This window comes from Liolophura sinensis, chromosome 12 (assembly GCF_032854445.1).
Source record: "Liolophura sinensis isolate JHLJ2023 chromosome 12, CUHK_Ljap_v2, whole genome shotgun sequence".
In the NCBI taxonomy this organism is placed as follows: Eukaryota; Metazoa; Mollusca; class Polyplacophora; order Chitonida; family Chitonidae; genus Liolophura; species Liolophura sinensis.
This window is the reverse complement of record NC_088306.1, coordinates 16298336-16442514: the sequence shown is the minus strand read 5'-3', so window position 1 is coordinate 16442514 and position 144179 is coordinate 16298336. Positions and strand designations below refer to the sequence as shown.

The following is a 144179-nucleotide window of genomic DNA, read 5'->3' as shown; positions in this document are numbered from 1 at the left end:
ATAGAAGGCAGCAGGGTTTTCCTCAAAGTTCAGGTGCATCAGCAAAGGGACAAGGTCCTGTGAGAAGCAAAGAAAGAACGCTTCATTCACATCAAGGACTTCTCTGTCAAGTCACTACAGGTTCACGCATTCCTCATGCAGCCAATATCAAAACAAAGGCAATGATAAAATGTAAGACCATATGTATTTCACAACAATAACAAAGGTACACAATAGAAAAGACTCTTGAAAAGGGTTGAAAACCAGAGCTATGAAGACTTTGGTCAAAAGTGGTCACACAAGGGTACTGAAATCCGGACTGGTCAATTTATGTCAGATAATGTTTCATTCCAGCTGTTCATGTAAATGCTTAAATATTGAGAATAAAAATTTGGATCGGAACATCTCTAACATTGGCATCAAATGGAACTGACCTTCTGAATGACTTCCATAAGAGCGAGTTGTCGTCGGAATTGTCTTTTGATGGGGTCCTCCATCTGTAGTTGCTGTACCATCTCCTGTAATGTGTCTACAAGCAAAAGTCAAAACTACCAGAAGCCGCTCATCGCAAGAATCACTCAAATGAGTTGTGTGAACGAGTTCTAAATAACACGTCAAAGAAGAGAGGCATCTGTTCTTGCCAACATAGCAACATTGATAGACTTCATAAATTTTGTTTCTGATAATATCACATCATTTACAGTCCATGCCAACATGACAACACTTTCAATGTTACTTATAAAGTCTAATACACATAAATTCTGTTCTTGTTAACATGGAAACATACACAGATGTTATAAATTCTGTTCAGGGCAACATTTATACAGAGTTTACAAATTTTTTCTCTTTGACATGGCAGCATCCAGATTCTGTTCTTGTGGCAACAGGGTAATATTTACTGACATTCTTGTCAAAATGATAATCTGAAACTAGAACTGCATGTAGTTTTAAAGCTTCCAAGTGGTCTGCTCACATGGTTTTAGCATCTGCATCAGAACCAATCTGTTCAGAACATGACAATGTATTAACAGTTGTCAAGCAGAACAGCGGTGTTGGTACATGTATTTCGTCCAACTGCTGCCTGTTTGAAGGCATTTGGTTTAGCTAATCAAAGTAAATTTTTCCCACCCACTGATATCTAACAGGAGTTACAACAATATAATGGTGACCACTTCAATTTGGAACTGTTTTTTGTCAACGAATTAGAAGCGGTGCACGATTTTCAGCTAAAAGTTAAACCACATGCAAGTCTTTACTCTTGCTGTTTCAGGAACTGTTGGCCTTTTTGTTACAAATTTAACCAAAAAAAATTGGAAAATAACAATTAAATATTAAGTTCCTTACAGCAAAGATCTGGGGCAGGTTCCACACAGCCGTTTCTCACTTCAGTCAATTCTCTTTACGATGCTTAGTTCTTGGTACTGACAGTTGAAATATGGACACGTTTGTCTTAACATAAAATTGATGAGGTGGACAAACTTTAAGTTCTGAAGTCCAAAAATAAGCATTAAGATTGTATTTCAAATTTTGACCTATCAGAATTGGCTTTGTTGAATTGGCCCTATTTCATTCTTCCCACCTTTATAGATTTGAGAAATACACATCTGTATTTCCATTCACTAAGCTGAAACTCTTTTTGAGTGTACTGTATGGTCCTCAACAATTTCTATGCTACAAAAAATATGTTTCCCTTCAATCCTACATTAATTCTGACTTCACATCATCTAGATATTTATGAATGGTAAAGGCAATGTCATCACAGTCAACAGTTGTACCTGTTCCATCGAAAGCAAGCCAAATACTGCTTACTACCATTTTCAATACAAGATGGCACTCGCCGTTTATCTTCCAGAAAAAAAAAACTTGAGGAATGTCTACGTTTAAACCAAGATTACATCATTAAAAGAGTGACTGACAACTTTTTTGAAAGCCTTAACATTACTTTTTGTTCTAAATAATGAACAGAAGGGACTACAGTAGGAGCTTCTCTAATTTATGTTGCTTTGATTACTCACAGTATGATTTAGGCGCGACAGATACTTTTTCAGGAAATGAATAAGAAGCGGGTGCACAGGAAATTTCTGAGCAAGAATAATAGACTTGCTGCTTTAAACTTGGTATCCCTGTTACACACTTCATTCAGTCTTACTCACACCATGGATATTGGACCACAGATTTACAGAATGTGGACTTTCAAGAGGGCTGATCATTGTAAAGGCAGAAAAGCGCTAGCAGCAATTCTACACAGCTTGAAGTGAACACTTGTTTACCTGCCTCAGACAGGCACCATTTGCTGGGGGCAGCCACAGCTGTAGTAATGGCCAATCTGGGACAGGTGCTTTTGTCAAGCTCAGGCCAGCCTATACAAGTATTTCTAGCATTGGGACAATTGAGTGGTTTATACTGGCAGCCAGCATGAAAATTTAATTTTGAGCGTGCTAAATGTACATGTACAATATATTATATGTATCCAGAGATAAAAGAAGAGAACTGACAAAAATTCAGAAATGGTGACATTACAGACAAACTTTCTTAAACCGTATAACCTTCCGGAAAACTAGACTTTCATTAAGTAAAAACATCCTGACTCGCTGTGAAATCCTAAAATCTTTCACTACCAATACGCACCTTCACACTCTTCTGCCACAATGTATGAGTCAGCCAGGTAATACCCCAGGTTCTCCCCAAAGGTATTCGCCCCGTAGGCGTTCATCATAAGCCACTCCATTTTGCAGTGTACACAACCTGAAATCACAAGGATTGTAATATCACATGTAGCTGACTGCAAATCATCTTTTACATGAGCATAGTTTCATGAAAGCTCCTTTGCTTAGAATGCTTTAAGCAAACAATGTACATTTATACAGGTAATACAAGTTTAATGTTTCGCTAATAGAGCACACGTACATGTAATACAACGTGTAACATACATGTAGAGGTAATGCAATGTGTAACATACATGTACATGCAATGCAATGTGTAACATACATGTACATGCAATGCAATGTGTAACATACATGTACATGTAATGCAACATGTAGCATACATGTACATGTATTTATTTATTTGACTGGTGTTTTACGTCGTACTCAAGAATGTTTCACGTATACGACGGCGGCCAGCATTATGGTGGGTGGACCATCCGCAGGTTGCTGACAAACCTTCCTACGTACGACCTGAGAGGAAGCCAGCATGAGCTGGACTTGAACTCACAGCGACCAAATTGGTGAGAGACTGCTGGGTCATCACGCTGTGCTAGTGTGCTAACCAAATGAGTCACGCATGTACATGTAATGCAATGTGTAACATACATTTACATGTAATGCAAAGCAACATACATGTACACGTAATGCAAAGCAACATACATGTACATGTAATGCAAGTGAAAGTGTTTCACTAAAGATAAATTTCTTCTTTAGTGTCAGTCTTACTTTTCTTTGAGAAACACTCCCTGTTGAGCTTTAATGGGTCAAAACCTGCCGATTTTAATACTGATGAACTCAAATTTGGAAGGATTGATGCTCCAGGTCAATAATTGCAATATCTAAATGTCCAAAACAGCCTTTAACATAAATTACCAAAGCAAAAAAGAAAGTATATATTATAAAATAAGAAATTAGGATAGATCCATAAAGAAACACACAGACGCATAAATTTTATCCATATCCAAACCCTGGAGCATGCTAGTTTTTAAGTTGTTATTAATTAAAAATATGTGCAGTTGCACTGCCTTTCATTGTAACTATTCAACATGGAGACTGAGTTCAACATGAAGCATCTTATGGTCTAGCCACATGACATTTAAGCAGAATAAGACACAATTATGGCGCAGAGTGTGATATCCATATTCACTCAAAAATTATCATGCTCATTGTAAAATTTAAGAATTCTGAAGTGAAGGCATTTTAAAGAAATATCTGGTACACTAGCTTTTGCAGTACTGATTTGTTATGTTGACAGAACTGATGTTATAAAACACCCTAATCTAACAAACGTTACAGGTACGCTTGTGAGGTAAGATGTACAAGCCATATGCACATTATTAAACAAACTAAAACTATACATGCTGTACCCTAATTCTTCAACCTTTTCAACCGCATCTGCAACCAATATTTTGAAACATTCTGAGAGAGTTATGGGGTTTAGAGAACTATTTTGCACAGTTTTAACAAGTTTGCATCTTTAGTGACACAAACAAATCATTTTGATGATAATAATTAATTGCTTGCTTAAATTCCACTGAAAACAAGTGCTTAAGTAAATCAAAATGTTGAAGATTTACAGTGTTATACATGTAATTTGGGACATGGTTACCGGTAACAGGAGTACATGTACAATGTATATCTTTGTTGTGGAAAGTCGAAAAAGTCTACATTGTCTGTATAATATGTCTCCTATATGAAAAACACGCTGGCAAAATAATTTGCTCACATACATGTATTCATTTGCATGATTGGTGTGAATGTCATACTCAAGAATTTTTTTGCTCCTTTGATGGTAATCTGATTTAGGGTGGAGGAGACCTCAGAGTTTAAGAGTCAACCAGGTATATGTACAATGAAATCTATTGCTCCAAGTTTAATGAAATCCAGTTAAACTTAGCTGTTAATGGCAACCCTGGTTGCCTTGATGAATTTCATTTATTGTCCTACATATATGTGATAGAACCAAGGCCTGGAGAACAGCTGCCCTCAGTAAAATATCCCTAATTCAAGGCATCGAAATCTCCTGACTTCAAGCTATGTCAGAGTGAGCGGCATTCTAGCTACAGGGGGAACAACCCCAAACTCCACTGAACCATTGAGGGCACCTGTACAGTTGTATGTTTTACAGCCAGTAAAATCAGGCCACTTTATCAGCAAAGCCACGTGCCATCAATCTACACAGCACATTACACAGCTAGTACAAATGTCCTTTGCCTACAGCAGAACTTTGAATTTGAAGCAAGCTATCACACTCTTAGACCTAACACACCCCTAAAACGAAGTCTGGCTGCACTGGTAAAGCATACCTGATAAAAACTGTGGAGAATGATGTTGGTGTGCCTCCACAAAGATGTCATACGTGTACACTAATCACACCTACAGGACTATAATACGGTAATAGTGACTTACAAAAAATCGTACCACAAACATACAACACATACGACACACTGACTCAAAACCCAAGATGAAGGCCTCCTACAGTCAAGACGTGAGCAACTCATTTGTTCAGTCATGTATACGCACTTTTCACATAAGCAGACCTACCCAGTAATACTGATGGTATGCTCTTGATGGAGAGGTATGAAGGGAAAGCCAATGAACCTGAGCGGGTAACTTAGCTGTTCAGCCATGAATCCTTGGCATTACAGGAAGTAATTAACGGCCTACCATCCGGTCAAAACACCTTTTCGCAATATACATGTAGTTATTCTCAAAACTTTCCACACAGTGCTAACTTGGCTAATATATACAATATGCATAGTATCCTCTCTCAAAATGAAACATGCCACACAGCCTTGGATTGGGCTTAAATTCTGTAGCTCTCCTTCTGTCAGAATATATAAAACAGGGGACAAACATGTACAATGCTGTATCTGATCCTTACCATGCCGCAAAGCATCATTTTGCATTGGGACATCTTTCTGCTGTCTTATTGACTCTAATATTTTTTCACAATATTTCAGCCAACAATTATTGCTCAGATACATTTTTCAGTTACATTTGCTCTTTACATTTTCGCCTAAATTTATCACCATAACCACTTCCAAGACTGTGGGGTGTGGTCTCGGGTTCTGGTATTGCTCAAAGTGAGTAATTGACCCATAAGCAAAAGCCCGATACAGTTTTCAACCTCTTACAAGTACATGTAGTTATCACTGAATCAGGTATGGACACTGTATTTATATCATTCGAAGATGTATTGCAACAACTCTCAAAGACACTTGTCCGAGGGGAGTGGGGAGTGCTAAAAGACTTAATCACAGCAATAGTTCTCAGGAGCTAATATTTCTTTATTTATTTCATTGGTGTTTTACGCCATACTCAAGAATATTTCACTTATACGACGGCGGCCAGCATTATGGTGGGAGGAAACCGGGCAGAGCCCGTGCAAAACCCACGACCATCCGCAGGTTGCTGACAGACCTTCCCACGTACCTCAAGAGCTAATATCTTATGTCCTAGGTTTATAGTGAATTTGAATAGAACACAGATTGCCAATGAACACATTCTCTTGTGATGTCTGGCAACAGTCTCACCAATCATTTAATAATGGTTTTATTTTAGCAAGGCAAGGATCATATTTATGCTTAACGTTGTCGTTCACTGATAAAGCAAATTCAGTAGCCAAGAAATCTTGGCTGTGACATTCACCATTTTGATATTTGGACCTGTCGTCACAGGTAGGAATGTTTCCATAGTTAAACAGAGATATAACTTTCATCTTGCTAAAATGAAAAGCTATTCCACTTATTTTTCATACCCAGAATTCTTAAACAGGGAGGAACATTTTGGTCCAGATCAGCATGACACGTATTATTATATTATGCCTTCTCCATCTCCAAAAACTCTTCCCAATGATATTTATCTTTGGAATGATTGACAGCTCAGGATCTATCTGGACTCTAAGCACTGTTATGGCATAACTGGAGAGGCCAGAGAGATTAGTTATCCACCATTTTTCCAAAAGCTTTCCATAAGGTCAAAGAGGAAGCAAGCTTAGCTCAAATGCTAACCCCCTCAACCAGTCAGATCTAACCCTCTCCCTTTTGGAAGTGAGATTGATCATCTAGATGGACTCAGTGAGTGATTTTAAAATTCTGACATTCATTGTAACACTTGAGTCCATCGCCGACTCTCAAAAAATGGATTTGAAACTCATATTTTCCTCCCACTTTTAGCTATCTAATTCAATGATTCTACTCATTTATATGTAATTTTATGGTGGAATCCCAAATACTATCTTCTTAATTTACTATCCTCACCTATAAAACTAATTAACTTGCTGCGTGGTGGTCACATTGCCTGCTAGAACTTCATCGGTACCAAGTGCCTCACCGTCGACAACCATTTTGAAGTGTCCTACTTCAGGAATTGAAATGCAACTGAGTTTTGGTATTGAAATCCTATCCTTTGATATTGGTATAAAGATTTATATTTTATATTATATTTCAAATGTTGTCTGTAAGTACAACTTCAACATTTTTAATTCAATCTAGAAAGGCATAAAAAAAAGAGCTTGTATTTTTAGTACAGGTAAGTTTGGTTACAGTGAGCGCTGACCTCACTGAGTTCGGCTCAGTCCAGTTGGAGTGTGCAGATATGTGGCGATTTGTGTGAGACTCAGCGATGGACTCTGTTACGGGGAATGTCAGATTTTTAAAATAGCACAATGAGTCCATCTTGATGGACTATATGAACATATGGGAAAGGGCTCACTGGCTAATAACAAGTCAAACATAGCTAAGGTATAGTCTTTATAACTGACTTTAAATTAAATTACCATACAATAAGTGCTGGAAAAAACATGTACAACACATGATACAACGATTTATTTCTTTATTTATTTATTTATTTGATTGATCGGTGTTAATTACGCCGTACTCAAGAATATTTCACTTATACCACGGCGACAACAGTTACAACGAGTAGACAGAGGTATATATGTTAAGGTAGGTAGGCTGATGTTCAACTATCTATACTAGGGCGAGCACGTGTAGGATAAAAACGTGACTAAGTTGTATATCGTATATATACATAGGCATAAGTTCCGACAGGTAGGCCTAGTCGCTTTCACACAGAACTTGCGGTGCAACATCCTGGGGAGAAAAACCTCTAACATCTCACATGGCCATTAAAAATTCAAACTTACGTCAAGTTGTAGATAAAACACTAAAATACTTACGTTTATCTTCTTGAAATTCAACGTAGATAAGAGTAAATGTTAAATTTCCACCACACTTGGTCTTGTCTCACGTCTGAACTGACGTTTCAAGCTTCAGCCATGTTTTCTAGGTCACAGAATGCAATGCCCCGATTTCGAAGTGCGCATGCGCGACAAATGATTTTTACAAGGCTGTCTTATTTTACTTATGTGACCATGCGCTGCAATTTTTTGATTTGACACACCTTTTGCGCCATAGACAACATGAGTCTGATTTACCACACGTATTATACTCATGCATAGTTAGGCGTAAAAAGTTGTTGTTGTTGTCATTGAGCATTTTTTTAAAACAAGAAATGAAGTCTGCAGTTGGACCACTGGCGATGTCACCGTACCCTACCTGAAATGGACTCTACCAATCAGTCCCTGTTTACAAGGAAATGCTAATACATTATCTGGCCTTTGTTTTTCATATTAAAACAGACGAGCGCAGCTTCGCTTTACAACAACGTTGATGTCCAGCCTTCAGTGTACGTGAGGTATATATACAAAGTAGGATCGAATTCCGAACGATGGTGACATTCGACCTCCACCGACACCATTTCAAAACTGGGGGCTAGTATAGGTTTTAACGAGACCTGTCAATCAAATTCGTGGATGTAGGAGACAACAACCCCTGCTTGATATGGGAGATTGGTCTTTCCCAAAGGCTCACGCGCATTTGTTGACAGCGAAAGAAATGAAAAGTATATTCAAAAGTTTAAACCGTAAAACTCCAAGACGCCACTACGTGAGACCATTTACTAAATCGCATGTCATCGAACCCATCGCTTTTTGCATGCATGCGCTGATGAATTGATCGATTTCACCTCAAAAGAGGTCACAGTTTCAAATCCAGCTCTCGCGGATTTTTTTGCGGTTTTAATCAACTCCGGGATTTCGTCAGTAGGTCCCTGTCACTTGGACTGAACCATACAGTCATCTCTTCAAATTAAGCTTCCCATTTAGCTCTGCGCGGCGCGATAGAATTTAACCGTACGTACATGTATAGACCCTACATCAGTTTTGCTGTGTCTGTCACTAGCAAAGTTTAGCGCAGTGCATAACACTGTATTTATTTATTAAATGACATGTGTTTGGTAGTTATTTAACTCATCATTCAATAATTCAATAATATTTCGTAAATAAATAACAGACATGTGCCAAGTAAGGGACACATCTTTCACAAAGCGATAATTAGGGCCTAAGCTGTTGTTGAACTCCTTCACTTCATAGGATTTTCAAATACAAGGCAGAGTAATATAGATCGTAATAAATGGAACAAATCAGCTCGGTGACAAACACAAGTACGAGCATTAACTGACTCGTGTAATTTTCTTTAGAAACGGCTTTTTGTCATACACAAATATTTTTTCTGTCCTTGCGAATGTTCATAGTTTCGGGTGATTTCCAACATATAATGGCCACCGTTTGAAGTAGGGATTATTTTGTGATTATTTTATTTTATTTTATTTTATTTTATTTTTTTATGGTTGCAGAGCCATTACGTATATCGTTTATGCCTCAAGGGCTCTTGCCAGCGAGAGACAGTGTATTGGCTCACTTGACCCACACGTGTCTGACCTGACAGCCTATCACGCGATGTGGATCATGTATATAGGTCATGCTTTTGCTCACGTATGCAGTGAAACATCTGAGAGCTGTTGTAATATTAGAGTTACATTTATAAAACTCGGTATAGGCCTACATATATAAGGCGAAATGCCGAATGTAATCCCTAGTCGGAAACGCCGTGATTAATCGGCCCCACTAGGGTAAACCGACGTAAGAAGCTTACGAATCTTTTTGAACAGCTTGTAGTAAAGGAAGAGGTAAAACACTTATATATGCTGACATGATTGAATGCTTGTGTGCTCGAAGTGGATTATTGTCCTGTGTCTCATGCAGTCGGTTGCTTTAACCATGGAGGTAGAAACTATATATACGCATATAATGATATATTCAGACTAGGCCGTCAGTGCACATATATATGCTAGGAGGATAGCGTGGGCGTATAGGAAGACTTACCCTTGCGTGCTTTAGGGGCTTATTCTATGTGTGAAATCCGACACACAATTGACATAAAGATCCTATATAATGATTCCTGTATATTGTTGCTACTTAGGCAGCATGGACTCGCCCTGCCACAAGAAAAATGAATGAATGATTATGGCTTAACGCCACATTGGCATTATTTCAGCCATACCGTGGCGAGCCAAAAGACGACACAGTAGGTGCACATGTATACACTCCTAATGACCCTTCGTCGTCATTATATGTCTGCAAAATTGATAAGTACGACATGAAAACTCAAGCATACCCACATATAAATATTCAAAACCACGTTTATACTTGTGTATTTATTTATTTATTTATGTGATTGGTGTTTTACGCCGTGCTCAAGAATATTTCACTTATACGACGGCGGCCAGCATTATGGTGGAATGAAACTGGGCACAGCCCGGGGGAAACCTACGACCATCCGCAGGTTGCTGGAGGACCTTCCCACGTACGGACGGAGAGGAAGCCAACATGAGCTGGACTTGAACTCACATCGACCGCATTGGTGAGAGACTCCTGGGTCATTACGCTGTGCTAGCGCGCTAACCAACTGAGTCACGGAGGCCCCCATTTATGCTTGGGAAGGTCTGCCAGTAATTAACCTGGGGATGGCCGAGGGCCATCGAGGGCATTGGTAAAGAAATCAAAATCACATAATGGGGAGCGATAGAATTAATCACATTAATAAGGTGTTCGTTAATACATTCACCATTCAGCTTCTGACAAATAGCATAAGGCACATTCCGATAGTTCAATCCGATATTCATATACGCATACAAACTCTCTCAATCAATTCATCCGAAGTGGTATACTGTTCAGTATATATCCACGTGGCACATACTAGTTTATTACTGATCAGTTAGTGAGCTGTGTACCAAGATGAAACCAGTTGGGTATACTGCAAGGAAACACAAAATCGTAAGTGTGTGAAGTTCCTCAAGTTAGTATTTGATTTGATTGAAGTTTTACGCTGTGCTCAAGAATATTTCACTATATTTACGTAGATATACGATGGTGGCCAGCATTAAGCTAGGAGGAAAGCAGGCGGAGTCCAGCTCATGCTGGCTCCCTCGTCGACCCTACATGAATGGGAAGGTCTGTCAATACCTTGCAGCCGGTCGTGGGTTCCTCCTGGCTCCACCGGGTTTCCTTCCACTATAACGCGGGCCCCCGTTGCATAAATCAAATATTGTTGGGTACAACGTAAAATACCAGTCATATAAATAAATAATTAGGTGTAAATTTAATCCTGATGTATAAATGTACACAGCGATCTGTATGTCCATTTACACAGCATGTGTACAAATGTGTGCTCATGAACTTGGCGAAGTGTATAGTTTGTCAGGGCCTACATAAATTCTTAATGTCTCTGACATCTGATCCGGCAGATGTAAGTGACACTGCAGATGCACCATCAGATCTGATCACATGCACACTGCGCATGGATTTGTGCTGGAGTTATTCAATAAGATCCACCGTAAAAATAGCGCAAAGTAACCCTGCTAAGACAGGCATTGCATGAAATGTATCGATCTACAAAAAAAACTGCGAAAATTAAAAAATGAACACCTTAAAGTTAGATTCCTCTCCGGTCGTACGTGGGAAGGTCTGACGGCAACCTGCGGATGTTTCCCCTGGGTTCTGACCGGTTTCCTCCCACCATAATACTGGCCGCCGTCAAATAAGTGAAATATTCGTGAGTACGTCGTAAAACACCAATCAAATAAATAAATCAAAGTTAGATTTTTTTTAGCCAGCAGAGACAATATAAAGGTAAGACCAGGCTGCGCAGATGGGCATATATGTCAGTTACTTCACCAATTTAATTATGCTTCTTGAACGTGGCACTATTTGGAAAACATGAAAAAAAGTTAGAATCAGAAAATGAGAACATTGATTTGAACACTTTAAAACTCTAAATGCTAAGTCAGATCATTTTATTCCTGAAACTAGACATAAGATTAATTTTTAGAAGTGGATTATCTTGTGAAGTAAAATGCCCTTATTTAGAGAGAGCGACCTAATCTTGGCTCTGAAAGTTGCCTTTAAGTCATAAAAAAGCTGCAGGCTCCAACAGCATTACAATTAGATAAATCCGGCTTCCCTATATCTAATATCCAATCACTGCTGCTGTATATGTCCAATCGCCTTCTTATTAAAGACATATTCCTTAAGGCTTAGAATGATGGTTTGATTATTCCCATCCATAAAAATGGTTCTCCCACCTTGCCAAATAATTGCTGAGGAATAACTCTCAACCGCTATCTTAGGAAATTATTTTGTACCGTTTTGAATAAGACCACAAGTGGTCGAATACGTCATCGGTAGAACATTGTCAAAGTTTGCTGTTATTGCTTTCACTGAAATCAGTGGAATCTTATTTAAGCCTTAAACTGTTTTCAGAAATGGGCATCAAACCTTCGACTATAAATTCCCATTGAAAACAATTGTTGACAAATTCGAAGAATGCTAAAAAGAAACTATTTTCTTGTTTTATGTATTTTAACAATGTATTTGACTGCGTAGCATAATGGGTTATTCGTCAACTTACATCGCGCTGGCGTAAGTGCTGTTTATTCTCAGTTTCCAGGGGAGTTCTCCAGAGTAAGGTGAAAAGTTCACTTCTTAATATCTTATTAATGATCTCCTGAATGAGCTATATAGTACCCATTCCCATATAGTATGGGATAAATATGTTGACTGCATGTCGTGCAAACACTGATTCCAGTCTGCATATACAGTGACAAGTGATCTTTCTTCGGGAGAAGGAAGATCTCCGCATATTCATCTTGTTGAATTAGATTGCCATGTTGGATTTATGAACCGTTTAGTCACACCGCATCTACCGGATACCGGTACATATTTACTTAACATCATCTTATGAACTAGCATAGTACACGATGTGAATAATGATTTCATTCATTCGCCTAGAGCATTCCTTGCGTCTTTCCAACTTCATTGAAACTTCTTGACTGCTTCTCTTTGCTTGATTCTGTCGTATTTTCGTACTTTATATACTTTCTTTTGTTCTTTGGTGGTTTGTGTTTGACGTTATTTTTGGAATTGGCCTTGCTATTAGTAACCCTGACGTTCGTCTTCTTGAGGGACGGTATACGAATTTCTGTTTCGACGTATAAATTCAGATGAAAGATTTCATGTCAGCCTGCAAGGACCGGAATGTGTGAACAAGTGCAAATACCTTGGGCTAGTCTTTCACATTGAAAGGAAACTTAACCAGGCACTTTCAAATCTGGCAACCGGAGTCAAAAAGGGCAATCTTTGGTATCCAGTCCTTAAACTGTGGCCAATTTAGCAACAATTTAGCATTCCAACAGTTTGATTCTGCTATTAATATAACAGCAGCGACGACAGTGTGATAGAAATACAGCATAGAGAGTAAAACCAGAGTACCGAAGACAGCGTGATAGAGGTACAACATAGAGAGTAAAACCAGAGCAGCGACGACAATGTGACAGACGTACAGCATAGAGAGTAAAACCAGAGCAGCGACGACAATGTGATAGGCGTACAGCATAGTGAGTAAAACCAGAGCAGCGACGACAATGTGATATACGTAGACCATAGAGAGTAAAACCAGAGCAGCGACGACAATGTAATAGTTGCCTAAATTAATGATCACACATAAGGCCTCTGGTCATTTTACCTCAATCAGGGTTGTATTCTAACTGTTCATGTAATGGCATAAATATTAGCAATTTGTGTTAGGGGGGCGCCCTAACACAATGGCTTAAGTAGAATTAGGTAAAAAAGAATTACAGCGATGCTGATTGCAACAGATTAAGACGTCACTGGTCCAGAATTAAATCATCCTGTTATACGACCCAAAAGAGTAGAAAGGATGTTCTATTCACTTCGATTTTTTCAAACTCTTTGCTACTTCAGGAAAATGAGTTCGATAACACGTACTTAATTTTTGTCAAGCAGATACCTGGAGTCCATTCCAAATCAGCTCATTAGAATGGATGTACTGGGAGAAGTTAATCGTGTACCACTAAAAATATTTCCATTTTTAAACTGTATTATAAATATCTATTTCATATATCCAGAGCTCTGGTAATTCTTAATTACTGCATAAATCCCCTCTGAATCAAGTACACGAATGTAATAAATCACCATCTGAATCAAGTACAAGAATGTAATAAATTCCCTCTGAATCAAGTACAAGAATGTAATAAATTCCCTCTGAATCAAGTACGAGAATATAATAAATCTATACGTAAAAGTATCTGACAAAATTGGGATTCTCAAGTAAGTTATCTTAGACATATACAGAGCATGTCCGGCATAATCAGCACTGTAAAAGCCGAGACTCAACTTTGACTAAAGTCTGTGAAATAACTTGTTCTCTTTATTATTCTTTGTTCTTGAAATCTGGTATGTCTAACATGCCCAAGATAAACTGTTATTGCACATTCAAACCAATATTCTTTATGTTATCGCAGTTACTACTCGTTAACGAGAAGAAGCATAGATCTGCCTTAACCAGATTCCGTGCGTATATTAATTGCTCATAGTATAAGCTCGCTGTAGAAGATGAGAACACAAATCTATACGTCGAAACACATATTCGTATACCAGCATTCAACACAAATGGACGTCCCAGGTCAATAATCGCGAGGTTAGTTCTGTAAACGACGTTTAACTCAGATCATCAAAGAACTTAGAAAGTATGTAAAGTACGAAATTAAGACGGAATCGTGCGAAGAGAAGCAGTCAACAGTTTTCAATGATGTTGGACGATCCACCCCGTATAAATGAACATTTGTGTCTGTTGTGTTACAATAGTAAAATTGAAGAGGAATTATATGTACTTCTGGAATGTTATAATAACTGTACAGAAGGTTAAGCTATGATACAGGTAACGAAACACTAAAAACAGTAAGCATATGTCTAATGAAATATCATTAAACACTGGCCAAAAAATAATTCGATTTATTTTTTTAGAATTTTTTTACCCAAGTAAAATAGTTTTAAAATATCATATTCTACAATGGTTTTTATTGGCCCAGATGGTATCTGTATGAATGCACGTGACGCTAAGAGTGCTTAGTGCAAGTGGGCCAATATATATGGATTTCTTACTGACATATGTCCACAACATATGCTACAGGCATATACCATGAGAAACGACTGAGTTTTCCAGGAGAATTGCAAACTTTGACCGGGAACATGTATTTCTTATCGTTAAAGAATTAACAGCAAATTACAAACAATCTAATTATACATGAATTAATTGCAACGTCACAATGGACTCGTGTCACCCGAAACAAAGGCAACATTAGCATGTAACATTAACCAATAACGCAGAACATGTATCCTATCATACCAAAATTATGAACATTGAATGTAGAATATGTATAAAATACGTACAGACAACCACGTGCATTTACATGTGTAAAATACCTTTGTTTATGATGTCCTAGGTAACAAATCAACCTACAGTGGATATGCGATTAGGGAGAGTAGGCCTAAATGCAATGCGTTTATTCATGCCTGTGTGTGTATGTATTAAACAACTGGGCACATATGGAGATATATAAGTATTGTCAATACATATAACAATAGAACATACGAAGACAACAAATGTCTTGAATGTAAAATGTAAAAAATGTAAAGTTTACATTCAACTACCAAAGTAACAGTATGAATGATTTAATCATTATCGAAGGCAGCTTGACCACGTGGGATAAAGTTGTTAACAACTTAGAACCGAGCTCAATTTCATGAAAACAAGGCTAAAAGCCTATATGTTTTAAAGGGCAAGCACCTGCTTCCAGAGCTAGTCAAGGGGCGACAACTTTACCTTCACGTGTGACAACCATGTGATTACAAAATGGCGGACTGACAGTTGCACATAGCGGGATGTTTTGTTGAAGAGGAGAAATTGCTTATATTCTTTCGCTTCCAGTGGTTTGTGAAGGGTAGTAGGGATTGTGCACAGTTGACGAGGTAGCTCAAGCACTCCAGCACTCCAGCAACATGAAGAAAAAGGTTTGTGTGGGGAATCTTTAGTAACATTGTCGGATGGGGAAGATGGTTTTGGTAAAATGGATTGAGCAGCGGTATGCGAATTATGTGAACTCTGATGGACCCAAACTATAGCGCTTTCACTTTAAGACAGGGTCACATAGATCAGGCTACCTTCTGAGTTTCTCTGTGAAGGCCTTTAAATAGTCATGGTACTCATCTATCCGTGTAAGCTCCCAGATTATGTTTGAAGATGGCAAAACGTGTAGGAAGTAATTAATTTATTTGATTGGGCTCAGCCTAAAAGCCGGTCTGAGCTCCGGTCTGCAGATCTGATATCCGGTCTGGGCATTGTGGCCAAACGGCAGCGGGTATCGAATCAATACTGATATAGGTCGAATGATATTGTCTTTCTCTATTCATGTTCATAATATGCAAGTGTAAACTTTGCGATATTTTCTCTTTTCAGCGCAACAGTAATCATATCCTTTCCAGCTTATGATGGCATATTGGTCTGGCAAAAAGAAAACCATAAACACAGGCTTCGGTCTTGACATATTATACACTGCTGAAAAGAAAAAGACAATATCATTCGATCTGTATCAGTTTTGAGTCATTACAGTTTTGGTCACAATGCCCAGATCGGATTTCAGACCGGCCTGTAGGCCAACCCATTTGATTGTGGTTTTTCGCTTTGCTCAAGAATTTTTCAGCTGTACCGTGTAATTCTGTTAAATTAAACATTTGAGTCTATTTTCAACAATTTTTGATATTTTCATCCCTCAACGTTTAATCATTAAATTAAAAAATCCATTCGGCCTGTTTCACATAGAACTTTGAGGGAAATGAAGTTGGTTGTTAAATCCATGAGCATCACTTTTTTTTTTCATTATGTACATGTGCTTGTTTTTGTTTTTTGCCTGATTTCCACCCACCATAATCCTGCCCATCGTCATGTAAGTGAAATATTCGAGCCTGGAGGAAAACACCAATCAATCAATCAATCAATCATTTTCATTCATATACAGGTTCTTCTCATGGGCAAAAGTGGCTCTGGCAAAACCAGTATGCGCTCGATTATATTTGCCAATTACATTGCCAGGGATACACGGAGACTGGGAGCAACAAGTAAGTGGGCGAGTGGTTTGTGACGGGTCTGGATGTGAAATGACACAGCATCTGTTTTCATAAGGATTTTATCTATGTACACATGCAGAAGAGAAAGGTTAACTTATCCTAACTAGCGGGGTTAATATAAACTACAAGGTTCATACCGGTACTGTAAATCTTTAACAGTTTCAATCGCTGAAGCACTTTTTTCACTGGAATTTATGCATACAATTATTATGAAAATGACACTAAAAAAGATTTGTATCATGCAAGTTTCATAAAACTATGTGTGTTTCTCCACAGCTCATAGTTCTCTCAGAATGTTTCTTTCAAAGTTTTGTTTGCAGAGGTGGTTGAAAAGATTGAAGAGTTAGGGTATACTTCTATTTGAGCAAGTTTAGCTTAACTACCAGTGGAGAATGTTCTTTGTGGCTGGGGGGCCTCCGTAACTCAGTTGGTTAGCCCACTAATGCAGCGTAATGACCCAGGAGCCTCCCACCAATATGGGTTTCCCCATTTCCCCATATTCACCGTCGAATAGGTGAAATATTTTTGAGTACGGCATAAAACACCAATCAAATAAATAAATAAATAAATGTTTGTAGCTGCCATACATGTATCTTTCCTAATGGTTATAATTTGTCAAAGTGAAATTGAACATGTAGCAAAGGATATACAGTCTCATGTGGATTTGAAGTTTGTACATCTATGTCTTTGCCTTTTCTGTCCAGGTAAGGTCATTTTGTGTCAAAATTGTGTTTTTCAGTTGACGTAGAGCACTCTCATGTCCGTTTCCTTGGCAACTTAGTGTTAAATTTATGGGATTGTGGTGGGTAAGTATTTACTTGTATTGAAGATGTATATCAAGCTATTAATAACTCCTGAAAAAAAGTTGATGTTTAAACTTTTGTTGGAGCATTGGAGTACATGGATTTACACTTTGGACTAGTATGCCATGATTATATCCAGTTGTCATTAGTCAGTGTGGTCATTTGTTAAAAGGTGGATTTTTGTGTGTTTTGAGGATTATTATGCCTGCTGTGAGTGGTATCACTTGAAGGTGGATGCAATTGCTGTGGATAAAAATTGTCATAATTGTGTTTCTGAACACGGCAGTAACTGGTTGCATATTAAGGATAAATGATTTTGACTGAAAAAAAAAAAAACAAAAAAAAAACATGTAGACACTCAGCATTTGTCTATTTTTGTATATTAGTTAGAGAAATACCAGAATGTATGAGGACCTCCTCAATTTGCACACTGTGTACTATTGGTGTTCGACACAGAACTTTACTACTCAATTATATTACTGCTTGCAACATATTTACCACCACAGGGGAGGTAATTTAAATAGAGAGAGTTCTCAGAATTGGGAAATATCTGTTTGTGATTTTTTCAGGCAGGAGGCGTTTATGGAGAATTATTTTGCTAGTCAGCGAGACAACATTTTCCGCAATGTTGAGGTGCTCATTTATGTTTTTGATGTGGAGAGTAGAGAACTGGAGAAGGACATGCACTACTATCAGTCGTGCTTGGAGGCCATTTTACAGAACTCCCCAGATGCCAAGATCTTTTGTCTGGTGCACAAGATGGATTTGGTCCAGGATGACCAGAGGCAACTGGTATGTTGTCATGGCAACCTCAGTCCTGCTGACTGAACGGCCCTGTAGCACAGCCATTTTCTGACATGTACTAATCTCTGGTGTGCTGTATTAAGTGTGAAAGATGTACTGTTAGCTCTTCTTTTTTTGAAGTCAAGAATGTGTGCTAACAAGGACAAGTGATTCTGTAATAAACAAAACTATCAGAACAAACTTTATACTAGGTTTGTGAATGGGTTATTAGTATCATAGTCAACATAATGATAAGTTGAATAAAGTATTAGGATCAAGACATACAACTGCAGGAATGTCAAGTCTTTCCCAAACTTTATTATGTAATATTTTTAATCAGTTAGAAAAAATGTTACTTGTAAACTAACAGTTCTTTACGGTTGACATTTCATCATTTAACCAGCTCATCTTTGGCTGTGCATGGTACACTGAGTGAATTTATTTATTTATTTGATTGGTGTTTTATGCCGTACTCAAGAATATTTCACTTATACAACGGCGGCCAGCGATATGGTGGGAGGAAACCGGGCAGACCCCGGGGGAACCCCACGACCATCCGCAGGTTGCTGAAAGACCCTAAGTGAATTAACTCAGACAGGGCCAAGTAGTGTCCGGTTTACTAAATATGACTAAAGATCAGCCCATTCCCTCTACTAAATTACCCTTTGGGATTATGGAAAAAGGTACCTGCTCTTCGACAACTAAAGTAGAGGGTGCAAAGTGTGTACAAATGATGTAATCTTGAAAGTGTTGTAAAACTTATTATCCCACTGATCCCATCACAAGATTCCTATACCAGTTCTATATAAAGGAGGATGTCATACGTTTCAGATATTTCGTCAAAGGGAAGAAGACCTGAAGAGACTGTCCAAACCTTTAGACTGCACATGTTTCGCCACTTCAATCTGGGATGAGACACTGTACAAGGTAAGTTTTGTGTGGGTCAAAAAACAGATATTATGCAGACTAGTGAGATCATCTGTAATTTCAGGGGTTTTTTTTGTTTTGTTTCTACTTTCACCAAGTTTCACATTTAATCGTTTTGTAGTACAAACTGTTGTGCTGAATGGTGATTTGATTGGTAATCGTTTTGTAGTACAAACTGTTGTGCTGAATGGTGATTTGATTGGTAATCCTTTTGTACAAACTGTTGTGCTGTATAGTGATTTAGTCACTGATTGATTTGATTGGTGTTTAATGCCATACTAAGGAATTTTTCGCTTCGACGACAGCTGCTAGTGTTACAGTGGGAGGAAACTGAGCAGAGCCCGAGGCAAACTGGCAGACCTTCCCACATATTTCAGTTGATGAAAAAATCATGAGAAGTTATATCATGTGATATAGTGTAAAGCATGGTTTCAAGGAAAATGAAGAAAGATATGCCAAAAAAGGGAGAGTTTTGTTTAAATTTTTAGGCATACTTTATGTTTCTTTCTGTTTTATTAATATTTTCCATCAATGGTTGGGAATGTTGGGAAAAGATTATGGGACAAATTTGGTGTTCCTAATTTGGACTTTCGCTTAACAAAGTTGTTTTGACAGCTAGCACTATTGATAAAGGCTGCTTAATTTCTGGACTGACTGATCTTGGAAATATACTTGGACAATAATGTGGAATTATTGTCGACAAAAATTGTGTGTTAGAGAATACCTGATAAACAATCTCTTGTTTCCAGGCATGGTCATCCATTGTGTACCAGTTAATACCTAATGTACAACAACTTGAGAGTAACTTGGCCAATTTCTCCGAGGTTATTGATGCTGATGAAGTCCTACTGTTTGAGCGGGCAACATTTCTGGTGAGATCCTCTTTCTGTGTTTACTTTCATTATTTCTACGGGTTGAGGATCCATATTAAAAAGTACCACCCAAGTAATGAAGCCTTTTAAAAGTTGTGTTTTCATCTCACCAAGTTATAAATCACAACTAAAGTACACCAGCGCCTTGAATTTGTGTGCGAATTGATTTATCATGAAATCTGAAAGTAATACATGGATGTGGTGGCCCCCATTTTTTTTTTTTAATGGTATCAAAATATTTATTGTTATAAAAAGTGAAATTGTTTTCACAGGTAAGCCCTTACAAATTGCTGTTAACCAAAATATTGTGTTTATGTCAACAGTTTTTATCAGTGTACCTGTAGGTTCCATGATTTCAGCATAGCCTTACACTTGATATGGGCTATTAAAACCCTCTCTACACCATGCTTCTGTCGTCCCCTGTATTTTTGTTGTTTATTACTTCTGTTTTGTTTTGTCTTTTTGGTTTTTTATTTAATTTTCTGAAGCATTATGTCCCATTGACGAAATTCAGCAGTTTCATATGACATTGCGATTAAGCTATGGCGAGCCACCACATTTTGTGCATTTAGTTTATAGTTTATACACTAAACACTGAATGATGGACAGTTACCACAGAGCAAACCTGTCGTCTCGTCACAGGTGATAAGTCTTTGAAAGACCTGCCCACATGATTATGGGAATTTTTTTGAAAAACTTTTTCAAATTTTTTAGTCTCCCTTGCTCTCACAAATAATACTGGTCACCGTCGTATCAGTGAAAAATTATTGAGTACAGACATAAAACTCCAGGCAAATAATAAATAAATTAACTCAGATGTGTTATAAGTACATAAAAATGGAAATATACATGTATGTATATTGCTCTCACGTTTGCTGCATCCCTATTACTTAGGAGAAAATCCCTGTTTATTTTGAGCGACAGACATTTCTTAGCCAATTACTTGGTTTTTTTTTTTTATTGATCATCAAAGTGTTATGGGGGAAACGCCTTTGTGTGATAAAAATAACTCCGGCCTTATTTGTTAAAACTCATAACATCAAAGGGCTTTCAATTTTGCTTAGCTTAAACTGCAATATCTCAGCTGAGCAACATCACAATTTCAGAAAAACAAAAACAAAAAAAAAAAGACACCAGACATGATACCCCACCAAGTCACATTATACGACAGTGGGCCATTAACTGCTGAGTGCCAAGTGAGGCAGCAGCTAGTACCATTTGATACTTTGGTATGACCTGACCTGAATTTGATCCTGGGTCTACCGACATTTAGAGGCTAGATCAGAAGTATGAGCGTATTAAGATAGAAGGACTTCAGTGTTGGCAGAAAATACTCTGTATCTTCCTTCCCCCAATACTGCCATATCAACCACCGCCTCCCATTACCCATGCATGTGGACCAAAGAGAACCTAAATAAATGTCAGGTGAGATACAGCCTCATTGTGTTTCTTCTCTTTGTTAGGTAATCTCACATTGCCAGAGGAAGCCACACAGAGACGTGCACAGATTTGAGAAGATAAGTAACATCATCAAACAGTTCAAATTGAGTTGCAGCAAACTGGCTGCCTCCTTTCAGAGCATGGAGGTCCGCAACACATCCTTCGCTTCGTTCATCGATATCTTCACTTCCAACACTTACGTTATGGTGATCATGTCAGATCCTAGTATTCGTGAGTCATATTTTTTATTAACAGTAGCAATATTTATTTTCATACCCTTTTCTTCACTCTTTTTGCAAGTCTAAGGGCAAGTCGAATACAATTTATCCACCTTATGAATTTTAGAATGATGATTAGAATCATCAATGAATGATTTAGAATCCCAGGTAACATTCTTATCATATTCTGACTACTAGTATTAATTATTCTGCAGAAATTGCCTTGAAAGTCATTCTTTTATAGGCCAAAAAGTTGAGGATTTTTGGGGGGGTTTGTTATCATTTTACCAGCCTAAAAAAATCATGTTTAGTTGGTGAAAAAAACAATGTCAGGTGCAGGCATATTGTTTTGGTTGTAGCTGTAATATTGAAAGTTCACTAGCAATTTCACTGTTCTAAAATGGGTAAGTAAACAAATCAAGGTACTGAGTTTTAACACAAGCTCCACACTAATAAGGCAGGCCAGTCACTCTTTTCCCATAAATCTGCGTCAACAAAATTGTAAAAAGCGTCACCCCGTCTGTCTGCAGTCTTGTTAGACTTCCAGCGCATTAAACTGAATGAGTAAAAACTATGTTGTTGTGGCATGGCAAGTGGTAGTGCTTTCCTGCGAACGTAGGCGTGGAGAAGCCCTACATAGACATTATGATCATGTTTGCGAAAACTGTACTGAATGTTTGCGTAAATAGTTGTGCAATGTGTGGAACTGGCGTTTCCTTAGTGCAGCATGGAACATTCTCACTAAACAGCAGTGTCAAAATTAACTACAAAAAGGAATAGGGCAATAAGACCAGTGTCTACCGATCCTCCTTAGTAGTAATTGGTTCTTCAGTTTGATAAAGGAAAACATGATCAAACATTTCTATGATATACTAGTATTTGCATTTAAATGTAAAACATGTGGTGGAAGCAATTTTTTGTGGATGGTTGCTTGTTTTATATGTAGGAACAGTCACTTGCAAATGTTCGTTTACACAGGACAGTCAGACTAGCGCCTGTTTACATGTAACTTTAAAGATCCAGCCAATATTCCACTGGTTTGATCCAGAGTTAATCTCAAGCCTTGATTAATCTTGGAATATGTGGAATTGACTTATCACTAGAAAAGTTGAGAACAGTCTCAAAAAATAGTCCTGCAATATGCTGAACTGACTTATCACTAGAACAGTTGAGAACAGTCTCAAAATATAATCCTGCAATATGTTGAATTGACTTATCACTAGAACAGTTGAGAACAGTTGAGAACAGTCTCAAAAAAATAGTCTTGCAATATGCTTAATTGACTTATTGCTAGAACAGTTGAGAACAGTCTCAAAAAAATAATCCTGCAATATGTTGAATTGACTTATCACTAGAACAGTTGAGAACAGTCTCAAAAAATAATCCTGCAATATTTTGAATTGACTTATCACTAGAACAGTTGAGAACAGTCTCAAAAAAATAGTCCTGCAATATGCTGAACTGACTTATCACTAGAACAGTTGAGAACAGTCTCAAAATATAATCCTGCAATATGTTGAATTGACTTATCACTAGAACAGTTGAGAACAGTCTCAAAAAAATAGTCCTGCAATATGCTGAATTGACTTATCGCTAGAACAGTTGAGAACAGTCTCAAAAAAATAATCCTGCAATATGTTGAATTGACTTATGACCAGAACCGTGGGAAACATCTCAACAAATAGTCAACAATATGCTGAATGGACTTGTCACCAGAACATTTTTGATGGCCTAAAACAATTAGTTCCATGATTAATAGTTATAATTGGCAACATTTTATTAGTCAGATTTTTGGATTGACAGCTGTGATTGGACACTTTGGTGGTGAGCATGTAAACGGGTCAACAGTTGGTCCTTTTCTTTTCAAAAAAAATCATAACATTATGCCACTGATTTCATTTTCAAGAATCATAGTCATAATCATGTTTGATCTTTTTTTCTGAGCATCGTCATATTTTCTCTGTATCTTTACCATTGCTGTTATGTCTTACTCTGGCTTATTTTCTTTTTCTTTCCTTTTAGCTTCAGCCGCCACTCTAATAAACATCAAGAATGCGCGGAAACATTTTGAAAAATTGGAACGTGTAGACCCCACTCATCCTTCAATGGCTGCTAGATAGGTCTGAATCCTGCCATCTCAGACATTGTTGAAGTTTGCAAAATTTGCAAAGATGTGATTCTGTCACCCTGGACACCCATCACAAGAGGATATTGGGCAAATGGTTAGGGAAAGCAATTGGGCAATAGTGAAATCAGGTGTTGGTCAAAAGATCTAGAGTGGTTTTTGAAGGATTCTAACATTGCTTTCTGTATATATTAATGTGTTTAGTTAGTACTGAGTGAGTACTGGCATTTGCAGACATTTTGGGAGAACTGACAGAATTTGTGAGCACAGAAGGCTTTATCCACAAATCATTTTTTCCTGAGAAATGGAAATACAGGACTTTGTGTATATTATGTATATAGATTGTATCAGTGATTTGTGGAAAATGTGAAAATATTTTCTACTTACCCAATAAAGTCATCTTGGACCTGCAACATGTTTGCCCTGAATTATGGAAGCCCTTATCGACCATCATGTTTTGAAGGATGTACTCCTACTGCTGGCAGTCCGTTACATTGCAGTGGTATTTATAAGCACTCTAATTGGGCTGTTTATCAGAGCAGGATTCAAACCTCTCTTTTCACACGGTCCAGTCGATTTAATTTTGCCCAAGACACGTGTTTGGCAAAGTTTGGAGAGTAACATCTCCTTAAAAATCATTTAAGAATTAATTTAATTTTGCTCATGGATGCATTTGTGGGTATAATATTGTAGGGATGGGAAAAAAAACATTGTGTGTGTGTGTGTTCTTTTTTTTTTTCTTTTTTCATTGGCTCTTGAGACTCCAACATCCAGAATCTTAATAACGTTTGAATTGCTATCCAAGGCTTCAATTGTTTTTTTTTTGATAGGGACGGTGTTGCAGAACACTGGCTGGATGAAAGTGAGAAATAACATGTAAGATTTCCAAAAAAATTTTTAGGCCTCAAATTGACTCATTCCTTGTTGGTTGCTGGGCAACGAGGCAGGCAATTTACGAGTGTCACATTGTGCAGCGTGATTCCGCAGGTTCAGAAGGAGATATACATGCACCTGCTGCCATTCTGTCATGACTCAGTTGGCCAAGCTGAGGAGCGCCAGAATGAGTGGAATCGGTGAAAAACCTTGCAATTTGGAGAAATGTTGTGCCATGATTTTTATTCCACCGCCTTCACCAACTTCCTCCATGTAATAAAAGCGTCTGTTCGCACAGTCTGTTGCGAGCGACTTGGGAATTTTAATCCGAACACCCCTAAGCTAGGAATCTTTTAGTGAAAATCCGATACTTTTTAACGTAACTTCTGGATTTATTTATGAATTTAGATTTATAGTTAAAATTGGCTTGACGGTCTAAGTCAAATCTTTGCATTAAAACGACGAATAATGTAGAAATTAGGGAGCTTCTAATAACGAAATGACACGAGTGGTAGTCATAATTTAACTGCTGTATTAATTCAGACAATAACAGTTTTTCCACGATCTCTAACAACAAGACGTGGTCAATCGATGGCTCTGTTACCTAATGGGTAAATCTCACCTGTAGACTAATGGCTCTTTGTCAGTCAGGTCCTTAGTTCGCATGCGGCCTTCGGTCAGGATGTTTGTCAGCTACATGATGAAAGACGGTGGTTTCCTTTCCTACACCTACATAAATGCAATCTCACGTAGTCTACGGCTCTGGTATTTATTTATTTGTTTGATTGGTTTTTTGCACCATACTTAAGAATAGTTCACTTATACGATGGCGGTGAGCATTATCGTTTGAGGAAACCAGACAGATTCCGTGGAAAACCTACGATCATCCGCAGGTAATTTCTGACAGACCTTCTCACGTACGGCTGCAGAAGAAGCCGCCATGAGCTGGAGTTGAACTCACAGCAATCGCATTGGTGTGAGCCTTTTGAGTCATTGGGTTCCGCTAGCGCCCTAACCACTCGGTCAAGGAGGCCCCACCGCTGTGGTAAAAGTTAAATTAATTTCTGCTTATGTAAATAAATAAATAAATATAGCAATGCATCTGTAGTTACACTGCGTAACCATTTCATGAAGCCTGTTTCTTATTTTCTGGCTGTGACGATCACGCTGAATTATCCTCATAATAAGAATGGATTACAGGTCTGTTAGTGTGAAGATTTATAAAAATTTTAACATTGAACTGCCTCATAATTCGCTGAAACCTAAAACTGGAATATGACCGTGCGCAAGGTTATCGTCACCTGACGCACTTTTGAAAAAAGCTTGCGATTTCTTGCCGAAGGGTGGACGCGTCAAATTGGGTCAGATTGGAGCAGGCTAACCTTCGCCTTACCTTGACAAAAGGTTAGCTTGAACAAATTTTCAGTGTTTTTTTTTTTTTTTTTTTACCTTTAGAAGAATACTGGTGATGAGCGTACGAAAACCTTGGAAGGCAGCAAATAGCAGGCGGTGTGACTAAGAATCAGTAATTGTAGTGGACAAGATGGGCTCTTGCAGGACGGGGCTAAATTAAGAGTCAATGATTGGGATTCACCTTGGCTCGGCAACTTTAGTGTTCATTATGGCAAGAACATCGAGTCAATTCATACAGGCCTATTATAGTTGACTTATGTTTTTTGTTTTTGTTTTTTTCTACTTCCAAGAGATACTCTTCACCGTATATAGTTTATGTTGAACCCAGTGTAATGTCTGACAGTTATTTACCGTAGGAATCAGTCAATGGTGGTGGCACGGTCTTTCGTGTTTTACAAGTGGTATACTTGACGCGGAGATTCTGCATCAGTACAGAGGTCATGGTAACACAAGCAGCTATAGAAAGCCATATTAAGATGTAGGAATAAGTGTGTATTATTTTGTCATGCTTGGGCCTCCATGGCTCAGTTGGTTAGCGTGCTAGCGCAGCGCAATGACCCAGGAGTCTCTCACCAATGCGGTCGCTGTGAGTTCAAGTCCAGCTCATGCTGGCTTCCTCTCTGTCCATACGTGGGAAGGTCTTTCAGCAACCTGCAGATGGTCGTCGGTTTCTCCCGGGCTCTGCCCGGTTTTCTCCCACCATAATGCTGGCCGCCGTCGTATAAGTGGAATATTCTTGAGTACGGCATAAAAAACCAATAAATAAGTAAATAAATAAATTAAATAATTCTGTCATGCTAAATGCGTAAGACTTATCAATATGGATATATTAGGTACATTGTTGAGATCAGTGCAAGCCTCCAGGCCTCGCCTTAACTTGGGTTTGTTTAATGATCAATAATCCTGTGGTTACCATGTCTAATCAGACGGTGATTAGAGATTAGGTCAGCATAGGGAACACAACACAAGCGTAACCTGAAGGGACACGTCGTGGTTGACAACGATTCTCTGTCTTTATAAGGACAGCCAGCACTTTACTCACAAACTGGACTGCCCAACAAAGAGAAGAACTAACGGTCAACACGGTGTTTTCCCTTCAGATTATTAAACGGAACACAACATTATTACAAGGAGAATGTAGTTAGAATATTTTTTTGTAAATCATACTGTTAAGCTCCATTAGCTTAGTGTCGACACCAAGAACTCACTGCCTCGGGTGACGTCCTAATTATTCAAAAGCAAATTGCATGCTGGACAATGGGATCAATTTGTTTTGCAATGGCTGCACCAACAAACTCCTCGCATTGACACGACCTACACTACTGTCTCTGCGAATAGACCGCATGGCTTTAATTTCCTAACATCCATCTCTAAATCCATATGGCCGTATGGAGATAAAATAAAATTCATTTATTAAGGTTATATCATATTAAAACGTGTAAACAGTTTCAAATGTGACATTGTCAGTAACAGGGCTTACAGTTAAGACGATAGCAGTTCAGGTACTATAGTAACTGGTGCCCCCCCCCCCCCCTCCCACCCCCACGTCAAAACACGTTGAACCCAATATCCAGCATGCCACTGGTTTTTACTGTAACGTGAATTAGAAAAAGGTGTTTTAACTTCATTTTCGTTGCAATAATTTAGACTTCCAACATATCATTGTGTAGAACTTGTGTCCTTACGTATCACTCACTAAAGGCAAAATTTGGTAGCGAGTATGACTGATTTTATAGAGAGCTGAATGTAGGCGACTCTTTAGAAGAAAAAGGACTATAACACCGACCAGTTGGTTTACCAGCCGTTCTCGGCATCACGTGTTCGATGACCTAAAGCAATGAAACATCTACTATAATATGATATGTGTATGTACTTATTGGACAACTGTTAAGGGCGAACTGACGAGACTAGCACTTACAGCAGGCACTCTGTCGAGGTCAGGGTTAACTGTGGGAGGGTGGAAAGGAGGGAGGGGGTGGAGAGAGAAGGAATTATAGTATATTATTATTCCAGGTATACTGCAGTCCTCTCAGGTATACCCTTTACACTGCATCCTTGTCTTTTATAACTTTTAAAATTATCCCATATAGTTTATTTAGTGCATCAAAACCACAACGTCTAAAACCTATAACACATCACCAGGCCCTACATGTATATATGTACAGTGAATTTGGTACATGTAGCTTTTTTGGCTAATGACTAAAATAAAAATGCCAAAATTTGATTTATAACTAAAAAAGAACTGCTGCTATAATAATAATAATAATATGCGATGCGATGTCACTTCCGGTTACCTGAATGGTGTCCATGTGTAGAAACAACCAACTTAATTAGAAAGACTACATTCTTCGTGGTTATTGGTGCATTGTAAGTACACTGTATAGCATGTGCATGTAAATGTGCCAAAACGGAGTAAATCGACCTTTTGGCAATATTCGAAGGCGTTCTGTTCGCAGTTTGATCGCAATTTGCGGCAGGAAAGAAATAAGTCCAGATTCATCATCAGGACGCAAAGCTACGTTGGGTGGCATGCGAATAAATGCGTTTAAAATGCAATTCAAGCACTGCAACTCCCCGCATTTATTAAGACACTTCCGCGATTTTCCGCACACATACGATGCACATATAGGCCCTACGTGTAGCTCTTTGCACTCAGTCATTTTCACCTTTACAACTGTCGCTGTTTTCTGTCACGCGACCTCTAAATATGGGGGAAAATTGCACTTAATACTTAAAATTATTACATTCTGAAAATTGCAACCACGTGAACAATTGGGTTAGCTGGAATGACTGACTGGCGAGAGCGATACAAGCCCCGCTCGATCTGCCTAATGTAAGTTTCCCGATGTCAGTCATCTTCGCCGTTCAACTGTCCTGTTCATGCCCACAACCAGGAGACGGTTAACGTTTAAATTCTTCTGTAATTAGGTCAAGTCGGGGGAAATTTTCCCTTACTACTACTCTATTATATATATATGACTAAATCCAGAAGCCAGTCGCAATTTTCACTTCAAATTTCCATACACATTTTCTTTACACTTACATCTTTCATATGAGAGCATAAGCTATTGGTCCAAAATCAATACATAACCTGAGACATGGCTTTGAAACCTTCAGTGCTACCTTACACCGTTTAACATCGAGATAGTTGGCCGGTTATTAGCATGTTTATTCCAAGATGATATGTCACAGTCCTGATGTTTAATCGACAAAAACAAACGAACAATGAAAACCAGTGTAACAGAACTGAAATAATGTTAACTGACACAGGGTCAAGTCCTATACAATATATATGACTGTGTTTTATGGTTCAGACTTCACACAGGGTCAAGTCCTATGGAATATATATATGACTGTGTTTTATGGTTCAGACTTCACACAGGGTCAAGTCCTATACAATATATATGACTGTGTTTTATGGTTCAGACTTCACACAGGGTCAAGTCCTATGCAATATATATATGACTGTGTTTTATGGTTCAGACTTCACACAGGGTCAAGTCCTATACAATATATATGACTGTATTTTATGGTTCAGACTTCACACAGGGTCAAGTCCTATACAGTATACATGACTGTGTTTTATGGTTCAGACCTCACACTGGGTCAAGTCGTACATATGACTGTGATTTATAGTTCAGACTTCACACAGGGGTCAAGTCGTGCATATGACTGTGTTTTATAGTTCAGACTTCACAAAGGGTCTAGTCCTATACAATATACAAGACTGTGTTTTATGGTTCAGACTTCACACAGGGTCAAGTCCTATACAATATATATGACTGTATTTTATGGTTCAGACTTCACAAAGGGTCTAGTCCTATACAATATACAAGACTGTGTTTTATGGTTCAGACTTCACACAGGGTCAAGTCCTATACAATATATATGACTGTATTTTATGGTTCAGACTTCACAAAGGGCCTAGTCCTATACAATATACAAGATTGTGTTTTATGGTTCAGACTTCACACAGGGACAAGTCCTATACAATATATATGACTGTATTTTATGGTTCAGACTTCACAAAGGGCCAAGTCCTATACAATATACATGACTGTGTTTTATGGTTCAGACTTCACACAGGGTCAAGTCGTACATATGACTGTGTTTTGTAGTTCAGACTTGACACTGGGTCAAGTCCTATACAATATACATGACTGTGTTTTATAGTTCAGACTTTACACAGGGTCAAGTCGTACATATGACTGTGTTTTATAGTTCAGACTTCACACAGGGGTCAAGTCGTACATATGACTGTGTTTTATAGTTCAGACTTCACACAGGGGTCAAGTCGTACATATGACTGTTTTGTAGTTCAGACTTGACAAAGGGTCAAGTCCTATATACAATATGACTCTGTGTTTAATTTTCCCATTGTTACTATTCCTGGGCGAGAATCCTCTACTTCTCAACATCAAAAAATTGGCCCCCAGAGAAAAGTGATCTGAAATTTTGACTAAAGTGTAAGATCGCTTCCTGATCCCGGGACCAGGAGCGCCCGGGCCGGCCAAATCACCGGCCTTTTGGCAAGTTATTGACGAACTTTCTCATCTATGACGTTCAGCATTAACGGACGGCGCCATGGACTCGCACTGCCTAGCCTCAAGAAGACACAATATATGTACACACGCCTAACGACTTCTCGACGTCATATGACTTAAAAATTGTCAGGTACAACGTTAAACCCCAAACATACATACATACACACACACATACTATTGCCTAGGCCTACATACACATATGAAGTATAAGAATTGCATGGTCACATTGATAGCAGAGACTCCAGGGTCATTCCTAAGATCAAAGCGCTAACTGAAAGTGTTTCATGCATGACGAAGGCAAATCAAGTTACCTAGACACCCGCGGAAAAGGATACGTGTTAAACGCGCCACTTCTATGTATGAATCCAACAAAAATGTTAGATACATCCGCAAACAGTTGCAGCCGCACACAAAGTTCATGTACATACCTATATAGCAGATGTCAGGGATAATGCATTCTGGTCACATTCATAAAAATTAAAACTACACATGGGAATACAACTATAGACAGAGCCCGGACATGGATGGACAGACAGATAAAATCGGTCTACCATAATACCCTGAGATCCGGCTAATAGCGACGGGGGTATAAAAAGTATGATACAGGCTAAGTATTAAACTGGCGTTTCAGTCGCTCAAACGCACTTCATTCTTGTACGGGCAATTCTTGATCGTATGTCCTTATTGAAATGGTCCCATAAATAGGGCTTTTCATGCCGAAAGTGATCCGATCACATATTTCACTGTTTAATGACACGCGCAAGAAGTTTTCACTGGCGATCAGTTTTATGGGTGGTGGCAACCGGAGTTTCCAGGGAAAACCACCGACCTTTGGCAAGTTACTGACGAATCGTCTCACGTGTGGCATATAAGATATGTACACCATATACAAGTAGAAGGCAAGGCAAGTAATCTTAAAAGAACAATCGACTACCCAAACGGCCACACGAGAGCCTATGATCGCTTATTGTTGTCAAAGCTTCATGAACAATGTGATTATGGCGAAGGTATCAAAGACCATGGCTTCTGAAATACATCTTCTTCTCATATGACGTACGAATGGCACCCAGATATGGAATATGACGCTAAGATTTAACCATTTCTTGTCGGGGGAAATGGGCTGAACAACTGTCCCACCCGACTCAGTATTTGAATGAGCTATGTCGCTTGTCATGTCTTTTTCTTAGTTCTTACTTGGTTATTACGATGGTCTGGAAATACTAAACAACACACGGTTTCCAGTCAGCCGACACAATCTTATTATAACATAAAATGACTCATCATTTAAGGTTACAGAAATACAATAGATACATGGAGATAAACTATTACATAATTATAAGAGCAATAAGTACACTCCTTGCATTATTAAGTCACTATAGCTAATTTAACCATGCCTGAGTCACTGATATAAAATCTACAGGGTTTCCAGTCAGTCGAGGAACAGGATGACTTTCCTCAGAACGCGTGCCCTTTTAAATGATTTCTGTGTGACACAATTTCTGGGTTACTGCGTTCCTTGATTGGATAACTCCAGCTATCTTAGTGCGTCTCAGACAGGATCGGTACTAGACCGAGCCAATGGGGTTACAATCAGGCTTCGCACAGAGAACGTCACCTTTCACCATATGTAATCAGTTTAATTAATGATACACTTTTAATAATACAATATTCCGAAAAATATAAAAGTTAATTCAAAACATGTGTACATGCTATGACATAGCAATATCATAAATGGTTGAGATTTGATGCTGAGTATGTATCGACTGCCTTTCCTGAATTGTTTATTTATTTGATGCTGTTTTACGCCGTAGGCCTACTCAAGAATATTTCACTTATACGACGACGGCCTGCATTATGGTGGGAGGAAACCGGGCAGAGCTCGTGAAAAACCCATGACCATCCTATAGTTGCTGCAGGCCTTCTCATCTACGGTGAATTATTGCAAACTGATGTCTGTTTTTTCTCATTCCAGCTTTATCTACTATTTATATAACAATTTCTTAACGCCTTTTGATGTTTTGGAAATGTGTCTTGTGATTTTCGCCCCGCAACACCTTTAGTTCATGGCTTTGAGAGGCATTGCACATACGAATTTATGACTTGATACTTATTTATCAGGAAAGAGTTTTGCATAACTTTATTTCAGCTAAAGTTTTGTGTGTAAAAATACACTTTCAGAGGCAAATGAAGGCCTTAAAACAGTGCTTTTCATACAAACACAAGTTTTGCCCATGAGAATTCACTCAAACTTTAAAAGAAACTCTTATCTGGCCATAGGGCGGAGGATTCATTGGAGGATCAAACAAAATATTTCATTTGAAAAATGATAAACTTCATGTGAAATACAGTACCTGGTCTTAAGCCTCGAGTTATGTATGAGAGCTTAAAGGGGTATGGATTCGATTCTGATTGGCTGGAGTGAGAGATAGACAAGTCCAAGTTATGCCAAGTCTAAGCTGGATTTTAGGCATGGCAGATTTAAGTCAAGCGTGACCATGACTGCAGAATTTATCACAGGAAACTAAGTCCACTGTCAGCCAAGCAGTGTCAATTCTGTGTTCCTTTCAGATTCAACTCAACCCAACTCTACTGTTGCATCTAGTCCTAAGCGCTTGTGTATGCAAAATTATGAAGAGGCTTAACTGAAGTTGTATTCCAGACGTTAGATGGATGTGAGTGCAAGTTCTATATGACCACGATCAACTCCGCGCTGCCAATCTCCAGTTGAGTTGAGTTCAGTTTGAAGCTCACAAGACGCATATATGCCAAGCTTAAGTGGTTCACTACCACAATGGACCTGCGACAGATTTCCCCCGTAAGCTTCAGGTTTGGGCATAGAATTCAAAATAAAACAGAAGGACATATTCTGCAGTGTCATTTATTAAGTGAGACCTTACATACCTTAAAACTCTTCAGCATATACAAAACTTCACGTCAACAAACACCAAAAACAGCTGCAATTTTGTTTGAAATCTTAGTTAAAAAAAAAACAGAAAAAGGTACAAATACAGTGTTGCAATGTAATATACATGCACGTGTATGTTGAGCACCAAACTCTCCACTGGCCACGAAACAAAACTCATACAGCATACTAATTCATAGTACCAACAGTTAACATGATCGCGAAGAGAGAATAGCTAAACGATTGTGACAAAGAAAATGTAAAAACAAATGTGAGAAACAAAAGTGCCGGAGACAAGAAAGTTTCAGGTCTACTTTACAGTGAATGTCTTTACATTGTTACTGTATTAAGTGCTTGGGTTTAGGTTCAAGTGTAAAAAGTGTTGAGGGTCAGGACATGAAATTAGACACAGGATTTTTGTGGTGAACAAAAACACAAATTATTGCCTTTTTTATGTACTTGTCTGGATACACATTTCTCACATATTTGCAAGTTCTTTAAAATATTAAAATAACTCCCAACTGCAATTCTGCTCAAAATTTTCCTCTGTAACTGAGCTCAGTTCAATTACATGTATGGAGGAGGTTAGACCTGGGGCTTGTTCCACAAAAAGCACGGAGCGCTATGTCCTCGTAACTACCATGGCGACGTTATAACTATAGTACTGGTCGCCGTGGAAGTAACGTTTTAGTGCACTTTGTGAAACAGGCCCCTGGCCTCCCTGAGAGCTGCCCTGAGTCCTACACAGTCTGGTGAATAAGATTAAAATCAATGAATGAAAAAAAAAGAAAAGAAAAAAACAAAAAAAAAACACAAACTGGTACTACTTGAATCTATCTCGTCCTCTAGGCATTTAGTAAAAGCTACTGCTTCATTAAAGCACCAAAATCCTTGAAAATGCTGACCTTGGTCCGTCAGTGACGCTGTCTGCCAGAAAAAAAAGTCTCCAATTCCGTTGTCACCAAATTTGATCCTTTACGAACAAGTCGCCATGGGAACAAGCCACTTGAGGGAACAATTTATGACAAAGAACACTGACTGGGAATTAATCCTGGAGAAGATTATCAACATGTTTTATTATAACGATATTAAGGACCTCTAAAAATAGTGACTGTCAGTCATGAGGAAGGTGACCCAGATTACAGGACACAAATACGGCAGTAGTTGTCGTCTGTGTTCTGAACAGGAACACCCACCGTTTATGAATAAAATGGTTTTCCATGTTTGAAAAGGTAGGGTGAAAATAGTCTGAAATTCCCTCACAAAAATAGACACCGTAGCCATACCTCGAAAACTACAGCAGTACACGGACTATTTATACACTAAATACTTCCTGTTTTAAAATGGCTTTTGTGGGAAGAATCTGGGGTTGTCTAATCACTAAAAAAATATATAGCCTTACCTTCCACAGACAAAACAAGCCTCACACAACACTTTTACACTTTTGTTACGATACCCTGGGGCGTCTATTCATACAGATATTATAGCCTTAATTTAAAGAAACATATACAAAACTGTTGCAAAACATTTTCCATCCTAGAAAGAGTAACCCGCAGAGGAGTCCAATTAAACTAGACATAACAACCGTTATAACAAACAAAACAAAATCGGCCTGTCACAAAATGTCTTCCATCAGATAAAATATGGTAGGACGAGGCCAATCAGGAGATAGACAGAATGAGTCAGTTGTTCAAATGCGCATTAAGAGTACACAAATGTGCATTAAGAGTACACAAATGTGCATTAAGAGTACACAAATGCACATTAAGACTACACAAATGCGCGTTTGGACTACAATGGAGATCTTTCTAACACACATTTGAATATCAAACCGAACTCTTCACTCTAACTTATACAGCACACAAGTCACATTCACCTGTTCCAATTAACCACTGGTTCACTCACTACTACAAAGCTACTGTGTATAATTAGCTACTCGTATCCGTCATGTCTACACACACACTACGTCACTGTGATGACGTTCACAAAAAAACTTTGTTTTCAAGTCACGGTTTTCATAGACTTGATAAGGATGTCAGCTTCCACATCAAAGCATCGTCTTTGGATAAATAAAAGTTGCACATCCTTTAGAATCCCTTCCGTGTTTTCTCATTGCAAACTTCTAAATGCCACTGAAAGAATGAATACTATATACATATACAAGATTAATACGGAGAAGTAGACTAGCTAGATATTAAAGCTAGTAAGAAACTAGAGCAAAAGGGATGGATATTCATGTGTCTATCTGAAAAATCAAAGCTACAGGATTAGCTCGGAATTTTGGTTTTAGTCTTGACTGATTGTTGAAGAAATGGGACGGAAAAAAAATGCAAAAAAGGCATTGTATGCAAAAATGTGTAGTTTGCATATATCATACAACAAACTGTCATATTGGCATGCTGTGTTTCAATTTTTTAAGTCAATTTAAAAAAAGATTTCCGTACTTTTTAGAATTTCAGTGATACACTTGTTGACAAGATACTGTCGAATATATTACTACCACTATATTGTGATGTAAAAATATGTATATAACATGTTTTTTACAAAATTAATATGAAAAACTGAGATAATTACAACCATATCATTTTATCCTCATGATATCTTATATCAATGTTTACCATAACAGTTTTATAAAAAAAGGCAGGGCAGAACACTCAAATTAATTTTCTTTATCTTAATCCATACCATTCATTGAAAATCTATTATGATAGTTGCCTTTTGTAAACTACAAGTCTCTCTAATTTTTGCGTAATATGTCAACCTTTAATGCAAATGTACATTCATCAAGAGTATAAAAAAATGAAAAAAAAAAAAAAATTGGAAAAAATAATAGCCTCAAGAGGTTAAACGTTAAAGCCTGAATAATTACTGCTATGTATATAATGCAGCCGAGGTGGCCATATGCATATTAATTAAAGAATTTAATAATTAATATTTATTAAAAAGTGACCTGATTTGTATTGCTATTTCTTTCCACAACTATCAAAACAACAAATTTCAATGTTTGTGCCATGATCTTTGTTCTTTTAATGAAAGAAAAAATACTAGTGCTGTAAAATCTAAAACTGGTAACAATTTTGTTGTCTAAACTAAATATTTACACTTTACATAGATACATCAAGGCACAGGGTTCTAGTTTTCCTTGTAAGTATACAGCCAAAATGCATCTAGTGCCCAAGAACACTTCATTTGGAGAGGTAACACTTCATTTGAAGAAAATTAATTGTTTTCAAGCTTGCATGATTAGTCCCCGGAACTTGAAACAAAGTTTGCGATGAATTTGTTGAAGTATTTTGAGAATGTTAAACCACACTCATATATAAGTGAGGAATCTGAAGATTTCATTGTAAATCTCACAACAGGAGGCTTGAGGAGACATTATATACATTATCAATAGTTAGTATCTTAGCTAGAGCGAAAAGAGCTCTCGTAAGACAAATAATAAAATGTCTGTAAAATGTGGTACAAAAAAAACTCACAAACAAAAACAAAAACCATAAAAAAAAAATTATGTCACTAGCTAGATGAGAGGATCTCTGTTGAAATAGCTGGGATTTTGGCCACTTCGTAGAACACTCTGAAAGGCAGAAAGAAAAACACAAAACAATGTACATGAATACTGGTTTGTATGTAATATATTGTATATGGCCTAAATGATTCATTGATTGGTGTTTTACACCGTACTCAAGAAAACTGCACTTATATCATGGCAGCCAGCATTACGGTAGGAGTAAGCCTAGCAGAGCCTTGTGGTACTCCACAACCATCTTCAGGTTGCTGGAAGACCTTCCCACGTACGTCAGCACGAGAGGAAGCCAGCATGAACTCACGGCAACCACATTGGTGAGAGGCTCCAAGGGTCATTGTGCCACGATGATGTGCTAGCCACCTGGTACCCCTAATGTGAGGAACTTAGTTATGGTTGAAATCTACAGTCAAGTCCAGTATGTGGCAAGCTTTCATATATACATGTAGTTGTAAAATCACGTTGCAAACATAATACAGAGTTATTTATCCATCATTATTAACATGTGAAGCCAACAACACCACACAGATGAGACAGGAGTGATCATCCATATAGAGCAAAGCTTCAACAAGTGTTACCGGTAGAGAAAACTTTGGCAAACGGGGGTAAACCATCCAATTTCCTGGGTACATACATCTGACACACCTAACAATTAAATGGATATTGCAGGCATGTCATTTGACAGTCTTGCTACACCTGGGGGGAAACTCAGGATCATTCAAATAATCTTTTTATTTACAAGTACGACACTTACTCATGGGAATACTTGGACCTGACGGTGCCAAGCTGTTTATCTGGAGCGTTGGTCACCACCGTGTTTAGGATTTTCACCAAGGCAGCGAACTCTTCCTGTTTGTAGCCCGTGTAGTATTCTAATGTCTTTGTCTGTAGAAACAAACCACAACATACATGTATAAACCTGCTAATTATTTGATTGGCTTAAAGTCAAAAACTTTCCTGGCATTCAAACTAACCAAGGCAGTTATGTTTAATGCATGTTGGAAACCAGAATGACAGGAGAAAACCACGAGCCTTTGCCAAGCACATGACAAACCCCTGGACCTTAATGCGCTGTCAAAGCATCAAGACTTGGGGCCTCTTTCACAAAACGCATGTACTGCTACATTCACGTAACTACCATGGCAACGTAATAACTAAACCACTGTGATACGTGCACGTAACTTTACGTGTGGATTTTAACATGCAAGTTCATTGGCCGTAAGCCTGATGGTTGCAACAAGTCAGCGCTTTAACCATCTGAGATAGCGGGAGTCCATGTATGGGGGGGGGGGGGGGGGGGATGACCATGTTTTCGCTGGGTCAGAGTACATGTGATCTACCAGAAATGGGAGACTCAAAGCCACAGAAGATCCAAATGACAGTAGAAGGCATAGTCTTCTTCTGTGATATTGCAGTGCGTGTGTACTTCCTATCTGTATTATGAGCACATGTGTCCACGTAATAAAAAAAATGAGTTCACAGCTTTAGACGGCCTTGATACGGATTGGAATGAGCTTTACGAGTTCCTCATTCTGTCCACATGCGCACACGTTCTTCTGATATGGTGCAATCGAAGGGTCGACCACATCTAACGTCCCATCACCCCTTGTCGTGTCAAACTTTACTTCTCATTCCATTTCCGTGACTGCAATGGTCAATTTGTGACGAAAGGATAGAACATTTGTAACCAATGGAGAGCTCATAAAACTCTTTCCCGCTTCTAACAAAATGGTCAAAATCCACGAACTCTTTTGTTCTTTCCTTTATTATGTTATGACTATCGGTGTAGGTGGGCTCATGTCAAGTACACAAGCACGGGCACATCACAGAAGAATACAAGGTGTTCCACTGTGATTTGAACTTTTTGTGTAGCTTGTGCTCGGCTCAACCACGTGTGGAACATTCAGTTCACTTACTTGCAACAATATTGACTATGATTGGTCAAATGTGTGTTGTTGTTGTTCATAAAGGTCTATTATTAACTGCCAATGAGCATCAAACAACATTTAATGAGACATGTGGAGAAATGTTCAAATTAACCAAGCATGAATTAACCATCAGTTGAAAGACAATGAAAAACTCCAGCGAAAGTTACTTTCATTTTTTTTTTTCAGAATTTTTTTGAGTCAGTAATGTAATTCTTCAAACCTTTTTCCTCATTTACAAAGTGTTTATTCAAGTATATTTTGAAGGCATTATTCCGTGAAGCCCTGAAATTAGCCAACCCCAAAAATGTAGTTGTCTCCAAAATCAACTTAAAAATGTTTATAAATTGCACTGAAAGTTGCTCTTTCATATGTGAAAACGTTGAAAAATTAGGGTACATACACATGCCGTCAAATGCTTAAATTAATGAGGATGGCGTTCTGTACCAGCTATGATGTGAATAAAAACGTTGCCCTAAATCACTGGTTTTCTCATCTCAAACCTCATGCTCAGTTTGGAACTGCTCATTTATTTGTAGAAGTACATTTATTGCAAAATTAGACTATTAAACTTCAATAGGAAATCTTCCAAATATAGAAATTAAAGTGTAAATTAATCCAGCATTATCCGCATAAGAATTCAAGCGTTTTGATTGATTCAATTCAGTGAATAAAAAATTCTTACAAAAATATTGAAATGAGATATATACCATGGTACTGAAAAGCCTCTCTACTTTTCATTTGAAGTGAAATAAAACATTTCCCACAGACACTGGTTATCGCAGAAAGCATTACATGGAAAAATTTTGGACTTGGCCAACAAATCTTTCAGAATCCTGTACTTTTCTAATAGCAGGTAGTCACCCAACTTCACTGAATGTAAAAAATGTAAAAGATAAAAAAAAAAACCTATTCATGCAGGCGTCTGAATAAAAACTTCATTTGTAGAATGTTAAAGGCCTTACCCAGCTGCCAGTCTGTTTCATTTTGAATGCCAGTAAGAGTGCCGCACAGGCCACTTTGGAGTCAGGTTCTGGTACAACATTGTACTCCATCAGAGACAACTCCAGTATGTACCTCGCCAGTGTCAGGGTTTCCATCGTCGCCCGAGCACACTGCCACAAAAAATCAAAACATCAAACATGTACTTGAAGCTGTTTGGTACACTGTATTTTCTCTATTTATTTATTTCCTTTAAGAACTTCCAAATTCCAAATGTTCAAAAAACATTTTTCATGACCCAACAATATTATAAAGAACCTAGCACCAGGATTATGAAGCTGAAACTAGACTTTAGTCGGACCTGAGCTTAGATTTAAACTAATTTTCCCCTTTTACATGAAAGCCTAAAGCAACTCTTGGCATTAAAATGAAAACCCTTTAGGTGAGCCACAGTTTTAGTGCAGAAAACTGTTTTAAAGTTAAGACTTAAATCTAGGACAGCTTCATGATCCAGGGAACAGTCTGATGTCTACATGAGCTCAAAATCTTTTTTTTTTTCATATGTGGATTGCAAAAACCAGAAATGTTTCAGATTCAGTATCGTGATAGCTACGTGTACATAATACACGGTAAATAACCTAAAGTTTCGCACCTGAGTTACTGTCATTTACTTTCACACGATACGAGTTGGCGGCAAGATGACAGGAAAGAGCGATTAGCCCCCTGCCAGTTTCATTACTCTGCATGGCGCTTAGTGGCTCTGGTTGTTTATCCTCACCCACATGGGGTTAAGTCACTGACAGGGAGGTGTACAGGTCTCCTGACTCATACGTCTGCATGTACATCTCTAAATATCTCCATGAATGAAATCAAAGAAAGAACTAAGACAGGCGATGTCTATTACACACCTTTAAATTCCAAATTGTGCGAAAGCATGACCATGCCAAACAATGAATGTACATACACAAACTATTGCTCATTCGAACTGATTATTCGGGTTAGGCCTATGTGAAAGTCACCTCTCACCGTTATCTGGTGAACGGTCATTTGCAGAGAGCCCTCATTATGCAATGAATGTATGTACAAATGTACATTAGCTGAAAACGAGTCTCACTGAGAAATATCTGTCATCAGCTTCCTGTGTCCATGTAATTCCAATTTAGTACATGTATGTCGGTCTACACGCACATTTTGTTTCTTTACAGTTGAAACTGTCCTGCTATTGCAGGAGAGTTCCTTTTCCCTGTGTGTTTTTATATCGGGAACCTCCATTAAACACAGAAAACATACCCAGTTCAAGATTTCCGAAAACTACCACAAATGACTTTTCGGTAGCACTATCTGCAAGTCCAGCATATCAGGAAGTTTTATGATTTCTTGTGTACAGTTTTGCCCACATGTGATTTTTATTTTGCCTTTCGCCAGCAAAAATCATGTGATTGATGAGTAGACACACGGAAATTTTAAGTGCTGTGATTGTAAGTGTCTTGTATCTACATGTACAGATAAAACCAATCTGTATGACTAAAATTTCATCTGAGGGAACTTGATTAAATATTAAGTAAACTAAGTATTCATGTTTATGAAATATAGGCAGAAGTAGACAATCTTTCAAATTACACCAGAATGAACAAGAAATGTGTAGCTGCAGCGATGCAAACCCACATGTGTAGGTGTCGCTTTGATTGCAATTTGACATTTTCATCTCGTCTACTGATAGGCCTAGTTTGCCAGTAATGGATTTGCGGTGTGCTAAATTCTACTAGAGCTTTGTATACAAGAGAGCCCTGCAGTTTTAAAAACGGATATTTGACATGACACTCCAGATGCATGCTGGGTAGTCACGCTGAATCTTCAAAGTTTTCTTCCAAATTCGCATTTATCACAAAATAATGAAAATAAAACAATCAGCCTGTTGCATGTTCTAAAATTATTATTATTAAAACTGAGGAAAACATGAACTGTTGGTGACAGGAGCACAGACAAACTGCTCAGTGAAGCGTGAGCTTGTTTATTACATTCTTGAACTGTCAGTATAATCCCCTGACCACCACTGATGCTCTCCTGGGGTGCCCAGTAAGCAACCACCACAACCAACGCAATGAATCCTGGGATACGCTTTCCAAGTCCCAGGGCGAAACTTTAGGTAATTTACCGTATAGATGTTACTGTAGCAGAAACCTCTTAGAGGTTATACTACATAGACATGTACGTGCACTGTAAGAGGAAACTAGCCATTCATGTGAGCAAGGGTAAATATCTGCAGCCATGTGCTGGAAAACCCTTAGAGGCTATACTACATGTATTGTAAGAGGAAACTGGTCAGTTAGAATAGCTGGGGAAGTCATCTGCAACCAATCATAATCATGTAGTGTAAAATAGGTTACATCCTTACATATAGGTGGGGGCCTCCGTGGCTCAGTCGGTTAGCGCGCTAGCGCAGCGTAATGACCCAGAAGCCTCTCACCAATGCGGTCGCTGTGAGTTCAAGTCCAGCTCATGCTGCCTTCCTCTTCGGTCGTACGTGGGAAGGTCTGCCAGCAACCTGCGGATGGTCGTGGGTTTCCACCCACCATAATGCTGGCCGCCGTCGTATAGGTGAAATATTCTTGAGTACGGCGTAAAACACCAATCAAAAAAAAAAAAAAAAAAAAAATACATATAGGTGGCTTTACTAAGTGGGAGCAGGGGAATCCCCATATTTAGTTTACCTTGGCGTAGCGTCTGAGGAAGCGGTAGGACAAAGGAATGCCCAAATCAAAGTCGACAGCCCTTAACACCAGCTGTTCCATCTCGATGAACTGCTTCCTGTTATAGGCATCATCACAGATGTAGAGAAAATCTTCAATCAGAGGGGGACAGCGTTCCTGTGGGCAAAGTACAATAACAATTACCAATCCTCTAGCAACTTTTTCTGACCTATACATAAATACACGATTCACCTCATGAAATCCTAGCTTGCAGACATTCATACCTTCTTCTCAAGTCACCTCCCCCCTCAAAAATCTGCATTCATTTGCACCCCCCCCAAACAATCTGAATTCATTTGGATCACCCCCACCCCCCAAATCTGTATTCACCTGGGCTGCCCTCCTATATTTGTATTCATCTGCATAACCCCTTCATATCTGTATTCATTTGGATCACCCCCAAAAATCTGTATTCATTTGAATCAATACCCCGTATCCCACCCCGCCACAATCTGAATTCATTTTACCCCCCCCCCCCCTCGCCACATTCTGAATTCATTTTGCCCCCCCACTCCGACTTGTATTCATTTGGATCACCCACAAAATTCGTATTAATTTGGATTAATCTCCCCAAGAAATCAGCAATCATTTTGATCTTTTATTTCTCATATCAAAAACCACACACTGCATCTGTTAAACAGGTGACTCATACCAATGCCTGCATTAGCAAATCATTCTCCAAGACACACGCAACATTTTATAACTGCATATCAAGCACGTCACAACTATGCCGCAGAATCCATGCATTTTTATTTTTAATACAATATTTTCAGATTGATGCCACAGCTATTTTAAAAAGCTGTTACATCTCTATGACAACTTTCCACCAACCCTTTTTTGTCTCTCAACTAGAACGCTGCAGGCTAACCATGCATAATGTCCCCCAAGAAGCTAACACATGTACATACATGTGTGTGCAGACTGAGAAACTTTCCTTATTACTCATATCTTGCCAAATTGGATTTAAATTGTTTCTCTCTTTTTTTTCTCATCCAAATACACATAAACTGTACATGTATAGGCAGCCAAAAGAATTGTACTTTTTAAAACACTTAAGCCATTTAAATCATAACCTTCATTTAGTTTATCACCTAAAAGTTGTATATGGGTAAGATTTGATAACTGTAACATTTGAAAGAATCATGTTTTTTATGGGGGTTTTTTCCCCCTCTTTTTTAAATTTTAGCATTAGCAGAAGGCATAAATACTTATGGAAAGGGACAATTACAGTAGTTTACGGTTTACCCAAACACAAGTGACTTGATTATTGATTCTTGTAAAGACAAAGGGCAAAGTATATCAGCTGTCCTCTCATTCCTGCAATATAGCTAGGGTGCGTTCCTGAAAAGTTTTAGAAAACTCTGACACCAATTCCAGATGTGAACTGTCGAGCTTTTCCTAAAACGGTGGCACTGATTCATGATATAAGCTCCTTCAGAAACAGTGACGCATGGCTAATCACTGGTCAACTAAACAGTGCATTGATAGAGAAGCTTGCACCTGGCTGATGACAACATCACCAAGGCCATGCATAGTCTAGTCACTTATAGACAGCCTAAGCTGGGACAACTGAGCCATGGGTCAGGGACACGCACATAAGCGAAAGCCTCTCGCGCACCTTTTCTTATCCTGAGTCATGGAGAAATGTTGGTTTATCATGTTTATTTGACAACAAGATGAGTCAAAACTAAATTGCAAGAGACGAAAAAAAACAAAACAACAACAAAAAAAAAAAAAAAAAAAAAAAAACATCCACAGTTATAAAATAATTTAATTGTAACAAATTCCTAAAGTGTAATGGAAAAGTTTGAAAAAGTCAACTGTTATTCTGAATCTCATCCAGAAAGACTGCTTGCAATAATGCCATTGTTGTCAACTTACACGTACTTCAGTTTGATACTGATATCTGCACAAATTTCTACATGTATGCTGAATAATACGTGAAAAGGTATAAAATAAAAAGTATGGTTTTCAGAAAAATATGAAAAAAAAAAATTTTTTTTCTTCATTCTAGAAGCATACTTTCTGGCTATGGTCAGAAATATTTGGAAATTGATGAACATACTGTGAACGCGGGACCACCTAAATTCGAGGTCAAAGCTATGATCACTGACATCAGTAAAGCATGCCACTTAATTTCCAAACTAACTGTTGTGGGCCCACTTGGGGCCTTGTGGAAACCATTGCTGTAGTTTAAAGCCAATGTTCTGGTCCCAGGAAGAAATCAGAAATGCTTTTTTATACTTTTATACGATAGGTCACCCCCATATACTCTGTAGTAAGAAATAACCAAGCGTTTCATGTATTTTTTTAAAACAAGAAAGCTTAAAGTGATTATAAATAATTCTGAAGTTTAAAATGATTGTTGCACAACATGTGCAATGCTACAATTAACCAGTTTCTACTTTAAGGAAGTACTTCCTTTAGTGTATTACAACATCACGACGATCAGAAAAAAAAAATGTTTGACGTCAATAACATGGCGTCAAGGTCCTGCTGCCAGGGATTTGTCAGGCCCAATCATAATCATACTTATGACTTCCCTTCAGTGTAATATTTAGTTTGTCCCAACGACATTGAAACACCATCACTCCCAGCCCCCACTCCTTGTAGCTAACCCTATTATTATGCATTGTCAAAAGTCAGTTTTCAGACTCCGTTTGAGACAGAAACAGTTTGTGGTGCGCAGTTTCAGCAGACTTTGTCTTCCAAGCCAAGGTTACATATTGGCGAATGTCTGAACACTGTTGTAACAAGCTGTCTGGCGTCTATCAACCACTTGTACACAATGGGGAGGGAAAGTACAAACTGTACCAATGTATTAAAACAATGGACACAAAATACTTCAGGAGCAGCCTGTCTGGCATTAATAATCATCTGTACAGAATACTGCAATTCTTCAACCTTTTTGCATGTTTCAAAGATGTTCATTCTAAAGTATTTTCTGCAGGCATTATCCTGTGTAGACTGAAATAATTATACTTTTTGTGAAGCCCTGAAACTGGACAACCCAACCAATGTAGTTTTGTCTACAAAATCAAATTAAAATTGTGCATAAAGCTGCTCTTTTATGTGCGAAAAGGTTGAGGAATTGGGGTAGGGCCATTAAGTACATATTGTACCAGTGTACTGTAACCATGATCAGCATAAAAAGTTTTCTGTAAAATGACATTGTTAACGACACGCACAGAATGAGTACTCACATCAAACTTGCTTGCTATGAAGAGAGCTGAGGCTCCCACAAGCTGAAGCTGTTCCTTAGGGATGACCACTTTGGCCAGGTACATGTCGACAAGCTTAACTGCCAGGTAGAGCGTCTCGTGGTTCAGCTCGAAGTTCTCCTGTACCTCCACTAGCCAGTCCACCAAGATCGCCCGCATGTTGGATGACAACTGAGGCTGACGGATCAGGTAAGGTCGGATGGCAAACTTCTTCTGCATGAACAAAATGGTTTTTCATATAGTGAAATGTAAAACTATTTGTGGGAATAAAAGAAATTTATAATAAAAGTTTTAATGGTTAAAAGTAATTTCGCTCCATGCAAGATTTCATTAGCAATGTTAGTTCTGTCAACAGTTGTTGAAATTAGTCTAAATTACCTACCTCTCTTTCCTTGTAGTACTGGAATATGTCAAAGGCATACATGGACACCTGAACAGGGTCAGACAAGTTTTCCTTGTCTACGTCATCTACACCAGGCTGCGGAAACAGAACATATATGAGTGTCAGTTACAGTAGCCATGGCTGTGACGGAAAAACATAAGCACATACATGTAAAAATCTCAAGTACAATTTGAATCGAAGACTCGAAGACGAGCTACACAGTGAGTCCAAAATGACAACTAAACACATTGTTTCCTTCTGTGATGTTGCAGTGCATGTGTACTTCACGCAGGTTTTATGAGCGCACATACACTGATAAATGCCCCGTAAGAAAGGAAACAACAAATGAGTTCCAGCTTTGGACAGTCTTGATACAAGCAGGAAGGAGTTTTAAAAGTTCTTCATTCTTGGCACTTGGTCACAATTCATTTCACTGGAGGATCATTTTGTACTCATGATTATTTCATGTTTATGGGGAGAAGGAACTAGGAAACTGTCATGTCGCCAGGTGGTACGAAATTGCTTGTAGACAAAGGCACACAAGGTATACCTCTAAAAGCAAAATGAAAGTTAACTGCAATTTTATTTGACTTGCATTTTACGATGTACTCAAAAATATTGCCCGTATACGATGGTAGCCAGCATCAGGGTGTCAGGAAAGCAAGCAGAGTATAGGGGAAAGCTACGTCCATTCATGCTGCAAAAAGAGGGCTGTACCGCTAAAGTTTAACTGTATGTATGCTTAGCTTTAGCCTACAGCTTCTTTTTATCACTATTTCTCGATCTTATCACACAGAATATTACCAGATTAATCCCTCTATATTCTATTTTCAGTCTAGCTAGTAAACTCTAACAGTTAAACTTATCTCATGGTATTTGCGCATCACAAAGCACAATGATTTAGCTACTTACAGGCACAGTTGTCAACTCATCTAAATCAGTTTCCATGGATTCTTCTTCAGCTCTAGGAACAGAAAACACTATGAATTGGATACTTACATACTTGACTGCGCTTTGGCACCACACCAAAAATATTTGAGTCAAATCATGAACTGGCCAGGATACTTAACTTAATACATCTTCCACATAAACAAAGCCAAGGCGATTTGTAAATGATGTAACATTTTGACCAAAACATTGTCTGGAACAGAAGCAGGTCAGTTAAGTGACACAAAACAAGTGAGGCCAGATGTATATTTTTTCATCATTTATGCACATAATAACATTTGTCTGATACACCTTACATACTAAAACCACATTTTACAGCATGCTCCTTCACACAGCTCCTGTGAAGAAATTTCCTATACTCCTAATGCATCAGACAACTTACCCCATGACTGGGACATCGTCAGATTTGTTGGAACCTTGTGATGACAGAGATGACAAAGAGTCTTGCGATGACAATATTTCTGGCATTTCTTCATCATTCTCTACGTTCGCCACTTTCTTCTGTGTGGCGATTTTGGTTCTCTTTAGGCTTGGTTTGTTGCTAGATACATATGTCTTGGGGGCTATGAGGCCTTTCTGTGGTTCAACAGCCTTCTTGACTGGTTTTTTCTGTGTCTCATTTACCATGCTGAAAGTAGCCTTCAAGTATATAAAAACATTTATTCAAATATTATTAATATCATTTACCACAATTAATGGCAAGAGCCTAGATAGCTCTAAGGCCATTGTTACTAAATTATCTGTTTATCATGACCCTCGGCCACACATAATATTTCAGGCAGAATAATCAAAAATAAGGAACATTCAGGACAACTATACTACAGTATACAAGAGATTTTTCCCAAAGAATCCATGTTCGCTAATCAAATCACATTTTCTGTATTTACCAAGAAAAATATTGCCTTTCAGTAAATACAAGACTGATGCACTTAATTAATTTGTAACATTAAAGCGATTCTAAAGTCTGATAAAATCTTAATGTGATCCGCTTCGTAAATTTTCGAAGCGAATTTTTATTACTGATTTTTAACGGTAACACATACAAAGATTTGAGGCTGATATTATGTGAGAGGTTGAAACATGACATGTGATCTTGAAATATTGTAAAGGTTCGACTGAATTTGCAGTACCTTATATCTTGACCAAAAATCTGCTGTATAGCCTCTTTAATAATAGTATCTCTAAAATAAGAGCCGAATTAACAATAACCTTAGATCATACTTGTGACTTCTTTCGTGAAGCAGACAACACGCCATGTAATCAACAAGATTTAGCCAGATGTAAACATGACAAAGAGATCAAGTTTAACGTGCAAAAATGTTGTTGTATAACTATCATCCGGCTTAATAAGCAATATTACTAATAATATGGTATGATCCAGAGAGAAGTTGTGGCCACTGGGACATGTCATTTTTGAATCCTGCATGAACATCATGTCCTGACTGTTCTCTAGGACTGTTTTGAAACACATGTGTGATAAGAGAGTAGACTAATAACTTTCAATAGTATAACTGAAAAGCATAGTGACAAAACTCTCACATTTGTCAGGTCCCCAAAAGCAGGTCGTTTCTGTTTTCCATCTTTCTTGTCTCCCGCTCGTTTTGTAACCATGACATTCTGATTGCCGGATTTGTCTTTGTGGATCTGCAAACAAAAATACAATTAAACATGCAATAACATTATTGAGAGAAGTATTCAAATTACCAATATGTACAATTATGAACTTCCATCATTGGGTCTCCTACTAAAAGCAAATGCTGCGGACACTTAGCTACAGTACAAATAACTTTGTACAGGCATTAATGTGCAACAATTGTAATTAAACTGGTAACCTATCAAATCACCTAAAATCTAGATTTTCAAGAGCAATAGCAACAGCAACAGCAACAAGAACAGTGAATAACAATGTCACTTAGACAAAATGCCACCTGGAGTTCTGTACCAATTTTGCCGTGAGAGTTAATGCAGGCTTGGATGAGACAGGGTGGGGGCTCTCACGAACTAACGTGGCTAAAATGAATGATTTGGTACTGTTCAGCCGACAGACTGGGCTACATGAGATGTACATTCAGTCTAGCAACAGCCTTTTAGCTGTGTTAGTTTGGAAGAGCAACCAAGCATGCCTCCTCAATATCTGCGTAAACTCGCGGGACTCCTGAAATGCCGATGTTTTAGCTTGAAGATGTAGTTTGTAGTTCTGTTGTTTAATGGAAATGTAGATGTGGCAATTCTCAGTTTCCTGATTTTCTACATAATTTACACATATATCCTAATATATGTCAGGAACCTGTACAGCAAAGATAAGACGGACATTATAGTTGTACAATTGAGGCAGGACTCGAATGAATGGACACACAGACATCCTTTCCAACTGACAGTCACCTGAACTGGTAATAGGCCTACTAATATTGACTTTTCCCATAAATGTCATTTGGACAGCTGTTTTTCAGTCTGAAACCTACTTTTTCAAACTACAATCTAATTGAAATTGCAGAGAAACGAATAATTTGCAAAACGCTCATAATACATGTATATATTTCAAACAAAATTAGTGCAAAATGGAGTGGACTGCTGTATAATTCAGATATTCTGTTACCCCACTGTTTATGTTACTGGAGTAGTGGATAAGGTTTGGGGGTCAGGCTTCGATAAATAAAGCCATGTTGTTGTTGTTGTTAGTATTTATTTATTTTTGATTGCTGTTTTACGCCGTACTCAAAAATATTTCACTTATACGATGGCGGCCAGCATTATGGTGGGATGAAATCGGGCTGAGCCCGGGGCAAAACCACGACCATCCGCAGGTTGGTGCAAGACCTTCCCATAAAGGGCCGTACATTTGTTGAACTACAGCATTCTTTCAACACTGAAAATGATATTTAAACTCCCGACGTGTGGCTATTGTATACTCACTTGGTCTTGGCCATTTCCTTTTCGGCTAAAAGTTGAACCGCCTAATCTTGACTTCCTGGTATTCTGCATTTTGTTAAAATATTTTCGCCACAAAAGACTAAATTGAAGTTCACGATAATAAATAATTCACCGGAAATTCACAATGTGCTAAAATGCCACGGGTCACTTGTGACTCAAAATATTCCTTTTTGAAAGCCTCCACACACCAAGAACTCAGATGACAAGCGAATTGACGTATCAACAAGGGTTACGTCAGTCTTGATTGACTAGAAAACGTAATTGACCAGAAATCTTGAAGGTTTTTGTTTCCAGTCCAACTTGTTTTCATCGCTCACGGGTTTAAAATCGGTGCCACGAACAGCGACGTTCTTGCCGATTGGCTAAGACGTCTTCTATCGACCAATCAGAAGACCGTTACTATCGATGCCAAGCGGCAACATTCTAAACCAGGGGGAGGTAACACATCATCGTCGTCAGAAACGTGTTGTTTCGAAGATAATAATCATGCTGCTCTTTAGAGGTTGTCAAAACAACTATCTACCCAATGGCTAGACAACTTGCTGGAAATCCAAGAATTACAGAGAACAATGGATCAGAACATGAGCACAGTTCACTACGAAGCCTTGGTAAGACAACAAGGGTCAACCACTCCAGGCCGTGTGTTAGGCCTTCTTGCATGCAGCAAGGGCTTCAAATGCCGGCAGAGCTCTATTATGGACATGTACACAGTGGGCCTGTGGGTGGAAAAGTGTAACTTATATAAGCATTTTTGTTTACATATACAGTATTATGGTGTATTTTAATAAGCATAGAAACAAACAGAAAGCAGCTTAAGCAACCAAAGATACATTCAAGAAATGATTGAGCCAAAAAAAAAAAAAAAAAACATTAAAGGATTAGTGGCTGTATTGGTTATTTATTCATAATTACCTACCCCTGTGTATATTGTTAAATTGTGTGTAAAAACATATTGGAAAAAAACTACAATAATCAGAGTAATATGGCATTAAAATCACTAGGTAATAGCTGTATGTGATGGCTGGGTTTATGCATTTTTCGGCTAAAACTCAGTAGTCGCAGCTTAATGACGTCATGCAAGTCCAACCTCTACAAGCCGTACGTCAGAGCTTTGCCATTTACTGTAGTGTTAAAAAGCCACACAAGTGACAATTAGCATATCAAATTTTTTCCACAAAATAGTTTGCTGTTCTGCTCACGGTTGTAAAAAGAGGTCGTCAAAGAACCCTGGAGTTAGTTTTCTCAAGTTTTCAGAGGATTTGGCCCTCAGGAAAGTGTGGATTCACGGCACAAGATGGAAGGGTTTTATACCCTCCAAACACAGCCAAATCTTTGCCGGGTTGGCAGGAGATGGGATAAGGAATCCTGGTGGGCAGCTAAAATTTAACAGCATGAAGGACAAATTAGGCTTTAAATACATGTATATAACCTCTGGTGATAAGACTGGGTGGGTGTAAAACAAAGCGCAAGTTCATTCGTCATTAGTTGGATCAATCTGAGGTATGCTGGTAAAGTGAAAGAAAAGTAAATACAACCAAGTGATGGCTTCCAATGAATGTCGCTGCTGTGTCTCTCCTGTGTACCAAGGAGCTTCTAACAAATTGTGAACTGCATACAGCAAGGGAATGGCCGTTTGACAGCTGGGCAAATGCTAGCGGTTTCTGACTGGGCTACAGAGGACGATTAAAACAGAAAACAATCCAAAACTAATCGTGTTGCTTAACTGTGTTAATCAAGAATTAATGACTGGGGTTGAAATACTGATTGTTGATTAAAATTACTCGTCAAAGGTGCAGAAACAAGTGACATCTCTTTGAATGCTGCTCAGGGTAGATGGGAAGTGACATCTCTTTGAGTACTGCTCAGGTTAGTTGGGAAGCACTCTTTCACAGTGATAATCCATCCCCCATTGTTTTAACCTCTGATCCGGATTATAGGGATTAGGAGGGATTAAAGCCGCTCTTCACAGTAGCTGTTTGTGCAGTGTGTGCTTAAGTAATTGCGGCCATAATATAACTAGGAAAATTAAACAGTGAAAAAAGAAATTTTTTTTCAATATTGCCTTGATTAAATGCACGAAAATTAATTCCTGCATGTCCATTTTTTTAAGTGAACCCACTCTGGGAAATAAAATGATATTTATTGTGAAGCATAGAGAAGAAAAGAATAGTAAATGTTAAATCTGACATACACACGAAATGTAAACCTACAAAGTAACACAGGATAAAGCTATAGTTTACCAATCTGTATTGATAGTGTGGTTGAAAATGCCTGGACAAATATTAAATTCAGCGTCTGAATCTGAAGTCTGGCCAGAGATGTCAGTGTCATTAATCAGGATTTCAGCGTCATCCACTATGGGTTAAAATTGATATGGCAGTATATTTGTTTCTTTGTAGTAAGAATCCATCTAGAAAATGATATCGTTTTGATACGAATTCCCAGGTTATATAATCCAGTTACTCTCTGCTTGACCATCCATGACGTCACCCTCTGAGCTTCACCTGACAGCTGGCTGGCGATTGGCTAGGGTAGTAAATTTATTGTTTTTGGTGGATTTAAAGTCATTATTAGGGTTTTCGGAGGCCCTCCTGGTAGCATACTGTAACATACAGGTTATAAACTTTGTACTTAGGACAAGTAGCTAAATCTGGACACTGATCCTTTAATTGTGATTTCCTTCTTACCATACTCAGTTTCATTAACCTAATGAAGTACTTGATAAGACATGATTGCATTTTTACAGGAGAAAATCTCCTTCAATCAATCACTTTGGTGGTCTAATGGTTAAAGGGTCTGCCTCGATGTCAGGGAAACTAGGGATCAACCCTGGGTCGGGTCATTCCAAAGACTTTAAAAATGATACTTGTTGCTGCCCTGCTTGGCGCTCAGCACTGAGACAGCACTGAGAGGCTAGAGCAAGGAAACAGGACTGGTTGTATAGTGTGACTTGGTGGAGTGCCATTTCTAGTGTCTTCGACATGATACTTGAGTGGTGGCAGAACTTTGGCGGCATGGACTCGCCCTGACACAATGGACACAGTATATGTACACATACCGATTGACTCCTTGTCATCATGTGACTGAAAAATTGTTAATGACGACAATAAACTACAAGCATTCATTCATTCTTTCATTCTATTCCATTGAGTAGATGCCGGAGCTTTCACTATCACAATGACAGCTAGTAGTCTGATGCTTTGACAGTGTTTGAGGTTGCCAAATCTAATGTCAGAGCAATCTCCAACAACTGCATGCAGATGCAGGGAAAGATATTTTCAGAATTGTAGGAGGCCCGCAGGGTTGAATAATGAAGAAAAAAAGTTATACTCTGTTTATGCATACCAGGCATCTGATGATAATAATCTATACATGCACTGAAAGATATGAGCATGCACCAGCTCACACTTCGGGCAAATGTATATATGAAAAGAAAATCAGGAACGTTTGTAGATCTGTGCTCTAACTTTCACTGTGCAAATTTCCTAATAAATCTATAGTGATCATGTATAAGACAGTGGAAAATTTATATCGTTCATCATTTATTATGATAAATTTGTTTTTATTGGAACATTAACTTCATGCACCCCTTCCTTGCAGTTGACGTTTCTGCGTGTGAAGCCACATATTTAGGTGCATGTGGTATGTGCTCCATATTTTTAACCCTGGACTCTGCAATCATACGAATTGATTTACAGCTCAAGCATTGTTTTTTTTTGTCTTGCTAAGGATTGTCTGCTAACCATCAGTGAGGTAACAGAACAGAATCTGGCTTTACCTGACCTAGCTGTGGTTAGATGTACATGCAGGGCTTTGGTAATGTAAAAGTCTTCAGTACAGGGATGCTGTTACAAACACTGATCAGATAGACAAGTAAGTAAATAATTGTAGGTAAATCTGGTTTAATTTTTTGAAGAGTTTGAAAGTAGGAATTAAACACGGGGAAAAAAAATAAAGAAGAAGTGATTTTGTTTTCAAATCCAGCTTTCTCCTTTCCAGTTTTCTCCTATATTCCCAATATGTATATGTATCTGTCCTGTGTTGTTTTTGTCAGAATGGTGTTTTTTTTTTTTTTTGATTGGTGTTTTATGTCGTACTCAAGAATATTTCATTTATACGACGGCGGCCAGCATTATGGTGGGGGGAAACCGGGCAGTGCCCGGGGGAAACCCATGACCTTCCGCAGGTTGCTGCAAGACCTTCCCACGTACGGCCGCAGAGGAAGCCAACATGAGCTGGACTTGAACTCACAGTGACCGCATTGGTGAGAGACTCCTGGGTCATTACGCCAGAATGGTGTATCTCAAAGACAGAAATAAATAAATCAAAAGTAAAGTTAAACTTGTTTAATGCCGACCAACAAAATGAAAGCCCATGCATATACATGTGCAATGTAGACCGTTAAGCATGTAACACTACAACGGATCTATGTAGAGAATAAAAACCCGGTAAAACGATTTCAGGGCATCTCCAGCTGTCTTGCACCCCAATGCTTCCGGGGCCTAGGCAGCCGCTGGTCCCTCGCTTTTTTTTTTGTGGTGTTTTTGATCAATGGCTTTCAAATTCCTTCCGATGAGCCTGTATAAAACTAAGCTGGTTGAAACTTTGTGTAAGTAGATAAGTAGTATTACCTGGTTGTATTATTTTACCTGTGAAGGTGTGTGAAAGTTGTGATCCATGCACATCAGGACGCTCGGAGAGATTAGGGACAAACTCAGTCTACATGTACTATATTCACCCATCAGTGTGTGTGGAGGTTGTAGATGACACTGGGCAATAGTTTGAGGTGACACAGAGATGTCGGTCGCCACCTGACCTATTCATGAGGCTATGCCGTGCAGCTATAGCATCTGCGTCACTAACGACTTTTGCCCCTGTCAGAATAAGATCTTCATGTAGTTGTGAAATGTAGCCTAATGCTGATCATGTTTGATACTCTATTGGGAAATACCTTGTGTTAACTGGCCTTTTGTCTGCCAGTACTAATATTGTGTTATTATTAGCCCTCAGCAAATGGGGAAGAAAACTTAATTAATGAATTCATTTTGGGTTCCAAATACCCTGGATTATGAATATATTTTAAAAATCTATAGATTTAGATACACTGTAATTGTGATGTGCAAAGCTGAACCTCCAAAGAAGTTTGATCTGTAATTTGTTGTTAAAGTGAACATAACGTCAAGCATTAAAGCTGAATTAATTAAGAAAGTAGTACTTTCTTCATAATTTGAGAAACATAAATGACTGTTTGTTATCATTTATCCACATCCATTTTATGTTACAATATTTCCAAATCAAATTCCATACCTTCCACAGCTTTAAATAATATTGGATGACCTCAAGTTTTGTTTGAATCATCACCCTGTAGAGCTCGAAATATCAAACATTTTGATATCTGACATGTTGTACCTTATTGTATGTTCACTCAATGCTGACTGTTTTTAAAGTGAAAGAAAGGTAAAATATGAAGGAAGGCTCATCATACAGACAACTGAAGACTCTGCGTAAAAATACTTTCATTTATGTTTTCAGATTTTTTTCGAAGATTGCCAAAGGGAATTCAAATAAGTGAATATTATGTTGAACTTTATGAGTCATACTGATGGCATGTAGGAACAATGGTGTCATATCACCTTGTTTTCGTGATGTTCATCAGAAGGAATGAATGAATGATTATGGCTTAACGCCACATCGTTGTTCACCAGAATGAATGAATGAATGATTATGGCTTAACGCCACATCGTTGTTCACCAGAATGAATGAATGAATGATTATGGCTTAACGCCACATCGTTGTTCACCAGAATGAATGAATGAATGATTATGGCTTAACGCCACATCGTTGTTCACCAGAATGAATGAATTTGTTTTCTCTTACCCATGTGTAAAAAGAGTTATTCCAACGATCAAATTCGTGATTAAAGTTGGACAAACTTCATGTGACGTCAGAGTTCCTAACCTCTGATAGTGTGATCCATAAAGCCCGCTGTAGAATTCAAATGGTTAAGCACCTTTAACTCTTTCCACAAAAATGTAAAAAAAAACAAAACAAATGAAAGTATGTTTAGTACATAAAAAACAAAAAGTAAGTGCATAATTTTAAGTGGCCTGTTTAGTGATGCCTACTTTAATGATTACAGGTTTTTTCCTTTAAGTATCAGTATTAAACTTTCAGAAAACTCCTAAATATCTTGTAGTTCACTCTGTAATCAACACAAAATCTTTGGTTTCACTGACCTGATATGACATTTCTCTAAATGCTTAACAAATTTAAAAGACCTGGTACGTTAAGATGGGTAATTGTACGATAAGAAAGTGTAAATTTCAAAATCCCAAAACAGTTCTGTAAACTTCTGAATCAGAAGTGTAAAACTTAGTTAAAGCACCCGTAGAAGTTATATGGTCATAAAAGTTATGTGGCCATAAAAGTTATGTGGCCATAAAAGTTATGTGGCCATAAAAGTTATGTGGCCATAAAAGTTATGTGGCCATAAAAGTTATATGGCCATAAAAGTTATGTGGCCATAAAAGTTATATGGCCATAAAAGTTATGTGGCCGTAAAAGTTATGTGGCCATAAAAGTTATATTACCATAAAAGAAATGTTTGCTTTGTGCTGTCAAAGTTTCATTTTTATTTAAAGTTTGTTTTCATGTGTAAAAAATAAACTTTATAATGTGATCAATTTTGTCATTTTGGAAAGTTTAAAATGCATATTTCTGCAGAAGTCAATATGAGATCCTTCATAGTACAGTGGACTACATGTGAGTAAGTCACTTTAAGAGTTTCAATCCTAGGGGTTCTTTTTATTTCTTTGGAAAAAGACTTTTGTGAGTGTGAAGATATTGGTTTTATCATCTGTCTGCACAATCTCATGAACACACTCCCCTACCCCACATTACCCTGCAAGTTCAGCTGACCTACTGATCAAACTGTTAAGTTGACCTACATAAAGGTCATCTTACACCTGATGTGGCCAGTGGATGTAAGAGATCTTTGCTCTGTTAACCTAATAGGGTCATTGTGATGGTACATGTGTATCTACCCATGTACTGTTATGTAGGCCAATGAGGTAATGGGCTCAAATCCAGCATAAGATATAGCCAGGTTTGTTTAATACAATTGATTTTACCACACAGCAAGTTTGGTGCATTGGTTTTCTCTGGACTTATAGTTAGGACTCAGTACAGCTTTATTAATCCAGCAGGGGACTGGGGGCGGGGAGAGGGTGGGGAGGGGGCTGTTACATAGTGACATATGATAAGGCAGTCAGTGCAAGGCTGATAGCTGATTGCCTGTAGCTTGAATTGGAAACAGCAAATGGAAAATCAAATTTTGTCAAACAGAAATTTGTAAGGGAGTTTTATGTCTATGGTAGAAATTGGAATTTATCTTGTCAAAATTTATTTCCAATAGATGTGAAGTTTATATCTATAAAGGTGAAATATATTTTAATAAAAGTGAAATATATTTCAATAAAAGTGAAATATATTTCAATAAATGTGACATTTATTGAAATAAATTTGAAATATATATGAAATTTATTTCAATCAATATGAAATTTATTGAAATAAATGTGAAATTTGAAATGCTTGAATTCAAAATGAAAGTTAAACTGGAAATTCACTCATTTAAACTTGAAATTAACACAATTAAAATTGAAATTCATTTCACTAGAAGTGAAATTTATATGTTTTTACATATTTGCATTTTTGCATACATGTACCAAACTTCAGGTGAAATACAGTCAATCACAGGTGAGGAAGTTCACCAGTAAATCACAGATGGGAAAGTTCACCAGAAAATCACAGGTGTGAAAGTTCAGTAAATCACAGGTGAGTAAGTTCACCAGTAAATCACAGGTGGGAAAGTTCACCAGTAAATCACAGGTGGGAAAGTTCACCAGTAAACATGCTACGGGTAAATTATCAGCTTTACTCAGTGCTCACAAGTTTCCTCCACCCCATAGGTGTGTACGAGTGAAAACTATGGCTTTAAACATCAACCAAACAAATAAATTTAACATAATCTGGTATTCAATTCATCCTGTATTATGCGCATGTGCATCAAGCAATGTACAAGCTGGGAAGTGTAGAACTCCAGTGTACATGCATATGTGACTTCCAGGACTGGTCTGATATTTGTGAGCTTATTTTAATAGTATTAACCTGTTGATAAATCTGTGGTTTTAACAGGGTTAAAGGTGACTTTATTCTGTGTGACTGATATCTCTTGTCTCCATGTCTATGTAGGCATAGATGGTACTGTCTCTAATTCAGGTATAGTCACAAATTACACTGTAGCCTGTCAGTCAATACTTTTCTTTGGTTTTTGTTATTTATTTTGAAACACCTTTTATGTGTGACTGTCTTACTTCATTTTTTCTATTCTATAAGCTGTCCTATTTTGTATTTGACCAGTTATGGGGGGTGATGTGAATTATAATATGACAATAGAATGTATTGTCAAATTATTAAAACTTTTACGATATATTTGTCATATAATACATTGCCTAGCATACATGCTCAGTGTACATGGGACCATCAATAAAATGTGTTCGTTGGACGTAACTTGGCTGACCCTTCAAGAACACTAACTATAAAAATTTTATTCGAACTTTCACAGGATTTTTTTCAAACTTTATCTCTGAAGGTTAATTCTGTAAAAACCCTCTCCTTACCTACCTGCACAATTTTTTTTCTGATAGGGTTGGGTTAAGCTCAACACAGAATTGTTCAAGAATGGCCTAGCTATGATAGACGTCAGCCTTCTCTGTAGAACCTAATACAAGAGACGCACAACTCTGGTGCATGATGCCCAGCCAGTGGCGGCTTCACTTCGCGAGCTTTGACCTAGACACACTTATGACCTGCCTTTAAAAGGAATAGTCCCTTTTCTCTTATCAATCAGAGTTAAAGTTCATGGGATGATTGAGTTCAGGATATGCTAGAGATAAGTCTCCATCAACTTTCAGTGGTACGTCATGAATTCAGTCGTAGATCTATCCCTCCCCTGCCAGGTACTAAAGTGTCGTACCGAGACTAAAGAGTTGTAACTGTTTACCTGATTTTCACATAACTCTGGTAATAAGAGGACAGATGTGATTACCTGTGACCAGGTGTGTGGTTGAGGAAGGTGGCAGCTAAATGGGAGTTAATTTACAGGTGATTCTTTGTTGTTTATGCATGCTTAATTGCACAGAAAAGTAATAAGTGTACAGGTATGAATGCTGATATGGAAAGATATGTTCGTTTTAAAGAATTCAATTAATAAAAATGAAAAAGGTAAATCACATGATTGAGATTGTTGCCTGATAAATCATTTATAGCTACCTGTGCATGTTAAAAGTCGGTCATGTAGGTACTTGTGCATGTATGTTACCATTTTGGTTTAAATAGGTAATTCAGTGTTAAGGTACTTGTGCATGTATGTTACCATTTTGGTTTAAATAGGTAATTCAGTGTTAAGGTATTTGTGCATGTATGTTACCATTTTGGTTTAAATAGGTAATTCAGTGTTAAGGTACTTGTGCATGTATGTTACCATTTTGGTTTAAATAGGTAATTCAGTGTTAATCATTAGTGAATTTAAACATAAAACATAAACCTGTAAAATTAAGTGTGAAAAGCTTTTAAGAAAATGTGCCTAATGCACTTTCTTTTCTTATTTATTTGTTGAAATATAAAACCCAGCTATTACCTGTTGTGGTATTGACAGATTTCTTTTTATTGCAACCCTCAACTGGTGTCTGGCCAAGTTCGTTAAGTGATTACCACACCTGATAGCACAGTTGGTAAGAGCGTCCGCTTTGGGAGCGGTAGATCCAGGGTCAATCCTGGGTCGAGTCACACCTAAGACTTTAAAAGTTTAAAAGTTGTAACTTCCCTGCTCGGCATTCAGCATTAATGGGATAGTGCAACAACTGGTTAACCCGTATCAGTATAATGGCTTGGGCGGGGCGGCTTACTTGCCTCCAGTAGAGTGTCTTAGTGAAGCAGCACTAGGTAAAAGAGCGGTGGAAATCCGTCCTGCAACAAGGAAGCACATTACATGCACTCTAAGGATTCCTTCGTCGTCGTATGACTGAAAAATCGTTAAGTACGAGGTTAAACCCCAAGCACTCACTCACTCACTCGTTAAGTGATTAGGGGACAGGCCAACCACTGGTCTGCCCAGAGGTATAAATTAAGCTGTGCCCAACTTTCAGTGATCATAGGTACATGTAGTTTGGTTCAGTGCTTCACAGCAGCTTGAACGGAAACGGTCATTGACATAGTCTCATTGACCCATGCACAAATCATGTTTGGAGGTCTGAGAAGGCGTCCATGTTACGATTAACCAGCGTTAACAATAGCATTAAACTACTGTTTTGAAAAGTCTCCAGAGGTTCATCCAGATATGGAGTAGCTTGCTGTGGTAATGTCAATGTTGATAACTGTCAAAACAACTTGGTCGGGTTAAGAGCCTGAGTTGAGGGTGCTAAACTTGTCCTGCATTCCCAGTATGTTCATGGATGATGGCATTTCCCTATATTTCTGGCAGAAGTAACATTTCATGTATCATTGAAACAAACAAACAAACAATCTGGAAATTAGGACTTTGATATAATTCTGTGGATACTCAGTGTATTGAGGATGTGTACCATATATCTAGTGAAGGATCCCCAAATAATCTGTAGACAATAAAGTATCAGTAGAGATCCTGTAGAGATCATATTTGATCTTAAACCTGTTCGTGGCTCTTCAGGAAGTTTTCAGACAATCTTTAGAGGATCAGTAGAGATCCTGTGGAGATCATATTTGATCTTAAACCCATTTGTGGATCTCCAGGAAGTTTTCAGACAATCTTTAGAGGATCAGTAGAGATCCTGTGGAGATCATATTTGATCTTAAACCCATTTGTGGATCTCCAGGAAGTCGTCAGACAATCTACATGAATAAAGAAACAGTAGAGATCCTGTGGAGATCATATTTGATATTAGCTCATTTGTGGATTTCTAGGAAGTTTTCATACAATCCGCATGTATTAAGGATCAGTAGAAAAATCTTGTGGAGATTATATGTGACCCTGACCCCATTCATGCATCTCCAGGAAGTCTTCAGACAATCTACATGTATATAGAATCAGTAGAGATCCTGTGGAGATCATATGTGATCCTAATTCTATTTGTGTATGTCCTTGAAGACAATCTACATGTATATAGGATGAGTAGAGATCCCAAGGGGATCATATGTGATCTCAACTCCATTTGTGTATACCCACAAAGACAATCTACATGTATAAAGGATCAGAAGAGATCCTGTGGAGATCATATGTGATCCTAACCCCATTTGTGTATGTCCATGAAGACAATCTACATGTATAATCATGTATATAATCGAGTTGAGACCCCGTGGGGATCATATGTGATCTTAACTCCATATGTGTACCTCCATGAAGACAGTCTACATGTATAAAAGATCAGAAGAGATCCTTTGGATCATATGTGATCCTAACTCCATTTATGTATGTCCATGAAAACAGTCTACATGTATATAGTATGAGTAGAGATCCTGTGGGCATCATATGGGATCTTAACTCCAATTGTGTATGTCCATGAAGAAAATTTACATGAAACAGGCTCATATGTGATCTTAACTCCATTTTTGTATACCCATGAAGACAGTCTACATGTATAAATGATCAGTAGAGATCCTGTGGAGATTATATGTGATCCTAACTCCATTTGTGTATGTCCATGAAGATAATCTACATGTGTATAGGATCAGAAGAGATCCTGTGGAGATCATATGTGATCCTAACCCCATTTGGGTATTTCCATGAAGACAATGTACATGTATAAAAGTTCATTTGAGATCCCGTGGGGATCATATATGATTTTAACTCCATTTGTGTATACCCATGAAGACAATCTACATGTATAAAGGATCAGTTGAGATCCCAAGCAGATCATATGTGATCTTAACTCGATTTGTATATCTCCATGAAGACAATCTACATGTATAAATGATCAGTAGAGATCTTGTGCAGGCCATATGTGATCTTAACTCCTTTTGTGTATACCCGTGAAGACAATCTACATGTTTGATCCTAACCCCAGTGGAGGATCCCCAGTATGTCTTAAGACAATCGTTAATAGCCTTACTCCACATCATGCCGTACACTTAAGGAATGTTGTGATGGCAGATCAGGCAGACTTTATGGAAACTGCCAAAGATTTTTGTTTTTGAGGACACTTCAGTTTAATATAGAAGTATTATATTTATGTAAAGTTATTCATGGTGAAACATGGTATCCGTTGTGTTTCATAGTTTAATTCCCCAGAAACTGGAGTAGAATGTAAGTTATTCATGGTGAAACATGGTGTCCGTTGTGTTTCATAGTTTAATTCCCCTGAAACTGGAGTAGAATGTAAGTTATTCATGGTGAAACATGGTGTCCGTTGTGTTTCATAGTTTAATTCCCCTAAAACTGGAGTAGAACGTAAGGCTCTCTCAGCATCAGCCTGCACAGCCGGACATTGGAAGAAAGATACTGTATTTACATGTAGGTGGCTTACTTTAACATGTAAAATTCCAAACTCATAGTCATTTGCAACCTTGACCTGACCTTGACACATTTTAATGTTACAGGACTCAAGGTCACCAGGTGAAGAGACTTCATCAGACACTAGCCCTGGAAACATGACAGATTCCTATGATGGCTCAGTCGACCTTGTCAAAAGGAGCCCTCCCCAAGGCGACCTGCTCGGAGCTAATGAGGACATGGTGCCTAGTGTCCAGACCAGTCCGATATCGACCATATATGGGTATGACAACCACAGCTTGGAACACGAACTTCAGCATGCCAGCGATATGAGTTACTCCCGATCTGTGAGCAGCACTGTCCGTGTCGAGGTAACAAGCTGCTTATTATTTGTAGTTTGATGGTTTTTTTTTTCTTGTGAATGCTGTAATTTTTTTTCAGAATGACTGTAACTCTCACTTGATATCAAACCTCCTTATTATCGGGGATTGGAATTTTCTGCGCATTTCCGCGGACTTTGTTTTGTCAATGGTCGATTTTGTAATTTGTGTACATTCATTAAAAAGATATTGGGTGGGAAAGGGTGTGCAAAGGAGCGGAAACGGAGCAGGAAAGATCTGTGATTGTTAGCGAAAAGTAGTGAAAAATATCACTGAAGTAGTAGAAAAGTTTGCCAAAACAAGGCTTGCCATGATGTAAATCAGTTACGCATCAAGGGGATGTTTCGCGGAGACAGAGCATGCCACTAAGAGCCAGAAACATGCAAACATGATGTCAACACAAAGGTCAAATTACTCACTGGGTTCAGTCTTCAAACTTCAACTTGCATCAGCAACAACAACATCTGCTGTAAAGCAGCTGACCAACTCCAGGCACTGGTGGCAAAACGAAAATGCCTTAACAAAACATAAGTTATTGACTTTTGAATCTGAAAGTTTGTCATGACTGACATTCAAGATGCGACATAAATTATAATTTTCAGTGTATAGGCCATAACTGGGAATGGACAAAAATCAAGCCTTGTGTACATAAATAGTAAGGAATCTGTTACCTTACTATAAATATAAATGCAATTGGATTGCCTGTTAAATCTTGATTTTACATGTACATTATAAATTTGTGTTGCCATCTGTGTATGTTTTCCTGTCTGAATTGCTAAACTTAAGTTATTGAAAGCTTAAATGCCTGGAATTTCCTTGGGGGAAGCCTCCTCCACCTTGCTCCGCCTTGGACCTTCCTTGGGGAGCCAGTATCCCCTAGACCCCCAAATTTCAGCTATTTTTTTTCAAAAACTCATTCCCATCCTTGCCTTCTTATGAGTCACAACATTACTTCACTTGAACTCTGTGTATGACAGTATGAACTCTTTACTACACTGCATAAACCTTCGTTGGAAACATGAAATCTGCATGAACCCTTACCTGACTACATGGACCTTCACCTGACAACATGAACCCTTACTTGACAACATGAACCCTTACTGACTGCATGAACCTTTACTGACTACATGAACCTTTACTGACTACATGAACCTTTACCTGACTACTTGAGCCCTTACCTGACCACATGAACCCTTACAATGTGGTCTTTGGTTACAGTGTTCTGCACCATTGTTATAGCTGTTTATTTGTGACACTCTCACTTTTATCACGTATCATTTGATGTGTTATTATCTTTACATAAATGTTAGTGTACCAGTATATGTGTTATATATGTTTTCAGTCTTTCAAAGATTAAGGGTTTTAGAGAGATAGGCTTATCAAAGAGTAAGAGTTTTAATCTGGTCATAGAACCACAAGTAGATGTAGATGTCAACCAAGAACCCAGATACGTGTAATATTACCATATATACTGTAAAATGTTTCTTGTAAAATTTACACATAAGCGACTACACGTCACACATAAAAGACCAAAAAATGAGTAAACTTCAAAGAATTTCAAAATGCGAAAATGAAATTAAGAGTAGAAAACTCAGTTATACATTACTGCATCCAACATTATCTGTGTGGACGATCAGTTGATAAAAATTCTGAGTTCTAACATACCTCCAAAAACTTTAACACTAAGCAATGGTGAGCGAAGTGTGCTCAAATTGACAATCTATACACAGTTGCCGTCCTCGTCATGGAAGCTGGGACGGTTCCATTTTGCTAATAAAATAGGGGGGCTGACTTGTGCTGTCTTGGGCTGTCAGAAATTTTCTTCAAAATTTGACAGATTACATTTTCCGAGGACAAAGGCAAATGAATTTATATACAATTGGTCAGCCAGTTAGGTTTAATTAATGGTAAATTATTTACCTTTACCGATATGTCTGTGACCAGTAGGCACTTATCCTGTGTGTGAGATATAAAGAGGTGGCAACATGGGCAACGAAAAGCGGCAGATTGCTGTTATTACACACAGGTGATGGGAGCGAATAGCTTGTGCTCAGTGATGGCAAACAATTCTCCTGTGATTCAGGAACACAAACCACTGGCTCTGCACCACCTCAGCCACTGTTCTCAGCCATGTTGGTGTTAGAATACAGGGGAAAATTTCCGTAACTGGCCACCGGAATGAGTCCAGTCTGCGGAGTTACACACAGCTAGAGGCCGTTTGAAGAACAACTATGAGCAGTGTTTTACACTCAACCCTTTTTTCCTCCCAGTTGTCGGATGCCTCTGTGATTTGTGTCAGCGTGCCTGGCTAGCTACCTACCACCAACCAGACATGAAAATCAAAACGTATTTGAACGTTTAATAATTAAAGAAAATCTGTTTTTGAAACTTGTTAAAATTAAAGGGGTTGAATGGTGCTATATACTGGCTCTTTACTGTTTTGTTTTGAAAAGCATAGTCTATCAGCATTCTTACAGACAGTAATTTACATCTTTTTTTTTTCTCTGGAAGATCTAAAAAATAGTATGATGTTGTTTTAAAGGTAATCCCAGAATTGTTTTGAGAGATTTGTGGATTTTTGGGACAATTACTTGGTGCCCTTATATATATATATATATATAGCTGAGTGACCTTTGACCTCTTCAGCCTTGACCTAGAAACATGATAACAATTTTTTGCAAGAGAGAGATCAGTTGTTTACAATCCTTAACCTCATGATTGGTCAAATGACCGTCAAAACAAAAATCTGCAAGTCACCACCACCATATGTGCACTTTAGACTTCAACCTCACAGAGGCCTCATTCATTGGCATCATCATCTATTCATTCTGCCACCATTACTACATAAAATAACATGTTAAGGTAGTTCACTCCATTTAACTTTTAACTCAGATGTTTTTTTTTTTTAAATTGTGTATTGATACCATTTGTTGTGAGGACAGAACATGTGGAATAAAAAAATGGGGATCACTGAAATAATTTTTTAGTCCAAGGAACATTTGAATTCCAGCTCCTTCATATTTTGTCATGTTACTCATATGCTATACACAACTATACTATATGTACATGTAACTCGGATATGTGTATAGATTTTCGCTGCACTTCTAACACTCAGAACTTTTGTTAAAATTTGAAAAATAATAAAAATAATCATGGGAACGAATAAAATAAAATAGAAAAGTAGAGGTCACCTGCTACTTATTAGACTTCTTTGTCAGCGTGTCATTAGAATATGGTGAGGAAAAAGCACTAAGAAAATGTTCCTTTTGGATATTCATAAACCAGCTCCAAGAAGTTGTATATCCATAAGGAACATCTTGTCATCCATTTTTTGCCGGGATCTTTAAATTGTCAAGTGACTAACCACTCCATTTCATTTGATGTGAATGGTGCCAAATTATCTCCTGAGTGCCAATGCCTTTGTATGGACGTGTAAATGGTGAGCAAATTGGGACATATGATGGCAGTTTAGTGATGATGAATGTTCGGCTGCAGCATCAGCGTTATCAGTGTCATCACAGTCACATATGTCACAGATGTAACAAGGAAAGTAAATGTGGCAACTTCTGTTTTAAACCGCAGGTAGCTACATGTATCATAAATGGTTAGATATGGTAAATGATCATCAAGGGTTGTCTGTATACAGTCATTTGCTCTTGTGAAGTTCTCTCAATTTTTTTTTCAATTTTTAGGAAAGGGATTTGAATTTATTGATTATACAATTAAGATGGAGATTTAAACTGTTAATGCTTGTTTATTATATTGTTTCATTTATGGGTGAGAAACTATACTGAACATACATGTAAGTATATGCATGATTGAATTTCAGAGAAGCTTTGTTTGTTTGAAATTTTCTGTTTGTAATTGTTGTATTTCTTTTTTGCTTATGTTTATTATAGTCTGCCACTTGGGTGATTAAAAACTCTTTTCGAACAGGCATGACAGTTTGAATATTTTTCTAGAAAACTGCAAATATCAGCTGTTTGAAAATTGGCAGCAAAATTCTTGATGATGTTATATTTTATGGTTTTGAAGTTTGTTCTTCCAAGTTACTTTAATAGTTTGGAGGCCATATTGGATTTTAGGCAAAACCTTTGAACAGAACCTTCTAAAATTATACGCTTGAAGAGCGATATTAGTCACATAAGGTGCCTTTGTAAAAGTGGACAAGTATTGAGTATAGCAATACACAACAACAATCCAATGAATAAACACTGTTTCCTTCATCCACAAAAGCTATGTTTCTTTGTAAAAGTGGATAGGTATTGAGTAGGACATTAAACAACAACAACAATAATTACATTGGAGATGTAATCGTGGAGTGATGCGTTGGTGTTGTAGATAGCAGACATAGGAGGGGAAGACAGCATCAATCTGACTACGAACGCTCTGAGACGCTGTAAGAGACAGATTCTAAGGCCATACTGGAAACTTCTCACCTTTGTAAGTACAGTTATATACATACATGTAATGATGAAAAAGTCAAGTCATCACCAGGTAAATGTAAAAGCTTCATTTCAGAACGGCTCTCAGTGGCTTTTAGAAAATGGTGAGGAAAAAGTACTAAGAAAATGTTCCTTTTGGATATTCATAAACCAACTCCAAGAAGTTGTATATCCATAAGGAACATCTTGTCATCCATTTTTTGCCGGGATCTAACCACTCCATTTCAATTGATGTGAATGGTATACAGTGAAATGTTTAGGTATACAGGAGCTAATCAGTTGTCGTGTTCACCTGGGATGCCTCAACTTCTTCATTACAGTCATTGAATTCTAGTCTAAAGACAGTTATGTATGCTCTTAATTACTGAGCATGTGGCAGTACTAAAACAACAGTTTAGATTAAAGATCTGCATGATTGTCTTGCCTTACATTTGTGTGACAGGAAGGTTGATAACAAATCACTGTAAAGGTTGTGGGGAGATATAACTAAGGAAAACTCCAAAGATTCCGATTTGATACTCAAATTTTTAAAAAGTGTTTAAGAAGACACTTTGTGGCGATGGAATGAGATTGTTTGATTATCTTATCCATTATGGATTATTTGAAACTTTTCCTGAAGGTAAACCTCACAAATCTAGACAACCTGCTTGTCTCCCCTTGATTTTGTTGTGGTTGGAATATAAAGTGCTATGCCTTGAGGCTATTCACACAAGAACATTTGAAGAAAAGTGACTGAAGGAGACCATTATGATATCATGACATTCTGAAATGAGCAGTGTACAAGTTATATATATATATATATAACACAGATGCAAAGATTTATGGAAAAGAAAAATTAGTGAATTATTTTCAGAACAGTTTGAAGCTTTTACAGCCTTATATTATACAATAACAGAGGAGGCTAGTAGATAAGATAATAATTTGGTAAGGAAAAAGCTTTGCCTTCACTTTTAAGAAAGAAATGCTGATTGGAATGAAAATTTGAGAAGTTGAAAACGAATCATGGAATGGAATATGTGGTGTTGCAGCTGTGACTTATTTAACCTATTATTTACTGCTTCGATGGCCTAAAGGATAGAACGTCACCCTCAAAGATGGGAGACCCGGGATCAAACCAGAGTTGGGTCATACCAAAGACTTTAAAAATGGGGCATGTTATTTGCGTGGGACTCAGCATTTGGAGATTAAAAGAAGGAAACATGACTGGTTGGCCCAGTGTCAGTATTATTTGACTGGGTGGAGAGTCATGTCTGACGTCTTTGGCATGATACTTCAGTACTTTGACAGCGTTAACTCGTCCCGTCGCAAGAAGACGTGTGACTGTTATTATAAAATTGTTAAGCATGATGTAAAGCCCAAAGTATACATACATACCTGTTATTATCTATTGATCTTTTGATAGCGTCTCACCCACGAGCTCGGAATCTTCACGAATCACGTCACTGACAAAAATGTCTGAAGTTTTTTTTTTCTTTTAATATCACATGGGCTTACAATGTACAAACGTAGATGCATGTGGCTTAGATTACTCAGGTTGTGAAAAATGTGCTGATAATTGCAAGTTTTTAGTCATCCTTTTTTTTTTTTCTTTTCCATTTTTGCGGTTATAAAACTACTAACCAATTTGTGTATACTCAGTGCGGCCTTGTGGTGAAAAAAATATCTGAACTTTTATCGAAGGGAGATGAGCTGCTTAAGAATCAACGTTTTGATGATAAATTGGAATGGAGTGACTCACTGACAATTTTTATTAAAGCGTTTACATTGTTTGCCTTTCTCCTGGGAGATAAATACTTCGGGATGAGTCATTTACTTATCAAACACCATGAGCTATAATACCATGAGTGTAAATAGAATGTTTTATGTTCATTGGGTAATCATCTGCAAATTAAAATATCTGCCAATGACTATTAGTACTGGTAGACATGTATATGACCTCACATGACTGTGACTCACAGACATGTATATAACCTCACATGACTGTGACTCACAGACATGTATATGACCTCACATGACTGTGACTCACAGACATGTATATGACCTCACATGACTGTGACTCACAGACATGTATATGACCTCACATGACTGTGACTCAGACATGTATATAACCTCGCATGACTGACTCACAGACATGTATATGACCTCACATGACTGTGACTCACAGACATGTATATGACCTCACATGGCTGTGACTCACAGACATGTATATGACCTCACCTGACTGTGACTCACAGACATGTATATGACCTCGCATGACTGTGACTCACAGACATGTATATGACCTCACATGACTGTGACTCACAATGCTATTGTAATGTATCGAATTAGCATTTTCGGGAATCTTGCGAATTTACGCAGGTTGAGATGGGCAAACTAACACGACTGAAGGAGTGATTTTACAACAGCTACTAATGGCGCCCATTGGGCTGACAGGTCTGGCTGTTCGAGATGTGTATTCAGTCTAGCAAGTACCGTAAAATCTCGTCTTTTAGCTACCTTAGTTTGCGAGAGCCCCGACACTGTTTTATCCATATCTGAATGAGCTTGCGGGACTAAACCAGCATGAACGCTCTCTTGTGTTTATTTATTTATATTTATTTGATTGGTGTTTTATTTATATTTATTTATTTATTTATTTATTTATTAATATTTATTGGATATTAAGACTTATACAACAGTTGCAGGTAGCATTATAGTAGTAGGAAACCGGGCTGCCGTTTTATAAGTAAGTGAAGTACCAACATTCTTGAGTATGGCGTAAAAAGTCAGATAAGATCTGCTGTAAATCTTGTCTTAGTATTTATAAGAATACTATTACATAATCGAAAGTCCTAATTTTGAGTGCGACACTGGAATCATGTGGTGGATTTTGACATTCGGCTCACGGAAACAGTTGAATATTTCATCAATGAGCAGACAGGGCTGTGGAAAATTGATGGTGCTGTATATCAAGCATCCTAACTGGTTATAACTTCCTCCCGCAAGATCAGATCCAGGTGAAGCAATTCTGAATGTATTTCCTGAATTTGTTAATAGCGAAACCTTACAAAATGGCTGTGTATTAAAAACACTCCAGGACACTTTGTCTGTGATGTGATTTGGCCAAGGAGGGAAGCCTTTTGTGCAAGACTGTCAAATCTGTCCAATATCTAAGCTGCTGAAAACATATTTACTTGAAATCACACAAACAAATTTGTCCACTTAACACATTTCATGTACTTTTTTTTTCTTTCAGTTTAAATTGATCGGAATTTTTGTAAAGTCAATGACGAGGATTTAAAGTTCTGCTTGATGCTTGTGTTAACGTCAAAACTCTAACGTCAAATGACAAACAACTTTCCCCACTTAACACATTTTATATATTCACGTTTTTTTTTTAAGTCAGTTTATTAAGTTCTGAGAATTGTTCAAAACTTTAAAGCCCAACTCTTGTTAAAAGTTACAAAACACATAAGGTCAAAGGTTAGCACATTTTCACTCTTTCTGTTCACCTGTCTTCATCTATAAACTACGTAAGAAGGACATTTTGACATTAGATTTAAATGTTAAATGTCAAAGGACTTGGCTGTTTTCTTCCAGCCACACCTACATTATATTTTTTTTCCTTTTGGACAAGATATCAATACAGCTGGTAACAACATGTTTTTTTCAAGTCTCCTATGATTGCAGCTAAGAATTAAATTTTTGGTGTTATCAAATCCCTAGCTATCTGGAAACGTGAGGGAGCTGTCACGTTTTTGGCCTACCTGATGCATTGAGCCGTTCTGGCTCGAGGATTGATGGTTGCCATGGATACCAGAGGTACCCTGATCAGATTTCTTTGCTCTTCAAGAGAAGATGCTTTTAGCAATCAGTAAATATGTTTGTGGGAATAAGGTCTAATCACCTGAGAATCGTTAAAAACAGGCATCATTCAATACTGCTGGAATGTCAAGTATTTGGTTACTAAGGTTTTTTAGAAGAGACAATAAGATTAAACAGCTGTATTAAAATGGAACTTCCACTCAGTACAACCACCAGTCATGATCTGTAAGTGACACGCTTATCGGTTCAATGGTACAGGAGCGATTAATCTATATATACACGTCCTTTTATGCAGTAATACATTAGACGTATGATGATAGCATACCACAAATGATGTAGCTGCAGGTAATTTCATATTTTGTTTAAAAGGCAGACATATTATAACATGATTTGTCATGAAAAGACTTGAGATTTTTGTAGGCCTACTTAGTAACATGGGAATCTGTGAGTAATACCTTCATATTGTTGGTGGCGGTTTGAGAAGGGGTGTCAAGTAACTGGTGTCTTTGGAGTGATGCTTCGGTGGGCATCTGCACATTGGCGGCATGGACACCCCCTGCCACAAGAGCACACAGTACACATGTACACACACATTATGACTCCTTCTTGTCACATGGCTACAAAAATTAAGTACAATAAGTACAGTACTAAACCCCAAGTATATATACCTACATGTACATACTGATACATTTTTACTGGTTTATTTCATTGGTGTTTTACCCCGTACTCAAGAATAATTCACTTATACGACCATGGCCAACATTATGGTGGGAGGAAACCGGACAGAGCCTGGGGGAAACTCACGAATCATCCGCAGGTTGCTGGAAGACCTTCCCATGTACGCATACTGATACACGCATACAATGATGGGGACAGCATTGATTGGTTTGACCAATCTCAGAGCTTCTCAAAAAGTATGATTTTATTAGTCAACACAGAATAACGCCTTGAGCATATGCCTGAATAAACACCTTACAAATATGTGAAAAGGTTGAAGAATTACAGTAGACATATCTCAGAGTTACAGGTACAGGATGCATAAAACTTGCTTCACTGCTACAGCCAGAAAAATTGAGTGTAAAGGATATATAGTATACAATATACAGGGTGGAGCAAAAATCTGGACCCATAGACAATTTATTATATAACAATTTACAGTTTACAATAAGTGTTCGAACTGACATCCACCTTCCTCCAAACACTTTCTTACTCGGGAGACACATGATCTTTGCACATTTCGAAGCATATTGTTATTTCCCCTTATGGTTTCAATTTCTTGTGTGATGTTATCTTTTAGTGCTTGTAATGTTCTTGGTTTGTTAACATAAACCACAATTGCCTATAGGTCCAGACTTTTGCTCCACCCTGTATATCACATGTTTATTTATTATAATTATCTAGACATGGAATCCAAATGAGTTTTTTCATAATGTGTATTATGTATGGTGTTAATATTTAAAAAAATAAAAATATTATATACATATATTAGCTAGTAGGTGTAATAAGAATCCCATGCACATATGATGAACCTGAATATCGCATACTTCAAAGCGATATCAACGAGAAAAAATATTTATAGATATTTCTTCAACCTTATCAATTGTTTTCCAGACGTTTATTCAAGCATATTCTGTGGGCATTATGCTGTATAGACTGACACAGTTATATATCCCTGTCAACCCTACCAGTGCAGTTTTGCCTCTAAAATTAAATTTAAAGTTTGCATAAATCAAATTGAAAGTTGCCCTTTCTGATGCGAAAAGGTTGAGGAATTACAGTAGTTCAGATTAAATGATGAATATTTCTCTCCAAATAGTTCAGTATTTCTTCTTCTGTGCTGATTTCAGATTGGATGGCGAGGTTTTGGGAAGGAGTCGATTAATGCAGGTAGCTGCGGCAGACAGGTGTTGAATACTGTGTACCCAGTGTGTATTGTTGTAGTGCTGATGTACACTTACATCTATGAGATAGTGGCCTGTCAGTGGAAACTGGATGTCAAGAGGGACACCCAGGTAAGTGGCTGACAGGTGTTTTGTGTACACAGTGTGTATTGTTCTAGTGCTGATGTAGACTTACATCTATGAGATAGTGGCCTGTCAGTGGAAACTGGACATCAAGAGGGACACCCAGGTAAGCGGCTGACTGGCATTGTGTGTACCCAGTGTGTATCGTACTAGTGCTGATGTACACTTACAAATGTGAGATAGTGACCTGTCAGTGGAAACTGGATGTCAAGAGGGACACCCAGGTAAGTGGCTGATAGGTGTTGTGTGTACCCAGTGTGTATTGTACTAGTGCTGCTGTAGACTTACATCTTTGAGATAGTGGCCTCTCAGTGGTAACTGGACATCAAGAGGGACACCCAGGTAAGTGGCTGACAGGTGTTGTGTGTACCCAGTGTGTATTGTACTAGTGCTGATGTAGACTTACATGTATGAGATAGTGGCCTGTCATTGGAAACTGGATGTCAAGAGGGACACCCAGGTAAGTGGCTGACAGGCGTTGTGTGTACCCAGTGTGTATTGTACTAGTGATGATGTAGACTTACATGTATGAGGTAGTGGCCTGTCAGTGGACTCTGGACGTCAAGAGGGACACCCAGGTAAGTGGCTGACAGGTGTTGTGTGTACCCAGTGTGTATTGTTCTAGTGCTGATGTACACTTAACATGTCTAGGAAACCCAAGTCTTTTACCTTGCACCAAAGCATTATAACTAAATTATTTATTTTATTTGATTGATGTTTTATGCCGTACCTAAGGATACTTCGCTCATATAACGGCAGTCACCATTATAGTAGGAGGAAACCGGGCAAGGCCTGGGGGGAACACACGGCCATCCACAGGTTGAACTTCTAAATTAAACCTTGTATCTAGGCAACAGAACTTTCAAATGTCATTGTATATTCCCCCACTGTCACTGCGTATGGAACCTAGGCTAGGATAAATGGTCAATGCTTATGTTGCCATTTTGTGCCCTATAAAATTAAATTATTAAATTTCCTACTTACGGGAAAGTTTGACATTAACTTGCCAAAGGTCAGTGGTTTTTCTCAGGGTTTCCAGTTTCCTCCACCCATATTGACCACCATCTTGTAAGTGAAAAATTTGACATTAAACAACTGTGAGATAAGTAGATAAGTGTTACATTTTTTTTTAAATCACACATTGAAACCAGTCCTATATTAATATCTTATAATGTATAGATAACATTTTATTTCCAACCAATCATGCATTAAAATGTTCAGGTCAGTATGCCAGCCCAGTGCAAGAACCCAGGAGCCTGTCATCAATGCGGTCATTGGGAGTTCAAGTCCAGCTCATGCTGGTTTCTCTCAGGCTTTTTGTGGGAAGGTCCTCCTGCCACTTGAGGTTTCCCCAGGCTCTGCTGGCCACCATTGTATAAGTAAAATATTCTTGTGTACGCTGTAAAACACCAATCAAATAAATAAATGAATGAAAGAGTTCTTACCTTTAACCCCACTAATGTTACAAAGAATTCTTTTACAGGTAATTCCTGCGGAAATTGTAACAACTCCCTCCACCACTCTGGCGCCAAACTCGTCATCCAATGTGACAACTCCGATCGCACCGTTTACGTTCTTCCCAGCATTCACCGTGCCTCAGAATGTCACACCATCAACAGATGGTGAGGCAGCGTGCGAACACATCATCACCACGTACGGCATACCCAATGCTCTTCACCTTCTGGCGTTTATCCTCGGCTTCTATTACTTCAGGATACAGGAGAATGAACAGCTTTACGCCATTATGGAAAAGGTAAACTGTCTTTTGTTTCAGTGAAAGTTCATGTTGGTACTTTTGACAGCCACCGATAGCTCAGTTGGTAGAGTGTCTGCTTCGGGAACAGTAGATCCAGGGTCAATCCTGGGTCGGGTCACACCAAAGACTTTAAAAGAGGACGTTTTAACTTCCTCGTGTGGTGTTCAGCATCTGTTGGTCATCTCAGTGGAGCAGTACTAGATAAAAGAGCGGTGAAAATCCGTCCTGCAAGGAGGCACAAGGAGGCACATTACATGCACTCTAAGAACTCTTTCATCATCATATGACTGAAAAATTGTGAAGTACGACGTTAAACCCTAAGCACTCACTCATTCACTCATATTGCTAATTGCTGTACATAAAATGTTTCTTTATTTATTTTATTGATTGGAGTTCTACGCCGTACTAGAGAATATTTCACTTATATGATGATGGCCAGCATTATGGTAGGAGGAAAATGTGCAGAGCTCAGGGGAAACAGTTTGCTGCAGACCTTCCGTGTATGACTGGAGAGGAGGCCAGTATGAACTGGACGAACCCACAGCAACCACATTGGTGAGGGTCTCCTGGGTCATTGGCATGCTAACCACTAGCAAATTTTGCAAACGGGGTGATTTTTGTGTATTAGACAAATTGTCTTCAGTGAATGTAAGATTGAGCCAAATCAGTGCTTTGAACTGATTTTGTCACCAAGGGCCCAAAAATATTGACTTTGGGACAGTCTAGAACTTGCCTCTCGAAAATTGGGATTGACCCCACACCCAGCTGTTCGTAGTTATGTAGCTTACCACTGAGCCATTTACCAGCTCTTATGTGGAATCATAACAAACAATCAAGTTAACCTGTAGGTTATGTATATGCATTAAAGGGAGACTACTCTGCTCTGCTCATTTCATTCATCTGTAAACATCACAATAATTCTCAACTCACTGACGGCTTATTATTCACATCCTGTGTGGATGTGGAGTGCAATTTAAAAAGCATCTACCTCTGATTGACGGTAGTTGTTATTTTCCTTTTTGTTCTCAGGTATTTTTACAAGCCACACCTTTACAAGGACGAGTGGCCTCCCAGAAAAAGGTGATCAGAAAGCTCAGGTACATAACTCTGCTAGGTGTCTAGCTATGCTCAGGTACATGCATGTAACTCTGCTCAGGTACATGTGTGTAGCTCTGCTCAGGTACATGTATGTAACTCTGCTCAGGTACATGTGTGTAGCTCTGCTCAGGTACATATGTGTAGTTCTGCTCAGGTACATGTATGTAACTCTGCTCAGGTACATGTGTGTAGCTCTGCTCAGGTACATGTATGTAACTCTGCTCAGGTACATGTGTGTAACTGTGCTCAGGTACATGTATGTAACTCTGCTCAGGTACATGTGTGTAGCTCTGCTCAGGTACATTTGTGTAGCTCTGCTCAGGTACATGTATATAGCTCTGCTCAGGTACATGTATATAGCTTGGCTCAGGTATGTACATGTAACTCTGCTCAGATATGTAGCTCTGTTTGATTACAGATGTGAAGATAATAAAATTCATAGTTATTTAAAATTTACTTTCTGTGTCTTTGTATTTGTGTTACTACATTGTATTTGTGTTACTACATTGTATTTACGATTCATATACATTGAACATTCTAAATTAGCTGTATTTGTAACCAAACAATGCACACAAGTACTGAATTTTCTCGTTATTGATATATTTTTATGTTGCAGTTATATATTTCATTTTTGCATTTTTGTGTGGGTTTTTTTTAGAATTTTTGTAAAATAAAAAAAGAACAGGGTCTGTATAAAGTCAGTGTTGAGAATACTCTCTTCATTTTGGCTCTTCTCAAAATATAATACAGTAGGAAATAAACACACATACAATTGTGTAAGGAGGATGGGCTTCATGTGTCAATCATCATTATGTTTTGTGGTATGTGCCCTACCCAGGTTTTTCCTCATCTGCGGCTTGTTCTGGATCGTCCTCACCCTGGGGCTTCAGGGTCTCTACATCTGGGCATTCAACTTTCCTCAGCTCACTTTCTTCAAGAAGATAGGGTAAGTCATCATCAGAAGTCCATTACCGGTATTATTAGCATATGTCATCATAGATAGCAAGGAGCCTGTCACCAATGCGGTCACTGTGAGTTCAAGTCTAGCTCATGCTGGCTTCCTCCCCGGCCGTACGTGGGAAGGTCTGTCAGCAACCTTTGAATGGTCGTGGGTTTCTCCTGGGCTCTGCTCGTTTTCCTTCCACCGTATTGCTGGTTGCAGTCATATGAGTCAAATATTCTTGAGTACGGCGTAAAACATCAGTCGGATAAATAAATAAATAAATATTTTCAGGCCACATTACTAATGTATGTATGCTTGGAGTTTATTAATATGAGGCCCACATTATGAGTCCACATTATGAGTCCACATTATGAGGCCACATCATGAGTGAGGTCACATCATGAGGCCACATTATAAGTGAGGTCACATTATGAGGCCACATTATGAGTCCAGCCAGTATAATAAAGGCTTACAGTTTGTTGGGTTTCAGTGAGAAGTACCGCTGGGTGTTTTTCGGAATTGAGATGCTTGGAATACTTGTACTGAACTCTGTGAACTTGGCCGTGGTGATAAACTATGTGACGCAGTGTGAAATGATCATCTTCTATGTCAAGGGCATGACCACGAGGCTCCAGGAGAAGTCAATAGACCTGCGTAATGCCATGAAGGTAAGTCTGTTTGTCTTTTACGTCAAGGGCATGACCCCACGTCTCTAGGAGAAGTGGGTAAACCTTCATAATGCCATGAAGGTAAGTCTGTTTGCCTTCCACATCAAGGGCATAACCACACGGCCCTAGGAGAAGTCAGTAGATCTGCGTAATGCCATGAAGGTAAATCTGATAAAAGATAAAATAAACTATTTAAGCTTAGAATTTTCTTCTATAAACATGTCTAGAATGATGAATAATGTAAACATTTCATGATTAAAATGTTCTTTACGTCTTATTCCATGAAAAATTAATGGAATGTTTTCATTGTTCGTTCAGCATCATTGCAATTTTCAACACCAACTAAATAAATAACTACAGTTAATTTGATTATTAAAATTGTTAGAAAGAACGGCTGTGAAATATGGGATAAAGGCAGACCTTACTGGTTCACATTTCCATGTAGGTTTACATGATTTGGAACGTACCTAAACATTTCCCAGAGGCCACTTTCCTCCCACCATAACATAGGCCGGCGGCGTATAAGTGAAATAGTCTTGAGTACAGCGTAAAACACCAATCAAATAAGTACATACATACAATTTTTTAGATGTAAGAATGGATTTTATATTCGTAGGAGATTTTCCGACTGCGTCAGAACCTGAGCCAGCTAAATGGCCCGATTGCCAGGATGACCTCGTTAGTGACCGTTATATTTGCAGAGTTAACAGTCATAGGTGAGTCGGTCAGATTTACGCTTACTCAGCATTTCTGCATGATACTGTATTAGTGGCATGTTTATCTTCTGTCTTTATCAAAGTGTAATGCTCTTCTGGAAGGTATAGCTTTAACATCTCATTTGATTTTATTTATTTCGCCAAATAATAATTTGTAATAGACTACTTGTGTTAATATACAAAGTAATTAATTTATAATTACTGGTACGAACATATACCCTGTTAAAGAGGCTGCGATACTCTAATCTCACATGTAGCTATACAAATGTAGTATAGAGCATACATAGGTACATATAGGTATAATATTAAACAAACAGTTATCTGTTTCACATTTAACCAGGGATTTGTTTGTCAGGTGTATTAGGTGATAAAACCAAGGTGATCATTGTATCTTTATAACATACCTGAAAAACATGCTCTTGTATCGAGAATCATAGCTACTTAACCTGTGAGATATGGCCACCTAGGGCTGAACATTTATAGGTGGCGGCCTCACTGCATGTTGTAAGCAGTGGATATTTTCTTGTCAATTTGGCCAGGTATCAGTATTCTGATTCTTAACGAGAATGACTCGTATAAGGTGTGGGTGTTTCGGGGTATCTTCCCCGTGGTCTGGATGCTCATTCTTTTCTTCCCACTTATACAGGTAAGCCATTATCTGACTTTTTTTAGAATGTCCTTATATTTGTGTAATTGTATTATTTACATTACATTATGGAAATTTTCTTTGCTGAAATGATTGCTTTTAACTTACGCTGAAGTGATTGCCATTGCTGAAAATAATTGCCATTGCTGAAATGACTGCTATTGGCAGGACAAATGTGAAAGTCTAATTCGCGTTTTTTTTTTTTGCTGAAATAAGTTGATTATGTGATCAATAGCCTGTATTTAAATCTGCATTTTTTAAATATAAACTTGATTTAAATTTGATTTTCTGTTCTAAACAGGCAGCCAGAACAAATTCTATATGTCGTCGTTTTAAAAAGTTAGCGCTGGAGGCGAGAGTGTTTGGTTATAAAAACAATTCACAACTTGACCTTGACTCTTTTGTGCTCTTCGTATCCAATAATAGTCTGCGGGTATGTAACTTTTTACGCTTCTATTATAAGATAAATGAGTCTGAACTTAATATTCCAGTCAATCACTTGTAACTTGTCACTTCTGATGGCTGAGTGGTAGAATGTTTGCCTCATAATCAGCAGGTCAGGGGTTAAAGTCTTAGTCTAGTCTTACTGAAGACTTTGTATTCTTGGTGCTCTAGGTAATTCAAGGATTCAAGTTTTTAAGAAAATACAGATGTTAAAAGTGTCTTAAAAGGAAAGGAGAAGCAGCTTTTTCTGATGGACATTTGCAGTTACAAATTATAAGTCTTTATTTATTTCCTTTGTTTTTGTGCATCATTCAAGCAGGAAATCAAATAATGTCTTTAACTCTTGCTGTTTTTTTTTTTTTTTTCAGGCCAAGTTGTTCCACATTCCAATTCTCCCGTCATATTTAATCTCGGTCGTGGTTATCACTTGTTTCATTATATTACTACTCTTCCAGACCAGTGTGATAGGGCCAGCAAACTATTTTTTCTAAGATTGTTCTCATGTATACATTCGTAAAAAAAAAACAAAGTATTTATGTACAGTATTTATTACTCAATATGTACATAGTAAGTTTTCATTCAAAACCGTGATATGCACTAAATGTCAAAATCAGTTCATTTCACAAAATTGTCAGATTGTTTCACTTGTTAATTGACAGTAAGATAAACAACTGTGTGTTGTTCTATGCATATATGTGCATATCTCCCAAAACCGTGTAAATAAATATTTTTATAATGAATAGATTTATTTAAATATATGCTGTCAAGTAGAGCTTGGCTGGTTATATACAGTACCATCAGATCCTGCTAGTCTGTTACCTCATTATTTACATTGACTACGTGTACCGTTTAGCTTAAAATCCACACCCACTTGCAGAAAGGGTTTGTAATTAAGCTACGATAGTCGTAACTTACAATCAGAAATTACCGTTCGGTAGACCCGTTGGTAAATATTTTCATTCGCAATAAAATTAATTTAAAGTTAAACTACTTGCCTTAGGTAGACTGTTAGTAAGTAATTTTCTTCTTGATTTGAAATGGTGTGCAATTTAATCGTCTCAAAAACATGTTGTTGCTGTTGTTGTTGTTAGCTGCAGATTCATTATGATGTAGAACTCTTTTGAAAATGAAGACAAGAAAAAGCTGTTGATTAGTACTTTGTTCATGTACACAGAACACATTATGTACAAGTCAGATTTGGCCTACAAATCATGATCGTAGATCCAAATACTTACAATCACCTTACAAGTTTTTTGTGTCAGCAGTGTATCGCACAATATGGCCCTTGCACAAACTCAAAAGTAGAGCTTACAGTTGATTGTAGCTACGAATTCTTTGTGCATGCGGGCCCATGGTCTACATGTGAGTTGATTGTAACGATAATGTTGACAGGTTATGATATATCAACTTAACGCTTGCCTTTTTTGGAATGGCACCTTTATTTTTGCGTCGAATCAAGTGGACCCCAACCTGTAGAGAAACAAATGACTCTCTCCTGTTATTCTTCAGTGTTGGTGAAGTACTTATTTGCCTTACAAGAACAACAATACAAAAACTGTGACCTATTACAGAAAAGAACAAAAATGTACCTGGCTTGATTTCTACCAGTTTTGTTGCCTACTCTGGGCCTTGTCATAGGGGCCATAGCAAAACACAAGGTTAATAATGGGTGATGGTACTGATTATGGTGTCAAATTTTGTTTTGGTAGCTTGTGTGTGAAAGGGAAAAATTGATTGCTGAGTTTGGCACAAAAATGGTGCTGAGTTTGGCATAAAAGTGGTGTTGAATTTAGCACAAAAATGGTGTTGAATTTGGCACAAAAATGGTGTTGAGTTTGGCACAAAAATGGTGTTGAATTTGGCACAAAAATGGTGTTGAATTTGGCACAGAAATGGTGCTGAGTTTAGCACAAAAAATGCTGTTGAATTTGGCATAAAAATGCTGTTGAATTTGGCATAAAAATGGTGCTGAGTTTGGTACTCTAGCTGTGTAAAGTTTAACTGGCATAGAAGTTTTGCAGATGAAGAAATGGTGCTAATTAATCAAGTAACTAAAAGTAATGTTTGTTCTATTTGAAATACATATAATGTATAAAATAAAATTAAATGATATAACATATGTTGTTAAAATTGTAATTTCCGGACCTTGTTTTTGTTAGTGGTGTTTGATTTTTTTTTAAGTTGTTAAAGGCTTGGTTTGTAAATATGGAAATATTTATGTATGTACATATTCAGTTAGTATAATGTCTGCTATGTATTTCTTTGTGTGGTTCATTTATTTCATTTAGAATGAATGTAAAATTTACAAGAGAAGGACCAGGTATGTTTATTTGCATAAATACAAAGTGTGAAGTTAGGGAATATTATTGCTCATTATTGTTATACTACTGTTTTGTCATCTGCAGGTAAGAAATACATGTGTTTATTATATTATTATTATTATTATTTTTATGTACATGTATTTATTATTATAATTATTATTATATGTACATGTTGTTGCTATAAATGGCATGTTTATACATAAATGTATTAGGATTAACTCTTTTTTTGTGTGTGTCAGTGGTATTATGAATGCTGTTAAGCTCCCCCCCCACCCCACACACGTGTAAATCACAGCTTTTAATAGTGATTTTTTTTTCTTACTTTTTGTTTTAATTTTTTTTTATTTTTGTTTTGTTTTGACGTGTTGAAAAGTAAGAAGACCAAACCAGAAGATCAACATCTAAATTGGAAAACCCAATTGTCATGTAAAATATTTGACTGACAACGTTGTAAGTTAGTTTAGTTAAAGATTATACATATATATATGTTCATACATACATGTAACTTTATTTCCAAAAAGGCCAATTGTCTTTTCAACATACATTGAATCTACCTCTTGCATGGTGATGGCCAACATCTTGTGCTTTAAGGTGGTTCATCTCATTGGGCTGGGGTGGGGGAGGGGCTAAGTTGACTAAAATGGTACATCCACCACAGTCATTGTTGGCACATGGGCTATGAGGTTATATAGAATCCCAGGCTCGCTGGTTTGACTGTCTTTGTCAGGAGGTTTGTCACGAACATGTACCTACCAAAGGCCGCTGGTTTTATTCCACATAATTGTCATATTATTTTGAATGAAAAAATACAAATGCACAGCATTAAACCTCATGCAATAAAATAAATACATTTACAATCAAAGCCAAAATATCACTGTTCAAAGCATTTAAACCTGAGTTTTATGTCACATTATGGTATTAAATATTTTTCTGTCATTTCCAGTTTTAGATATACATTTGTGAAAGAGCTGGTATATGAGGTACACTATAACTTTTGGCTGTGAAGAGAGAATTGGCAAGAAGATATTGAAAACCAGAGCAACCATTTAATGGCTGGCAAATGGTCAGACTTGACTGGTCAAATACGGCCTTGTGTCAGTTTTCTTCACATAGAGCTCATCTGTTCATGGAAATTTAATACATAAATAGTAGCAATTTACACACCCCCTATCACCATGGCTTAAGAAGAATTATGTGTACGTATAAAAAATGCAGTGATGTAATTGCAATTTATTACATGTCACTGGTCTATAGTTACTCATAATGCTGTGTTCTTGCAGGTATCATATTTCAGATACAATATATTCATTTATTTATTTTATCGATTGGTGTTTTACACCGTACTCAAGAATATTCCACTTATATGACAGCAGCCAGCATTATGATGAGAGGAAACTGGGCCGAGCCAGGGGAAACGCACGACCATTCGCAGGTTGCTGGAGATCTTCCCGCTGGTTTATGCCAGAATACAGTATAATTAAAGAAGTCTATAGAGCCAGTTATTTTTTTTTTTTTGTTCTGCTATGAATCATTCATGGTGCAGTTGAAAATCATACAGAAAGGTGAACACATGAGTAAGTTAGTCTGAGCGTTTATCCAGCTAGTAGACACCAGAAACGGGTATAAACCATGCAATGCATTTCCGAGATTTGGTAAAGCCACAAAGACAAACTGATTTACAGCACAAGTTGTAAGGTTATCTGTACATGTTATATCTATGTGTAAGTTTAGATATCTGTGGCACTAAAAAAAAATTCTAAAAAAAAAAAAAAAAAAAAAATCATATGCAGTGTTCATTGGGATTATTATGTTATGTGTTATAAGATTGTTTATAATATTTAGTGAAAAATGTATTCAGTTCCTCATTTACTCGGCTACAAAAGCTGCAGTATTTTGTCATATTTGTCATAGATAACAGAAATAACGGTAGTATTCTATCTTCTTGCGTTGTTTATACTGCAGGATTAAACTGTAATTAATGTCGCTCATTTTTATGCTGACCTCTTCGATCGTACATGGGAAGGTCTGACAGCAACCTACAGATGGTTGTGGGTGTCGCTTTCCCCCCACCATAATGCTGGCCACGGGTGGTATAAGTGAAATATTCTTGAGTACCAGTACAGCATGCAACACCAATCAAATAAATTTTTATACTGCTTCTAAAGTATGCGGTCATTATCAGGGAATACATTAATTAGAAATGATAGCAGTGTTCGATAATTTTACATTGTTGAGTTGTTTTGTAAACTATTACAGTTACAATTCATTTTTTTTTTTTTTTCATTGTCAGGGAATTTGTTTAATATAGAAATGATAACAGTATGGAATAGTTCTATGTAGTTGAGTTGTTTGTCATATGTGCAGTGTTAAAATGTAATATTGTGTGATCGTTTTTGACTGCCACTCCAGTACGTAGAGCGTCCGCTTCGGGACCGCTAGATCCAGGATCAATCCTTGATTGAGTCACACCTAAGACTTTAAAAGAGGAAGTTGTAACTTCCTCGCTTGGAGTTCAGCATGAAGGGGATAGTGCAACGACTGGTTGACCCATATCAGTATGATGGCTCGGGCGGGGCGTCTTACATGCCTTCGGTAAGTCGCCTAAGTGAAGCAGCACTAGATAAAAAGAGTGGTGGAAATCCGTCCTGCTACAAGGAGGCACATTACACGTACATGCACCCTAAGGATTCCTTCGTTGTCATATGACTGAAAAATTGTTGAGTACGACGTTAAACCCCAAGCACTCACTCACTCACTCACTCCAGTACATAATAATTCTTGATCGTTCAGCCATTTTGACTGCATTCCTTCATGTTTTTGAAAATAAGCTATTATAATTTAGTGTGTCTTTACGCAGTAATGAAAGCGAGTAAGAGACAGAACAAAGGCCAGTTGGGTGAAGTCAACCCTCCCTTCCAACAATTGTCAACAAAAGTATGTATGTATTACTTCTTCACTTTAGCTTTCTTGTGTTCCTCACTTTATTGTCTGAAATATTTATTTGATTGGTGTTTTACGCTGTAGTCAAGAATATTTCAATTATATAATGGCGACCAGCATTATGGTGGGAGCAAACCGGGCAAGGCCCACGACCATCGGCAGGTTGCTGGCAGACGTTCCCACGTAGCTGGACTTGAACTCACGGCAACCGCATTGGTGAGAGGCTCCCGGGTTACACTGCACTATAGTGCACTATTGTCTTAAATATCCTTCTCTTGTAACACATATATAATATTAGGCATCCATACAAGTTCTTTAGTGAAACATAAATTGTCAATATGAAATACTCTATGTACATGTACTCTACTATATTGTATAAGACTACTCAACAAAGCACAATACAGTTCATGGATTTTGTAGCCTTGTTTTTATGTGATCAATGCGTTTTTTGACTTTTGTTGAACCTTTTACTGATAAAGTGCAGCCTCACAATAAGCTATGTGTAAAGCTCTGTTATCATATAGCAATTTGTTGCACCCAAATTTATTTATTTATTTAATTGGTGTTTTGCGCCGAACTCAAGAATGTTTCACTTATAGAACGGCAACCAGCATTATGGGTGGGTGGAAAGCAAGGGGAACCCCTTGCCCAGGGGAACCCACCACCATCCGCAGGTTGCTGTCAGACCTTCCCACGTACGGTCATGGAGGGATGCACCCAAAATGTTCAAACTGTTGGAACTTTCAGTTTCAAGGTAGGGTACAAATCATATAAATTAGTATTAATTTATTTGATTGATGCTTAATGTTGCACTGAAGAAATTTTCCAGCAATAAGAGATGGAGACCTCCGTGGCCAAGGTTGTTAGAACCCAAATGCGACGAAAAGACCTAAGAGCCTCTCAACATTGCCGTCGATGTGGTTTCCTCCAGCTCATGCTGGTTACTTCTCCTGCCGTACGTGGGAAAGTCTGCCAGCAACCTGCGGATGGTTTTGGGTTTCCCCTGGGCTTTGCCTGGTTTCCTCTCTCCATAATGTTGGCAACAGTTGTATAAGTGAAATATTCTTGAGTACGGCATAAAACACCAATCAAAATAAAGAAATAACTCTGGCCAGTTGACCACTCTAGCCACTGACGAATGTTTGACTCTGACCAGTTGACTGTAACATCCACTTAGCAGTGTTTGGCTCTGGCCAGTTGACTGTACCATCCACTTACTAACGTTTGGCTCTGGCCAGTTGACTGTACCATCCACTGACTAATGTTTGACTCTGATCAGTTGACTGTAACATCCACTAAGCAGTGTTTGACTCTGGCCATTTGACCACATCAGCCACTGACCAAAGTTTGGCTAACGCCAGTTGACTGTACCATCCACTGACCAATGTTTGGCTCTGACGAGTTCACTATTCCAGCTACTCATTGATGTTTGGCTCTGGCCAGTTGACTGTACCAGACACTGACCAATGTTTGGCTCTGACCAGTTGACAGTACTTATTCACTGACCAATGTCTGGCTCTGACCTGTTTACTGTACCATCCACTGACCAATGTTTGGCTCTGGCCAGTTGACTGTACCATCCACTTACTAACGTTTGGCTCTGGCCAGTTGACTGTACCATCCACTGACTAATGTTTGACTCTGATCAGTTGACTGTAACATCCACTAAGCAGTGTTTGACTCTGGCCATTTGACCACATCAGCCACTGACCAAAGTTTGGCTAACGCCAGTTGACTGTACCATCCACTGACCAATGTTTGGCTCTGACGAGTTCACTATTCCAGCTACTCATTGATGTTTGGCTCTGGCCAGTTGACTGTACCAGACACTGACCAATGTTTGGCTCTGACCAGTTGACAGTACTTATTCACTGACCAATGTCTGGCTCTGACCTGTTTACTGTACCACCCACTGACCAATGTTTGGCTCTGGCCAGTTGACTGTACCATCCACTGACCAATGTTTGGCTCTGGCCAGTTCACCACACTAGCCACTGACCAATGTTTGGCTCTGGCCAGTTGACTGTACCATCCAGTGACCAATGTTTGGCTTTGACCAGTTGACTGTACCATCCAGTGACCATTGTTTGGCTCTGACCAGTTGACTGTACCATCCAGTGAACAATGTTTGGCTCTGGCCAGTTGACTGTAACCATCCACTGACCAGTGTTTGCTGTACCAGCTGACTGTACCTATCCACTGACCAATGTTTGGCTTTGGCCAGTTGACTGTACCAGTCACTGACCAATGTTTGGCTTTGGCCAGTTGACTGTACCAGTCACTGACCAATGTTTGGCTCTGACCTGTTTACTGTACCATCCACTGACCAATGTTTGGCTCTAACCAGTCGACTGTACCTATCCACTGACCAATGTTTGGCTTTGGCCAGTTGATTGTACCAGTCACTGACCAATGTTTGGCTCTAGCCAGTTGACTCTACCAGTCACTGACCAATGTTTGGCTCTGACCTGTTTACTGTACCATCCACTGACCAATGTTTGGCTCTAACCAGTCGACTGTACCTATCCACTGACCAATGTTTGGCTTTGGCCAGTTGACTGTACCAGTCACTGACCAATGTTTGGCTTTGGCCAGTTGACTGTACCAGTCACTGACCAATGTTTGGCTCTAGCCATTTGGTATTCTGACTCACATCAGGTTGAAGTACATGTACCTCCAGTTTAAACTATGGCTGTCAGTCAGATTTCAGAAAAGCAACTAAGAACAGCAATTGATGAGTTTCACACACATCTTTGACTCTTGAACAATGGCTTTATTAAACAAAATACGGGTACATACAAAACAAAAATATATACTCAACAAAGTGACTGTCACACTGGTGTGAGGAGCATACACTTACAATGTATCCTCACATTGCAACTTTACATGCATGCATAATACAACTGTACCAGCCAATAAATAATGAAGATAAATCAGTCAAGAGTTGTCTCCCATTCCAAGATGGCCGCCTAGCAACGGCACCCTGGATGAGGGTCAAAGCTGGGAAGGTAACTACGCTATACACGTCATATCTAAAGGCAGATGGCCTAACTATATGTTCAAACTTTGCACATGTTTTCTCCTTTCTTCTGTTAACCAAATCACTGTTCGGGCCACATCACATATTAAAAATATCTACAGGTATCCACTGTTTATACCAGAGACATCTTAACATCATATTAAAACAAAACAACAACAAAAACACACTTGCTACAGGGCCCAATTTTTCTCCCATAATATAGTCCCAATGTTACGCCAACACGAGCTTCCACCTTCTCTCTGTGTTGAACATCTTTTCATGTGAATGTTTTATTAGCAGGTATCAATGTGTATTTTGACTCTCTTGTATTTTGGTATGCATGCATATGTAGGCCTATGTACGTAAATACCAGTACGTAATTTAGAGTTTCAGAAGACCTATAGTATTTGAATACACTTTTACCCTATTCTCGTCTTACAATCATATGTTCTTCCCAGTTTTCACAATCAGATTAAAAATAAGCTAAAATACACATGTATATTATAGAATAACTTCCATGCTATCCAAAAGTATGGTAGGCCTAAACCAATCATGTACATGCTGTGCTAGCCAATCAGTTGTTAGGATACAAAGTTTATAGCACCATCCAATCAGAAGACCTGTAACAAATTCTCTATGCCCATGAACATTACTGAAGAAACCAACTAACAGTAGCACATGCAAAAACAAACTCGCTTATCTGTCCAATCAGAATCACAGTACCTTCAACCAAAACATTGAAACCTTCAATCAAAATACTGTTAACATAAACAATTATTTTGTGTGCATGTACAAATGTTTCCAATTGGCCTAGTGTAACTATTGTATTAATCCCATGTGTGACCACCACTACCATATGCAAAACATCAAGAATTTGTATTTTCTTTTCTTTGCATAACTTTTTTGACACATGCTTTTCCTGGTGTAAAAACAAATTTATGGAACATGATGTATAAAAAAAACTTACACAAAATGAGATTTAATCACTAGGGCCTAAGTTTCTCAAAGAAGAGGGCAGAGATGTGCCATATCAGTATATTTACAAGAAAAAGCAAACCATGTAACAGAGCTTTTGTAACACATTTTATAGTATACATTCACATACATGTATTTCCCTGTAACAGGCCAGAAAGCAATTTCTGATTTTGACCAAAATTTGAAAGTTTATAATAATTAATGCTGATTTTTTTCCTGGATTAAAACATTAAAACAGATCATCATTTGTCTGACACATATTTATTGTTCCTTATTTTAACTCAAACATATAACTTAAAAATATTACAAATTCCAACTCGATCTTCTTGAAAATGGCTTGGTGGAATCTGACTCCTGAACCATAATTGGCATTACGAACCATCTCCTGAACCACACAGTGTATTAGAAAACTAAGTCCTGCACCGTAATTTCTATTACAAAACTCCTGAACAGTATGTTGTATCACAAAATCTAACAACAACACTCTTGCTACATAGTAGCACTCCAATAACAAAATCTTCCACACAAACATTTCATCCCGTTAGAAAAAAAAAAATAATAACAAAATTGTCTCTTCTCAAAGCATCCCATATGACAGTGTGCAGGTTAAGGACAGATAATTATGTGTACCTGTGTACTTGAACAAAGGTCAAAGCGTTTCATACAAAATGTTACAGAAAATTACATGTATTTGGAGTACATCAGAACATTGTTATAGCTTTTCTCAACATAATAATAACAAATGATGGATGACATAAGATGGGATGAGAGGAGCAAGGGGACATTTATAGAAATGATAAATAACAACACATCAACATTGAGTGTTGTGGATGAAAACAATGATCATGAGGGTGACAATGATGAAGATAATGATGATAACGATGATATGGACGTATTCATGATGAGCAGCAATACTGAGGGATAGACTGAGTTGGATATTCCTGTCCTATACAGCTGTAACTAATAACTGATTAATTGTTAAGTAATTTAATTAATCAATTGTTTAACTAATTTAATTACTCAATCGTTTAGGTAAACAACATTTTAATCACTTAATCAACCAATAGGTTTATGAATTGTTTAAGCAATTAACTAAATAATTATTTAACCAATTAATTATTCAATTAATCAATTGATTTTATTAATTAAACATAAATGGGCAAGCTTAAATAACAATTAACAACAACATACAACTCTTCTTTACAATTGTAATTAAACATGCACAATGGCAAATATATCAACATAAACAACACATTTTCGTTCAAGATTCTTTTAACAGAAATTTGACAAAAACAACAATGAGGAAATCTAGTTCTATTTACCTAGGTTCTTCCCAACAACTTCTTTTTGTTCACATCAAATACTGCTTTCTAAATCCATACATATCCATGGCTACTCTGTATGCCTTTTGTAACAGTGGAAAAATGAAAAATATGGTTCCTGCTGGCCTGAAATTTGAAGAACAACACTGGCCTGACGTTTTCTGCCTCATTGCCTACGTTGGGCTCCAATCCTCAAAGCAGAGTCCAGACCATCCATCATGTACAAAACAGGGGGTGTCGGGGTCATCTCGAGGACAAATCTGCTCTTTGGAATGGGGCCGTCGTTTCCATTTCATAGTTGTGACTGGTTGAAAAAAACTGGCCCGCTTCATTCCGTTTCTCCGATATATGAGCTGTGCGTTAAGCTGTATAATAAATCTATGTATTTCATAGATAAATTAGTTCACATATGGTACAAAAGTGTTATCTTTAAACATGTCCTGGACAATAATCAGTTTCTAAACATTTCTTAATCTATTCTTACTTTACAAATATGTATTTGTTACTCTATTCTCACATTATAAATGACTCAAAATCACAAATGAGGCAGTCACCTGTGTGTCGCAATCATAATTGGATGACTCTGACAAATTAGTCAACATGGCAGATATGTCACAGTCACAAAAATAAGCTTCATTTGTGAAATACCATTTAGCAAAGCTTCATAATTGATTATCGGTATTTTCAAAACTTTGTCACACCAACAGCAAACATCTATTTATTTATTTGATTGGAGTTTTACTCTGTACTCAAGAATATTTCACAACCAGTTTAATGGTGGGAGGAAACCCATAATCATTCGCAGGTTGCTGGCAGATCTTCCCACATACGGCCAAAGAGGGAGCCAGCATGGGCTGCAGGGTCATTGTGCTGCGCTAGTATGCTAAGCAAAGATTTATTACAAGAAATCTGCTTATGAAACTTTGCAATAGCTAGCAAGGTTTTATTTCCACTGTACTAGTCCTCTGGCACCTAAATATGTTCCATAAGAGGACAAACAAATCTCTGGTTTCACCATGTATACGTGGGAAAGCTATTTCCATATATGGACATAGCCATGGTTACAGAACAGTTCATTTGCATCCAGAAGGGGAAGATGGGTTGGGGTGTATGAAGCTGTGTATAAATATATTTACACACAGGACACAGAACAAAATACACGGACAATCTGTAAATTAGGACTTGGGACCTCTCGTCCTCGAAACAGGTAGCCATATGGGCACTGTTAACCACAACTGACGTAACTGTCATGAAATACAAAATGAAAACAGTTCCAAGAAATCTGCCTCAATTCAGTATCTGTCAATCAGTCATAGCACCAAAGAGCACAGATACCAATTCATTTTAAAAGTCTTCAATTTGATGACACAAAAACTCTGCCAAGAAAATCACAACTGCACAGCAGCAAAATAGCACCTAGACTGAGCAGTCGTATCCACTGCATCACCTAGTGCAGGTTGGCAGCAATTACCAGGGCAACCGTCACGCAGATCAGTGCATTGATTGAGTCAGTCAAAGAATGGCGGGAGAAGAGAGATGAGGTAGACGATGAGGAGGAGGAAGGAGATGAGAAAGCTGCCGTTGTCGCTGTGGAGGACTTCTCCAAGGCCTGATTGTCTGAGTGATGAGATTCTACAACTGTCCTGTGCATGTCACTCTCCTGAGGCTGGTCAGCTGGCTTACCGTGACGATCGCCTGAGGACGAGAAAATAAACTTTGAGAATGACCAATTACTTCCCATGATCAATATGCAGGCTTGTTTTTAAACTTGATTCAAGCGTTCCCAAAATGCATCGGCACACACAAGTTTATTGAATGCAAAACAACGACAGACAAACAGACAAACAGACCCAAATTACGAACCCTCGCTCTTACAATCTGCAAATGTGCTGTATTACACTGGTATTCATTCAACATGAAAAACGGCATAAGAAGAAGGGACATAACTCTTGTCAACAAATATTTCAACAATCCATATACAAGTCAAATACTTCAACTTTCCAATATTAAAAAGAGAGAGACAAATTAGTGTACTTATGATTAACCAATTTCTGCTATTTTACGACTTATCCCTGTTGTGCCCAAGGACAAAATAATCTTGTAGGAAAATTGTCTTCCATCAAAAAAACTGTTGGGCCAGCCGGTGTTAGATCAGGAGTGTTTTCATGTTATATCATGCAAATTGTATGAAAATTTATTCCTGACATTCATTCGTAGTTCAAAAACCTTTGCAATTCAAAAATCTTTCCAATTTTTAAACCACTGCAGTTCAGAAACCTTTGTAATTTAGAAACCCTTGCAGTTCAAAAACCTTTGCAATTTAAAAACCTCAACAAAAGTTTGTTCACAAATCACATCAGGCAGGGAAGTACAGCATTCTGATGTCCTCATATCATCACTCAGTTCTCAAGACTTACCATAGCCCCTGGTAGTGAGAGTGGGCAGAGCTGGGGTGCTGAACTCCAGTCTGGCTGATGACCCTTGACCAGCCTTAGACACAGCGGCCACTTCCACGGCATACTCGGAGTATGGAGCGAGCGTTTCCAGCACGGCACGGTGTGCATCCTGCGTCCACATGAACAGTCACAAAAACACACATTTCATTTTTTGATGTCAGTATTAAGTAGAGGACACAATATAGAAATCTACAGAAAGTGTGGTGACCATAGTCGAGTGGCTAAACATGCTTGTCATTGAATAGCTTGGGTATGTAAGGTGAAGGTTCAAATCCAGCCTTGGTCAGTAGTTTTGGATGCCAATTTTCTCACTGCTTGTGAGGCCTTCATGACAATGATGTCATGATCAATGACACTCATGTAGCCATTTGTGTAGCCTCAAGTCCACTGATGTCTTCCACCATGTCTTCATATCACATGTGGCAGAGTTTGTCAGTAAACTGCCAAAGGTAAGCAGTAAACTTGGGAACTCCGTTTTCCTGCACCCACAGAGCTGATCGTCATCGAATAAGTGGAAAATTCTAGAGTACTGTGTTCAACACCAATCAGATAAACACAGTGTGTTTTAGAGAAAGTACAAACTAAGTTTGATTTGTTCCACAGTTGAACATTAACTATATTTTCTGTGATAAAAGTAGCAAAATTTAAACCAAAGTGTAAATGTTTTTGCACTTTTATTTTATCGCTAAAACTTAATTTTTCCAGGTGAATTGCTGGTTCAAATACAGGACACAGTACTGTTTTCAACTGTTTAAAAAGAAGAACAGAATACATCTATTAAACCTGACACAATAAAATCTATCCTCTTACCCCGGGCAGGTTCATGGTTTTCACTGTTTTCTTGTCCATCTCTGACAAGTCTTTCTTCCTGCTGTGAGATCGGTCGCTGACCCCTGACCTCTGGCCTATGATCCCCCAGGTCACCCTGAAGCGGTCAATGGAAGCATCTGAATGTGGGGTTTTCCACTTGACCACCACGGAGATATTGTTACCCGCAACATAAATACTGTTCTGTAACTGCCTTGGTTTCAATGGCGGCAAAGGTTCGGCTGTAAACAATCAGGATGAGAGGACTATAATACACGAAACATCTTCCAAGATTTGCAAATTTAATCGAAGGGTTAAAAATTGGGGCAAACATCTTAAAACAAAGTAGCCAAATAGTAAAAAGCTATCTACAATTTAACTTCATAAAAAGTATACAATGTAACTTCATTAAACTACTGTGTATAATTTAATTTTTACTACTTTAAATGTGACTCATTTAATACATTCAAGAAGTAATACTAACTTTAAAGGAGAAAAACTTATGATTTTAATACTTTTGCCCACAAAAATTTTGTACCAGGCTGCTGAGCTGGAAACATAAACCAGGGTAGATGATGTTGATAAATGCTGAGAATGTTTTAATTATTATTATTTAATTATTTTAATTATCTTTTGTTGTTTACAATATTAGACACATTTCACATTACCTAGAGTAGGGCACTCTGGCCGTGAGGAAGCCTTCACTAGAATATCTGAGCACTGAGGGACAAAAAAGGTGCCCTCAGTGACAGGCCCTGGCACGCCGTGAAGGTTCACCACACGGATATTGACAACGTAGTGACACCCGAACTGTAACCCGTACACGAAAAATGACCGAGTCTAAAAACAACAAAAACATGAGACACATACAGAGTAAGAGAGGTATAACACACAACACAATATCATAGCAGGTACATGTGACTTCAATTAACCCTTTGTCTGATTGGAGGCCTCTGTGGCAGCAGTAATTAGCGCACTTGTGGAGCACAAAGACCCACAATCCTCTCATCAATGGGGCCATTGTGGGTTTTATTCCAGTTCATGTTTACTTCCTCTCCAGCCGTACGTGGGCAGGTCTGCCCGCAACCTGCCGATGGTCGTGAGTTTCCTCCCACCATAATGCTGGTCGCCATCGTATAAGTGAAATATTCTGAGTGTGGCGAAAACACCAATCAAATAAATAAAATTTGTGCAGCATCGAGTTTTGGTGCAATTTATGATCTAGATGACAAAATCTAATGTAAATGGTTTCCTGACAGTGATCTGATGAAACCTCATACATATCTGGTAGATAAAGTGTTAACGAACCTGTAAATCAATCTTGGTGAGCCATATATTATGTTCGAACAGACTTATTAATTCTTTGTCAATAACACACTTTGCTTGGTTTCCTCCACCCACCTATAACCAAACCAAATCAATTATTACATGTGCACTACCAAACCAATACTTACATGTGACGTGGCACCTGTTGGATCAATGTCAGCCAGGGTCTTCTCGTCGCCACGGAAACCACACGTCACCGGCTTCCAGGTGATCATATATTTTGTAATATCACTTTTTTTGTCTGTAAACGGGGAAAGTGATACTAATGACATGATACAGTTTCTGATACATGTATGTAAATGAAACAGTTTAGTACACAAATCGGAAAAGCCAAATAGATGTGTACTCTTCAAGAACAATTCTCAAGTGAAGCACGTTAAAACTGGAAATCTGTATATAAAATTACAATTTGACCAAACACAATTTTGACAAATCAAACAATTTGTGTTTAGTGAAACAGTATCCTTTAGAGAAGACCATTTAGGCACCACATGGCAAATCAGAAACACATACAAACCAACAGAAACAATCAGGCAGACACACAAATAGACAGACAGTCGGACAGACAGACAGAAAACTTACCATCTTCCACTTCCCACGTAACTAGACATTTGATCTCCAAGTTTTCATAAAATGGAGGCTCGGTTGAGACGTTGTAGACAGTTATTAAATTAAGTTCATCGAAAGTCCCGAAATCCAGTGTGGTTGGAGGTTCTGGGAAGAAGACATTAACACAATAAACAAACAGAAGAAATCATGTGAGGATTGGGTCACAGACATGAAACGAGGAGGAAAGAGCTGGTATTACCGAATTGTAAAACAAACGGAGCCTTAATGGTCATGTGTATTTCATGTGGTTATTGCACAGTGTTTCATCAAAATCATTTGGAGGACCGTAAATCTTCAACCTTTTCAACTAATAACTAAAAGTCCTTTTTTCAGTGGAAATTAGGCATACAGTTATTGTGAAAATGAGACTAAAAATGATTTGTTTGTGTCATTAAAGATGCCAGCTTCATAAAACTGTGCGATTTATTTTTTTTTACAGGGAATTTGGATATACATGTACCACAGTTGTTTCAGCTTATTTATTTATCATGTATTCATATATATGATTCAACAGTAGCTATAGACTGAAATTGAAGTCAGTTATTTTATACACTGCCATAAAGGGCCTGACTTTATAATGGCTCATTTACCTGTGTCTTCCACAGAGGGTATTTCGTAAGTTGTAATCAACTCTGACGTTCTCTGACTTTTCATTCGATAATCTCCTTGGCGAGCAATGGCTTCCACCTGAAAGAAAGATGATCAAGAATTCATGAATCACAAACGATCAACCACAAGAAAGAGGTGATAAAGCAGCAACAAAAAAACTATGAACCATAGCAACAGGTTGAAAGTACACTGCAGCCCACAGTCCACCGACATGGCGGTGTCAAGGTCAGCAGATCATTTTACGACGGTCATTTACTTGTGATTTAGCTGTAACAGAACTGGACATACACTGTAGACCTTGTATTATTCATGTGATCAAGTTTCAAGCCGTAAATGCCACACTTGTACCTGTAATATTTAAACTGTTAATTAATTCTAAAGTTATGAAGCGACTTGCTCTATAAATTTTGGGAACTTTATTACCGATTTTGTGGGCAACACTTGCACAGGCTAGGCTGATATTTCGTAAAAGGTAATTATCTGGGCTGCTCTAAAGTAACAACAAAAACTGGATTGTAATTGCGCTACTAATTTTTTTACCAGTACCAAAAATCTTTGGTTTTGATTTTCACTTTCTTCGGTGTATTTTCATAATTCATTCACTGGTAGGAATATTTACAGATATGTAATACATTTTATAGCTTGCAAGATTTAGGGTACATATATATATAGGCCTAGGGCAGTTGTACATGAATATGCATATAAAGGCTACATATGATTGTGCTCGTCATGCGCAAACTTATAATAAACACTTATTTGTGCATATGATGATTAATAAATGATAGGATTAACAATTGTAAAATGGGGATACATTTTACGGACTCAAGATTAAAAGGAAAAACACTAACATGCAGACGTTTATATACGTGTCAGTGGTTTGAATTGCAGGCCTTGTGTCCTACGTACAGATATGACTCATTATGTATACATTTTCAATATAGGTTTCTTAAGGCGCCTTTTATTGTATATATGAATGCAGCCTGATACACATCACACACACACCACAGTCAAATATTCCTGCACAATTTTGAATCCAACATGAAAATGATAAAGAAGTCAAATCTATTTCCAAATTCTGAAACACTGTAACGGTTGTGTAGAGCCGTCATGCACAGCATGGACTTCAGAGAAAGCATTGTGTTGCGTATATATATATATCTGTTGGCACATAACTGTGCCAGAAATGCCTCTATGTAGGCTTATTATTAATAATTAGTGAAGTAATTTATGTTATATGCAAAATATCATATACTCGAGGCGCCCGGTACAAACTAGTATCCTGTCCTCAAGAGAACGGTGTATATGTAGGTGGCAGACTAAAACAGTAGGGGTCCCAAACAGTAAGCTATTAAAACTCGATTTTTGTGCGAAATTTGTGTGCAAGTAAATATGCTGTGAGCCATCACTGTGTTCAAAAGAGGCATGGCCGTGTACAGGAAATCGGTCCGTATTTAACGTTAAACGTTTGATGACCATGGGTGGACAGTCCTCTGATGGTCGGCTGATGGTTCGCACATGATGGCCGGAGGTTCGCATCACGGTACGGATATGAAGGTAAATGGTCGGCGTATCTTGCTCTGACCATGAGCCGACCATCAGCGTATCCTTCCGGCACAATGGGTGTAGCACTTATGGTTAGGATCTGTCTGTACTGTACTGTGTTTTTAAACAGACATGAGTAAATGTTTAGTAGCTTATTTCATTTTATTTTAAACTAGGTGTCTTGTATCATGTAACTCTAAGAAACATCCCTACAGAGTCAATTAAACAAGGCAAATGTGGCTGCAGTATTACAAAGAGTTTGCATCAGGCCAAGATGTGTTCCCATAACTAACATGCATCTGGAGTAGAAGCTACCAACTAGGTGTATAATCTGATTAAGACCCCAGTATGGGCTATCTAATAATGGCCTTACCTGAATAAAATATGTTGTGTCGGAGTTTAAGCCCTTTATAACAGTCCATGTCCTATTCTGTTGAAGGAAGGGATATCACAGGTAATACAATTATAAACCCTTGCAATGACGGTACTTGCACTTTTGGAAAAAGAGTATCTGTTACAAAAACATATTACTCCTATTAGGTATGATTATATTTATTTATTTATTTATTTGATTGGTGTTTTACGCCATCCTCACCAATATTTCACTTATTTAACGGCAGTCAGCATTATGGTGGGAGGAAACTGGTTACACCCTGGGGGAAACCCACAACCTTATGCAGGTTTCTGGCAGAAATTCCCACGTACACCTGTAAAGGAAACCAGCACAAGCCAGAGTTGAACTCACAGCGAACGCACTGGTGAGAGGCTCCCGGGAAATTCTGCTGTGCAAGCATGCTAATCACTAAGTCATGGAGGTCCAAAAATAAATTATAAGACACACTCTAGAACAGAAGCAGTCTCTGCACGCCAAATATAACATCACCGTGGTTTTGCAACAGTATTTTAGTTCTAAAACCCAGATATTTTGAGATTTTAGGAAGATTACATTGTCTACAGTGGCAAGGTAATCATTTTGGAAACCCTTACTTGAAAGTTATCCAACACAGACAATCCCTTCTGGAGTACAAATTAAAATTTTAGGAGCACTGATTGCAAGTAAATTACAAGTAAAGGGGATTCAAACATAATGTAGTAAAACGTTACAGTAATCATAAATTATACTTACTTTGAAAATCAGAAAATGAAAGAAGTTTTGTGAACTTACAGCAGGAACATTCTGTTTGTGGACGTAAAGAGACACCATTTGGGCGGTTATTGCACGTAGTCGTTGGCTCCAATACAGCTGATAATAGTCAGAAACAGAGGTTTACAAGACATGAAAAATATGGTCATTGGGACATAGCTTTGACAGACAAACAAACTGCATTTCGCTCTACACTTGGGAGTCTCTTGATACCAAGAATGTATCATGAAGGCAGACTTGGGACTGCACTGGTTTCCAAGACAACTAATGTCTTGTCAAAATATGTTTTGTTATTACATCGATTTTGGGCGAAACCAGTTGATTTATTCATTTGATAGAAGACTTAAATTCAATAATGGCATTGATCATGCACATGTACTGTGCAAGAGTGGTAAACAGCTGCATCTTGTCATGTGCCCGGCAAATCTCCTGACTCACAATAAAGGAAATAACTGAACAAGCAAGAGGTGGATTTGAGCACTTGATCTCATTTGTCAAGTTCAAAATCTTCTTCAAGGTCAATTTCAATTGTCAAGGTCAACTGCATTTTTCAATGTCAGGTTGTCGTCTATCAGAATCTAGTCTACAGTTCTGATATCCATCAACCCATTTGTCTGGAAACCAGGTGGTCATGGACGTAAGAGAAACATTCTTTTCTGAATTACTGGGACAAGATGGACAGTGTTTTTGAACAGAAGTCACTCATGTAGCAACTACTGTGCGTGCTTTAGATTTATCACCAGTACGTTACCGGTACCTTGTATTTGATGATGGGCAAATCAGTTCTGCTGGGTGCCAACCACGACATGTTGAGGTCAATTTTCCCATCATGAATGGTAAACCCAGCCTGTGTCAGGTTCCGAGGCGGCGACGGAGCCTGGATCTCTGCAACCATTCATATCACACAAATTCAAGGGTCACGTATCCTTAAAGCCATCGCTGAGGGAATTTCCCACTATATGTACATGAATGTGGAAACACTGTATTCCCCGGCACTGCCTGACCAACCATGTGAGAGTTTTTGTTCACATTCCCTTCATCCTTCTGACACCAGCCTATCATTCTGATTCTGATCAGGAAACATCCTGACTTCATGCTAATTTTTGCACCAAGTGTCCTTAAATGATGTACATGAAATGATTACAGGAGAGAGGAACACAGGTGTAACAGAGACAAAAGTGTAACATAGGAACAAAGGTGTAAGAGGAGCACAGGTGTAAGAGGAACAAAAGTGTAACAGAGGAACAAAGGTATAACAGAGGATCAAAGGTATATCAGAGGAGCAATGGCGTAACAGAGGAGCACATGCGTAACAGAGGAACAAAGGCGTACAGGGGAACAAAGGTGTGAGAGGAACCAAGGTGTAAGAGGTACAAACGTTTAACAGAGGAACAAAGGTATAACTGAAGAATAACGGAGTAACAGAGGAACACATGCGTAACAGAGGAACACATGCGTACAGAGGAACAAAGGTGTAAGAGATACAAACGTGTAACAAAGGAACAAAGGTGCAAGAGGAACAAAAGTGTAACAGAGGAACAAAGGTGCAAGAGAGGAACAAAGGTGTAAGAAAAACAAAGGTGTAAGAGAGGAACAAAGGTGTAACTGAGGAACAAAGCTATAAGAGGAACAAATGTGTAACAGAGGACCATAACCACTGTGTTTTGCTGTCTTCTGTACCATTTATTTATCCATTTGATTGGAGTTTGAAACCCTCTTTAAAAACTTGATGGCAAAGACGAATCAAAGGACTACGATGACGTTTGGAAGAGATTTAAAAGCTGCTGCTCATTTTCAACATCAAATGTTTTTCCGCAGGGATATTTTACTTTTATAACTGGAGGCATAAAACAGAGGCAAAGTGGAAATAAAATGAGAAGAAAGCCGCAATCAGCTTTGAAATGAATTAGTTTGCATGGAAGTACACATATCAAAAAAACCCACACACTGTGTGTCACTGACCTTGTGAAGATTTAAATGCCGCTGTCGGGTCTGTAAATCCATTTGTCCCATTGGCTACAACAGCAGCCACGCGGAACTGATACCAGTGACCAGGCTGAATATTCCGAACCAAATAATTTCTTCTGGTTGTCTGAAAGCAAAAAGAAAAAGATCAAGACACCCTACTTTACCTTCAAAGCAAAGTGCACTCTGTGAATAGTATCATTTTCAATGGTCAAATGATTACTACATGACTTGTATCAATTACTACTTTTGATTTCGAGAGAGTAGACATGCAGGTGAATGACCATACAATATTACAGAAATAAAATACTAACCCGTTATTCCATCACGAGGACGGGGATTTGCTAAGTTGATATTTTGCCACATTTAAGGTATTTTTTTATGCATAAACTATGTGCCTCCTTGTTGCAGGACGGATTTTATCTAGTGCTGCTTCACCGAGACGAGTCATTATACAGATACAGGTCAACCAGTCGTTGCACTATTCCCTTCATGCTGAACGCCAAGCGAGGAAGTTAAAACTTCCTCCTTTAAGGTCTTAGGTGTGACTCAACCTAGGATTGACCCTGGATCTACCGCTCCCGAAGCGGACGCTCTACCAGCTGTGCTATCGGGGCCAGTCGCAATAAATGTTTCTAAACCATAAACTAACCTGAGTAATACCCACCATTAAATCAATAATTACTTATGATCAGCAAACTAAATAGAATTTCATCCTTTAAAGCTCAAACTGGTACATCAGTGTTCATTGTTCATCTGTGTGAACGTAAAGAAATCTTGAACAGACGGAAAGACACACATACCAATGAATGGACAGCAGGCAGACATGGTTACAGACACATACGCTTACCTGGGTGACAACCAGCCAGGGGGTGTTGAAGCCCCAGTTTGGTTTTGGGGACAGGATATGACGATACTGTAGCACATAGATCACTGTAGGGGGCACCAGGCTGTCGTTCGACACCTTGGCACCATGCCAATTGACAATGGCTGCTCTCCCCTTACGACTCTCCGTGACTTTTACAAAATGAGGCATCTTTGGTATGTCTGAAATCATAAGCATGGTATTTATGACAAAAAGTCCATGTTTTATTCGAAAACAGAAATGCAGCCATATCAAATTCCCCCAAATATATGTATGATCTTAGTTTTTCATGTCATACTTTAATAACAATTTTTCAGTCAGGTGATGACGAATGATTAGGTGCGCGTACATATAATGTGCTTTATCGTGACAGGGCAAGTCCACGCAGCCAGAGTGCTGTGACAACTAAAGTATCATGCCTAAGACAACACACATGACACCCCACCAACTCACACTAAGGAAAACTCAGAGAAGTGAAGGCTTGTGAATTTTAACTTAAATATGCATTCATGGGATGGTCTGGCAGCAACCTGTGGATGGTGGTGAGTTTTCCCAGGCTCTGCCCGGTTTCCTCCCACCACAATGCTGGCCGCCATCGTATAAATGAAATATTCTTGAGTACGGCGTAAAACATCAATCGAATAAATAAATAAATATGCACTTAAGGTATGTAACCTAGGTCACACACCAGTTAATAGTCAAGTACACGTAAAAATCACAGCATTCTGGTACACTTTCCCCCCCAAAATATGCAGTTAGGCGTTAAACATTTTACCAAATGTAAACCCAATGGAACGTTTCCAGCCATCTATGGACAATGTACCGCTTACACATGTTCCGTGAACGGCAGTTTGTATCTGTTTCATTGTTTTTTAGCGCCGTAGACAAAACTTTTCACTTTTTACGACAGTGCTTCGGTTGAAAGGTGGAGGAAACTGGAGTATTTGAGGTGTAAAACCCCATCCTTTGTTAAGTTAATGGCAAACTTTCCAACGGACACGATACAAATATAACAGTCTAAATGAACAAAATATCTGAACAAATGAGCAATACGGACTGACAAGGTCGCACAAATAATGAAAATGAGTAATAAAGTTACAAAACTGTCCATGGTTGGGACTGAACCCACACCCTATGAGCCAGTAGTTGGGTGTTGGGCAGATAGACATACTGACCTTGGCTGAGTTTGTCTGGCTTCTGACAGGTGAAGCCACAGTCTGGTCCATTACTACAACATTTCAGGTGATCACCACAATCTCCGTCTTTGGTACAACTTTGGATGCAGGCCGCTTCAAATCCAGTAGCAGCTTCAGGTGCGTGACAGGAGCCAGGCTTCGTTGTGTGAGCCAGTTTTAGGAAGCCACAAGTCTCCACACAAGCAGACTCACCTGCCTGGTAACGAGAAAACAGCACTCATACTGAGGCCAATGATACTAATGGTTTCAACACCTGAACCATACATACTTGTATGTATATGCACACAAATTGATAAAATTTTGATATTGATATAAAATAAAGTTTGTTTTTGGAAACTGTAGAGGAAGGGGTATTTCATATGAAAATATGAGTGGCAATTCACAAAGACAAACATAATAAACATTTTAGTTTTAAAGGTAGATGAATCTTTTTCATCAATGACAGGGGAGGTTCGAAAAACAAAAGTGAAAAATCCTACAAATTGCGGGAAATGTTGATTTTCCCAACAAATGTTCCTGTTAAAGACATATTTACAAGATCAGAAAGCCTTGACAAACAGGACAACCATAAAAAAAGCTGGTAGCTCAAGGGGGGAAAAAGGGGGATTTTGGGAACTTTCTTTAGTGTCACCTGAGAAAACTGGCATTACTTTATCCAGAAATGTGAAAGTGGATATACGATATCCCCCTTTTTTAAGGCCCTTTTATTTGAGTAGGGTGTGGAGAGATAGGGTTCTTTTCTATTTCACCTATCTACATGGACTGGCTGATAGTAAAAGTCAAAGTGTAAAGATGTTGTCAGAAGTCAGTAAATTTCCCCAGGAACAAAGTCACCACACTGTTGCTGATGTTCAACACACCTGAATCCTCGCCAGGAAGTCCCCACCCTACGCCCCAGGTGTGTATCGAGTCTTAAAGTTTAGCTATGACATACATCTGTCATATACCAACCTTACCACTTTAGTCTTAAGAGCCTCTCTACACTTATAAACCATGATGTTCATTATAATGAATTTACAATAGACAAAGCAGGGAGATAAAGTTTTTTTTTCCCCTTCTGTCAAGAATGGAGAGGTATCTTTCATCACTCGCCAAGACGTAAATCATTTTCACCTTTGAATCTGTAACTGACAAGAACGGCCTTCTTTTCCACCTGTTGAATGCGTGGATGACATTTCTATGCACAAGGTGGAAGAATGTTTGGAAAGGGCACTGACAGTCCTTCAGATTTATAAATCTGCTTGAAATTGATAACATCTGGTTTCTTTCTGTCCACCTTTCATGCGGATGTCATTTTTGTGCAAAAACTCAGCCCTGTATCAGGTGAAGTGTAATTATAGAGGCTCTCTAGGAAGAGTCCAAATTGCTGATGGGAGGGTGGACAGGGTAAGTGATAATTACGACACATTGTTCAGAAGCTGACAACATAATAATGGCCTGGGGAAAGTTAACAGAAGCTTTCTGGGGGCACTGACAAGTTAAAAACTAACAGCTATTTTTTTTTTCTACCTGTGTACATTCTCTCAAGCCATGCAGACTTACAAAGGGACTATTTATAAGGAAGAGTTGTAAAGCATCTCTTCTTCATCTCCTGCCCTGTCAGAATAGATCAACCCCGGTGAGTCATACACTAAATAGGCTAAAGTGGACAAATAATTAAGGGAGCTACATGTAGCTTTTGTCCAGATAAAGGAAGGAGAAAAGGCAAGAGAATTGGCCTAGGTCAAACGTCAGTAGATTCCGGGTCAGCTCACCATTCACAATGATACATGTAGGGCTATATTTGACACAAAACATTGCCTTAATAGCTAGTACAACTGAACTGTTCACATTACACCATTGTGACATGTTGGAACTTAAATTTTCCCCCTGTAATCTCCTCAATTTCACTTTTCAATTTTAATGTGTTTGATACTATTTTATGCAGTGCATGCTTTTTGCTCCTTGGAGAGGTTTCAAGAACTGAGATGATGTGTACAAGCAGGAGTATATTATTCAAATAATACAACCACTATGGAATTTTTTTTAAAATCGTTAAAGGAGAAGAAAACATAAAAATGATGCCAAAATCAGATGAAAGAGCGTCAAAACTTATTTGCAAATATGACCTTTAATATTTTTTTGAATTTTTTTTTCAAGTGAAAAGGGTATCTGAAAATATTTTTGTATGGTGGGTATCTGGGACCAACTTTTGTTATTTATCGTTGCTGCGTAATAGTGTTCTAAATAAGGATGTGATGCTTGTCTAATAAATTTAATTGAATGTAAATTTGTTGTTTATATCAAAACAAATGCATTTAACCTAAATTATGATAATATTTATGAACATATTAAAAATATAAATATGCTCCAAATTGAGGTTTAATTGAAAATTGAAAATAATTGAAAAATGTTCATTAACTCTGTGTTACATCCTCATTTCTGACATTATTAAACAAAGACTATAAACATCAAAAGGTGGTCCCAAATACCCACCATACAAAAATTATTTTCAAGTGTCTTTTTCTCCTTAAGGAAAAACCGGAAAAATATTGAAGACCACATTTAGGAATAACTTTTCGCACTCTTCATCTGAACTCGTCATTTTTACATTTTCTCCACTTTTAACTATTTGAATAGAATGAATTTTCGTTTTTTTTCCTCTGACCAAAAAGAAAAAAAAAAACAGTGCTAATTTTTTTCCTTTTATTCTCACCTTTAAATAACAGTTCAGTCATTCTTGTGAAACCCCACTTTATTGCATGTGCATTCCTCCACAGAGTACAAATGTATGACATGCAGGAAACACTAATGGGAGAATTTACAGGGCAGGGGAAGGGCATGAGGTTGCAAGCATACGCCTTATCAAAATGATAATCCCTGTCTATTTTCCCTTGACAAAATACATTGTTCTTGTGTTCGCACTTGAACATTTTTGCTCCCCTGGGCACACTTTGTAATGTAATGTTTTTGTACATATAACACATCCCTTTCTTAAGAAGAAGCAAAGGTAAAATAATATTAGTATTTATTTGTTTGCATTACCACCAATGTAAGAAGCACTTCACTTTCAAAACTGACAGCTGGCATGACACAGCACTTTTTTTGCACGTTTAAGAAGGGAATAGTGGTACTAATCCATTCATAAGCCCAATCAGGAAGTTTAATTTTATACCCTCTCTTTGCTCACTCCTCAAATCTGGTGGTAGATAAAATGTATTAAAACATGGCTTTAGTTGCTGGAGTGAGCTTCATTGCATCATTTAGCTACTGTGCTCACTTGGATTCCCTACAAAGGCGTTGAAACTGAAGATACATATTTAGCATGGGTAACTGGGAATTCCAGCTTTGAACAATTTTGTGATGTACAGCTTTTGGGTCACGGTCTATTTAGACACAGACCTACCTTTAAACCCAAAAGAAGAATGATAATCTTTGGCATTATCCAGAATGTGTTAAGTTTTAATTTCGTCATGTCACGAATGCAATATGCTGAAATTACTCATGGCTTAATTAGACAATTTCTTCATTATGGAAATGGACAAAATGACTGTGCCCTGTACCTTACATTGACAGAGCCCAATTGTTGCTGGTCTTTCAGCTTTTTAGTTTACATATACTATATTTTTTGTAACAATTACAAATGACCCACATATGCCACTAATTTATTTGTGAAAAAATATCAATTAAATTAATGCCACAGTAATTTATCAAACATTCAGCAAAGGAATCTGTTGCAGGTCACTAAAAGCGTTTGAAGGTCAAATAAGGTCATGGACTACAGCTGAAGGTCATGTCACAATATTATTGGTCTTAATGGCTAGGATTCGTATACATGCTCGAATTGTGTGGGTTTTCTTCTATGGGGAATATTGCAATTAATACAACTGGTTTTCCCACAGTTCTCAAATTACAGAAAAAAAAAGTATCAACTCTTCTTTTCTAATATAAACATGCGGAGACTTATTGTCTGGAATTTGACAGGTGATCTGAGCTATCTACCCCATAACTACTCTGTAATAAATTAGTACAAGACAGGTCAAAGCTTCTAAAACAAATTAAAGAATTAGGGGTCAGTCACGAAATTATCCTGCAGTTGGATGGAATATTTGTCTAATTGACACAATATTTTTTACAAACATGATGTAAATAAGTAATTAAAATAAATGACCAGGGAGTGAGCTCAAAAAAACTTGACTTTTAAAGAGAAATAAATTTTTGGAATATATTATAGTATCCTCAGAACAAATGGTAAAACACTTTTTAAGATCAACAGAACTCAGAGTAAGAAAAAATGAGCAACTTAGTCTTTATTTATTCATTTATTATCTGATTGGTGTTTTAGGCCGAACTCTATAAAATTTCACTTATACGACAGTGACATCGTCGAGCATGGGAGGAGCCAGGCAGAGCCCAGAGGAAACCCACGACCATCTGCAGGTTGCTGAAGGACCTTCCCACTTATGGCTGGAGAGGAAGCCAACATGAGCTGGACTTGAACTCATAGCTACCGCAAGCAACTTAGTCATGGACAAAATTTTATGTGATTTACAGGAAATATACAAACATTTGCCGAGAAGTCAACCTGTTCTTCAAATGAATTATTCCTTAATCTAGTGGTGCTTTAAATGTCTCCTGATAATAGAGTAAGCCTGATTTTTAATGGCATGTTAGCTTTGGTATATTTCCAAAACTCCTCTGTGTCCAATACTCTTCCATGTAGTGAAGACAGCTTTTGCTGATGTTGGTATGATGACATGGCTAATGAACACATTTTAATCGTGCAGGTATTAATCAATTGTAATGACTCACCTGACAGTAGCGATGATGGTTAGCAATCACTTGTGGTGATGTTGGCGTGATGACATGGCTGATGAACACACTTTAATCGTGCAGGTATTAATCAACTGTCATGACTCACCTGACAATAGCGATGACAGTTAGCGATCACTTGTGGTGATGTTGGTATAATGACATGGCTGATGAACACACTTTAATCGTGCAGGTATTAATCAATTGTAATGACTCACCTGACAGTAGCGATGACGGTTAGCAATCACTTGTGGTGATGTTGGCGTGATGACATGGCTGATGAACACACTTTAATCGTGCAGGTATTAATCAACTGTCATGACTCACCTGACAGTAGCGATGACAGTTAGCGATCACTTGTGGTGATGTTGGCGTGATGACATGGCTGATGAACACACTTTAATCGTGCAGGTATTAATCAACTGTCATGACTCACCTGACAGTAGCGATGACAGTTAGCAATCACTTGTGGTGATGTTTGCATGATGACATGGCTGATGAACACACTTTAATCGTGCAGGTATTAATCAACTGTCATGACTCACCTGACAGTAGCGATGACAGTTAGCCAGACTTGTGGTGATGTTTGCATGATGACATGGCTGATGAACACACTTTAATCATGCAGGTATTAATCAACTGTCATGACTCACCTGACAGTAGCGATGACAGTTAGCCAGACTTGTGGTGATGTTTGCATGATGACATGGCTGATGAACACACTTTAATAGTGCAGGTATTAATCAACTGTCATGACTCACCTGACAGTAGCGATGACAGTTAGCTACACTTGTGGTGATGTTTGCATGATGACATGGCTGATGAACACACTTTAATCGTGCAGGTATTAATCAATTGTTGTGACTCACCTGACAGTAGCGATGACAGTTAGCAATCACTTGTGGTGATGTTGGTATAATGACATGGCTGATGAACACACTTTAATCGTGCAGGTATTAATCAATTGTTGTGACTCACCTGACAGTAGCGATGACAGTTAGCAATCACTTGTGGTGATGTTGGTATAATGACATGGCTGATGAACACACTTTAATCGTGCAGGTATTAATCAATTGTTGTGACTCACCTGACAGTAGCGATGACAGTTAGCAATCACTTGTGGTGATGTTGGTATAATGACATGGCTGATGAACACACTTTAATCGTGCAGGTATTAATCAATTGTTGTGACTCACCTGACAGTAGCGATGACAGTTAGCAATCACTTGTGGTGATGTTGGTATAATGACATGGCTGATGAACACACTTTAATCATGCAGGTATTAATCGATTGTAATGACTCACCTGACAGTAGCGATGACAGTTAGCTAGACTTGTGGTGATGTTGGCATGATGACATGGCTGATGAACACACCTTAATCATGCAGGTATTTATCAATTGTCATGACTCACCTGACAGTAGCGATGGCAGTTAGCTAGACTTGTGGTGATGTTTGCATGATGACATGGCCGAACACACTGTAGTAAACAGAAAAACAGGCAAACACATTTATATATTTGTTTGATTATTGCCATACTTTAAAATTTTTCACTTCTATGATGGTTGTCAGTTTGATGGGAGGAAAAAACCGGAATGTCCAGAATAAACCACTGACCTATGGCAAGTTACTGAAAATCATACGCACGATTTACAGAAAGCACAACCTGTGGAGGCAGACAAATGCTCTTCAACCAATGTTAGCTAGATGGTTGAAATCTACTGCTTATCAGTGAGACAACAGTGAGAGTCTTGCATTTACAAATTGACAACCAATATCTGTTCTGATCTTGTATTATACCAAAGTAAATCAGTGTGTTAAATGTGAGTAACACAAAGGTACATCTATAGGTATACACCTTGTTTACACCACTTATACCTCAGGCATCCTATATTTGGCTTTGTCATTCAAGGTACACCTCTACACAGGTGTACTTAAGTACTTGAGGTGTTACTTTGCATAAATTGGCAGTACCTAACACACCTCAGATCAGATACGCTACACCTCAATGATACACCCTAGATGCACCTCAAGTATACCTTTAGTGCAACTTACTTGGGTAATGGATAGTATTCCCCTCCCACACCACCCTTCTTGAGGGAGTGCACCTGTTCACCCGGTCTTGTCTATACTATACTGCTTCAAAGATGCAATTTTTTTAAAGAATACCCAAAGTGTGCCCTAACTAGGGGAGATAACCATCATTTATGAAAGGAGCATTTCACACACAGCATTAAATGTAATCAATGAAATCTGGTTAAACTTGTATCTACACACATCCCACTCCCTTACCCTCTGACCCTCGAGCTCGTTGAGTTAACTATGCTAAGTAAAGGTAAACTGTTTCTACAGACCGAGATTACTACATGTTGTATTGCACCAAATGAGCAAGGGAACTGAACTCTTATTAACCAAACCACAGACATGCATTGAGATGCTTTTTTTTTTTAGCTTACTTTCTTTTTTATATACACATTCCCATTTCACTTTTATGCACATGTACAAGAAAATTAACAGCCGTAAGATATCTTCACACCCACAGGACAAAAGATTATGTAAATCCAATTGCACTTGAACACACGGCCGCTTTTCATTCTTCACAAAAAAACCTCGGCAAACCCGCAAATTCATTTCTCTTTCATCAGTCGAATTAAGAAAAGTACATGTATATAATTAAAACATTTCAAGATTTATTACAGTTCACAACTGGAAGACAAACTGAGGTTAAAGCGTAAGGTAACTGCAATCAAATAAGACATGACCTCAGTCATTAACTCATGAAGACTCATGAAAGGTCAAACCTGCACTGTTGTCAAGGTCAAGCATATATCATGATCATGGTGACCAGACATCTGTCACTGATAACAAGCCAATCCATCATGAAGGTAGACCTTTAATGATTGCAATCTGTACTAACTGCTTCATTATTATATGTGGGTTTCAAGAAGTTTACTAGAGCATTATGATCGAAGAAAGCAGTGAACCCCTATACTAACACAATGGGATCACAAAGATTTTCCAAGTTTTCAAAGATTTATTTATTTATTTGATTGGTGTTTTATGCCGTACTCAAGAATACTTCCCTGATATGATGACAGCCAGCATTATGGTGGGAGGAAACCTGGCAGAGCCTGGGGGAAACCCACGACAATATGCAGGCTGCTGGCAGACCTTCCCATGTACGGCAGGAGAGGAAGCAAGCTGGACTTGAACTCACATCGACCGCATTGGCAAGAGGCTCCTAGGTCATTGCGCTGCACTAACACACTAACCAACTGAGCCACCTAAGGCCCAAAGTTTTCAAAGAAACAACAACAACAAAATGCAGTACTATATCGACCTAAGTTTGCCCCCCACCCCCACCCAAAATCATTTCAGGGGCAATGAAAAGTCATAAAATATTGATTTTAGTGCTAATTACTGTAGGATATCACCGTACCATGTAGAAGTAGGCCTACCTTCCAAATAATCAAGCACCTTTCTAACATCAACAGAACCTGAGACTAATACAAGATTACATTAATCCCAAACAGAACTCTTAAAATCAAGCAAAATGAACAATATTTAGCCATGGACAAAATATTAGGTCATCCACAGGACATGCAGTAGTTATTAAGATGGAAGACCACTAAACTTTTTTTAAAGAGTTTTTCCACCTAAATAAACTGCTTAAAAAATATTGCACTCTACAGCTGTCTCTTGGGACACAGTGGGTAATCAGTAATAGGGGATCCAGTGGGTAATTAATAATCTGACACACATATCTGAAAATACTTTGTATTCAAAGTTCATAGGCCTACATGTATATGCATTTTTAATGCAAATGTTTACAACATTCTGTGCATGTCAAGTAGTTAAGCCCTGATATGACACCACTTGTGACAATACTGCCAGGAAAGGCCCTTGTGAAATCCAAACTTTTAAATGCACACTTTGCTGGAAAAGTATTTGCTGGATTACACTGATTAATGCATGGTCTCTTTATGCAACATACTTTCTACCAGTGTCTTAGCATTTATAAGCTTTCGTTTGCCTTCCTTATCCTTTGGTGTATCCTTGTGTTAAACTGAAATTTTCAACTGTTACATAATCACAAATCTAGCACTGCAAACACTTCTGGAAAGGCAGAGTCCAAAGTTTCAAATGTATAAAGCATTTTTCTGGACTGCAGTGTTTAATGATCTTTCATCTGCAACTTAATTCCTGTCAGTGATTGTTTTTGCCCTTTTTTTTTATTAAGCTCTAACTTCTCCTCATCCTTTGCCCATTGTGTTAAATTTTGAATTTTGAGTCACTACTGTAGATCTGAAAACACTTCTGAAAGTGCGGATTCCAAAGTTTCAAATGTATTTATTTATTTATTTATTTGATTAGTGTTTCATGCCGTACTCAAGAATATTTCATTTATACGACGGCGGCCAGCATTATGGTGGGTGGAAACTGGGCAGTGCCCGGGGGAAACCCACGACCTTCCGCAGGTTGCTGAAAGACCTTCCCATGTACGACCGGAGAGGAAGCCAGCATGAGCTGGACCTGAATTCGCAGCGACTGTATTGATGTTCAAATGTATTAAGTATTTTATTCCTGCAGAGTTTAAAGGTCTTTCATCTACCACCTACTTCCTATCAGTGTTTTCAGTCCGTTTAAGTCTTGCTTGCTTTTGCTTAAACTGGAATTTTCAACAGCTATATACATAAAATTCCTCAACCTTTTGGCATGTGAAAGAGCAACTTTCAGCACAATTTGTGCACATTTTCAATTTGATTTTGGAGACAGAACTACATTGGTTTGGTTGGCCAGTTTCAGTGCTTCAAAAAAAAAAAAGTATAATTTTATCAGTCAACACAGAATAATGCTTTCGGAATAAGCATGAATAAACACCTTGCAAACATGTGAAAAGGTCAAGGAATTACCATTATCACAAATGTAGCACAGAGAACACTTATAAGCCTCAGCGGCCTTCCTTATTGGTAGGTGTATCCTTGTGTTATCTAGAATTTTCAACTGTTACATAATCACACTGAATTCTGTACTGCATGTCTACATGACCTTCACAATCACAATCTGAGCCCCTGGGTGGGAGAAGTCCCATAAAGCATGCATGTTGTCCTGATGTATGAGACATTCCTGAACTCAACCACCACTTTCCAAGTCACAAGTGAGAGGTGTCAGATGACAATTTATACCTGCACCCAGAACAACAGAATATCCAGTAGCTACTGGCTGTCGTTTTCCACTTCACCGCATCCGAAACCTGAGATTTCATCCAGAAGAATACCAGAGAAAGGCCCCTAACCAGAGTTTAGTGCCTTTTGCAGTTTATCTGCAGTTCTTGCTAACATCCCTGTTGTAAGAAGTCACACATTATGACAGTATATCGCTGTCAGTTAATATCTTGTTTAAGTGTTTAATGACGTACGTAAACACGCATGCAGGCTGCATTACTCTATACAACACAAAACCCTATACTCTAGAATGAATCCTATCTAAACTGGTCAGCCAGTTAGACTCAGTTCAAGTCGCATCAGAAAAAAAAATCAACACAAGTCTAAGTTAATCTTATAATTTTCTATTCGTACAGAGATCAAAACCTCCTGAAATTCTGGCCAACATCAAATTTGTTAAACAAGGGATGTGAAAAATCCTAACACCCTCCATCACAGACAGTTTTCAGCAATTTCTTTGACCAAAAGGTAACAATTCATTGCAAGGCTCCTAAACCACTTGTAGACAGCATATCATACTTCAACCACAATCACTAACCATGTAGAATTCCAACCCTAGCCAAAACCACCTGGTCGTAATTTACAAGTTTTCAGTGCCACCTATGAATTATCATGTTGAAGTCACCAAACATGACCCCCCCCCCCACATACCCAACACCCCACCCACCCCCCCGCCTTTCCCCCATTGCATTATACCGAGCCATCAATCCCGTTTCCTTGCTCTATCCCTCTCAGTGCTCAGTGCCACGTGAGGATGCAACTAGTGCCATTTTTAAAAGTTCTTGGTTTGACCACTGGTCCACTGACCATCATCACTGAACTCCCTCGCTCATCGCCTTCCCTTCCTTAATTAGAATGAACCAAAGACTGTATTGATTATTGTAATTACTGCAAATTTTCAACCTTTCTTTTCTCAGTAATGAGAATTATTAAATCCTACAAGAAGGAATTCTGTGAATGTTCTTTAGATCAAATCAAGACTCTTGGAGTTCCGAGAGTAGCAACGACAGATTAATGAAAAAAAACGGTTTTAGGAATGTTCTTCTTCCTGTGACTGAATCGTTTTATACAATGTTCGTATATGATTTTGTGTAATTCCATTCACCATCCACTTCAGGAAGAATTCTTAGCGTTGGTGTTCACAACTTGATGCATGTTCATTTCAAGATCTTGCCTCATTCGTTTGCCGTGTCATTTTGACAAAAACAACATATTTACTTCATACCATACATTGCATCCAGCATTTTTTCACTTTCGTGAGACGCAGAAATAAGACGTGATGATAACTCCAGTTGTCTGTTTTTGTGTGGCTGAATTTTTATACAGCAAGTTCAAGTACCACAGTGTTTGTTTGTTAAAGGCTGGTAGCTCCAAACAAACGAATAATGTAATAAAACAGGTGAGATAACTACCCATTTAATCATGCCAAAGTGAGGATAAGATCTACATATTTATGCCTGTGAAAAGGTATGACTATCTCCACAGGTAGAAAGTTAGCTCTTGTGTTATGCTGTCCAGATAACCTCAAACAATCTTCCTATAAATTCACCATGCTGCCTATCCTCAAACAATCTACCCTGTGTAATATTATCGCAGGAGCATCTCTACCACAGGTATCCAGTAAACATATGGGAACGGCCAAACTCATGGAATTGCTTACAAGAGAGAAGAATTCTGAAAAAAAAAAACTTTTGACTCGAAATTCCATTAATGCAAATTAAGTTTTTCAGTTCCCCACATCAAAAACCAAACATACATAATTCTTAGCCTATGATCTGAAAATGCTATGTGAAGTCCAACAATGAATTTAACTACATGTATTTCTGTTTATTGATTTTTGTGAGAAGTATGTATACCCACAAGGATATAAACTGCTGTGCTAATTTTTTGAAGTCGAAAATTGTCTCCCCCTTATTATCTGGTGGTATCTGTGATATGTTATCCCCACCCCACCTTGAGTCAGCGCTCTGAATCATCCACACTTAACTCAGTAAACTAGCACTGAATTATCGCCACCCAACAGTCAGCACTCTTGAATTATCCACACCCAACACTGTCAGCTAGCACCCTGAATTATCCACACCCACAACAGTCAGCATCCTGAATTCTCCACACCCACAACAGTCAGCACCCTGAATTACCACCACCCAACACAGCCAGCGCTCTGAAATATCACCACCCACAACAGTCAGCACCCTGAATAATCACCACCCAACAAGTCAGCACCCTGAATTATCACCACCCAACACAGCCAGCACTCTAAATTATCCACACCAACACAGTCTGCACCCTGAATTATCACCACCCAACACAGTCAGCTAGCACCCTGAATTATCCCCACCCAACACACTCAGCTAGCACCCTGAATTATCACCACCCAACACAGAGTCAGCAAGCACCCTGAATTACCCCCACCCATCAGAGTCAGCAATCTGTATCTGCACTATCTCCACCAAACATAAAGTCATGCAGCAATACATAACACCGTTAAGTAGTATTTATTCTTACCATTTTTTTAAAATCCAGAATCAAACTTGTGTGAAATTTGCTTTATGTACAGGAATCTGCCAGAATCCAGTTCAAATTCTAGTACCACATATCAGTTCACCATAGAACCAGTACTCTGGTTCTCCATCAACCATGGAGTCATCTCTCTGAATCACCTTCCACCATGGAGTCACTTCCTTAACTCCCCATCCAGCATGGAGTCACCTTCTTCACTCCGATCCAAAAATTCTTAAAATTCTTAAATCCCTGTCAGCACTCTGAATCCATTAATCTGACATTTCTACATGTTCATGAATCCATTAATTAAATTGGCCTTGCCTAATAGCAAGGGTAAAAAGTACTTACTGCTGCACATTGGAAGTCCTTGAGGCAGTCATCCAAAAAGTTGGTCCCCCGCTTCGAGGCTGGAACCGAATCTCCGGACACCTATGGAGAGAAAACAGGGGAGATAATGTCAGAATTACGTTAGTAGTATAATGACTCTGTCAGATTGTCAGCTGTAATTCGCCTGTGTTCATATCATATACCCAATCCTCAGATAAATTTTGACACTGTACGGTGTCAAAGTTACCATACATCACCTACTGTCAGGTGCATTTTCATAACAAATATTACAAGTTTAATATATTTTTGAAACATCTGTTTATGTCAATCACCAAACCATCAACGCCTGTCATTTGATTTTTACACTTACTTCAAATGTTTACCATCAATAAACTCTTATCAGAGAAGGATGGTATATAAACAAAGCAGTGAAGTTGGAAATGAACTTTTCAATGAAAAAGATACAAAAAAATACAAAATAATACCCAAGAGCAGAAAATCTGAAGACAGCATAAAATTCTTGAAAACTTTTTTCCAAAAATATGGAAGAGAAGCTTACAGTGCAATTTATGAAAATTTTTAATATGATTTTGGAGACAAAACTACATTGGTTGGATTGACTCCTTTCAGGGCTGCACAAAAAGTATAATTTTATCAGTCAACACAGAATAATGCCTTCAGAATATGCTTGAATAAACACCTTGCAAACATGCGAAAAGGTTGAAGAGTTACAGTATTTGTTTTCCTTCTGCAATACAAGTCCTTCAGATTTTATTGGTTTTTAAAGAGTAATAAGATAGTGTAAAGTGTAAAGGTTTGTACTGTAGATAATTTGCTCAGCTTATATTATTAGGGATTTTCAGAGACACTTCTATTTATGTACATTACATTCTGCTACCTCATCTCGACAAAATTCCATACGACATGTATCAGTAGTGTTCACCCCAGGAAGTGGATGAAAAATTACGTAACACCATGTCACATATGATGCTTTGCAGAGACTAGTACTTCTGCACTTAGACAATGAACATTGCACCTACATAGGGGGACGTCAGAAGGTTGTCAGAACAAGTTACGTAAAATTTTGAGGTGCCAGATCGCATGCACACACCGGGTGTCATGATCAGAACGCCTAGGAGCTGACAGGTGAGTTTTGTTCAATGACAAGTCCAAGGATAAAACAAGCGAAAAAAAAAAAAAATAAAAAAAAAAAAAATAAAAAAAAAAAATAAAGAGGAAAGCACTTGTCAAAGACTAGAGTAAAGAGTTCTAAGTTGTTTTGTTTTAATTTTCTTTCTTTCTTGCATCATTAATGAATGATTGCTTGATCGTGACGACTTTCTGACGAGGTCTTGTTAATTTTTACACAAAGTGAACAATTTATCATATTTCTGATGGAAGTCACCTGGCTCTCCAACAAGATACAGGACTGTATGTACCTGGCTATTACAGGTGGAAAGAAGAGGAGAGAAACAATAGCAGTTCTCTTCCTTTGCATTCAGTATAATTCCTAGTGTGTAAGACCATCAGGAAGCTAGAAACTGCAATCTCCTTAGTTACAGATTTTGAAAGCCAAATAAAATTGTCACCCGTTGTTTTAGTATACAAAAATGCCTATTTCTGAACCACAGTGAGTCAGTGTATTAGATCTGTATAATTTTCAGCTTTAGTACTTCTGTAGCACTAATGTGATGTTTTTTTTTGTACAACCAAGGCTAACTGACAGAATGGCAAACATGGCCCTATTCCTTCATGCTTCAGCATGGTTTGGCCATTTTGTTTTCACTCACACTGATCACATGATCCCCAACTTCCAGGGCTGTCTTGCAGAATGTGTGATTTTACCAACGAGCTCCAGAAAATTTTTTATTCCTATATTTAAACAGGAGAAATTCCATGCTAAAATCAAATCCTCACATGTACATGTACATGTATGCACCGCATATATTACATGTACAATAAGTCATAAAGTCAAGCAAAAATATGGACACTAAGCTGCATACGAATAACTGAAATGCTTTGGTGGTTTAGCGGTTAGAGGATCTGCCTTAATGTCGGGAGGTCAGAAGAAACAGTGTGCACAGTGAATGAAAAACTGTTATCAAATATGATGTAAAACTCTTTCACACTGATTGCAAGAAAAGGTAGAAGCAAGATTACAGATAGTTAAGTCTAAGGTGACTTGTCTCGGGATTGAACCCAGGACCTGCAGTTTACAAGGCAGACACTCTATGCACTAAAAAAGCCAGTCACACTGTACCATAAGTTAGATGAACATTAGCTATTAGTTTAGGTTGCCTCATGGATAATTACAACTGACTACTGGTATACAGACCAGGGCTTCCACTGGTAAAATTTGTGTTGAACACTAAATTACATTATCAAAACCATCATTCTGTACCTCATGACCTCCTGGTTTCAAGTGTGCAACTCATCAGTTCCCCATGTGTTTGTCATTCAAATTGTTCAGAAATACTTATGCAAATTTGGCCCCGCGGTCAAAAAACGTAATGAGCCTCAAATTGTGTACAGGTTTTACATATAGCCTATTTACAAGGCCAATTAACAAGATAACATAGACAAAGTGTCAAAGAGAAATTGGTTTCAGATTTCTGCGTTATGATCCGTGAGAGAAACAAATCCCTACATGCACTTCCACTAAGTCAGGTACACATGTTCTACAGGGGGGACAAAATATCACATACAGCTGCAGCTTGTACAGGTTTTTACATATGAGAGAGACACTTTGAGTGCAATTTACGCATGTTTTTAATTGGATTTTGGAGGCAAAACTACATAGGTTGGTTTGGCCAATTTCAGGGCTTCCCAAAAAATTAATTATATCAGTCTACACAAGGTGAAGTGCTCAAACTTTGCTTAAATAAACACCTTGCAAAGAAGTCAAAAGGTTGAAGAATTACAGTAGATATAAATGCTATTTTACTTTCAGGCTGGGATCCATTTATGAACTGTTTATTTTTAGTGCTTTCTTAATGTTATATGCAATTTTACTGATAAATACTTTGCAACTATTCTTTAAACTAACCTCCAAAAATTGAAAGGGTCATAAATGAGACAAAATTAAATAAAATTTTACCTTTTATCATCAAGTTTTTATTCTTTTGTTCAAGTTTTTTTTCTTAATTTCTACTAGAAGAACCCACCCATGTGAACTTTACACATTTTCCTGTCTGAATGATAAAACAAATTTATTGCTTGTCCATACTGTCTTTTGATCATACATATAATTGTACATCATTCCAATAAACAAATTAAGACCACAATACATTCTGGATATAACTTCATTTCTTACTGATATTTATGAGCTGTCATACAATAAATAATACTCCATTAAGAAATTGAAACCCAGCATTATGTTTCAATTGCAAAATTGTCAAAATTTACACACAATGTACAGAGGAAGTGTGATTTCCACAAAACCAACAGATGCAAGTACGACGGCAGTAAATACAAGTTAATGATGTAGATATATATCTATAAACAGAGCTATAAACAATACATGTCAATCCTAGAGGTACATACATGTCAACTGCACCGGTAAATACACATCAATCATAGAGGTATATGCAATACATGTCAGTTATGCAGGTACAATGTATACACAAGCATGTCAATGACATTATCCCATACACAAGACATTGCTTGTTAACTATTTTCCACAATCATTTTCCTCTGAACACAGTGTGGCATAAGGCAGACTTCTGGCCCATTCAGCATACAGCTGTTCTGTGACATTGAAAGAAGAATCTTACAATAACCAGATGTGCCACTATGTGCCACAATAAACACTTCAGTGGTGAGAAGGGGAGGTCATAATGAACACACAAGGGAATGATTGTACATGTATGCTAACCAGAATTATATCAGGTACCAGTAAGACATCATTTTCCAATGCTGATACACTTAAGTACTGTTCTCCCCAGCAATGTTTAAAAGGAATCAGTAAGTAATTTTTGAGGTAAGTATTGTGATTAAAAACCCTTTGTGGGTGACGTTCAGGGTGGTGAAAAGCAATTTGTGGGCGGTGGTGGTGGTGGTAAAAAGCAATTTCTGGATGAGGGTGGGGTGGTAAAGGGCATTTTGTGGGTGAGGGGCGATAAAAATAACTTTAAGGGTGAGGGTGGGGGTGGGGAAAAGCAATTAGTGAGTGAGGGTGGGAATGATAAAAAACATTCTGTGGGTGAGGGTGGGGGGTGGAGAAGGCATTTTGTGGGTGAGGGTTGGGAGTAGGGAATGCACTTTGAGGGTGAGGGTTGGGAGTAGGGAATGCACTTTGTGGGTGAGGGTTAGGAGTAGGGATGCACTTTGTGGGTGAGGGTTGGGGGTGGGGAAGGCACTTTGTGGGTGAGGGTTGGGAGTAGGGAATGCACTTTGTGGGTGAGGGTTGGGGATAGGGAATGCACTTTGTGGGTGAGGTTTGGGGGGGGGGGGGGGGGGTAGGGAATGCACTTTGTGGGTGAGGGTTGGGGATAGGGAATGCACTTTGTGGGTGAGGTTTGGGGGGGTAGGGAATGCACTTTGTGGGTGAGGGTTGGGGGTGAGGAATGCACTTTGTGGGTGAGGGTTGGGGGTGAGGAACGCACTTTGTGGTGAGGGTTGGGGGGAGGGAATGCACTTTGTGTGTGAGGGTTGGGGGGTGGGAAAGGCACTTTGTGGGTGAGGGTTGGAGGTAGGGAATGCACTTTGTGGGTGTGGGTTGGGGGTGAGGAACGCACTTTGTGGATGAGGGTTGAGGGGTAGGGAATGCACTTTTGGTGAGGGTTGGGGTGAGGAACGCACTTTGTGGGTGAGGGTTGGGGGTGGTGAAAAGCACATTGTGGGTAAGGGTGGGAAAGCGCACTGAATTGATTCATGGGTTTATCATTTGGCTCCCAGTATGAAATCTTTAAATTTTCAAACGTTGACTAGTGATCAACTTTAGCCTTCTCCTCAAGCCAAACAGTAATGTAACTGTCACAAAGTCATGTTTACATGTTTGGGGAAGGAGTACGAGATCAGCAGGTTGTACCAGAGTGAACCAAAAGAACTGACAGGATATTTGTTATCTAATTACAGCAGCCACACTTTCTTCATGTTTTAGGAGAGTGGAATTCTAGTCAGCATTTCAGTGCTGCTGTACTGTTAACATGCCCTCTCAAACTTCACTTTCATCCCTGGATGATACTGTGACAACTTATGGCAACGAAGCGTGCAACGAAACAGTTCTTTGCGATACTGAATGTCAAAGTTCAGATGAGGGAGGTGTGAGAATCAAGACAGAGCCAGACCACCTGCTGAGGAGTTATAATGGGGAAAAAAGTTCACTTCATCTTCCTCTTGAATCTGCCTCATATTCATTGTGGAACGACTTCATGTTCTGTGTGAACAGGTGTGAAATAAAACCCCACTTTCCTACTTCTCCAAAATTCCGCAATATTTATGAAATAATACCAGACTACTCTATTACGTCAAAATTTAACTTTTGCACGAATACTCGTGAAATGACACTACACTTTTCAGCTCCCACATGAAACATCTCACTTTTATGTTCTTCTAAAAATGCTTCCTGTATATTGGCTCCCTCAGAATATATGCAGTCTCAAATATTTAATATCTAGCTGTCATATGTCAGACAAAAGTACCAACTGTTTATGTGTAAATGTGCGAACATTGTTATGTACAGGCAAAACTGTTATCAAAATTAATTCAGACAACTTTCTCAAAATATTAAATTATGTTTTGATGAAGAAATACAGGTCACATTTTCTGGTTGTCTACAAACATGGAAAAATAAAGACCTTAATTGCTCAGAGTTGTGCATGAAACTTTTCAAAAACTGCCAAATGTGTAAGCAGTATCACAGTTATGTTTTCCTGGGGATTTAAAAATGTTAATAACACTGAATATAGTGATGTAAATGCAATTAAAAACAATGTTGGTAACAATAAATACAGAGATGTACATATATTAAAAAAACCAATGTTGGTAACACTGAATATGTTGATGCACATGTATTTAAAAACAATGTTGGTAACACTGGATATAGTGATGAACCTATTCAAAAACAATGTTGGTAACACTGAATATAGTGATGTATGTATTGAAAAACAATCTTGGTAACAGTGAATATGTTGATGCACATGTATTGAAAAACAATGTTGGTAACACTGAATACAGTGATGTACATGTATTTAAAAGTCAATCAGAGCAATAATACACACATTCTCACTCTAAGTGCAACTGAACTCAAATGCATGTAACTGTAAGTTAAATACTACCACATGTACACTTTCTGAAGGCCTTTAATGTGGATAGAAGCACGCACATGTAGTTACTAAAGTTGGCCACAGTACCCAATTGTACATTAGTACATTGGTACAATCAATCTGCCTTCCCCTTCAGTCTCCCTCCATGGCTAATGGCAAACTGTTTGAAGTTTAATAGTTCTGGTCTGAGACCTGACCCTCAGGGTATGGTACATGTAGGTTAAATGGCTATAAGTCCTGGGGTGTGGGTGTGGGGAGGGGGGGGGGGGGGGTTGGGCTGAGTAGAGGGGGACAAGGATAACATGCAAGCTATTAAAGCTGAACAAGATAAGTATAATCAGTTGTCCACCTGAAGTCTCTCTCCAGCATCATGCAGCCACAAGTAGTTATTGTAATGTTCCTAATAATGGTATCACATAACCCCACACAACCTGCAGATGGCCATGAGTTTCCCCCTGGCTATACTCGGTTTCCTCCCATGATAATGTTGGCCCCTGTGGTATAAGTGAAATATTCCTGAGTATGGTGTTAAATTCCAATCAAAGTAGTAAATAAATAAAATAACTCACACTGATAGGGATTTTACATTGTGATAAATATGGTTTATGCTTCAAAAACGTAATATGTAACAGTTTCGACACTAAAATGATTCACCTGTATATCAACTTCCGGCAATAAATTAATAGTTCTCGGCAAGATAAATTCGTTACACCATTAATCAGTGACCCCGCATATTTCTGTATCCTGTCAGTAAGTAACCGTGTATTAACTCCTTCTTAATGTCCTTCTTTTGATTTTCTCTACAAACATTCTTCCCACTGACTCCACAATTGTGTAATGTCTAGGACCCAAAGAAATTCAGTGTTCAGTATATAAAGAAAACATCAATAATTATGACATCGTAAACCTGCCACACTACACTTGTGAAGGACTTTTTCCTTCAGAGCTCCCGACCTGCCATGGGTTGTAATTATGTGTGAAATTCAAAGAATAAAAAAGTTATTCGATCTCCATGGATACCTTCAGGAATCTTATAGCCAAAATTTCTGGTTCAGCCTTTTTTTTTTTAGGTGTTTACATTACTTGGCTGGTGATCTCTGACAGAGTTCATCAGTAGCTCCCTCCAGGGGCAGGTAATCTATCCTCCCTCCTCCCCTCAGAGAGGCCTATGTCAGTCCTGTTAACAGCCCTGGGTTGAAGGTCTTCTCACCCCAGGGTAGCAGGCTTCAGTGTCCTGCTCTTATGTTAAGGCGTCACTCAAATGGGGAGGGGCTATATAGGTAGGGTGTGTTCAAGCCTAAAGATGATGGTTTGTAAGGAAGTTAAGATGTACATGTACGTGTGTCTGTATGCTGAGGCGAGGGGACAGGTGAGGGAAAACAGCTTCTACACTGGCTTTACCCTGATGATGCTAACCTAATTCCGCACCCCTTTTACATATAAAAGAGCAACTTTCAGTGTACATTTTTAATTTGATTTTTTGAGACAAAACTACATTGGTTGGATTGGCCAGTTTCAGGGCTTCGCTGAAAGTATAATTATATCAGTAAACACAAAATAATGCCTTCAGAATGGGCTTGAATAAACACCTTGCAAACATGCGAAAAGGTTGAAGAATTACAGTACACCATATTAATGTCAGATCAAGCTGAACTGCAGAAATGAAAAAGGTTGAAGTTGACTACTGACCATTAGGACCTGGAAAAGAACACTTAAGCAGCATTTAAATAAGTTATGGAAACTAATTTTCTAAAACGAAGATTGAATCTTTAGGAACAAACCAAAAAATGTTGGTATTAAACTCTTCCTAATGATGGCTTCTCGCAGACATGGTTTCTTCTGGGTTACTATGGTTTCTTCTGAGCTATGATGGTTTCTTCTGGGTTACTATGGTTTCCACTACAAATAAACTAAACAACTGTCATCTTAAATCGTCCTCACTGCACTCCAAAACATGTTTGTCTCAAAAAATGTGTCATGATGAACTCATGGGTGTTTTTTCAGAGGATCTGGTTTCACCTGTAGATTAATCAATTAGACCCCTGAAGAAATACTGATGTACCTATAGACTTTATAAAGTTACAGATGAAACGACACTAAGTACCAGGTAAATGAAAACTCCAGCAATGGGTTATGAAGGTCTAAGTATGTAAATATAACAAGCTACAGCTGACCTGTTATTACCTTCCTTCCCACCTGAGAAAAGGTTAATTAGCTCGTTAGCCAGCAGACCGGGTCTGAGAGACTGATGGTATAACATTATACCTTCTCATTTTTATGGGCTGACAAAAAAAGCTGTGTTCCAGAAGAGCTCTAAAGGCCAAGTGTGTGAGTTTATTTCAGTTGCTACCAGAGATACTGTGGGCTAGAACATTGGCAAAAAATGGTGTATCTCGTTAAAAACTTGCAGAAAATGCAATCATCGTGCGTCAGGAGGGATTAAACCTCATGGACTGACAGTTCTCATGATGGCAACAGTACGGGTCAGAACATCCTGTCATGTGTCATGTGATCAGTAATTAAGAGTTACCTTTGCAATTCCCCGCCCCTCATTCAAAACAAGTGTATTCCTAGAGGCAAATAAATCCCTCAAAATATTATGCTTGGCTCTGAAACTTAAACTTTTCCATCCTACCACCTAAACAAAACTGAAAACACTGAAGATCAACAGAGCTCTCAAAATCATGTAAAATGTGTAACTTGGTTGTGCATGCACAGTCATTTACCATAATTTTGGCAAGTTCATAAATACTTCAAATAAAGTATGAGATAAAATATCTGATTTTTTTTAAATTTCACGTGAAGTTTTTGTTTTGTTTTCTTTGCAAGACAAAGTTTTTTCAACTTTTTCAACCGCCTCTACAAATAATATTTTGAAACATTCTGAGAAAACTATGGGATGAAGAGAAATAATGTGCACAGTTTTAAGATGCTCGAAAAAAGAAAAAAAATGAAAAAAGTGAGAATACTCTAAATCCCACTTAAAAAACCCTTTAGTGGTTGAAAAGGTCGAAGATTCACAGCAACTTAAATTCTTCCTGTAATAAAGTTAACCGAAAAGGTCGAGTTAACCTAAATCCTAGCATTTTAGACTTAAATAGTCCACAAGTCTTGTTATTGGTAGCATTATATGTATATATACATGTCATTTATAAGTTAATGCACGTATATACACACACACCTAGTCCAATTAATTGGTGCTTTAAATATGGCTGTACTGAAGAATATTTTACTTTATATATATATGCTGGCTATTTGATTCATGAGAGAAAGCTTAAAAAGAAAAAAGAAAAAAAAAAAAAAAACAGCACCAACATCAACATTTACTATCCAAATCCCTCAACCTTTTTTCCATTTGAATTAAAAAGCAACTTTCAGTGGAATATATGCACTTTTTAAATTTAATTTCGAAGACAAACACAAATGCATTTCAGCAATAGTTGAGGGCAAAATTTAGTTATTATGCTAATGATATACCTGAACATATCACGCATATTTAATGCAACAAAGTCTTTGAAATGCTTTACAAAATCTGATTACACTGGGACTCTTAAACTCTGCTCCGCTAGCATTAGCAATTATACTGCTGCGTAACTTGGGGTACAGCCGGTGCAAGAAAGACACGAAAAAAGTTGTACAGAAAAAAAATGGGGTATGAATAATAAAACATTGGAATACCAAGGCAAAACAATCAGGAGAATATGAGTTTTTAAAGATACATGCAGTGCGTGTGGATGATCTGTTTAGCGTCAAGTACCAGGACGAGCTTGTGGCAAAGAATCAAATTTACATCTGTTCCAAGGTCTGAGAGTATTTTTTTTCCCCTCTCTCCTAGTGGCCTTACCTTGGCCTTTTCACTGTGAAGGTGAAGTTTTGTATTCCCACAAACCTGGGCCCAGTTGTTCAAAAGTGTATTAGCTAATACTGGTAGTAAGTTATTTTTTATAATTACGATTTTAGCCAAATTCAGCAGCCAATGCAGTATTCCAAATCCAATGTATAACAGCAGCATATTTAGGTAATATTTAATGTAGCCTACCGTTATGCAATTATTTTTGGGCTAAGTACTAAATTGAAGAATTGGCTTACACTAGAATCCGTATTAAGTCATAAAACAGTTTTGAACAACTGGGCCCTGATAGAGAAACCTGGCTGCTTTATGATATGCCACGTACTCTCCACCCGGATTTCTCCACTTTCCACAGGTTTTGATGCTTTATAACTGAAGAACTTTTCTGCAGTGTTTGGAAATTTAGTTTTCTGAATTTAAGCTACTTTTACATGAGTTCCCAGTTCATTTCCCTGTCTAATGAGAGTAGTAAATAATTTGTTATTTACTACAATGGTAACTACAAATAAACTGAACTTTTTTGAAGTATTTGAAATACAGAATATATATGCAAGTTTGTAAACAAGTCAATTTTTGCTAAAATGGTCCCAGTATTCCGATATAAAGAGTTTCCAATTTTTCACATCTGACTGTCTCAAACCAGACCACACCTATCTTTCTGCTCTTAGGTGGGATATGAGCAGGAAAACAGAAGAGCAAATAAACCCGTGATGGACAGTGGCAAATACAGGCCCTTGAATTAACATGCCAAGAATAATAGTAGAGGTCAAAAATAAACTCTAATTCCACTTCTGGTTTTACAAATGATGGCAAAGAATTCATGGGAAATTCCGACATTTTGCCACCTACGTTTGATCACCTGTCACGGTGAGTCTTCTAAGAAAGGTGGCCTATGGTTGAATGTTGACATTATGATAGCAGCAGTTGTTTCATTAGCCATGATTGGCTGGACTGTTTGCAGTCAGGAATTGCTGGTGTAAGCTTATACAGGTCAAGATTTCCTAGAGCAGACACACATGTACCCTGAACACCTTCTGCTGAACAAAGCAGATAAACACAGAATACTAAACGGACAGCGTCAACCAGCAAATTCCGCAGCCGTTGCAGAACCCACTGAGTTTCTTCATCTACAGCATCTGCTGCAAACTTCTCACAATGACCTCTACCTGTCAAGTTCTTGGAGAAATGTTTGGGTGAAAAATTCTTTTCCATCCTCACTGGTTCTGCCTAATCAAGGAATTCCCTGGGCCAAATTTCACGGTCAGGTTGCGGCTAATTGAGCATGTGGTGATACACTGGTCAGTCTTGATCATTTGTCAGAATGTAACAAGTTACATGTGTTCTGACTGGTTTACACTTACACCATTAGATCCAGTTACGACTGGGTACTGCTACACTACTGAAAAATGATGCATGTGTAAATGTACATTACACCATAAACACGGTGTCTTTGCTGTGCGTAATTGGCTTTAGAAGCACTAAATAGTTTTCAATCTCCACACACGCCATGCAGTTACCTGTTTAATCCTTCTATACACAAAATCAGTGTACATTTTTATTTCCTTTGACCAGCCTACTGCTGTACTGTATACCTCATCAATCAGTACCAGCCGTAAATGTAAGTAAACCTCAGAATAAAGTTGCTAAATGTTTAGCAGCTAGAGCATTCACAGGGAACACTTAAACGAACGGGTTCCAAGTTGCAGATTATTCTTTGCACTTTAAACCACCTTTATTTTTCAACCTGTGCCATAAATAATTCAACTTTTATAAGCAAGTATCTGTACATGTTTGTGGTTTAACATCATTTTAATTTTTCAGTCATATGGCGACGAGCAACAAATGTAAGGAAGACATATAAAAGTATAACCAGCCTATTTTTAAAATGGAGAGAGAGTTACATGTAACAACTGCCTTTAACAGAAATATCAGACATAGTAAAAAAATCAGTGTCTGTGAACAGAAGTTGATAAAAAGTAGAGCAAGTCAGCTGTCAAGAAGTCGTGCCACAACGATTGCCACCAAGATCGACCAAAAAAAGTCCATCTCTTTCCGTTCATTAAAGTCAACTTTGAATGAAACTGTAACTGCCGCATGTCACATTGCGCAAACAACCCTCTTAAGGGCGCTAGAGATGTGAGTGTGTTTAGTCCCAAGTTTTTACCCCATCTCTATTGATCAAGAGGCACTGAATGAAATGTCGACATTTCAAACAGTGCCTCATGCAACCATGACGACATAACTTCGAGGCGACCTCTGTAAACTTCACAAACAAGACATAAGCATGTATTTTGAGATTGTATCAGTAAACTAGCTTACTAACATTTACAAGTTGGAATACATTAGCTATGTCATTATTTACACAAACGATGCGGAGTGCGTGATCATGAAAGCTGTTATATAAATTATTACAGCATTTTTAATTAGCTAATTAGCGACAATTAGCTTAAATATAACATTATGTATGAAGTGGTACTCTTTTAAGGTTGAACATAAAATTCCCTTATCCTTACAATATTCCAGTGCATGTCAAAGTACACAAAGGAAACAGGCACCCTTAGCTGCAAAGTTTGAAGGAAAAACTCATGCCAACAAGCCAACAAATGTGATTTAGGTACAGTTATATTTATTTATTTATTTATTTATTTATTTGATTGGTGTTTTACGCCGTACTCAATAATATTTCATTTATACGATGGCGACCAGCATTATGATGGGTGGAAACCAGGCAAAGCCAGGGGGAAACCCACGACCATCCACAGGTTGCTGGCAGACCTTCCCACGTACGGCCAGAGAGGAAGCCAACATGAGCTGGACTTGAACTCACAGCGACCGCATTGGTGAGAAGCTTCTGGGTCACTACGCTAACCGACTGAGCCAAAGAGACCCCGGTACAGTTATAAATGTGCATCTTGTTACAATTATTCTTCATTACCTGAGGACATGTACACCAAAAGCATTGATCATTTCCTCACAGGTATATGTACTAGGTGAGAATGTTGTAGTAGAAATTCACAGACCAGCACTTCGTAAATGACTCCCTATGTATTAGATGACCTTGAAGCACAAGTGTTTTTAACTGACTGGAAGGTTTGGGTGGGAATGCAAGCAAAGTTTTGTCTGACTGGAAGGTTTAGGTGGGAATACAAGCAAAGTTTTGTCTGACTTGAAGGTTTGGGTGGGAATACAAGCAAAGTTTTGTCTGACTTGAAGGTTTGGGTGGGAATACAAGCAAAGTTTTGTCTGACTGGAAGCTTTGGGTGGGAATGCAAGCAAAGGTTTGTCTGACTGGAAGCTTTGGGTGAGAATACAATTTCTGGATGGAAATACAGTTTTGTCTGACTGGAAGCTTTGGGTGGAAATACAATGTTTTGGTGGGAATATAGACAAAGTTATGTCTGACTGGAAGTTTTGGTGGGAATACAGGCACAGGTGTGTCTGACTGGAAGTTTTGAGTGGGAATATAAGCACTGATGTCTCTAAATGGAAGGGGACAAATGACAACATTTTCAACACCAATCACGACTCTGGTTTAGTCTACTGACTTACTGACACAAACCAACGGACTTTGACAAGGAGATCAGCTTTCTTTTACACCTGGGATATCACAACGTTTTGTCATCATCAAAATAAACACACAAGGTCAAACATAGGTCACAAATGGAGGATATATGTGTAATAGATGAACAATACTGTAAATACTTTCAACCTTTTCAACCACTTAAGTGCTTTTTTCAGTGGAATATATGCATAAAATTTTTACGAAAATGATTTGTTTGTGTCATTAATGATGCAAGCTTCATAAAACCGTGAAAATGATTTTTCTGTACCTCATAGTTCTCTCAGAATGTTTCAAAATATCGGTTGCAGAGGTGACTGAAAAAGTTGAAGTAAACAAACTCTGTAATTCATGATTAAATATCACAGGTTAAGACCGAAAGATACAACTACAAAAATATGATAAATCAAATTATGCACATTATAATGTTTTAAATCTCAGACAAATCTATTACATATCAGATATATGTAGTACTAGCATGTACAAAAACATTCATGAGAGGTAATAAAAAAATTTATAAAAATTGATATCAAAAAAATCTGAATGAACTGTGCGATCCAATTCGTCCGGGGAAGATCACCTGTGATGTACGTATAAGTTATTGGCCAACAACGGCTCAGAAGTGTATTTATTACTGTGTTTTTTTTTTCAAACTGTATTGCATTTTATCAATAAGAAGAATATCATGACGAGCCAGAGAGATCAGAGCTAAGCACGCACATCACAGGCATGCCCTTTGTAGCTCTTTAAACTTTGTTTAACCTCACTTCTGAAATTTAATATTAAATTTAACATGACCTTGTATCAAACTTCAACAAGGTCAAAATGTAGTAAGTTACAGAATCAAGTAAAGAAAAGTGCACAAAAAAAAAAAGAAGAAAAAAAGTGTAATACCCTGTCATACAGAGCGTGCGTAATGTATTTAAATCGCCTGTCAGACGGAATTAGCTGAATGTCGCCAAAAAGGATTCGCCTAAGCTGTTAACAAAACTTCAGAATTAAAGTTCAACAAATAACACACACATTGTCGAGACCGAAACCACGTCGTAATTAATGCGGCATCAGGCATTAAGTAATCTGTTGTTATGGCGATATAAGGTGACAGAAGCAAGACCGATGGGGACACGCCTTTTAGTGAATGGACGATATGAGGACGATATGACGCTAATTATGAATTACAGCATCATTCTCATCATATGAACATTTATTTTGATGTTTGGACGTGTAGATGGTGTTTGATTAAGTAGGTCACCACTCTGTGTATGTATACATCAACCATTGCTACTTTGATTTATTTGATTTATTTGACTGATGTTTTTGGCCATACTCAAGAATATTTCACCTATAGAATGGCAGCCAACATTATGGTGGGAAGAAACCAGCACAGCCCGGGGGGAACCCATGACCATCCACAGGTTGCTGTAGACCCATCGCTACTTTGTGTTACTGTATTCTTCAACCTTTTTGCAGGTTTGCAAGGTGTTTCTTCAGCACACTCTGTAGGAAATATTCTGTGTAGACTGATAAAACTGCCCTTTTTATGAAGCCCTGAAAATGGCCAGTCCAACCAATGTAGTTTTGTCTTCAAAATCAAATTTAAAAAAAAGCATAAATTGCATTGAAAATTGTTCTTTCACATGCGAAAAGGTTGAGGAATTAGGGTTAAAGAAGTTCTCTATCTCATTACCACATTGTGGATCACTCTTTCTCTTGACACCTGGATATCCCTAAAAGTCCTCTGACAATCAATAGATAGTTCTGGACAGGTAGTTTCGCAATGCTAAACCTGTCTTGCTTATTTTAATTCATTAATTTGCTTATTTATTCATTGGTTGGTGCTCATTATGCTACACTGATGGATTGTGCGGACTTCTGCAATAGCAGTAAAGTTTATATGTATACATGGAAGAATCCTTATAAGGAAAACATTGCCCTTTGTCACATATCCAAAATAACCACAAATTTCTTGCATGAAATTTCATCCAACTTGCCCATTTTCCTGATTCTGAGAGTTCTGTTCATTTAAGAGAGGTGTTTTGAGGTAATTCGTTTGGAACATGGGACGATATTCAACTGGAAAATTGGACAGTCTCAGCACCAAAAATAATATTTTCACATGTCTGCAAGATGATTATTCGAATATATGCTGAGGGCATTCTTCTGTATAGACTGATGAAAATTACAGTTTTGGAGAAACTCTGAAACTCTGGCTAACCCAACTATACATTAAAAAGTTGTATAAAAAAAGCTGACTCAAATTTTCTCTCTTGGTATGAGACGGTATTCAGGAACAGTCACTTTAGTGCTTCTAGAATTAATAATATTGTCACATGTCTGCAAGATGATTATTCAAATATATGCTGAGGGCATTCTTCTGTATAGAATGATGAAAATTACAATTTTGAGAAACTCTGGCTAACCCAACTATACATTAAAAAGTTGTATAAAAAAAGCTGACTCAAATTTTCTCTCTTGGTATGAGACGGTATTTAGGAACAGTCATTTTAGTGCTTCTAGAATTAAGCATTTCAACATTTTCAAATGTGTAAATTCTGAAATCCAACTTCATATACATGATGCCAAACCAGGTAATGTATCTACCTGTACAAACATATATGTATCTACATTATCTGCTTACAGTATGATTTATTTCCTCTCATTACTGGTATTTCAATGCCTGTCTTCTTACTATACAAAGATGTAACTAAAACTAGGTAGCACAAGTCTACCCAAACTTCATTCCCACTTCAAAGTCATGAAAAGTATTTGTTTATGATTCTCTAAACGCCTATTTTTCTTTTCTGTATTGTGTTCTGATGTATAAATATGTACTCAGATTCACTCTTTGTGAATAATTATACGCAAAAGAACAAACACAACGATCCAGGACATTCAAGATTTTTCTACAGTATCCATTTAAGAAATGACCTAAATTAGTAATATGTGCAGTAAACACTGCTAACACGACCGTGCTATACATCACGAACGTGTACCCACGTACATTAGCCAAAAACCATAATTAAACTCCAGGTAAATGGATTCCTACTTGCAGATAACACCTGTAGTATGGCTGCTATCAGCAGGTACAACAACACTTCTGCCTTATCTGGGTCGAAACAAGTTTTGTTTTTCAGGTCACTTTTTCTGCTTCGTTTCATTGTAATACCTGCAGGATATCTTTACCTGTATAATATATGTGTCACAAATCTAATTAAGGCGGGCAGGCAAACTAACGAGAGAGTGCAGATCTAAGTGTGGTCTCATTATCCAGTCTTACTACCATTTCAGTGCGACACGCAGCCCGCTAACTACTGTAATAACGCAGCGAGGCACGCATACCTGAGCATGCACGCACGCGATCTTTGAGCGTCTCTGTAAACGCAAGTATTCTGCAATTGTGGACTAGCTCTCAGTGTGCACCAAGTGAACGTTACCAATGGTATGGCTTCCTACTGAGAATATCATAGTGTGTTTTTGGTTTTTTTTGCTCTCTTTTTCTTCCATTATTTTTGCATGTTAATGATAATACAATGTCACTGACATTTATTTATTTTTGTTTAATAAACCAGAGTTGTAGTCCAGAATTATTCACTTATCAGATGATCAGGTCACTGACAGAAATTTTTTATTTCTTCGGGGGTTTACTGTGAGAGCCAAAAGTAAACCCATGCTAACCCTAAACCTTCTAACCCTTGAGACTTAAATAAGGCGTGCCAGAGATTTTTGGCCAAAAACCCACTTTCACTAATCAAATAAAATTTTCTGTATTGACCTTGAATATATAATCTCAAATTAGTGCACTAAAGCATACATATTACTTAAGTGTACTATCTACAGTCATAAATTGATTTAAAATCAAAAAAAAAAGTTATACTGCAAATCATATTTTAAAATTTCAGGAACTTTTGAATTTTGAATGGTAATTAACAGACACAGTGATATTTCATCAAATTTAATTATTTGGGTGATCTTAAAATATAGTAGTAAAAATTCAATTCAAACTACACTGATCAATTTTTTGCCCAAAATCTCTGGTACAGACTCCTTAAAGATGCTGCTAAAGCAGCGAGAGCTGGTTTTGAACCTGTGACCTCACTGGACAGGTGTTTGATCAGTAGTATTCACCACATCATATGTCCTTCAGGTAAACCAGCCAAACTCAACTATTGTCCCTTCAAATGTAGCATTGATCTTGGGCATTTAAAAGAGTACTTATACCTTAATTCAACATTTCAATTAGAACTATTTTGGGTGTAGAGAACTAATTTGCACAGTTTTATGAAGACTGCATCATTAGTGACAAAAACAAATCATTTTAGCATCAATTTGTCAATAATTTGCACAGAAAAAGTGCTTTGGAGGTCGAAAAGGATGAAGATTTACAGCACCATATGTATGTTTTTCCACATGAGCCAAATATATGGGAAGTCTCACATGTACCTGTAGGCGACAATCCCAAACAGTCTTACTTGGGACATCAAAGAAAGAGCATGATTCTCAATCCTATGTGAAAATGCTCTCTAAAATAGCTTCAACTTTAATAATCTGTAGACTTTAAACAAACCATCTTAATCATGGGTGGGGTGAGAGGGTTAAGATAAGATTGGATGAATTGAGCACCGCCCTCTCAATTACCACTCATTTTCACCTAAAATTTTGGTTGTAAAAATGCACTTTAATAAGCACACAAAGGCCTTAAAATGATACTTTTTATGCAAACACTTCAGTTTTTCTGATAAGAAATTAATAAGACGTCTTATAGAACTTTTAAGTGAGCAAATAAGGTGGTGAATCAATCAGAATGATGCAAAATGGCTGACATGAAAAAAATACTGAAATTTAGGTGAAATACACTGTTCACAGCGGACACGAAGCAAAATGTGGGACAAAAACCTTTTAAGAGCTATAGTTTTTAAGCATGCGGGCTGGTGTTGGGGGTGGATCAGGGAGAGGGCGATGGTGGTTTTGATAGATCAGACAAAGTCAGTGTGCTGTACTAATAAGAAGGGACAAGTAGCCATGAGGATCTTGTCTCTGCAAAGGCCAGTTAATCAAAGCAGACACTGAGAGAACTAAGCCCAAACCCCTCCCCTGCAGTGCTAAGAGATGAAGACCCGCCTTAAGACTCCCAGGGTAGCACTGATACACAAGAGGCCTAATGGGGAGGCTTTTACCAAGAGAATTACCCCAGATAAGAAAAAAACGTCAATCATGCCAAATGTTTCCAGAACTTTGGATTTTAACATCCATATAACACTTCTTGAATACCAGTAATTTTTTTGTTGGCATTAAGAAATTGCCTACATTTGCTTGATTCGCAATGGCAAAAATGTTGCAGTTCAAATGCAGTACACTGACTAAGTTTGCTCAAAAAAGTTGCTGAAAAATATTAACCCTTCAAATGTTTATGAAGAAGTTGATGAAAGGTGTCAGTAGCACTTAAACACCTCTTAGGTAACGAAATGTGCCAATTACCTTAACAGTTCCCGGATAATTTAACTATAATGTACTTCATTATACACATACAGCTCTGAAATACAAATGCCTCATTTTGACTGGATATTTCAGCACTTTATTCTGACATTGTTCTCCTGAAATATTGGGTCAAAGTGAGTCTTTTGCTTTTTCAGACTTACGCAACCAGTGTATTACTTCAAACTTTCCAGGAATATCCAACTAAAACTGACACACAAGTTTATTACCACATTCTGCTAACATACATATATATACAAGTATATTTCACAGGAATTATGTATCAATATGACCTCGGTTCGGTTCGTATCGATTGTGTGAAATTAAAGTTAATGCTATCAAGTTTCCATTTTGAAATATCTGAATCATTCCAAAAACACACGAAACAAGTTTAAGTTATTTCAGAAGAATCTCCTGCTAAATATGCAAAACTTAATAGAAAACTTAATGAAATTGCACACAAAATTTGATCAAAATCAGACAATATTTAATCTGAATTAATTAACATTTGACAAATTTCAAAATTTGATCAAGAATAAAACAATACTAGCTGGAGTTACCTAATGAGAACCAAAATTTGACAGATGGACTTACCCAAAATAATATTTATAAGCAGACTATTGCAAGAATATTAAAGCACATTACTATGTTGTATTAACATATATGTACCAGCAGAAATAAGTGGCCCCAGCCAACGGAGCCTCGCCTGAAGCTCAAGTCACCTATCCCCAGCAGGTGGTGCTACTATTTGACCTTTGACCTGATAGTATCAAGGTGAAAGGTCTCAGCTGCTCAAACCATACTGATGAACATCATTTTACAGGTAAAGGACTAGAAGGCAAGCATATATGTAGGTATCAAAGAAGGTCCATAGGCTACCCACCAGGAAAAAAATGTACTGGAATGTGTAGGTCTGTTGTGAAATGGGAACTCAGTTTTTTTATTTGTTTGCTATGCTCTAGAATTTTTAACTGGGAAAATATGTAATCACCGGTAATCTGATCACAAAGCTGCACATGTGTGTAGGCCATTTTGGTTGTCAAACGCCTTAATTATATTTAAGTGTCTTTTGGTAATTGTACAACATAAATACAACTCTGCTGATTGATTCTATGGGTGTTTTACAAAATTTAACTGAAGAATATTTTTATACTTTTATACAGTGGGAGGAAACCGAGATGAGCCCCGCAGAAACTGCAAGCTGCTACTAGACCTTCCCGCGCACAACAGGAGCTAGAGAGGCCAGCATGAGTGACCACATTGGTGAGACGTTCTTGGATCATTGTATTTCACTAGCACACTTCAACCACTAGGCCAAGGTGTCCCCTCACAGCCCTGTATAAGTTAAATGTACTTCCACCATATTGAAGCTAAATCCAAAAGTAAAACAATGTAGAGTTCAGCAGAATCTGTTATAACTTAATTCTCAAGGTCAACTTTTAGCATATTTCACACGAAATTAAAAAAACAAAAACCCACAATAATCACATTAATTATTATAAGTAAGGCTGATGTGTAAAGTTAACTGTTGTTGTGAAAACCAGTAAAATGTTTTTAGTAATCCAGTTTTTTTTTCTTATAAAAAGTTAGTTTTGTCATTGAAGAAATAGTCAAAACTGTAGAAGTACAAGCAAGAATATTCTAGATTTTGATTCTAGTAGCCCCACTGAGTTCAAGAACTGGGTTGCATGGGCCTAAGAACCTATAAAGAGAGGCACACTTCCTCAACTCCACCTTGGCAACACACCGATCATGACAAGACAACACCAACTACTGACAGTGCACTGATTTCCTGATAAAAATTAAGTCAAGGAGGGAAAAACAAGACGAGAATTCCACTACTTTATCCATGCTGTGATCTGCATGACTGAGTTTCTACAAGTGCCTGATGACTTTTGACCTTGAACCACCACATATCTCTCCTAAGGTCATTTGCACATAGACACCGGTTGTATGTGAAGGAACCATCAGGAATGTTGTAACTCACTTAAAAAAAAAACTTCCAGGTCCTTGCTAATCTAATGAATTAAGATGAAGATTGAGAGGAAATTGTGCAGCGTTTGCTTTTCACGGAGCAGACAGACATATGTGAAAGAAAACAGGAAGAGGAGATTATTTTAATATTATCAGTCCAGCGATTGTGATCACTAGGTGCACTGCTTAATTCTTCCATGAACTGAATCATGAACTCATGCCTGAATATTTGGAAGTCTTTCAACATAATGGCTGACCCCTGGGGCAGATAAACCGATTTAGTAAACATTTCTGATTATGTCAAGGTGTTCTGATACAAACATTCATCTACGACTTACATCTACCTGTACTAGTGAGAATATACACTCAAAAATGTCTCAAGTTTCAACAAAAATGAATGAAATCAGTTTTGCTAAGTCATATAAAAAATATCTCCTGCATGTGAATTACAAACAAAAAGAAAATGGTCACAGTTTTCTAGATCATTCTTTAAAAAGTTATAAGATGAACTGTTTCAGAAAATGGTCAAAGTTTTCTAGATCATTCTTTAAAAAGTTATAAAATGAAATGTTTTCAATTTAAACAAATGTTTAAGACAATATTAAATAACTGCTTTTTATAAAAAAAAATAAAAACAGAATCAACATCACATGTATTCATATATAACACATTTTCATGAAGCTTAAACTGAGTAAAAGAATATGGACAAATATTTGAATGATCAATGGTACAGAGAAGACAAGACTGGAATATTTCCCACAAACAGGGTAATTTAAACTAAATTTAACTGGCTTTTAGCTGCCCCATTTCATTCGGCTTGTTAGTGTATACAGCCGTATCAGAAGGGGGTAGGGGAGATGGCCTGTGGTGGTGGGTGGGGAAGAGCTACAGCATCAGACAGTGTGGCCATGTGTACTGCATTAACAACACATGACACCCCAGCAGATGGATTTCTGGCAGCAACAAACCGGCCTTATGCAGCAGTTACTTAACAAAATCCGCTAAAACATGAATTTATTATTGTTGTTTTAACATACCCACAATGCAGTTTATAAAAGTTTAAAAAATCACCCTTGTGACAATTTACGCATGATTTTGGGGATTTCAGAGTTTCAGTAATTTGCACATATGCATGCATTATATATAAATAGGGGCGTGCGTTCCAAGACACATCGTTATAAAATAGGCCGAGGACAATAACATAACAAACGCTTAATAAAAATTTAATTTAGAAAAATTTAATAAAAATGTCGTTTAATTAAATTTATGTGTACATGGTCATGTCCTGTTTTAATGTTTTGGATAAGAGCTGCTCACTGTAGTTTAAAAAGTGTAACTACATTATATACAATGTATCACTGTAACTACATTATTTGCCATGTACAACTATAACAAAAAGTACAATGTATTACTGCAACTATGTTATGTACACCTGTAACTACATTTTAAAATATAATGTACAACTGTAACTACATTTTAAAATACAATGCACAACTGTAACTACATTATAAAGTACAATGTATTACTGCAACTATGTTATGTACACCTGTAACTACATTTTAAAGTACAATGTACAACTGTAACTAAACTATAATGTACAATGCATTACTTAAATTATGTTATGTACACCTGTAACTACATTATAAAGTACAATGTATGACTTCATCTATGTTGTGTACACCTGTAACTACATTATAAAGTATAATGTATTACTTCAACTATGTTATGTACACCTGTAACTACATTATAATCTACATTATTTAATATGTAGTACATGTATGACCTCACACATGTAGATACATATATACACATAACTACATGAATGTTAACAGTACACATAAGAAAAGTGGAACTGTCAATACAAAAAGTAACAAAACTAGAGCCACACATGAAATTTGTCAACCACTACTGCGACAAATTCATTTTGGAATTTCATAGGGTTTTTTCCCTCCCCCGACGATCTTGGAAGCCAATGAAAGGCTCTTGATCAGCTCTCCAGATTGTAGAATACATATCTACATGCAATGAAGATGCATCTGTACTCCAACAAAGAGCATACATGTACATATGTAATTCAAGTATTGTACCCATTAAACAGATATTTCAAAATGCGCTTTAATACGCTCCGTGTGAAATATTATTCAGATTTTATCCCAACACATATGAATCAGATTTCATTTTTTTTTTACAGATGGAATATTTTGATACAACTAAATACATGTCCCCAATTTTTCTTATATCCCAATCATCTCTGTGGCTGTCCGCCCTTCACTAAAATCGCCCAATTATACACATCAAGGAGGCAGACTTTGGCCTTTCTTCGTCACGCGCGTCAAAACCCCGGGCACACAGCCCTTCTGTTTGATGGGTGTAAAAATAGGGAGAGATAAAAATGGTTTGTTTAAATGAATACGCAGGTACGGTGAATAGTGTTCTGTGTAAAAGAGGGGACGTGAAAGGTTCCAGTCAGCCCCTCCCAGGTTATTCACAAGAGTAAGCAACAGGTTGAGGGCTTGGGCTCTCACAGGGGTTTCAGTAACAGATCACCAAACCTCCAGGCCCATGTGGATATCATCCCTGCGCCTCTTTACACACATTGCTCAATTCAATTTTAACGTGAACCAATTTGCCTGGGCATTTTATAAAGCAATATACAAGCAATACACATACATGAAGTTTGCATCAGAGTAAGGCCATATTATTTTACTGCAAATTTTTAGATGTTTTTTTTTCTTTGAGTTTGCCTAACAAGCGCTATTAATCTAGTTTTCACAGAAATTAAACACAAGAAAATAATTTGTCTTGTTTGAATAAAAATGAAAAAGAGGCCAAAAATTTAAATAAGAGTAAAGGAGTGTCACTCATATTATGATATATTTAGCAGAGTATATATTATCAGCAAGGAATTAGAAGATCTTTTAGGCGTACCAAAGATTTCTGGGGGAACAGGGCTAAATCCCCGAGGTCAGAAACCATCTGACCGTGGGGATGTATAAACTTATATGGAAATCTTAGATGATTTATTTACAAAGTGAGAATATGTTTAGGAAAAGTGACCAGATATCAGTCTTAAAACTGAATTCAGACAAGATGGTAATAATTCACGCAGGCAGCACTCGTGTGTCCCCAAAAGAGTAGAACTTCATGATTAAACTGACTAAAAGAGGGCTCTTAAAAAATAAACATAAAGGCAAATGAAATGGTGTTATTACACAGGGAATCACTTGTATCTAGATTTGACCTCTGAACCCCGTCATGGACTAACCAGGGAATAATACATCTTGTTCACAGGATTTTGAAGACAAAACTACATTGGTTGCACTGACCGAGTTCAGGACTTCACAAGAAGTACAATTTGATGAGTCTACACAAACTAATGTCCTCAGAATATGCTTCAATAAACAAAATTATGTAACCCTGAGTAAATAAACTACCTATCTATCTATCTATCTATCTATAAATGCAAACATGCAAAAAAGTAAAAAAAATGCTGTAAGAATTCTCAACATACTAGCCCATGTAAATGTAAATGGGGTTTTATACTTTGTCAAAATTTGAGGCTTTATTATTCTGTCTTGATAATTTAACAAAAATATCATTTTACTTGAAAGAAGCACTGATTAGTTAGCCAACAACAGGCAGAAAAGTTGTGTTGATTTGTTTTGGGTAGATAAAATGCATTTAAAATTACTATTTCTTATGCAAAAACGGTTGAGGAATTAGGGTGCATGTTGTAGTGATCTTGAAAAGTAAATATCCACAAGTTTCTCCTTGGAGGAGATTTAAAAAAAAAAGCCATATATTAAAGCAAAAAATAAATCATGAGACATCTGTGAAAAATCACTTAGAGGTTATGATATATCCATCAGTCCATGTAGCCCTTAGGCCTTCTGCTCACCGTAAGCTTACACAAAAACAAGAACAGAAAAAAGAATATTATTAGGCTACTTGAACTACATGCTTTCATTCTACTGTTTTTATTCTTCACACTACTGCAGTAAATACATGAATCCTGACCTCAGTGATTGGTTGACGCTTAATAGATGTACAGTAAATGCTCTAAAAATCCCCCCCCACCCCCACAAAAAAGGGGAATTTTTCAGAATTAAAATAAAAATCATAAATGTTAGTTTTGGTGCTGAAACTTGAACATCCATCACTCGTCTTAAAACATCTTATTTTCTAAGATGAATGTACCTCATAGAATTTATATCCTGGAAAATGAGTTGCATAGAAACGGTTGAAATTTTAAGTGAAATATGTGAACTTGTCTATGTGTCAAAATGAATGATACCACATAATTGGTGATGTTTCCAAAATTTACAACATATATATATAAATGTACGTATTTTACATTGGCTGACACAGTTTTAAGTCTCATGACCTGGATGTTACAGCCCTACCCAATGTATTTGATAATGGCCGGATTTGTGCACAATCCGTTTGAACATTGCATGAACATATTACTTCCAGTCAAATGAAAACACTCGCTCTATTTCCATGATTTCACGCAATTTACAGGACTCTAACAAAAATCGTACCACTGTTTTCAGGACTGCAGTTTAATTCATTTAAGACAATAGGAATTGTATAGGAATATTGAAAGTCTACAAATTCATGTCAAAGAGCATGACGTTCTGTACATAAACAGCTTTTAACTGTCATTAAAACCATGATGCAATTTATAATACTTCCTTATATTTTTACCGGCCCCAATAGCACAGTTGGTAGAGCGTCCGCTTCGGGAGCAGTAGATCCAGGGTCAATCCTGGGTCGAGTCACATCTTAAGACTTTAAAAGAGGAAGTTGTAACCTCCTCGCTTAGAGTTCAGCATGAAGGGGCATAGTGCAACTACTGGTTGACCAGTATCACTATAATGGCTTGGGCGGGGTGACTTACTTGCCTTCGGTAAGGCGTCTTAGTGAAGCAGCACTAGATAAAAGAGCGATGGAAATTTGTCCAGCAACAAGGAGGCACATCACATGCACTCTAAGGATTGCTTTGTCATCATATGACTGAAAAATTGTTAAGTACAACAATAAACCCCAAGCACTCACTCACTCCTTATATTATCAGAGCACATCACATTGCCCCTATCAAATAGCAAGTGTCTGATGTGCAGGCCGCCCCGTCACCTACACATATCTGAAATGTATATAACCTAAAATTACACTCAAAAAAGTGCCTTTAAGACATATCACTTTTGGTGCTGAAAGATAGATTTTTCCAGTATGATCTCATCCCACTTTCCAAACAAACCTCAAAACACTTTTCTAAGATAAATAGCCCTCAGTTTTAGGCAAAATATGTCAATTAGTCAAGGGTCACATTTTTGTTGTTTTACCATTGTAACAAAGTATCGTAACCATTGTGAGTAAAATTCATGTAACCTTTCTGAAATGTACATAAGTTACAGACTTAGTAACTATGTTACAGAAACACACCTTTTATAACCACTTGACACCCATGTATGTATATACATCTCCAGTATAGGCCTTGAATTAACGAATGAATGTACGCTTGGGGTCGTACTTAACAATTTTTCAGTCATATGACGAGGAGGAGTCATTAGGTGAGCACTTATACTGATATATATATACTGTATCTTCTGGTGACAGGGCAGGTCCAAGCTGTCAAAGTGCTGCCACCACTGAGATATGATGCCGAAGACAACAGACACCGATATCCCACCGAGGCACAATACACTGACACCGGGCCAACCATACAGTCCTGTTTCCTTGGTCCAGCCACTCAGTGCTGAGTGCCAAGCGAGGCAGCAACAAGTACCATTTTCAAAGTCTTTAGTATCAGCCGACCAGGGGTTTGATCCCAGGTCTCCCGACTTCAAGGTGGACAGAGTATGTAGCCCTTGAGATGTCAAATATCACCGTAAAATTCAACCAGACGCGATACTAGTATTAGAAATCCCAAAGGATGCAGAGCCTGTGGTTGATATTCTACTTATGTGGAAGGCCACACTCCAAGAGTTTACCGCCTATATGAAACCGCTAACAAAGCAGAGGGAGATGGATTTGAACCCGGGACCTCACTGATCAGGGGTTGTTAGAGTGTAATGAGAATAACACTTTGGTTAAATGAGCCAATGAGGACAGCATTTCCATTTATTTATTTCATTGGCCTTTTACGCCGTACTCGAGAATATTTCACTTGTACAACGGCCATCAGCATCATTTTGTGAAGAAACCGAGCAGACTAAGTCCAGGGGAAACAGATGACCATCCACAGGTTGCTACCAGATCTTCCCACATACAGTCGTAGAGGAAGCCAGCATAAGCTGGACTTGAACCCAGAGTAACAATGAGAAGTGAGTGAGTGAGTGAGTCAGTCACTGCTTAGAATTTAACGTGGACAATTTTCCAGGCATATGACGATGGCAGAGTCTTCAGAGTGCATGTGATGTGCCTCCTTGTTGCAGGACGGATTTCCACTGCTCTTTTATCTAGTGCTGCTTCACTGAAACGCCTTACCAAAGGCAAGTAAGCCACACCATCTGAGCCAATATACTGGTAGGAAATAAGCCAGTCGCCGCACTATCCCCTTAATGCTGAATGCCAAGCGAGGAAGCTACAACTTGATCTTTTAAGGTCCTAAGAGTGACACAATTCAGGATTGACCCTGGATCTACCGCTCCCAATGTGGATGCTCTACCAACTGAGTCATCAGGGGGCGGTATGACAATGAGGGCAGCAGGACTCCACATCATACGAAGATCATAAGGACATCATACAGGATCCGTGGCTACATATTCTGGCACAAGATTTTTTGCATATTTACATCTTGTATTATAATAAAGTCATTGCAGTTTAAACTGGCTGTTTTACGGGCAGAATAAATCTTTTTCTAAAGTCAGAGGAGAATATCACACGAAAAATAAAACTAGAAAATCATCTAATTTGTCGAAAATGTGGATTCCTAATGAAGACATACTCACATAAACAGAGAAGCCTTGCAAAAACAGGGTAATTATTAAAACATCAAGATTGAACAAAATAAAAAAAAGTGTATTTTCCCATTCATTTTTATTTCATTTTTTGGGTTTTTTTGTTTCTGG

General features: G+C 37.9%; 4 protein-coding genes across 5 annotated transcripts; 2 read left to right on the top strand and 2 right to left on the bottom strand.

Moving 5' to 3' along the window:
- Positions 1-15933: 15933 nt before the first annotated feature.
- Positions 15934-24724, top strand: LOC135479100 (ras-related GTP-binding protein A). The gene is made up of 8 exons (XM_064758821.1): positions 15934-15957; positions 16962-17061; positions 17810-17876; positions 18443-18665; positions 19488-19583; positions 20333-20455; positions 21919-22126; positions 24136-24724. Exons 1-8 carry the CDS (start codon positions 15946-15948, stop codon positions 24231-24233), a joined length of 927 nt encoding a protein of 308 aa, XP_064614891.1. The 5' UTR covers positions 15934-15945; the 3' UTR covers positions 24234-24724.
- Positions 24725-36710: 11986 nt separating this feature from the next.
- On the bottom strand, positions 36711-50897 carry LOC135479556 (G2/mitotic-specific cyclin-B3-like). The gene is made up of 10 exons (XM_064759448.1): positions 50578-50897; positions 49204-49308; positions 48047-48303; positions 47629-47680; positions 46717-46812; positions 46317-46547; positions 43075-43230; positions 40387-40536; positions 38251-38381; positions 36711-37547 (listed from the first exon to the last, which is right to left on the bottom strand). The coding sequence occupies exons 1-10, from the start codon at positions 50644-50646 to the stop codon at positions 37487-37489; spliced, it is 1308 nt and encodes a 435-aa protein (XP_064615518.1). The 5' UTR covers positions 50647-50897; the 3' UTR covers positions 36711-37486.
- A 175-nt stretch (positions 50898-51072) lies between these two features.
- LOC135479555 (uncharacterized) lies at positions 51073-81318 on the top strand. 2 transcript variants are annotated; one of them, XM_064759447.1, is made up of 12 exons: positions 51073-51203; positions 63226-63489; positions 67840-67941; positions 73595-73759; positions 75255-75524; positions 76557-76624; positions 77464-77571; positions 78059-78236; positions 78853-78952; positions 79492-79598; positions 79900-80031; positions 80411-81318. In XM_064759447.1, the coding sequence occupies exons 1-12, from the start codon at positions 51165-51167 to the stop codon at positions 80531-80533; spliced, it is 1656 nt and encodes a 551-aa protein (XP_064615517.1). In that variant the 5' UTR covers positions 51073-51164; the 3' UTR covers positions 80534-81318. The 2 variants fall into 2 exon arrangements, with proteins under 2 accessions (XP_064615517.1, XP_064615516.1); XM_064759446.1 differs by having other exon boundaries at positions 78044-78236.
- A 6720-nt stretch (positions 81319-88038) lies between these two features.
- On the bottom strand, positions 88039-116258 carry LOC135479737 (anosmin-1-like). The gene is made up of 16 exons (XM_064759640.1): positions 116247-116258; positions 116007-116087; positions 109343-109408; positions 103118-103334; positions 101928-102124; positions 101075-101204; positions 99870-99997; positions 99134-99211; positions 98342-98398; positions 96408-96504; positions 95791-95922; positions 95337-95449; positions 94551-94722; positions 93886-94124; positions 93037-93184; positions 88039-92314 (listed from the first exon to the last, which is right to left on the bottom strand). Exons 1-16 carry the CDS (start codon positions 116256-116258, stop codon positions 92067-92069), a joined length of 2115 nt encoding a protein of 704 aa, XP_064615710.1. The 3' UTR covers positions 88039-92066.
- Positions 116259-144179: the final 27921 nt, after the last annotated feature.

What these genes read in the sequence shown, in the direction of transcription:
- LOC135479100 (XM_064758821.1), top strand. An exon ending in GGGATGAGACACTGTACAAG is followed by an intron (nt 19,584 to 20,332) that starts GTAAGTTTTGTG and finishes TCTTGTTTCCAG; the next exon opens with GCATGGTCATCCATTGTGTA. An exon ending in CATGTCAGATCCTAGTATTC is followed by an intron (nt 22,127 to 24,135) that starts GTGAGTCATATT and finishes CTTTCCTTTTAG; the next exon opens with CTTCAGCCGCCACTCTAATA.
- LOC135479556 (XM_064759448.1), bottom strand. Translation starts at nt 50,646, where the DNA reads ATGCAGAATACCAGGAAGTCAAGATTAGGCGGTTCAACTTTTAGCCGA. An exon ending in AAGGAAATGGCCAAGACCAA is followed by an intron (nt 49,309 to 50,577) that starts GTGAGTATACAA and finishes TTTTGTTTGCAG; the next exon opens with ATCCACAAAGACAAATCCGG. An exon ending in TGAAACAGACTGGCAGCTGG is followed by an intron (nt 38,382 to 40,386) that starts GTAAGGCCTTTA and finishes TTGTTTCTACAG; the next exon opens with ACAAAGACATTAGAATACTA.
- LOC135479555 (XM_064759446.1), top strand. Translation starts at nt 51,165, where the DNA reads ATGGATCAGAACATGAGCACAGTTCACTACGAAGCCTTG. An exon ending in CAGTTCACTACGAAGCCTTG is followed by an intron (nt 51,204 to 63,225) that starts GTAAGACAACAA and finishes TTAATGTTACAG; the next exon opens with GACTCAAGGTCACCAGGTGA. An exon ending in GCAGCACTGTCCGTGTCGAG is followed by an intron (nt 63,490 to 67,839) that starts GTAACAAGCTGC and finishes TTGGTGTTGTAG; the next exon opens with ATAGCAGACATAGGAGGGGA.
- LOC135479737 (XM_064759640.1), bottom strand. An exon ending in ACTGCCATCGCTACTGTCAG is followed by an intron (nt 103,335 to 109,342) that starts GTGAGTCATGAC and finishes TCTCGTTACCAG; the next exon opens with GCAGGTGAGTCTGCTTGTGT. An exon ending in GCCAGAGTGCCCTACTCTAG is followed by an intron (nt 94,125 to 94,550) that starts GTAATGTGAAAT and finishes GATTGTTTACAG; the next exon opens with CCGAACCTTTGCCGCCATTG.